We start from the raw sequence: 144,179 nt of genomic DNA on the forward strand, positions 1-144,179 counted from the left end.
CTATGAATATGTATTTTGTCAATAAGGAAATAAAGATGATTTGCAGCAACAGGGAGGAACCTAGAGATGATCATACTAAGTGAAATTAAGTTTGGACAGAGAAAGACAAATATCATAGGATATCACTTACATGTGGAATCCTAAAAAAAAATAGATACAAATGAACTTTACAAAATAGAAATGGACTTATAGAGAGGGATAAAAACAAATTCATGGTTTCCAAAAGGGAAGGGGAGGAGGGATAAATTGGGACTTTGGAATTAATAGATACACACTACTATATATAAAATAAACAGCAAGGACCTACTATCTAACCCAGGGAACTATAGTCAATATCTTCCAATAACCTAAAATGGAAAAGAATCGGAAAAGAATGTGTGTTTGTGTGTATAACTGAGTCACTTTGCTCTACACCTGAAACAGTGTAAATTGACTGCACTTCAATGTAAAGAAAGAAAAGAAATAAAGATGCAGAGGTTAATCTCCTCCCAGAGGCAGCGGGGGAGGATTTTTTGAGAGACTTTGTTGTGCTCTGTGCTTTGTTATACACTGTTTATTGAATTCTGTCCACACACTATCTTTTTGTGTGTGCTTTTTAAACAACATTTACTTCACCTTAACCATGCTTTCAGAAATACACTTGTGTTGGTGTGTTATTTATTTTGTGTGTGTGTGTTGGTGTGCTATGAACTCATGTTGGTGTATTATGAAATTTAGTTTATCTTAGCCCACACAATTTGAAGCCAGCACTTGTATGTGATTTAGGCTTAAAAATAACAACAACCAGGATTTTCTTTCTGGTTTCTTTTTCATACCTAATGAGTGTGGAAAAGATGCCCCCCCCCCCCCGCCCCACACACACACACATGCTGTTGAAGGAGAAGGCAAGAAGCATGAGAAATTTACCTGTGTTGTGTATTTCAGAAAAATAACATGTATCACACTATAACTATTGTTTTTATCAGACCCAACCTGGCCCTGTGCATGTGTGCATTCTCAGTCACGTCTGACTCTGCAACCCCATGGACTGTCAAAACAGTGAAGGACAGGGAAGCCTTGCATGTTGCAGCGCATGGGGTCTCAAAGAGTCAGACACGACTTAGCGACTGAAAAACAATAATCACACTGTACAAACTTAAAAATTGGCACCACGTGATATTTCGCATGGTCCATCACAAGCTTCACAAAAATCTCTGACTATTTGAAGTCTGGTTGGAGGAAGTCTGAAGCATAACACAGTGTTTCAACTCTCAGCGAAGAAATAGGGACCCTGAGGTACACTGTCTCAGAAAGAGAGATCCTCTTTCCCAAGAGCTAGGGATGGTACTCACCAGCCCACCTTGGGTCACCATCCTCTCCCTGAATGGCAGCCTAGAGCTGGAATTTTCTGGCAACAATAACACCCATTTAGAGCTGGGGTAGGATCAGCACCACTCAAACTACATGATTCCTGAAAGGGAGAGAAACAGCTCTCTAAAGGGAAGCTGGAATGAAAAAGGGGGGAGTCAGAGATGCACAACATACTCCCTTCTCTTGGTTTCATGCCCTCACCCACTCCTTTCCTTGCCTCTTCTTGTTCCACTCTTGTTCTTGTCTTACAAGCTTTGCACTCCTGACCCCCGTGCTAGGAAGCCCTTTTCTCCAGGTCTTTCCCCACTGAACCAGTGGGAAAGCCCTTCTCTCCTTTAGTTTTCCCATCCAATCTATGGATATATGTTTTATCAATAAGGAACTAAAGATGATTTGCTGGCAACAGAGAGGGATCTAGAGATGATCATACTAAGTGAAGTAAGTTTGGAAAGAGAAAGAAAATATATGCTATTACTTACATGTGGGATCCTAAAAGAAAAATAGATACAAATGGACTTTACAAACAGAAACAGACTCACAGATACAGAAAACAAATTCATGGTTACCAAAAGGGAAGGGGAGGAAGATAGATTGGGAATATGGTATTAATAGATACACACTACTATACATAAAATATATGAACAACAAGGACCTACTGTATATATGGAGCTATACAGTTGCAGGGCTGGTTCTTTCTCTGCTTAGATTGCTGCTTTAATATCTCTCTCCTTTTTGGACAACCTCCACCCCAATCTGAAGTGCCTCAGTCATTCTCCCATCTTGCTTCTTTGCTGGATCTAATGGAGGCTGAATAAATAAACAAAATTGTTTATTTGGCTATGCTGGGTCTTAGTTGTGGCATGTGGGATCTAGTTCCCTGACCAGGGATCAAACCCAGGCCCCCTGCATTGGTAGCGCAGAGTCTTAGGCGCTGGACCACCAGGGAAGTTTCCCTCATCTTGCTTCTTTGCTGGATCTAATGGAGGCTGAATCAGTTGGTTCTTGGTTTACTCTATGTCTTGTTCACGCCAGAATGTAAGTCCTATGCAAGCAGGAATTTCCATCTATTTTGTTCACTGATGAATCTGCAAGGTTCAGAAGGGTGCCCAACACCAAATAAGTCCTCAATAAATATTGGTTGGGTCAATGAAAGGAGTCTATAGCGTATCTAGAGAGAAACCAAGGAAAGCTTTGTGGAAGAGGTGGCCCTTAGAGTGGAATTTGTGTGTATGAGAGTAAATATATTAACATTTATGCAAATAGTATATATCTGTAAAGTTTATCATTTGAACCATTTTAAGTTCACAGTTTGCTGGCATTAGATACTTTCACAATGTTGCACAATCATCACCACTATTTCCAGAACTTTTTCCTCTTTCCAAACTGAAACTTGATACCCATTCCTCCCAGCTCCCTGGCAGCCACCATTCTATTTTTTGTATCTATGAATTTGACTCAGGTATTTTATATAAATGGAATCGTGCAATATTTGTCCTTTATGGTCTAGCTTATTTCACTTAGCATGTTTTCAAGGTTCATACATGTAACATGTGCCAGAATTTCCTTCCTTTTGAAGGCTGAGTAATATTCCATTGTGTGTATACATCACAGTCTGTTCATGCATTCATCCACTGATGGACCATGGGTTGTTTTCATCCTTTGGCAATTGTGAATAATGCTGCCAGAAACACAGATGTATAAATATCTGTTTGAGTCCCTGCTTTCAGTTCTTTTAGGTACATATTCAGAGGTGGAATTGCAGGATCAAACAGCAAATTTATCGGAGAAGGAAACGGCAACCCACTCCAGTATTCTTGCCTGGAGGATCCCATGGACAGAGGAGCCTGGTGGGCTACAGTCCATAGTGTTACAAAGAATCAGACATGACTGAAGCAACTTAGCACGAATGCACGCACGCATGGCAAATCTATGCTTAATTTTTTGAGAAACCATCAAGCACTTATCCACAGTTGCTGCATCATTTTACATTCCTTCTAGCAATGCACAAGTTTCTCCCCATTCTCGTCTACACTTATGATTTTTTGTTTTGGGTTACAACCATCCAAATAATTGTGAAGGAGAGTGGAACTTTGACAGACAGAGGAGGGATAAGCCAGGCTTTCAGGCAACAGACGCTTGGAAGGGCTCTGGTATGAGGTGGTTTCAGTCACACAAAGTCTGATGTCATAATCCCCATGAGATTCTTTTTAACCTGCAAATAGACCGATTCAGTAGAGCGTTGGACAGCCTTGCATCCTGGGTACCTTTCGCTGCTGCCAGCGTTCATGTTGGCTCAGGTGTGCTGGAATACCATCAGCTCTCCGTGAGAGAGGGTGAGCCAGGGATAAGGGGACTGACACACAGGAGGTGGGCCGGTCACCCCATCACAATGCCCAGGGACTGTGACCAAAATAGCCAACATCGTACGGGTCAGGGTTCATCTCACAGACTGCTGTGGTGAGGGACACAGCAGCAAGACTGTCCAGGTGGCAGGGACACTTGGAATTGGCAGGGCTGAAACATCATTATCCTCTTGGCAGAAGGAAGGGTAGGTGCTGTTTGCATTGAAGTTGCCCCCCTGTCTGGGAGAGGAGCTGTCTCTGCACAAAAAGGAAGGGACACGGGGGCTATTTGAGGTCTGTCAACCACCCTGATGGTCCACGGTCCCTGAATGGAATGGCGCTCAGGGCAGGATGCCATGGGAATGAAATGGAGGAGCCATCCAGAACCTAGAGAGCCAAGTACATGAGACAGAGTGGGCTCAGAGAGCTCCCCCAAGCCCAGGCAGAAAGGCCTCCCCACTAAGATATCAGGATTGGGGGGTGATTGGACCCATCCGTGGCTGTTGTCCACCGAGAATGCAGAGCCTCAAAACCTTCACCCTGGATCCCTTCGGTCTCCACTAGAAACATAGTTTGTGCTTCTGCATCAGGATGCCTCTAAGTTCCAGGCCTGACGGTTGCTTTCTCCGGGCTGTTCAGAACGCTGGCTCCTGGGGACCCCGTGCACTCTAGTCATCCCGGCTCTGGGAGCACATTCTGTTTGCATGAGTGCTAAGTCGCTTCAGTCTTGTCTGACTCTTTGCGACCCCCATGGACTGTAGCCTGTCCGGCTCCTCTGTCCATGGGATTCTCCAGGCAAGAATACTGGAGTGGGTCGAAATGGGCCAGGGTGGAAACGACATAGCAGAACTTCGCAAATGCTAAAAACTGGGGTTTATTTGCCTCCCCTGCCCAAAAGGAGATTGCTAAACATTTACTAGCACAACACTTGCCTTGCTACCAGATTCACCTCTGCCTGAGGGGTAAATCTGATGTTCTCAACAACTGTGATTCCCTCTGAGTCCTGCTGGAGCCCCCTTGCCCCAGGACCCCTGTCCACCAGCCCATTTATCCCTGCTGCCATCACCAGTGCCTGGCGATTGAGTAATGTGATTGGTTGGTGGAGCTTTAGACTATATTCCCTGCCTGTGGCAGAAGCGGGGCTAACCAGCTTGTCTGTGTCTAGGTCGTCTGCTATGTCAGGCATGGTGTTCCCTGGACAGGTGAGTATTGTGAGCTTCTGACCGCTGTGACCACCTCAAGATTGGCAGCATTGACAAATAGCCCCAGGGAGGGCCAGGCTCCTTGAAGCTCCCTCTGGTTACCATCCCTGTGTGGCGTTCTCTTTTTTTTTTTAAATAAGCAGAAGAAAGTTAAGAGTTTACAATTTTCTGGAGATTCCTTTACTTGCTTAGTGTACATGTATTGGTCACCCTAGGTGTGTTGGGCAATGCATTGGGCTTTGAGGTTGAAGAGATGCCTAAAATTAAATCCTAATCGAGTATCCTTCACTAAGTCAGTGATAGCACACCATGATAACTGCTGTAGTGAGGGATGTAAAATGTGCCGTAGAAGCAGAAGAACAAGAGTTTAATTGTTGGAAGGTAGAGAGAGATGGGAGGAAGAAATTTTGGGGGAAGGGATTTAATATGGGTTTTGGAGGATGTGTAGGAGTTTGCTAGCAGGTGAAGAATACAGCTCATGTTTTTAGCCAGAGATAAGAATATGTGCCAGCCACTTGGAAGAGTCAAAAGCAGTGAGGCTGGGGTAATGGGCATAGAGTTGGGCCAAGGGGGTTGAGATGGTAGAGTCAAGTAGAAGCCAGATCATGAAGAGCTCCAATTCCAGGCTCAAAAGTTAACCTTTGTCCTACAAACAATGAGAAGTCATTGAAAGCCTTTAAGTGGAAGAACGACAGGATGAAATCTCTTGTTTAGTGTTCTCCCTTAACCTTTAGGCCCCTGTGGATTTGGACATATACCAAAGCTCCTACATGATCGACTACAAACCCTATGGGAAACACAAATATGCCAGGGTCACATCAGAAGAGGTAAGAAGTCACTCAGTCCTGCCTTCCATTCAATGGCCCATTGAAATCCTCTTCATCCATTTTTATTGTGAGTGTGGACATTGAGGGCACTTACTGAGAACAATGTCTGAAGCCAGGAGATCTAAAGAGGTATTCTGTGTGTATGTGTGTGTACTGTTTTATTTATTTTTTTGGCCATGCCTCAGGGCATGCGGGATCTTCCCAACCAGGAATGGAACCAGTGCCCCTTGCAGTGGGAGGGCAGAGTCTTAGCCACTGGATCACCCAGGAAGTTCATGTGTATTGTTTTCAAATATATACCAAGTATGTCACCCATACGACACATAGTAAATAATAAATATTTACAGTTTAAATAATGTTGATACAGCAGCAGCTAGTAGCTCAGACAGTAAAGCATCTGCCTGCAATGCAGGAGACCTGGGTTCTATGCCTGGGTCAGGAAGATGCCTTGGAGAAGGAAATGGCAACCCACTCCAGTATTCTTGGCCTGGAGAATCCCATGGACAGAGGAGCCTGGTGGGCTACAGTCCATGGGGTCACAAAGAGTCAGACACGACTAAGCGACTAACAAACACAGTGTTGATAAACTCCAATGTACCTATTATCAGTCAGCTTAAAACACAACACTTTAGAGCGCTGCGTGCCCCTCCCTGTTCCCACCCCTCCCCCAACTTCCAAAGGTAATCATTCTTCCGAGTTTTGGGTTAAGCACTCTCTTGTGTGTGTGGTAGCTCAGACGGTAAAGCGTCTGCCTACAATGCAGGAGACCCAGGTTTGATCCCTGGGTCTCTCCTGGAGAAGGAAATGGCAACCCACTCCAGTATTCTTGCCTGGAAAATCCCATGGACTGAGGATCCTGGTAGGCTATAGTCCATAGTGGCAAAATTCCAGTCTGTGACTTGTCATTTCACTCTTTCACTGAATAAAAATTCTCATTTTAATATAGGTAGATGTATCAGTCTTTTCCTTTATGATTTGCTCTTTTTATTGTCGCTTAGTTTCTAAGTCCTGTCCAACCCTTTTGAGACCCCCATGGACTGTAGCACAACAGGCTCCTCTGTCCATGGGATTCTCCAGGCAAGAATACTGAAGTGGATTGCCATTTCCTTCTACGGGGGATCTTCTTGACCCAGGGATCAAAACTGCGACTCCTACACTACAGGCAGATTCTTTACCACTGAGCCACCTGGGAAACCCTTGCTCTTTTTAAGTCTTATTCAAGACATCTTTTTCTATCTTGAGGTAACCCCACTAAAATTAATAAGAAGATCTATACAAACAAAGGTGGAACAGTTTCTGAGATTAAATTATTTAGGAGAAGCAAAGTGCAGACTGAAATAATAATATATATCACTTGTGTACAGATGAAAGGCATCTGGATATATACATATAAGTTTACATGTACATAAAATATTTCTAATAAGACACAGAACACTCTGATGACAGTGGTTGTCCCTAGAGATGGGACCTGAGAGAGAAAGAGGGTAGGAAATAGACTTACTTTTCACTATAAACCCTTTTGTACTATTTCAGTACATCCTTCTGTTGTATATATTACCATTCAAAAACTATTTAATCTCTGGGAAATAAAGAAAAGCATACCCTGTCTCATTTATTTATTTACTTTTAAATTTAATTTTCTATTTTTTGGCCGCCTTGCAGTATGTGGGATCTCAGATCTCCAACCAGGGATTGAACCCATGCCCCCTATAGTGGAATCATGGTGTCTTAACCACTGGACTGCCAGGGAAGTCCCAAGTGTGCTCTGTCTTGGAGACTTCCTGGGAAGAAGCTCCACTGTTGCCTCTCTCAGCCCTCTTTTTGTGTATGATTTATTTCCACAGCAAGCAAAGCTGGACACCCAACTCCAGGACAAAGAGTTCTACAGACCCACCCCCAGCCCCAACCCCAAGCTAGAAGATGGATACCCTGCCTTCAAAAGACCCCACATGACCGCCAAGGACCTGGGGCAACCTGGCTTCTTCCCACCACAGGACCACGTGGCCCCAGTGGAGGATGAATGTAGGTTCACCAGCATCTGTCCATCTGTGTACCCAGCTTCCCATGCTCTGTACCTGGCCCACGGCGACCCAAACCGGATTCGACAGAGTGCCGACTTCCCCTGTCTTCTGGAGCCTGAGCGCCAGCCTGCCCCAGACGTGGGCAAAGGCTACTTTCTACTGCCCGGCTGTGCCTGCCCTTATCACTGTAAGGTCAAGGTTCCCATATTGAACCGATGGGGGCCCTTGATGCCATTTTACCAGTAGGTAGGCTGAGAACACCTTCCAAGGGCCCTGTGGAAATTCCTCCCTCTCACAAGGAAATCCCTCGGAGTATGGATCGGAGAACTAAAAATAAAACTCTGGAAAGACAATCCAGTGGCACCAAGACTGTGCTTGTTTGACTTGGCCTGCCTGATTTGACTTGACTCCCTGGCTTGCCCTGGGGCACAACATCCCCGCCATAGAAGGAAGATGGGAGGGAGGGAAGAAGGGAAACTGGTATGTATGAAGGGCTGGAACATGTGTGTTTCAGGATAAGTAAGAACCCTGCTATAAGGAGTCTTACAAAAGGGAAAATAATCATGTTTCCCATAGTCATTGAATGTTGGGTATGATTGTAAACCTTAAAATGCTGTTGGATAACCTTTTACCTCAGTGCTCTTAATTCATTCCGCACTCCCACCCTTGTAGCAATCAACAGGAACCATTTAGACTGCTTCATTTCCTGTGTTTCTTCTTGCTCAGTGGACCTTGGGGAACACAAATGTAAGAGTCAGTTAGGAAACAGTCTAAGGTGCTGTAACAAAGAGAACCAAAGTACAAAGTCTTGAATAATGTACTAGTTTGTCTCTCATCTAACAGTTTAGAGGTAAGCAGGTGAGAGAAAGGGCATTCTTTGCAGCAGTTTCTAGCTCTGAGTCCCAGGTGACTGCTGTGGAGTCCATTGTGTCCCCCATCCAAATTCATATGTTGAAATCCTAACCTTTAACGTGACTGTATTTGGAAACAGGGCCTTTCAGTTCAGTTCAGTCACTCACTTGTGTCCGACTCTTTATGACCCCATGGACTTAGGGGGTAAGTAAGGTTAAATGAGGTCAAAAGAGTGAAGCCTTAATCTGAAAAGACTGGTGGTCTTTAAAAAGAAAAAGAAAAAAGTAAACACATGCACACACAAAGAAAGAGAACTCTACACACACACACACACACACACACACACACACACACTCCAAAGAAAGGCTACGTGAAGATGGAGCAAAACGTTAGCCTGGGAGCTGTAAAGAGGTCTCACTCTGCCAGATCTTAATCTGGGATCCTCCAGCCTCCAGAACTGGAAGAAAGTTAATTTCTGACTGTTGTACTTTGTTATGGCAGCTGAACAGACTCATATAGTGGCTGATACTGTGACTGATAGCTTTCAGTTAGCAGAGAGTTAGAAGCAGGGCTTCCCTGGTGACTCAGTGAGAAAGAATGCACCTACCAATGCCGGAGACCTGGGTCTGATCCCTGGTCCAAGAAGATCCCAGGGCCATAGAGTGGCTACGCTTGTGAGCCACAACCATGGAGCCTGTGCTCTGGAGCCCGTGTGTTGCAACTGCTGAAGTCCACATGCCCTAGAGGGGTTCTGCACAATGAGAGAAGCCACCACAATGAGAAGCCCTTGCATCACATCAAAGAGTAGCCCCTGCTCACCACAACTAGAGAAAAGTCCTCATAGCAACAAAGACCCAGCAGAGCCAAAACTAAATAAATAAAATAAGTGCACACTTAAAAAAACAATGTAAGTAAGAAACAACCAGTGGGATTCGGGCAATGTCCCTTTTAGGGGCACAATGCAGAAATGACCCTCTTCACTTCCAATCTTGTCCTCTTGGCCGGAGCTCAGCCACATGGTCCCACCCAACTGCAAGAAAGGCTGGGAAACATAATCTTTGTCCCCGGTGGCCATGCACCCAGCTAAAAGCGAGAAGTTAATGTAGAAGGAAAGGTCGGACTTTGGCAGATGATTATCCATTTTTGCCATGACACATGAGAAGGCTTCCCCTTTATAGGGGAACACACTAAACACTGGTGTTTCTGTAAAGAATCTTGTTAAAATGCAGATTCCAGTTCAGTAGGTCAAGGATGGGGACAAGGGACTTCCCTGGCGATCCAGTGGTTAAGACTTCTCCTTCCAATGCAGAGGGCGTGGGTTTGATTCCTGGTCGAGGAGCTAAGATCCCACATACCTCGAAGCCTAAAAAACATAGAAAAGAACCAATATTGTAACAAATTCAATAAAAACTTTTAAAATGATCAATGGTCCACATAAAAAAAAAAAAGATCAAGAGAAAAAAAAAAAGAATGAGGACAAGATTCTGTATTTCCAAACAAGCTCCCAGATGATGCCAGTGCTGCTGGGAGATGGATCACACTTCAGTAGTGATCCTATATACAGTACTCTATCTATTCCTTTTCACACTCCATTACTTACAGATCCAATTCTTTTTCGTGACAGCCTGATAGTCCACTGAATTGGTAGATTTTGATTTATTATTTTCATATTGGTGGATAGTCATGCTTTTTCCAATTCCTTTTCTACAAATAATGCCACAATAATTATTCCTAAACATATATCCTTACAAGTGGTGCTTTGATTTCTATTAGGCAGAATTGTACAAATGGGATTTCCAGGTCAAACCATATGCGTATGTAGTGTTAATAGATCCTACCAGAACAGCCCCCTTCCCGCCAGTGGTGAGTAAGAGTGCCTCTTTTCCCATCTCCCCACCAGCTTGTGGATATTATGAATCTTTAAAATTTTTGCCAACTTGATAAGATGGAGAATGGTATCTCATCATGTTTTTGTTTGGGCTTTTTTTTTTTTTCGTTTTTGGCTTTTTTTTTTTTTTTTTTTTGGCCACACCACAAGGCATGTAGGAATTTAGTTCTTGTATTGAAACCAAGTCCCCTGCAGTAGAAGCATGGAGTATTAACTACTGGTTCGTCAGAATGTCCCAGCATGGTTTTAATTTAACTTCTAGGAATATATTGAATCTTTTGGCTACTGAATCTAGCCATTGGGTTTCTGAATTGCATCTTTCTCCCTTGAGTTATTTATCTTTTTTCTTATCAATTTATAGGAGCTTTTTGCACATTGGTTGTGATAAACTTTTATCTAGCGCATGCTCCAAATATGTTCACTATTTAGTTTCAAATATAAAAGTTTAAATATGTAATCTGCATATATTTTCTCTGGAATATGTTGCAAAATGAAGAAAGGTGTGAAGAAAAAAAGTAAACCACCTGTAATCCCACTGCTCACCGACAACTTCGGTTGACTTTTCGATGCCCAGGAAGTCAAAGTAACTGTTAAATTCTTGTGCAGTGGAACCAGACAAAACTGGAATTTCACCAGTTTGGGGGAGCCAGGCAAAACTGGGGTTCCTGAGTTCACAATTTACCAGTTGAGGAGTATTCTGGAAACTTATTTCATCTCTCTGAACAGTAACTTACTCATCTGTAAGGGGTATTAATAATGCTAATACATTTTGAGTGAAGATAACACCTGTGATACAGTCTGTGTTTAATTATATGCACATTTTATGTGTTTATATGCATATTTACAAATCTCACACTGAATACGTTATTTTACATTCTGCTTGGTCTTGTTGCATTAAGTATACATACTGTTACTCAACCTTAAACCTTCATAAATATTATTGCACGAACGCATACCATAATTAGTATTGTTCAACATCCAAGTTTCCAATGTTGTATTTTCTCTTACAAATAATGCCACAGAATAAACATTTTTCTCCAGTTAGGTAGAAAAAGAAAGACAAAGTTACTGGGTCAAAGTGTATGAATATGTTCTTGATGCATATTACCAAATCACTTATAAAACAGGTATAGTTTTTAAATTTTATTGAAGTTGATTTACCATGTTGTGTTGTACCTCTTAGTCCCATACCCCAATCTCTTGCCCCTCCCCCTTTCCTCTTCTCACAGGTAACCTCTAGTTCGTTCTCTATGTCTGTGGGGGGTGTGTGTGTGTGTGTATGTGTGTTGCTCAATCATATCCAACTCTGTGATCCCATGGACTATAGCCCACCAGGCTCATCTGTCCATGGGATTTCCCAGGCAAGACTACTGGAGTGGGTCGCCATTTCCTTGTGTGTGTGTGTCTAACTGAATATATGCATAATGGATTATTAGGCTTCCCTGGAGGCTCTGATGGTAAAGAATCCACTTGCAATGTAGGAGATCTGGATTTGATCCTTGGGTTGGGAAGATCCCCTGGAAAAGGGAACGACAACCCACTCCAGTATTTTTGCCTGGAGAATTCCATGGACAAAGAAACTACAGTCCATGGAATCACAGAGTCACACACCACTGAGCAACTTACACTAACTAACTAATAATGGAATATTATTCAGCCATAAAAATGAACAAAAATTTGCCCTTTGAAACAACACAAATGAATCTGGAGGGTAATATGCTTAGTGAAATAAGTCAGACAGAGGAAAGACAAATACTATATGCTTTCACTTATATGTGGAAACTAAAATATAAATGAATAACTATAACAAAACAATTGGACTCACAGATATTTGTCTCCTCATCAGTTGTAAAATGCTTCCTACCTAGTATGTTCCCTTCTCCCTCACTTGTTATATTCTTTAGTGAATTTCTTTTATCCATGCTGCCTTCCAACATGTCCATAAAAAAGGTATCAAAGAAGGAAATTGCACTGCTTCTCAGTACCTGTTAATAAATAACATTTCCCCCAGGGTTGTCATGTGAATCAGCTGACTGTTTGAACAGATAGTTTCTTCCACAAAATGACTTAGTTGAGGTGAAAACATGAATAATAATGTGTTCTTTCTTTCTTCTTTTTTTTTTTTAATGTCTCCCTCTCTCTTTACATGTTTCTTTTTTGAAATATTTATTTTTGACTGTGCTGTGACTTCATTGCTGGGCACAGGCTTTGTCTAGTTGCTGCCAGCAGGGGCTACTCTCTAGTTGTGGTGCTCTGGCTTCTCAATGCAGAGGCTTCTCTCCTTGTGGTGCATGGGCTTGGTTGTTCCCAGGCACGTGGGATCTTCCCAGCCCAGCGATCCAAACCAGTGTCGCTTCCATTGCAAGGTAGATTCCTAACCACTGGATCGCCACGGAAGCCCCCTTTCAGGGGTTCTTAATCTGAGGTGTTCAGGAGGTCCCAGGCTTCACCATAGCCTTACAAGGGGTGTGACTGGCTCTGCTTAAGTTAGACAATTGACCATCCAGACATGCCTGGACAGCTCCAGGACTGGACGGGGCAAGAAGACTAGCTGAGCCCTGGGTCACGCGGAGCAGGAGAGGACAGCGGAGGTGGGTCCCAGGAGGGATCCGCTCAAAAGAGGAGGATGAGACCCAAACACGCTACATATGAGGCACTAGCTCCACGTTCTTAAGGTCTGAAGGCTGATAAATTGGGCTTTCTCTGAGCAACAGCCACTAAAGTCCCAAGTTTCTGCCTCAGATATCTGACTTGGTTCTCCCTGAGGACGCCGCTGCAGAAGAGTCCTCTGTTGGCACAGGAGCGCCCCCTGCAGTTTCTCATTGTATTACCCCAGAGGAACCTATGAAAAAAGGTCGGATTATTTCTCATCTCCCTGAAAGAACCAGCCCTTTGGGGTCGTCACTGCAAAAGCGCTTCATATGTGGCATCAACCTTTCCAACCCCACCTCCCTGCCTTCCCTATACACACACAGACACACACACACACATTTCACACCTCTGTGCTTTGCACTTGCTGCTTCTGTCTGCTAGAAAGTCCTTTTGCTTTCTCCCAACTGCGTTATCACCTCCTCCAAAGAGCCTGCCTTGATATTCTCCTGCCCCCAGCAGTTTGGGTTCCTAGGTCCTTTCATTATTCCATTCTTTATAAGGATGCTCTGAGGGTTACATGAGTCAGTGTTAGAGCCTGGCAAACAGTGAAGGCTCAATAACAATAAGATATTTTTAATTTTAATTTTTATTATCTTTAGAATTATTAGGGCTTCCCTGGTGGTTCAGACAATACAGAATCTGCCTGCAATGCAGGAGACCTGAGTTCAATCCCTGGGTCGGGAAGATCTGCTAGAGAAGGGAATGGCAACCCACTCCAGTATTCATGCCTGGAGAATGCCATGGACAGAGGAGCCTGGCAGGCTACAGTCTATGGGGTGGCAAAGAGTTGGACACGACTGAGCAACTAACACTTAAAATTATTACTGTTTTATTTATCTTGGTGGCTCCTGAGACCTGGCACATAGCAGGTGCTGGATAAACACCGAAGGAATGAATGGCAGAGGACAGGCTTTCCAAGGGGAGACACAGAAGGGAGGTGCCAGGCCTGACCTCCAGGCATTTCTGTAGCTGCTCTCCACACTCTGGCCTCCAGCTGCATCAGGCTCCAGACAAGGTGGTCTGTCCAACTTCAGCCAGGGAAGCTCTCTGCACCTGGCCATGTCGAGTGAAATTACCTGGGCAGACATTCTCGAAGATGGTCCACACCTTTGCCCACTGAATTCTACTCTCTACCAATCAGAGTCATCTTTGGGAAAAGCAGGATGGTGAGAACTTCAAATAAAGTTTGTCAACTCCCCCCCACCCCCCCAATCTCCCTGGCCCCATGCCTTCCTAGTCCTGATCCTAGCCTAGACTGTTTGATCAGTGGATCCAGGAGAAGCCTGCTATGGCCAACAGACATGGCAATTTTCTCAGCAGAAGGCTTTTAGCTCCATGCCTGGTTATTCCTGCAGCAGAACATGGCTGGATACTAGTAGCCACCCCATCTGTCTTCATTGCTCTCCATGTTTAGAGCTTTCTGAGGTCCCCCGGCATATGAGTAGAGCACAGAACAGGGAGCAGGGACTGTGCAAGGGACCCATGTGCCAACCCCGGTGTCAGGCCAGGCACATGCCTCATGAAATACCCATCATAACCATTGAGGAGATAATCTACCTCTCCCTCTGCTTTATAGCCGAGGAACCTGAAGGATCATGTGACTTAGCCAAATGTCACAGGATTTAAAGCTTGGCTTCTTTCTTTCATGAAATCTCATTTCCATGAAAACCTTCAGTTTTCTTATCTGTAAAATGAGGATAATTATACCCATCTTACAAGGTACAAATGTGCACGTTAGTTGCTCAGTCATGTCTGACTCTTCTGTGACCCCATGGACTATAGCCTGCCAGGCTCCTCTGTCCATGGAATTCTCCAGGCAAGAATACTGGAATGGGTTGCCATTTCCTTCTCCAGGGGATCTCTCCAGCCTAGGTATCAAACCAGGGTCCCTGCACTGCCGGTGGATTATTTACCATCTAAACCAGTACATGATAACACAGGGAACAATACTCAGTACCTTGTAATAATCTATAGGGGAAAAGAATCTGAAACAGGAGATATATATATATATAAGTGAATATATATATATATAAGTGAATCACTCTGCTGTACACCTTAAACTAACACAACATTGTAAATCAACTATATCTCAATTTAAAAAAAAGAGGTGTATTTAAAAGAAAATAAAAAGAATGTACATGAATGGATATTTTAAAATTTTGGTAAATGTTAATAAAGTGTTTTGCTTCATTTGCTTAAGACATGACACATGCACTGAGTTCCCCGCACCCACCATGATGTCAACCTGATGGGATGTTTTTGTCATTCCTTGGCCTGGGGTGGGGCCTTGATGATGAGCCTGCAGAAACAGGACCGGGAGGCTTCTGTGAGATAATATGAACAGCCTTTACATGTGTATATTCTTCAGCGTTTACAAAACACAATCACAGATGCTATCTTCCAAGATGTTCATTTCATCTCTGTGACTTAGGAATTCTTAGCCCCATTTCACGGAAGGGTAAGTACCTAAGGCAGGGTGGGGCTGCAGACCTCAGGCTTGTACTGCCGTGTGCCCTCTTCTGGATCCACTGCGGACTGGAAACTCTGAAGTCACGCCTAGCAGGCAATACTATCTGAGCACCTTGATAAAATGCTGATTCCTCAGCCCCACCAGGTGTGGGTGGAAAGTCACTAGGTCTGGAGCAAATGTCAAGCATCTGCATTTGTATCCAGTTTACCTAGAGATTGGCTCCCTGGTGCTGCGAGAAGCAGCAGAAGAGAATGCCGAGTTCCTGGAAGTCTTGACAAGATCAGCCAGTAGTAAATCTCTGATGGAGCTAAATCACAAAGTGGGGTGCAGGAGACAGCATGGAGGGGGTGGGAGAGGATCAGAGTAGCATCTCTTTTTTTTGACTGAGACACACACTGGCTTATGGGATCTTCCTTCTCTGATCAGGGATTAAACCTGGACCCTTTGCCATGAGGGCTTCCCTTAGTGACTCAGCAGCAACCCGCTCCAGTATTATTGCCTGGGAAATCCCATGGACAGAGGAGCCTGGTGGATTACAGTCCATGGAGTCATAAAAGAGTCAGACACTACTTACAGACTAAACAACAAACAACAGCAATAACCTTGGCAGAGAAAGCCCCAAGTCCTAACCACTGGACCATCAGGGAATTTCAACACCTATTTAAATGTCTCAAGAGTGTTTTGGCCACGCAACAAGCCAGAATGTGTGCATTAATTCCCAAACATCTCCCTTGTGGCTCAGCTGGTAAAGAATCCACCTGCAACGTGGGAGACCTGGGATCCATCCCTGGGTTGGGAAGATCGCCTGGATAAGGGAAAGGCTACCCACTCCAGTATTCTGGCCTGGAGAATTCCATGGGCTGTACAGTCATGGGGTCACAAAGAGTCAGACACAACTGAGTAACTTTCACTTTCAAAACTTGTGTATGTGTATGTGTGTGTATATATATATGTATGTATATGTTTCGCTTTTAAGAAGTACTTGGAGTAGTCAAACCCATAGAGACAGAAAGAAGAATGGTGATTGCCCAGGGATGGGAGGAGGTGGGAAGGTGATGATGTAAAAGTTCTGGAGGGGGATTGATGATGGTTACACAAAAGTCTGAATATACTCAATGCTACTGAACTATACACTTAAATGTGGTTGGAATGGTACATTTTATGTTATGTGTACATTTTATCACACATAAAATATATAAATATGTGTGTGTGTTAAGTCACTTCAGTCATATCTGGCTCCTCATGTCTGGCCACCAGTCTCCTCTGTCCATGGGATTCTCCAGGCAAGAATATTAGAGTGGTTTGCCATGTCCTCCTCCAGGGGATCTTCCTGACTCAGGGATTGAACCCACATCACTTTATGTTTCCTGCACTGGCAGGTAGGTTCTTTACCACCAGTGCCACCTGGGAGGCCTATATATATGTATACACATTTAGAACACAAATGAAAAAAGCATCTGAGTCCCTTACATACCAAAAAAAAAAAAAAAAGGCCAACAATGCAGGAGAAAAATTATTTTTGAATTCAACTCTTTACTTGTTTGCAAATATTTGTTTAATGGTATATGCCAGGCACAAGTCTAAGGGCTGGGAATATAGCAAGAACAGTAAGACAAGGAGATTCCATACCAATTGGAAAAATGATAATAAACTAAAAAGGAAAGCAAGAAGGCTGAGCACTGAAGAACTGATGCTTTCGAACTGTGGTGCTGAAGTAGACTCTTGAGAGTCCCTTGGACAGCAAGGAGATCAAACTAATCAATCCTAAAGGAAATCAACCCTGAATATTTATTGGAAGGACTGATGCTGAAGCTAAAGCTCCAATCCTTTGGCCACCTGATGCAAAAAGCTGACTCATTGGAAAAGACCTTGATACTGGGAAAGACTGAGAGCAGGAGGAGAAGGGGGCTTCAGAGGATAAGATGGTTGGATGGCATCACTGACTCAATGGACATGAGTTTGAGCAAGCTCCCGGAGTTGGTGATAGACAGGGAAGCCTGGTGTGCTGCAGTTCATCGAGGTTGCAAGAAGTCAGGCATGACTTAGCGACTGACCAACAATAGGAGATGTTGGTAGAATTAACTATGGCCCAGTTATTTATGCTACTTGTAGGAGGCTACTCATAATTTCAGTCTTCTCTCCACACTATCATACTGAGGCTAGGCTACTGGAGGAATGCTGAAATAAATGGAAAACCTCACCCACATCTATCTCAAACGTTAATTTGCTTATGAATCATTTGGGGGCTCCAGTTAAAGTGTGGATTCTGAACCAGCCAGTCTGAGGTGTTGGACCTGAGATTCTGCATTTCTGCCCACACTCCTGGGCCAGCAGTTTCACTATGACTGTTGAGGCTTGTGGTTCCCAGGCTTGGTTGTATTGGGGAATCACCCGGGAGCTTAAAAAAAAAGCCTGATGTCTGGACCTCACAGACAGAGAGTGCGGGTTTTTAAGGCTGGAGTGTGGCCAGGGGTTACTGGAATTTTTAAAGGTCCCAGTATCCTAACCTGCTGCAGAAATGGAAAAGCAGAGCTTTAAAAATCGTCCAGGGAGCTTTTTTTTTTTAATGTAGGTTCCCAGGTGGCTCAGTGGTGAAGAATCTGCTTGCCAAAGCAGGAGAGGCGGGTTCTATACCTGGGATGGGAAGATCCCCTGGGGGGAGGGCATGGCAACCCAATCCAGTGTTCTTGTCTGGAGAATCCCACTGACAGAGGAGTCCATGGGGTCGCAAAGAGTCGACAAGGCTTAGGGACTAAACAACAACATGTTCTAGGATAACCATTCCTAAAGCCTTTGATTCTTTAAGCCTTGGAAAAGATTCCCAAATAAATGTGCGTTTTAGCAGGAACCCCTAGAGACTCCACTGCCCATGAACCGCGTTCACGCGGGAGCGCTCCCCCTCCCCCGCTCCAAACGATGCCCAAGGCCAGCGATTATCTGAATCAGATACAGCGGGTTTGGACTCCAGGCTCATTCAATAGCTGCATAATTGCAGATAAATCACCTTAAAACAAAACAAAACCTTATTTGCCTTTCCCACTAAGGTTAATATAGTGTGTGGCTATTTCTGAAGAATAGATTCCACAAGGGGAATTTCTGTATCAAGAGGAATTTCTTTGCAAATTTCAACAGATACCAAACTTCATTCAAATGCATTCCTCTTTGCATTCCTAACACTGTGGAGAATTCTTTTTTTTATCACACATGCACCCCCACAGGTAAGTCTTTCAAATTCTTGCCATCGACGAGTGGAAAAATGGGATCCCCGTTGTTGCTTTCTTTCGTCTTTCCCTGTTGAGCAGCGAGGTTGAGTTCTCTTCATTCATATATTTATTTTAAACTATTTACAATCCTCCTGGTGTGCCTGATTATCCCTATTGTGGGTAAATCCTTCGACTTAAGTTTTCCTTTCCTCAGCTATAGAATGTAGGCAATACTATCTCCCAAGGCGGTTGTGAAGATTAGAAGGGATCACATGAATATACAGTGCTTAGTATAGGAGTGGATGTACAGTAGGCGTTCCAGAAATGTTTGCCTTTGAAACTCGCGCAGGAGCCCACCCTACCGCGGCCAGCAGGTCTGAGTCCCAGGCAGGTTCATTCCACCCGAGGGAGCGGAGAGGGAAAGAGGGCTGGAGGTGGGAGGTAATTAACAACGCGGAGGTACCAGCTCCTCCGCGCAGCGCGCACCGTTCGCGCAGCGTCCGCGCTCCATCACATCCCCACTGAAGTGCCCTCTGTCCAGTTCGCCTTCCTGCATCTGCTCCGCAAAGAGACAAGCCACTGGGCCGACTAGGTACCACCCAGTCAAACCCCACGGCCTTCCCTCGGTGTCTTATCGCCCCCACGTGGTCGATCGGAGCTCTCTTCCTCCGCGACCAGTCTTGGCACCAATAACAATTCCTGGCGCCGCTCCCGGCTGCGCAGGAGCCAGACCTCAGACCGCGGGCCAGAGAATAGGAGTCTCATCCACATACCTTTGGTCTCCAAACCCTCTGGCCACCCTGCGGCCCGGCTCCCCGCGGAGTCAAACCGAGGAAGATTCTCAGGCTGCCCTGTTGACCTGAAGCTTAGGGTCAAAGTTCTGAAAGAAAGGGGGAATTTTCAGCACCACCCCCCACCTGCCTGGCCCCACAGGGCTGCCCCACACGGCAGCCCCACACCCCTCGGCTAACAAAGGGCGTCTCTTGATTACTTTAATAATAACCACACTTTCACCTTAACCTAACATTATCCTCGTAACATCAACTGTCAGCCTCTGGTCTTTGTCATATGTATATTCAATGTCTGTAGTTTTGCAGAAACTATATGAAATTTATAAGCTATATATTTTACTTTGGGATCTTTCCTGCTTTCACCTCTTGTTTCCTTCCTTTCTACTCCTTGAGGGTAGCTAACAGCCAGGGGTTCTTTCTCTACCTTCCCTTCCCCCCTCATCAGGTAATCGTAGATTTGCATATATGCACGTTTGTGTGACTCTTTAACTCAAATTATGTCACTTAATCCTCATAGTGACTCTGCAAAAAATTATGCCCATTTTATTCGTTTATTTTTGACTGTGCTTGGTCTTTGTTGCTGCTCGGGCTTTTCTCTAGTTGCGGGCAACAAGTTGGGATCAGTGTTCATTGCAGTGTGTGGGTTTCTCATTGCAGTGGCTTCTCTTGTTGTGGAGCATGGACTCTCCGGCACTCTGGCTTCAGTAGTTGCAGCTTGCAGGCTTGGTTGCTCTTTGGCAACTGGGATCTTCCCAAATTAGGGACTGAACCCTTGTCTCTTGGCAGGTAGAGTCTTTTCCACTGAGACACCAGGGAAACCCTACTTGTTTACTTCTGTTGTTTTATTTTTTGGCTGTGCTGCAGGGCATGGGGGATCCTAGTTCCCAGATCAGGGATGGAACCCGAGCTCCCTGCATTGGCCGGGGGGAGTCTTAATCACTGGACCACCAGGGAAGTCCCAAATTATACCCATTTTCGAGTTGAAACTGAGGTTATGATTTTGTTTTCATTTCTATTTATTGAGTGCTTACTACTTGTAGGATTCTGTGCTAAACATTATATATCTTATCCCCTTGATCTTCAAAACCTGTTACTTGCAGTTGTAGAAACAGATTAGAGACCTCAAGGAAAATTATAATAAACAAGTAAATAGTAATACGGCTGATTGTGACTACAAAGCAGTCTCTTTTGTTACCTGTCACTCTTTGAAATCGCCTTCTGGATTGAAGGAAATTCAGAGAAGTGAAATTATGGGTAGTGGGATGATAAGTGGATTATTAAAAACTTCCTGTTATGTGACTGTTGTTATTTTAACAATGATGTTGGTTCTTTATGGATAAAACTACCATGAAAATATCTGAGTTGCTGAGGGCCCAGCAGAATTAAATGAGACCATATCACGTCTGTCTGAACTATAAAGAGCAGAATACAAAGATGACATCAATTAAAATAGTGGAAATAGTGGAAAGTTTGCTGGTTTCCTTTTTCTTGTTTTATTAATTGTTATTATTTGATATTTTATAATTTTATTTTTATTTACTTGTTTAGTTTTGGCTGTGCTGTGTCTTCATTGCTGTAAAGACTTTTCTCCAGTTGTGAGCAGGGGCTGCTCTCCAGTTTCCGTGCGCGGACTTCTCATTGTGGTGGTTTGTTTCTCTTGTTGCCCAGCACGGGCTCTGGGTCTCACAGGCTTCAGTAGCTTCGGCTCCCAGGCTCTAGAGCACAGGCTCCGCCGTTGTGGTGCATGGCCTTAGTTGCTCCGTGGCATGTGGAATCCTCCCAGACCAGGGATCGGACCCATGTCCCCTGCATTGGCAGTCGAATTATTTATCACTGAGCCACCAGGGAAGCCCTTGGATATTGTTAATCCTGAAAATAGTGCATCTGTTGGAAGAGATCAAACGATGGGTGAGATGAAGATTGGAGTTAATAATCTCTTCCCTTGACCCTCCTCCCCTACTCCTCTCTCCTGAGGTAACCAGTGTGGCGTTTGGTGTAGATACTTCTAAACTTTATCCCGATGAAAATATTCCATTTAAACAGATATAGAAGCCATTCCATTTGGCTGCAGTCATACTACTCACACTCCTCTGCAACCTGGAGATTTGTCGCTTATCTGCTTCACAGACATTTAATCATTCCATCTAGGCTGCTGACTCATTTGCAACATATCAGAGTACAAATGTATCTTCATCTATTCAGCCATTAGTCTGAGTATTTCTTCAAAAGATCCTTTTGAAGAAAGAACACCCTTTCCTTCCCCTTCATTACTTCTCAGTATCAAAGCCTCTCCCTGCAACTGGGCAAATTTGTGACCTTTCTGGTGAGTGCAAATTTCCTCTGTCTCCTGAAAGCACCTGAGTTCTGACTGGTGAACTCTACCTTGTCTGGGCTCCTCTTCCTACCCATGCTCTTGCTGCTAGCAACAAAGCAGATGCCAAGGTTGAGCTGATCCCAACCTTGCTGTTATCCTTCCTGACATATTCTCTGAGTGAGCTCTTGCTGTTCAATAGCTCAATCATGTCCGACTCTTTGCGACCCCATGGACTGCATCACACCAGGCTTCCCTGTCCATCACCGTCTCCCAGAGTTTGCTCATTTCATGTTCATTGAGTTGATGATGTCATCCAACCATCTCATCTTCTGTCACCCCCTTCTCCTCCAGCCCTCAATCTTTCCCAGCATCAGGGTCTTTTCCAATAAGTCGGCTCTTTGCATCTGGTGGCCAAAGGATTGGCATTTCAGCTTCAGCATCAGTCCTTCCAATGAATATTCAGGGTTGATTTCCTTTAGGATGGACTGGTTTGATCTCCTTGCTGTCCATGAAACAGTAAGGAAGGAGTGAGTTCTGAAAGTCCTTGTCTCCCAATTCATCCCACCCCCTTCCCTTTCCCATTTGGTACCCATACATTTGTTTGCTTGTTCTCTGTGTCTCTTATTTCTGCTTTGCAAATAGGTTCATCTGTACCATTTTTCTAAATGAATTGTGAGATTGGGAAAGGCATATATATACTGTTGATACTGTATATAGCAAATAGGTAACTAATAAGAACCTACTGTATAGCTCAGAGAACTCAGTACTCTGTGGTGACCTAAACGGGAAGGAAATTTTAAAAAAGGAGGGGATATATGTATACATGTGGCTGACTCACTTTGCTGTACAGTAGAAACTACACAACACTGTAAAGCAACTCTACTCCAGTAAAAATTGATTTTAAAAAAGTTAAAGTAGAACTACAAAAAAATTGCAAAATAAAAGCTCCCTTCTTTTCAGGAGGCAGAAGACAGGGAGCCTCCCACTGCAACAGCCCCTGGAGAAATCCTTCCATACCCAGCCCTAGAGAGTGATGATAGAGGAGCAGACCCTGGGCTCCCAGGAGCCAGCCCAGGTTTAATCACTGGACAAGGGGTGTCTTCTGGCTCCCACAGACCAGGCTCAGGCCCTTTGCCCCCTCTGCTGGGTGAAGGCCTCTGTCTCTCTCTCTCTGTGACTCCTCCCTCCAGTCCATTCTCTTCCTCACTTGCCACAGGGATCTTAAGGATCACATCACATCTGAGCCTCCCTGGCTCAGAAAGTTGGAATGGTTTCCCATTGTCTCCCAACTAAAGCCCCAGGTTTTTTTTTTTTTTTGTTGTTGTTGTTGTTTTTTAACCACAGAGACCTGGGAAATCCATTATTTTCAAAAGGTAGCAATCTATCCCCAAACCACCTCCTCCTTCTTTTAGATTCTATGGAAGTTTCTGCACCAGAAATCCAAGAGCCTGGGAAAGGAGGTAGGAGGGAAGTTCAAGAGGGAAGGGGACATACGTATACCTATGGCTGATTCACGTTGATGTTTAGCAGAAACCAACACAGTACTGTAAAACAATTATCCTTCAATTAAAAATAAATAAATAATAAACCTTAAGAAAAAAAGAAATCCAAGAGTCATCTTTTTCCCCTCTACCACTTATTCACTGACTTTATTTTTGGGGGTTCCAAAATCACTGCAGATGGTAACTTCAGCCGTGAAATTAAAAGATGCTTGCTCCTTGGAAGAAAGTTATGTCCAGCCTAGACAGCATATTAAAAAGCAGAGACATTACTTTGCAGACAAAGGTCCATCTAGTCAAAGCCATGGTTTTTCCAGTAGTCATGTATGGATGTGAGAGTTGGACTATAAAGATAGCTGAGTGCCGAAGACTTGATGCTTTTGAACTGTGGTGTTGGAGAAGACTCTTGAGAGTCCCTCAGAAAGCAAGGAGATCAAACCTGTCCATCCTAAAGGAAATCAGTCCTGAATATTCATTGGAAGGACCGATGCTGAAGCTGAAACTCCAATACTTTGGCCATCTAATGGGAAGAACTGACTCATTTGAAAAGACCCTGATGCTGGAAAGATTGAAGGTGGAAGGAGAAGGGGACGACAGAGGATGAAGTGGTTGGATGGCATCACCGACTCAATGGACATGAATTTGAGTAAGCTTGGGGAGTTGGTGATGGATAGGGAAGCCTGGCGTGCTGCAATCCATGGGGTTGCAAACAGTGGGACACGACTGAGCGACTGAATTGACTGAATGAATGACTGAATTATTCACTTAATTCCAGTGTCCCTGGCCTTCCTGCCTCAAAAATAATTGTCAAGTTCTTCTATTTCTCTCCACTCCCATTACAGAGATCTCACTTTCTCATTCCTCCCCTCCCCATCAAGCTTTTGATTGGGCTGTTCCTCCTGCTTTCCCCATTTTTCTTATTGCACCAGCCCGAGCAGGGGAAGCAGCAGAAGAAGCTACTCTCTTGCTCTACAGAGGGATGCTGAGCCAAGGATGAGGGATGCTAAAGCTGTTGGAAGTAGCCAGTACATATTGCCCTGGGTTTATTATTTTAAGTCACTTGAGGAATTTAAAAGTACCTCATGGCAGAAGCATTATGGGACTTGTTATGGTTGAATATTTTTATGTCTGGCATGTTTAAGTCAGTCACTGTGGACCTGCTTGTTATGTTGTTCTCATGATGTCTGGAAGAGGGGGAATACCTTTATAGGTGGAAGAGTGTTTTCTATTCCAGCTCTCAACTACAGATTTTCCTCGACTTATCATGGAGTTACATACCCATAAACCCCTAAGTCGAAAATGCATTTAAAACAGCCAACCTTCTGAATATCATAGCCTCACCTGTTAGGGGAAGCACACTGATTGAAACCGCCCACCCTGGCCAGGCACCATAGTAACCATTTGCATGAGTTGTTTTATGGCAGGAGATCCTGATAAGGAATACGGAACTAATAGGCCACCACCAGCCGGAAGAGTTCGGGAAAGATCGAGAGGAGACACTACCTGTCCGTCCACTTCCCAGAATCCCTTTTGCTAGCATCCATCTTGGCTGAGCGATGCGTGCGCCACCAGGAAAGACTGTGAATTAGAATGATTGGCCAAAGACCACCCGGAAACTAATCCCATCACCATAAAACCCAAGACTGCGAGCCACGCGGCAGAGCAGTTCTCCTGGGTTCCCTTACCTACTGCTCTCCACCCGGGTGCCCTTTCCCAATAAAACCTCTTGCTTTGTCAGCATGTGTCTCCTCGGACAATTCATTTCCGAGTGTTAGACAAGAGCCCAGTTTCGGGCCCTGGAAGGGGTCCCCCTTCCTGCAACACACCTATTTTAAATGTGCTCGGAATATCAGCCTCAGTTCAGTTCAGTCGCTCAGTAGTGTCCGACTCTGCAATTCCTGTGGACTGCAGCACACCAGGCCTCCCTGTCCATCACCAACACCTGGAGCTTACTCAAACTCATGTTCATCGAGTCAGTGATGCCATCCAACCATCTCATCCTCTGTCGTCCCCTTCTCCTCCTGCCTTCAATCTTTCCCAGCATCAGGGTCTTTTCCAAGGAGTCAGTTCTTCACACCAGGTGCCAAAGTACTGAAGCTGCAACTTCAGCATCAGTCCTTTCAATGAATATTCAGGACTGATTTCCTTGGGATTGACTGGTTTGATCTTGCAGTCCAAGGGACTCTCAAGACTCTTCTCCAACACCACAGATCAGAAGCATCAATTCTTTGGTGCTCAGCTTTCTTTATGGTCCAACTCTCACATCCATACATGACCACTGGAAAAACCATAGCTTTGACTATACGCACGTTTGTTGGCAAAGTAATGTCTCTGCTTTTTAATACGCTGTCTAGGTTGGTCATAACTTTTCTTCCAAGGAGCAAATGTCTTTTAATTTCATGGTTTCAGTCACCATCTGCAGTGATTTTGGAGCCCAAGAAAATAAAGTCTGTCACGGTTTCCATTGTTTCCCCATCTATTTGCCATGAAGTGATGGGACCAGATGCCATGATCTTAGTTTTTTGAATGTCGATTTAAGCCAGGTTTTTTACTCTCCCCTTTCACTTTCATCAAGAGGCTCTTTAGTTCCCCTTCACTTTCTGCCATAAAGGTGATGCCGTCGGCATATCAGTCAGGCAAAATCTCCTAATACAAAGCCTATTTACTATTTTTAATTGCACTGGGTCTTTCATCGCTGTGGCAGGCTCTCCTAGTTGTGGTGAGCGGGTACTACTCTCCAGTTGTGGTGTGCACGCAGGCTTCCCATTGCAGTGGCTTCTCTTGGTGCAGAGCACAGGCCAGGTGCACGGACTTCAGCAGTTGCAGCGCACGGGCTCGGTAGTTGTGCCCCTGGAGCTCTGGAGCGCGGGCTCAGTAGTTGTGGCTCACAGGCTTAGCAGCTCTGTGGCATGTGGAATCTTCCCGGACTGGGAATTGAACCTGTTCTGCTGCTTTGGCAGGTGGGTTCCTATCCACTGAACCACCAGGGAAGTCCTCATTTTTTTAATATAGTATTGAAAGTGAAAAACAGGATAGCTGTCTGGGTGCAGAATGATTTTAAGTGTACTGGTTGTTTCTCTTCCTAAATGTGTGGCTGAATTCCCAGCATCACTAGAGAATATGTCACACAGTGTATCACTAGCCCAGGAAGAGATCAAAATTTCAAATTCAAAGTACAGTTTCTACTGAATGTATATCACTTTCGCATCACTATAATGTCCAAAGATCCTGTTTGAAAGGTCTGTGGAAATGAAGTGAAAGTTGCTCAGTTGTATCTGACTCTTTGTGACCCCATGGACTGTCCATGGAATTCTCCAGGCCAGAATATTGGAGTGGGTAGCCTTTCCCTTCAGGGGATCTCCCCAACCCAGGGATAAAACCCAGGTCTCCCACACTGCAGGTGGATTCTTTACCAGCTGAGTTACAAGGGAAGCCCCTGAAAGGTCGGTATTTACTTCCAAACTTCTTGGGCAAAAAGGTGAAAATGAACCCCCTGGTGGCAGTTACTGTAGTTGCAGGACTAGAATCTGGAGGGGGAAGTCTCCTTAAGCAACTTCAGTTCAGTCGCTCAGTCACGTGCGCGAATCGCAGCACACCAGACCTCCCTGCCCAGCACCAACTCCCAGAGTTTACCCAAACTCATGTCCATCAAGTCGGTGATGCAATCCAGCCATCTCATCGTCTGTCGTCCCCTTCTCCTCCTGCACCCAATCCCTCCCAGAATCAGGGTCTTTTCCAATGAGTCAACACTTCGCATGAGGTGGCCAAAGTACTGGAGTTTCAGCTTCAGCATCAGTCCTTCCAATGAACACCCAGGACTGATCTCCTTTAGGAAGGACTGGTTGGATCTCCTTGCAGTCCAAGGGACTCTCAAGAGTCTTCTCCAACACCACAGATCAAAAGCATCAATCCTTCGGTGCTCAGCTTTCTACACAAGCCAACTCTCACATCCATACATGACCACTGGAAAAACCATAGCCTTGACTAGACAGACCTTTGTTGGCAAAGTAATGCCTCTGCTTTTTAATATGCTATCTAGGTTGGTCATAACTTTCCTTCCAAGGAGTAAGCATCTTTTAATTTCATGGCTGCAATCACCATCTGCAGTGATTTTGGATCCCCCCAAAATAAAGTCTGACACTGTTTCCACTGTTCCTGAAGCAAAATGCCTTACAAATCTAGTTCTGGAAAGAGCAAACATCCCTGGAAGTGATCCAGAAAACATCCAGAGTTCCTGCTTTGCCCTTGACTTACTCCAGGAGTAGAACTGAGTCACTCCATGACCCGTGGTTGCACTGGAAGCTTGTTCTGTCTCCATTTCCTTGGAGAAATACAATCACTTTTGGTGTAAATGCATCCAGAGGAAAGTATCAGTGAGAAACAACCTGGAAAAAGAAAACTGGAACATCCTAAGTGTCCGCTTTTCTGTTCTTCTAGGAGGCAAAGGGCAGGCTAGGTAGCTCATTTTCAGAATTTCTCACAGTCTTCCTGACCTCTGGACCAGTACTCGCTGCCAAGGTATTGCTTTCCTGACTGGGAAACAAGCTGTGTGCATGTCCTTTCTCCCAGCACAGAGTCTATAAGCTGTGTGGCTTCCCCATGGGACCTCTCCCCTTTAGGGGTGGGGGATGTAACCCACTTCAGTGAAAAGTGGAGAAGGTAGTAGGCTAAAGCAATAGCATCAGGCAGAGCCAAATGGATGCTCAGTGTCCCAGTCCACTTTTCCTCTCATTTAAATTAAAACTTAAGATCTTGTTCCTTTAGAAAACTTCTAGGATTTGAGGGTTGTTTTTTTTTTTTTTTTAATCTGTTTTTAACATTAAGATTGTTGAACCATCTTTTCTCCTTCATTTTGCAAATAGTTATTTATTGCCATGACTGGTACATTTCTTTTCCTCCTCATTTGGCTATTTCCTGAGGGCTGCAGCTATGTCAGTTACATGTTATGTTCTCCAAATCCAATTTGACAAATATGCACCTTATGCTGGATGCTGATGGGATTACAAGAAGGGGTACCTGTACCTTCTGGGATCTCAGCTATTAAGGAGATTGATTTGTACCAGTTACTGACTCAACTGCATTCTGTGGGGCAAGTCTGGAGGGAGGGGGCTTCGAAAGATGTCAGAAAAGCAACAACTTGAAGGAGGAGGAGGCAGGGTTTGGAGTCCAGAAAAAGAGCTCTGGGAGAAAATGCAGGAGACTCCATTCTGGCGACCCCTGAGGAGTTGTCAGGTTCTGTGGCCCAGCCCCTGAGCTTCCAACACTGCTTTCCTACTGGTAGCCAGCAGAGGCACAGGTAGAATTAAAATGAAAGAAGGGGGGCTTGCTTCCCTGCTGGTCCAGTGGCTGAGACTCTGAAATCCTAGTGCAGAGGGCCAGAGTTCCATCCCTGGTCAGGGAACTAGATTTGCATGTGTTGCAACAAAGATCACAGACCCCACGTGAAAGTGAGTATTCATCTCTCAGTCATGTCCAACTCTTTATGACCCCATGGATTGTAGCCCACTAGGCTGCTCTGTCCATGGGATTTCCCAGGCAGGAATACTGAAGTGGGTAGCCATTCTCTTCTCCAGGGATCTTCCAGACCTAGGGATCAAAGCTGGGCCTCCTGCATTGCAGGTGGATTCTTTACCATCTGAGCCACCAGGGAAGCCCAGGTTCAGCTCAGTTCAGTTCAGTTCAGTTCAGTCGCTCAGTCATGTCCGACTCTTTGTGACCCCATGAATCGCAGCACGCTAGGCCTCCCTCTCCATCACCAACTCCCGGAGCTTACTCAAACCCATGTCCATTGAGTTGGTGATGCCATCCAACCATCTCATCCTCTGTCGTCCCCTTCTCCTCCTGCCCCCAATCCCTCCCAGCCCAGGTTAGATATGTGCAAATCCTTAAGACAGCTTGGTACGAGGCAGTAGACAAAAACCTTAACTAGGGATTGGAATTCCTGGGATTTGGTCCCAGTTCTGCTCTGAGTGGCTGTTATCAAGGGGCAAATCACAGCATCTTTCTGGACCTGAGTTGTACAATAAGAATGGTAATAATAACATCTGTCATAGTGTTTTTATAACTTTTATTATTATTTTACTATATATTTTTATTTATTTGACTCCACCAGGTCCCAGCCTCAGCAAGCGAGATCTTTTTTTTTTTTTTTCAGTTGCTGCATGTGGAATCTTTAGTTACACCATGTGGAATCTGCAGCTCCCTGACCAGGGATCAAACCTGGGCCTTCTGCATTGGGAGTTTGGAGTCCTAGTTACTGGACCACCAGGGAAATCCCTAAATAGCTAGCTCTCACGGTGGTCGTGAGGGTCCAAGGGTCTGCAGCTGGAACTGAGCAGACAAACTGGGAAGAAATCAACAAGATCCCTCGCTGGGGTGAAGGGGAAAACAGTAACTGAAGCAGGCTGAGAGAGGAAGAAAAAAAAAAAAAAGAGTTGAACTGGCTAGGAGCCAAGTAGAACAGGGAAGAAAGAGGAGGTGGAGCCTCATTGAGCAGTGAGAATCTGGGAAGAGCACACAAGGATCTGTGACGTGTGCCCAGCTTATAAACTGCTCAGACTCTATGGGGCAGACATAACGTGTCTGTAAGATGGAAATAATCATGCATTTGACCCTTGAAGGTTGGGCCTGGCGAGTTTGTGCCTGGCAGCTCTGCACGCCACATGCCTCCATCAGACACATCGTGATCCCAACACAACTGGCTTTGCTGTACGTAGCCTTTGCTCTACGCAGCCTCCCTTTAGGGTAGGATGGTCTTTATGTCTCTGGCACAGAGTAGAAACTGAGCTAATGTGTTTGGATTATGAGTCCAGTGAATTTTGAAAAGGACTTGATCCTGTCAGGTCTTTGGGAGAGGACGAGAAGATGCCTGTTTAGAACAGGTTCAGTTCAGTTGCTCAGTCGTGTCTGACTCTTTGCAACCCCATGAACCCGCAGCACGCCAGGCCTCCCTGTCCATCACCAACTCCCGGAGTTTACCCAAACTCATGTCCATTAGAACAGGTTAGGAATAAGTTTTCTATTTTTTAAAATTAATTTCTATTGGAGTATAGTTGCTTGAAATGTTGTGTTCGTTTCTGCGGTATAGCAAAGTGAATCAGTTATACATACAAATGTATCCCCTTTTTTGGGTTTCCTTTCCATTTAGGTCACCACAGAGCACTGAATAATAGAGTTGCTTGTGCTATGCAGTGTGTGTGTTTGTGTGTGTGTGTGTGTGTTCAGTCATGTCTAACTCTTTGCAACCCCATGGACTGTAGTCCACCAGGCTCCTCTGTCCATGGAATTTTCCAGGCAAGACTGGAGCATGTTGCCATTTCCTACTCCAGGGGATCTTCCCAACCCAGGTTTCTGAACCCTTGTCTCTTGCGACTGCTGCATTGTCAGGCAGATTCTTTACCACAGAGCTACCTGGGAAGCCCTGTGCTATACAGTAGGTCCTCATTAATTATCTATTTTATACACAGTATCAATAGTATGTATGTGTCAAGTCCAATCTCCCATTTCATCCCCTGGTCCTTGATGTCCTTATGTTTGTTCTCTACATTTGTATCTCTATTTCTGCTTTGTAAATAAGATCATCTATCAGGAATAAGTTTTCTTGAGAGTAGGGTTATGACTCTTTTGAGACCTATGATCCCATTTTAAAATCTGAAAAATTCCATTTCGGAGCTAGTTCCCTCAAATAAGAATCAACCATAAATCATTTCTAAAAGTTTTATTAAACCATTTAGACTTGAAAGAAGTCACAATAGTTAACACACTTTTAAGTGCGTTCTGTACACCACCAACCCAAATGGATTGAGTTCAGAATTTTTATAAATAAAAAATAAACCTATTTACAGTGAAAAATAAAAACATGTTAGCAAGTTAGATGATTAGACTGTTATCTACAATCAGTTCTGAGACAGTATCAACCTACAGTATTACATTTAAGACATGTAAGATTTCATTAGGTTTAAGAAGTCCGTAACTGAAGCAGTTAGCTGTGATATATGATTTGTTTCTTACTACGGCTTTTTTTCCTTCTCCAAGCCAGAATTTTTGACCAATTTACACAAAAAGCTTCATTTTCCCTTTATTGGAGGTAAAGTACAAAAAGCTCTTAAAAATTTTTCTCTCTAGAACTATCTGAGGAATAAAGCTATTTAATGCTACAAATGACCCTAGAAAACTAGCTACATAATTTGTGCTACTTGTCCTCCAAAATAATGCAGCTTCCTAATTCACCCACCAGGGACAAAAACGGAGTCAGCTTTGTTTTGAAATCAGTTTCAAAACCCCCATGATCTCTCTAGAAAGCGTCTTTCTAGAACAATATGGTTACCACCATGTAGGGACTTTCATTTTCTGTACTATAAAAATATTTCCATTTTATAATTATCTCTATACATTTTAGGGATTGCTTCTACCTCCCTAGGCAAAACGTGAGGGCGGAATGCTTGGCCAGCCAGTTTCAACAGACCAGCGAGGGAAAGGACCGCATGTGACAGCCCTCCCCTCGACTGGAGCGAAAATCAAAAGTTGGCTCAAATGAGGTGTGCGCTCCAAAATCCAGTTTAAAATCTGATTTAGAAAAGGCAACCTAAAACAAAATCAAGTGGAGAACCATATTTTCAAGTTTGCGATTTTGGAAAAGCAATATTCCTTTGAAGCAGGCTATTCCGTTGTCACCTGTTAGGGGCGTGAGCGGAACATAAGGCTAATTGCTGGGCAAAGGGCTGTGGGGGCTGCTGGAGTGTCTTGAATGTTTCGCCCCAGATGAGCTCATGGATCGAGACCTCTGTCTGAGGACCGTCTTTCCTGGAAACTCCAAGTCCTCGAAGATCGCATTTTCAATGATGCTCGCAGCTTCTGGCCGTTCAGTAGGAGATGGGGACAGCATGTCTTGCACCATGGCATACTGAAAGATAAAAATTGTTTTGTGATCAAGGGGCCACTGAACCATTGCCTAAATCAGCAGTCTGCCAAATATTACGTTTCTGTAACTATGTTAAGTTGGTATGCCAGTTTCTCTTTTTTTCTAAATTAATTTTTATTGGTGTATATTGCTCTGCAATGTTTTGTTAGTTGTGTTGAATGTTGTCAAACCTGGGTTTCTGGCATTGCAGGGAGATTCTTTACCATTTGAGCCACTTGATTCCATAGGGAATCAGTTATAGGTACACATATATCCCCCTTTTTTTGAATCTGCTTCCCATTTAGCTCATCACAGAGCACTGAGTGGCGTTCCCTTTGCTATACAGAAGGTTCTCACTGGTCATCTATTTTATACATGGTGTCAACAGGGTATGTATGTCAATCCCAGTCCCCCATCCCATCCCACCCACCTCACCTCACCCTCCCTTGTCCATATGTTTGTTCTCTACATCTGTGTGTGAGCAACTTCTCAACTGTGCCACTGAAATACAAAAGCAGCCACAGACCGTACGTAAACAGGTGGGCCTGCCTGTGTTCCCATGAAACTTTATTACCAAAACAGGTAGCAGGCTTATAGGTCATAGTTTGGCCAAGTCTTGCTCCAAATACACCTGGACTATTTCAGGTTAATTGGTTGTTTCCTAATATAAAGGGCCCCAAATCACATCTCTGAAACACAGTCTGACCTTTAAAATAAATTCATCTTACAACTGCATGTGGATGTACAATTACTTCAATAAAGATTTCAATTAAAAAATAACCATACCAAAGAGACACAGAGACACAGAGAATGGACATGTGGACACAGAGGGACAGGGAGGATGGGATGAACTGGGAGAGTAGTGTTGATGTACATACACTACCATGTGTAAAAGAGATAGCTAGTGGGAAGCTGCTTTATAGCACAGGGAGCTCAGCTCAGTGCTGTGTGATGACTTAGCTGGGTGGGATAAGGGGGTCTATAGAGGGAGATACAAGAGGGGGAGGATATATGTAAATGTGTAGCTGATTCACTTCATTGTATAGCAGAGACTAACACAACATTGTAAAGCAATTACACCCCAATAAATAAAAAGAAAAATAAATCATGCCAGGGGTCAGTACCTAGCCCCTTTCCCTGATTTTTTTCGAACCACTTTAGTATAACACAGATTCTTGTGAGTCCCCCAGGAAATGATTCACCACTTTTCAAAATACACAACAAACTAATTTTTAGTAAAATAAACTTCAAGTTAGCATATCTCTATATTGTTATAAAGTTCATTTTTAATGCAATCCTTCAATATACTTAAAATACTGAAAGATCAATTAGACTTTTTCCAATTTGATAATTAGCCACACATTTTAATTTACTTCAACTGAATTTACTAAGAAAATTCATGCATAAATTTTAAAGCAATGTGTTTGTGGACATAACATAAATAAACAAAAACTGCAAAAAGAAACTTCAAAAGTTCATTACACACGGTTTTCACCATCAAGACCATTTTACTTTTCCCTTCCCACTATTCTGAATCATTTACTGTTTCTCTGAGGGGTATAATTCCAACACACAAAATCAGTGGAAATGAGTGACTTTTTTTAAGAAGCTGGTTTTTAAGATCTGTGTCAAATTCACTAAGATAAAGAAATTAATGGCCTGATTATAATGGCAACTTGATTCCTATGAGGGTGAGCTCTTTACGTTCAGCCTTACTGAAAGTCATGTCGGACTCTTTGTGACCCCATGGACTACAGCCTGCCAGGCTCCTCTGTCCATGGAGTTTTCCAGATAAGAATATTAGAGTGGGTTGCCATGATCGAACCTGTGTCTCTTGCATCTTCTGCATTGGCAGGCAGGTTCTTTACCACTGAGCTACTTGGGAAGCCCTACTGAAAAGTGAGGTTGCTACAATCCCCGGATGGCTGTCATGCAGCATGGAGCAGACTCCTAGCTGCCAGAATAGGGACTAAACTCGCACCCCTGCAGTGGAAGGTCACATTCTTAACCAGGGAATTCCCCAGGCTTTGGTTTTAACAAGTTGTATGTTGTTGGGATCAGGTCACTTTCCTCTTTAGACCTTAGGCCTCCTCATCTGTAAAACGTGGAAACTGATGAGCTGACTGCTGACTTCATGTCCTAAGTAAGATTTTAAAGAAAATAAAAGATGAGAATTATACCAACCTCACGAGGATATTTTTGAGTAAACAGTGGTGGAAATTTGAGATCTCTTACATCAGTTAGGATCTGAAAAGAAAGAAAAGTGTTACTTATCTTTAAATCTATTTTGATATATGGATCTATTTAAACAGATATTTTTTGATACTGTAAACAAGGCTGACCATTAAGCAGATGGAAAATTTATCAATAGCTTTTCCTGACTTGATAATCTATACATCAGTGCTCCCTGGGCACAGATTTACCTGCCACCAAATCACCAAATAATTTACATATATTAGAACTGTAAATGATCCTGACATCTGAATTTTAACTGAAAATGGGCTGATCTGCATCAAAAATAATTCAATCATTCATAAACACACATTTGTGTTCTTAAGTGGGTAACTTCTTGTACTAGTCACTAATCACTTTATTTGATATAAAAGGACATAGTCTTCTTTTTAAGTGAAGAAAACTAAGTCAATTTTGCTAAATTCTGAATATACAAAACAAACTAGCTTTTTGGGAAATTTTCATACAAACAGGATAACAGTGTCTACTCTGTATGACCGCTTTGAGACTTAAATAAGGTAATTGAGGCAAACTATTTGGCACAGTGCCTTAAACCCCTTTAAAACATTTTTATTACTTATTTCTTTTTGGTGGCTCTGGGTCTTCATTGCTACACTTGGGCTTCCTCTAGCTGCAGTGAGTGTGGGGGCTACTCTCTAGCTGTGGTGTGTGGGTTTTTCATTGTGGTGGCTTCTCTTGTTGCAGAACACAGGCTCTAGGCACATGGGTTTCAGTAGCTGTGGCACATGGGCTCAGTAGCTGTGGCTCCGGGCTCTAGAGCACAGGCTCAGGAGTTGTGGCTCAGGGGCTGAGCTGACCCACAGCCCAGGGAACATTCCTGGACCAGGGACCGAACCCGTGTCCCCTGCATTGGCAGGTGGATTCTTTACCACTGTGCCACCAGGCAAGTCCCTGATACTCCTTTTGTAATGAATCAGTTTTGAGGAATGAAATACAGCAAGTATGTCTTCATATTTCTTGAGAAATAAGCTAAAATGTACTTAAACAAAAACATGAACTGGGTTGGCATTTGTCACTTCCCACTAAAGGAAAACAGAAACTTCACTAGAAGAATCTATGACGCAGGCCATAGAAGGGAGTGTTTCACCTGCTAATAGGTAGGTCATACCAAACAATGTGCAGATAAATGCTTAAGTCTTGAATCACAGAATTTTTAATCCCATCAGATATATTTTTTTTTTTAACCTGCTGCCCTTTGAAAGACATCATTAAGGAAATCAAATGGGAAGCCACTGGCTGGAATAAATTAGTCATAATACATATACTTGGCAAAGGACTTGAAAAGATGATCAAGGTCATTAGTCATCAGAGAAATGCAAACTGAAACCACAATCTGTATTATACTGTACTCCTATCAGAATACCCAAAAAATGTAAAGACTAAAAAACCTAAGTGTTGATGAGGATGCCGAGGACCTAGAACTCACCTACACTGTGGGTGAGAATATAAAATGGCACTTTCTTATATAGCTAAACCACTTACACATAATTTACCAACCCTACCTCCTCATTACCCAAGACTAATGAAAACAGATGTATGTCTACAAAGAGACCAGTTTACAAATGTTCACAGCAACTTTATTTCTTTATTTATGGCTGCGCTGGGTCCTCTTTGCTGCCCAGTGGCTTTCTCCGGCTGCAGCACACGGGCTTCTCATTGTGGTGGGTTCTCTTGTTGCAGAGCACGGGCTCCAGAGTGCAGGCTCAGTAATTGTAGTAAATAGGCTTCAGTTGCTCTGGCATGTGGGATCTTCCCAGGCCAGGGATCGAACCCCTGCTTCCGGCATTGGCAGGCGGATTTTCCACCAGAGGACCACCAGGAGAGTCCCACAGTCACGTTACTCATAGGTGTTTCCAACAGGTAAATGGACACGAACTATGTATATATACCATGGAATATTACTTAATAAAAAGGAGAAACTGCTGATACACTGAGTAATGAATGAACCTTAAAACCTTTAAGGTGAGTCAAAGACGGCAGACACAAAAATGTATATACATGTATGATTCCATTCATACGAAACTTTCTAAGACAAAACAGATTAGTGGTTGCTTGGAGTCAGGATGGGGGATGAAAGAACAGGAGACTGACTGGGAAGGAACAAAAGGCAACTTTTGGGGATGATAGAAATATTCTGTATTTTGAATGTAGTGGTCGTTACATGAAGGTTTAAAAGTATCAAAATCTCATAAAAATATACAAAGTGGGTACATTGTACTGTGTGTAAATTATAGCTCAATAAAATTAGTTTCTCGAAAAACATCTTGGTCAAATCATTGAATAGTCTCTTTTGCATTCACTAATAGAATCTCAGAGGGGTTCTGCCTAAACGAGGCAGATTTTCTGAAATTCCCTGATGGTCCAGTGGCTAGGACTCTGCACTCCCACTGCAGGGAGCCTGGGTTCAATCCCTTGTCAGGGAACTAGATCCCACGTGCCACAACAAAAGATCAGAGATCCTCTGTGCTACAACTAAGATCCAGTGCAACCAAATAAATAAATACTAAAAAAAGAAAAAAAAAGAGTAAACATGGCAGATTCTTTTTTTTTTTTTTTACTACATTTCGAAACATTTTCACTAAAGCAAGGGCAAAGAAAGGAAAAACATTTTAAATCTTTAAAATGAGTGCAATGGAAGAAAAGATCACATCTTTGGAAAGAGAGACAAAGTAGATGGAAACATAGTGTAACTATTTAAGCTCAACAGAGAAAGCTAAACCAGGGCACCCAAGAGGGATAAGGCCAACAGATGGGGAATTGCTTAGCTGTGTGGAACCTGCAGGAGGTGGGGTGAGGGATGAAGATGGCTGTAGGAGAGCTGTCGGAAGTTCTGTACAGGAAGTGATATTACATACCCCCATGCCTCCAACAGGCAAGGGCTTCCCCGATGCCTCCAACAGTAAAGAATCTGCCTGCAATGCGGGAGACCCAGATTCAATCCCTGAGTTGGGAAGATCCTCTGGAGAAGAGAAGGGCAACCCACTCCAGTATTCTTCCCTGGAGAATCCCATGGACAGAGGAGCCTGGCAGGCTACAGTCCATGGGATTGCAAAGAGTCAGACAGGACTGAGCAACTAACGCTTTCACTTTTCACAGAACACATAGGTTTGTTATTCGAAGAAACTGAACCAAGGCTTTTCAAACATAGGGCCAATACAGAGGCATGAGGATGAGTCGGGGGTGGGCATGGAAAACAGAACAAGCGAAGATCTGCAATAGTAAGACACTCTCCACCCCCCCATCCATCCCAGTTCTTTCTCAAGCAGGAGAATGAAGCTTCTTCTCTGGAGAGAATGAGGAAAGTCCAAGAGATGCTAACATGTGAGTGTTCTCCCCCATCGCCACCCCAAAGAAAGAACTGGATCATAACACTTAACAGTCATATCCACCTCAGGGTTTTTTGTTTTTTTTTTTTTTTTGGTTGCCTGGCTTGCAGGATCTTAGTTCCCTGTCCAGGGATAGAATAGGGGTCCACAGCAGCTGAAAGCTCTGAGTCCTAACCACTGGACTGCCAGGGAATTCCCTTTTTTGTTTATTTTTTAATGTCCACTTCTAGTTACCATTTTAGAGCACCATTCTTAAATATGGACAGGATTGTCAACATGTGAAACACACACACAAATCATTACAAAACTCAGAGATATTAGTAGGGAGAAAGTAAGTGTGACTATAAAGGGGTAGCAAGAAGGATGAAACACTTCTGTATCTAGACTGTAGTGTTGGTTACAGAAACCTATACATGAGATAAAATACCATGGAGCCATATATAATACAAAGTACCAATGTCAAATTTATGTTGTACTATAATTATGTAAAATGTTACACTTAGGAGAAATTGGATGGAGGGTATCTCTTTGTATTATCTTTGCAACTTTCTGTGCATCTATAATAATTTCAAATAGAAGGCTTAAAAAAAAAAACAAAGGAAAGAGACAGTATGGGGGAAGAAATACATACATACATACATATAATTGAGATTGTCAGCAATATGAAGAGAATGAATTCATGCAAAAAGAGTGCAAATACTACAAAAAAAGGAACAATCTCAGATGGTAAAAACTGAATTGTCAAAGGAATTAGGAAATTTATAAGAACAAGTTAAGGAACTTCTGCAAAAAATAGTACAAAAAGACAATGATAGAAAATAGGAGGGGGAAAAATTAGACATTTTTAGGAATAAGTCAAGAGTTCCAGGAAAAAACAAAAAAGTTGGAGAAGAATTTATCAAAAAAAATATGAGAAACTTACTAGACTGAAGGATGAATCCCTTCTAACTGAAAGAATCTACCAAGTGCTAAGTATAGTAAGTGAGCAGGGGAGTGGGGGGGGGGTGGGCGGGATTGGTGGGGACATCTTTAAGGATCTGAGTGGACTAAATTTCATAATGGCACTGATAAAAACTAAATCCCTAAAGCCCTCAGAAAGGAAGATATAATGGGTCCAAAATACCCCATATAAAAAAAAATGATGCATCAGAATGGTATCAGCTTTTCAACAGCAGTAGTGGAAGCTATAAGAGAATGGGGCAATGCCCTGAAGGTTCTGAAGCAAAGTTATTTTCAATCTAGAACTAGAACATAGTCAATTTATCAATTATGTATAAGGATGGGGGAAAAAAATACATTTTCAGATACCTGAGGACTCTAAATTAATTTTCCCTCTCATACATTCTTTCTGAGAAATTTACGGCAGAATGTGCTCCAGCAAAATAGGAGAGTAATGTAAACAAAACAAAACATGAAATCTAGGAAACAAGGGATCCAAGCCAGGGTCCAAGCTGATTAACATTTGGGTTGCTCCTACCTTCTAGTCATTATGAAAATGTTACTATGAACATTTATGTACAGGTTTCCGTGTTGACCTATGTTTTTATTTCTCTTGGAGAAACACGAGTAGAACCTAGGAGAAGAACATGGTCATTCCATGTTTACCTTTTTGAGGACGTGTCAAACTGTCTTACACAGTAGAATGTACCACTTTACATTCCTACCAGCAATGTATGAGAGCACTAATATCTCCATATCCTTGCCAACACTTATTTTCTGCTTTTGTTTTATTCTATTAGAGCTATTCTGGATGGTGTGAAGAGGTATCTCACCGTGATTTTAATTCACATTTCCCTGATGAATAGTGATGCTGTACTTATTGGCCATCTGTAATCTTCAGAGAAACATCTACTCAAGTCCTTTGCACATTTTTTAACAGGGTTGTTTGTTTTTTGTTGTTGAACTGTAGTCATTCTTTACATATGCTAGACACTACTTTTAAGACTTTCACTACTATACTCCTTAAAGGCAACAGTCATGGTTTATTTTGAGAGGGGAAAGAAAACTTAACTATGCTTAGGTTTTCAGCTTTTAAGCATATGACTGTGTGGCCATTTGTTCTCTGGAAAATTCTCTGACCACAACCATCGCCCCACCTTGTGGCAAATTTGAGTGCAAGATATGGTTAAGTTATGATGAACTTAAGCAACAGCAAGCAACAAACAATTCACCTCAACCATTTTTGAAGGCTGAGATTTAAATGGAAGCAAAGAGCCTACAAATTCTTTCTCTTCTACTTGCAGTCAACAAAGTTGCTAGTATTAAGAATAACTTATTTTTCTTTTACAACTCATTCTTTTGTAAATTGAAGAGTATTTTCTTCTGCCTTTTAGGAGAGGAGGAGAAGAACTTACCCTGACCCTTTCCATCTGAGTGCCGAACGGGTACAGTAATTCAAACAGAATGAGGCCCAAAGAAAAGATGTCCACTTTATGAGAGTAGCTGCTGCCATGAATCTGCAATCCCAAATAAAGAGGATTAGGAGAACAGTCACAGAGACAGTATGACAGATGATCATACAGCATGAGTGAATCCCAACACTGACTTAGTCCCTACTTGGTTTAAACGTAATCCTGCAGGTAAAAATGTCAGCAAAGAGTTAATCATCTCTGAAGCCCCTTTTCTTCAAGTCACCCACAGCAAAGAGTAATTAAACTACTCAGCATCACAGAAGGAAGCCCAGGTATAGCTCTGAGATATGCATCAGTAAAATAGGCCCAGCGGAAGCCAGGAGCCAGGAAAAGCTGCCCCCCTACCCCTGAGGTGAAGTTTTTCAAAGCCGGCACTATCTAAAGCAAATCTCTCACTTCTGACTATCTTAGTCCTCACCTATTTTTATGAGAAAATCTTGCAAACCACTCATCAACTGTGGTTAGCCCTCATTACAGCACTTAATTATGGACTTCTCTGCATTCTTGGTTGTATTTTTCATGTGTGTTATTTCTTACTCTTCACAACTAAATTATAAAGACCTGGAGGGAAGGGAGCTGCTTCTTTTGTATTCCTACCATCCAGAACTGAGCTAAGTACAGAGAAGGCCTTCAACAAAAATTTATTTGCTAAAAGGAACAAACGAATTACAACCCAACAGACTCTTAAAAAGTCTCATTCAAATTAAAAGTGACCTCCTAGGACTCAGAAGAAGCCTTTCATTTGGGAAAAAAAGCTAGGCACATAACTTGACACTTGGCAAAGGCCAAGGAAGGCTGGAACTTTGAGAATACTCACATCAATATTTCTTTTTATTTAAGTTAGTTAGTTTTTAAATTTTTTGACTACAGCATGAGGCATGCAGAATCTTAGTTCCCCAACCAGGGATCAAACACGGACACCCAAAAGTGAAAGGATGGAGTCCTAACCGCTGGACCACCAACCAATGCCCCATGATTTTTTTTTTTAATCTTATTTACCTAAAAATGCCTATTTTCTTATACACAAATGACTTTTTCCAGAAACATGATTTGCAGGTCATAGCTATTTTTCATCAAAACTGTACTTATTGGTTTATTGTCTTCTAGGGTTGAGTATTACAGAAAACAAACTCTTTAAGCTGTAACCTGGTTTTTCCCCTACCTAAATACTTTAATACTATTTTTCCTTTATCTTGAAATTCAAGATGTCTAAGTATAGGACTATATAAAAAAACCTAATTAAATTAAAAAATGGAAATATTAAGCATGAAAAAGAATACACTTGAATAATGCAAACAACTCAGGTAGTCTAGAAGGATACTGTACAACAGTAAAATAAAGGCCAATTCCTATGACTGGTCTCTGATAAAACCTTCCAAAGATAATCTAATCCATTGGTTCTTAAAGTGTGGTCTATGGATCCCTGGGGATCCCAACATCCTTTCAGGAAGTCTACAAAATCAAGACTGTTTTCACAATAATTCTAAGACATGATTTGTCTTTTCACTATGTTGACATTTGCTCTGCTGAATCTTAGCACGAATTAAGGCAGTGGCACCAAAGCATACTAGTAGTAATTATGTCCTTCAGTCTACATAGTGGGGGAGTAGGTGGGAGAAAAAAGCAAGCCAGAAAGAGAGAAAGAGAAAACGAGAAAGCAAGAAAGAGAAAGAAAAAGCAACAGAGAGAAACAGAAAAAAGAGACAAAGTGAAAGTAAGAGATACAAAGAGGGAAAGAGAAAGAGAAAGGAAGAGAGACAGAAAGAGAAAGAGAAAAGGAAAAAGAGAAAGCAAGAAAGCGAGAGAGAAAGCAACAGCAAGAGAAAGAAAGAGAAAGAGGGAAAGAAAGAAAGAGAAAGGAAGAGAGACAGAAAGAGAAAGAGAAAAGGAAAAAGAGAAAGCAAGAAAGCGAGAGAGAAAGCAACAACAAGAGAAAGAGAAAGAGGGAAAGAAAGAGAAAGCAAAAAAGAAAAGAGAAAAAGAGAAAGAGAAAGTGGAAGTAAGAGAGAAAGACAGTTTCACTTAAAATATCCTTGCTGAAGCAGTAAAACTGATTAATTTTATTATGTCTTGCCTCTTAGGCACACATCTTTTTAATATTCTGTGTGACAAAATGAACAGTGTTCATAAAGCAGTTCTGCTCCACACTGAAGTAAAATGCTGTCTCAAGAGAAAGCATTTATGTAATTGTTCGAGTTCCTATATGAATGTCTAATTGAGCTCTTCTCATCGAGCACCACTTTGACTTGAAAGAAAAACTGGTAGACCAACTGTGGTTATTCAGACTTGGATACTTGACAGTATTTTCTTAAAGATGAATGAAGTGAGAATGGCACTTCAAGGAAAACTGACAGTTGTTGCCAAAGCTAAAAGTTGAACTTTAAAGTGAACTTCAGAATTCTGGAAAATTTGTGTCCATCACTGGGAACCTGACAGCTTTCTTAATACTTAAAACCTCTTTCTGGTGAGCTTTGCTGGTGATATTAAAATATTGATGATTTTTAAAAATATTATATAATGAGATTGAGAGAAATAGGAGAAGGGGGCGACAGAGGATGAGATGGTTGGATGGCATCACAGACTCAATGGACATGAGTTTGAACAAACTCTGGTGGATGGTGATGGACAGGGAAGCCTGGTGGCTGCAGTCCATGGCATTGCAAAGAGTTAGACACAACTTAGCGACTGAACAACAACAATAATGAATTGTGACAATTTTTGGAAAGACACATAATGTAGAGAACCAATAGTTTCCAAATGACCAATGCACAACTTTAAAAACTCAGGCATGGAAAACAGGTCCATTCAAAGTGTGAAATGGATGCTACAGTAACAGAATACAGAATGTCCACTGCTATGGTTTTAGATTCTAGAGGGCAAATGATTCTTCAGAAACTTCAGAAACTTTTGCTTATTGAGTTTTGGTCATGCCCACAACTACCTGAAAATGGTATTAAAATGTTCCTCCCTTCCCCACTGCATATCTGTTTAAAGTCAGATTTGCTTAATATACTTGAACCAAAATAACATAGTTCAAGGGATTAGATGCAAAAGCAGATATGAAATCTAACCCTTTTAAGTCAGATAGTAAAGAGCTTTATAAAAATGGAAATAAATACCACTATTCTCACTAGAAAAATAAATATTTTTCCGAAAGTATCTTGAAGAAGTGATAGATTTAAGACGGCTATTTTTAACTGAATTACTAAAATTTTATAAATTTCTGCTTTCATCTCTAATATGGCAAATATCGATAGATATAATCTCACAAGAAAAATTATTAAGCTCTCAATCATATTTAAGTATAAACAGGCACTGGTCAAAAAGTCTGAGAACCACTCATCTAAGCATCTATAAGCTTGTGAATATCATCAGCGCTGGGGATGCTACACTGAATCTCCCAGGATGCCCTGCTCCCACCACTTCCGGTCTCCGTTCCGTTTACCGAGTTTTTCCCACAAGGCAACACAGCTCAGCCTGTCCGCCTGTTTCCTGCCGTGCCTGTGGATTAACACAGAGGGCAGTTTGCTAAACTACCTCCAACTGTCTCTGAAAACAGTTCCTACCTAGTTCACGTAAGGGGAAATGAGAGTTAGGTGTGGGAGGAGGACATTCAAAGTCTCCTCTAAATTTCTGGGACTTCCTTGGTGGTCCAGGGGTAAAGAGTCTGCCTGCCAATGTAACAGACACAGGTTCGATCCCTGGTCTGGGAGGATCCCACCTGCCGCAGAGCAACTAAGCCCGTGGGCCACAACTACTGAGCCAGTGATCTAGGGCCTGGGAGCTGCAACTACTGAGCCCATGGGCTGCAACTACTGAAGCCCGCTGCCTAGAGCCTGCGCTCCGCAATAAGAGAAGCCACCACAATGAGAAGCCTGCGCACCACAACAAATAGCAGCCCCTGCTTGCCACAAGGAGAGAAAAGCCCGCGCAGCAATGAAGACCCAGCAGAGCCAAAAATAAATAAACATTAAATTTCTGGCTGTTGTCAGGTTCTGGTTCAAAGGGCAAGCACATTTCATGCATTGTGAGTATTTTTCTTTATCCACCCCCAATCCAGGTTGCAGAAACTGTACCCTAGCTGTGTTGCCTGTGGAACACTACTGTCAGTTTTCATCATTTTCATATTTTTATTTTATTGGGTATTTTAAATGGAGCACAGATGAAGATTCACAGGGAAACATCTAGCTTGCTACCATCCTAATTAATAAATTATTTAGGGACTTCCCTGGTGGTCCAGTGGTTAAGACCCTGTGCTTCCAAAGCAGGGGGTATGGATTCGATCTACTATCAGGGAACTAAGATCCTGCATGCCAGACTTCATGGCTTAAAAAAAAAAAAAAAAGGACAGAGCATACTTAAAAAAACAATTTTAACAAAAATCTAGTTATTCCTCAGAAGGAAAAGGAACAGCTCACCTGTTCTGGGCTCATATACAGCTTGGTCCCCACTTGTCCTGTGTGCCTGGCGTAACCTGGCATTGGGGTCAGAACCATCTGATCTTCCTCATCTTGGTCCATTGCCGTCACCAATCCAAAATCTCCAACCTTGACCACATCATCCATTGTAAAGAATATGTTGGAAGGCTGAAAAAAAAAAAAAAAAAAAGCAGATAAAAGCACAGTGGGTGTGTATGGAGAAGAGACAGGGAAGAGAACTATTTAAATGACTACAGAAAATAAATACAGGACACTTGATATTCTCAAGCATCTCTCCCTTTATAATGCACTAATATGAAAATGAAAACAATCCTTCAATGCTAGACAAGTACTGTGAATAAAGAAGAGGCAAGGGAAGCAAGTATTCATTGAACATCTGTTTAAATAAACCCTTAGAGAGTCACATTCCCTAGTGTCTAGGGTGCTTAATCCTCAATCTCCTTATTCTTTTTTTAACTTTTTATTTTGTATTGGAGGTATAGCCAATTAACAATGTTATGCCAGTTTCAGGTGAACAGCAAAGGGACTCAGTCACACACACACACACACACACACACACACACACACACACACACACCCGTATCCATTCACCCCCAAACTCCTTTTCCCATCCAGGCTGCCACATAACACTAAATCTCATTATTCTGTACACTCTCTCGGCAAGCTTCTCCACATTTCTGACCTACAGGATGTTTATAATAACAACAAACACATACAGAGCATTTGCAATAGGCCAGAAGATGATCTAAGTGGTTTTATTACTGTTTATTATTATTAACTCATGCAATACTCATAACCCTTTTAGTCCTATTGGTCTCTCCTTTCACAGATATGAGAACTGAGGCCCAGAGAGAAGCTAAGTAAATCACCCAAGGTCACCCAGTTAGTAAGGAGTGGAGCAGGGTTTCAAACCCAGGCGGTCTGGCTCCGTGAGAAAAGGGCATCTGCCCCACTGCCCTGTGGCAGCAAATCACTACTACCTGGTGAATGAATGAAACAGAAGGATCTAGGGCTTGTTATGAAAGGGAAATGTAGGCTGTCATGGAGAATAATAAGAGCTCTTAACAACAATCTTTATATATATATATATATACACATATATAAAGTTTTTTCTTTTTTCTTCTGGCTGTGTGGCTTGAGGAATCTTGGTTCCCTAACCAGGGATTGAACCTGGGCCCCACATTAGTGAAAGTGCAGAGTCCTAACCACTGGACTGCCAGGAAATTCCCTTAACTACAATCTTACGTTGTCTCTTCTAATACAGGTTCCCAAATACTGCATGAACCTTGTCCCAAATTCTAAACTCTTATATGCAACTGCTCATTGGATACACCTAACCATGGGCTCCTCACATTCAAAGTCCTGCACAAGAAATATATCATCTTGGGACTTCCCCGACAGCCCAGAAGTTAAGATTTCGCCTTCCAATGCAGGGAATCAGGTTGGATTCCTGATCTCAGGGAGCTAAGATCCCACATGCCTCTTGGCCAAAAAACTAAAACATAAGTAATAGTGTAATAAATTCAGTAAAGATTTTAAATATGTTCCACAGCAAAAAAAAAATATATATATATATGTATATGTATATATAATATTATCATCTTTCCCTACAGCTTACTCTAACCTCAGCTAACATGACCACCATTCATAGGCCTTTGAAATAAAAGGGGAAAAAAGCCATTTAGCTCATAAAATTTACTTTCACTGGGCTTCAAATGTGGCTTCCCAGGTGGTGCTAGTGGTAAAGAATCTGCCTGCCAATGCAGGAGATGCTGGAGATGCAGGTTCAATCCTTGGGTCAGGAAGATCTCCTGGAGAAGGAAATAGCAACCCACTCCAGTATTCTTGCCTGGAGAATCCCATGGACAGAGGAGCCAGGTGGGCCACAGTCCACAGGGTCTAGAAGAGTTGGACAAGACTGAGTGACTTTGCACATAACCCCCATTCTTCCTCAAATAACCTTGTACAAGAGATAGGATTAGACTGTGCTGCCTTCAATTTCCTCATTCCTCCCCTCTCTGGGCTCTGGTGTCAGCTTCTATGTACCCAGCACTAACAGACTTTGGTTCCTTTTTGGTTCTCCAGCATCTATCCATCCCTCTATGCTTCCCTGGAAGCATCTGGAAGTGACTTTAGAAATTTCCTTCTTCTGGGCAGCAAGTCCATGGTTCATGTGGGATGTTATCTGGAGGTTGCACCTAGAGCTTGCATCCACCATAAGCATAATCCCAGGCCCTGGCCAGAAGACTGGTTTGGGGATGGGTATGTGTCCAGTATTTCGGTCACCTGATGTGAACAGTCAACTCATTGGAAAAGTCCCTGATGCTGGGAAAGAAGAGGACGTCAGAGGATGAGATGATTGGCCGGCATGCAATGGACATGAACTTGTGCAAACTCTGGGAGATGGTAAGGGACACGGAGGCCGGGTGTGCTGCAGTTCATGGGGTTACAAAAAGTTGAACACAACTGGCGACTGAACAACCGTGTGTCCTTGGCTTATCAATTAGAAGAAAGCCCAGGACTTCGTGATCAACAGTAGCAGAAAAAAATACTTTTCTCCCCAGCATCTCCAAAAGACTTAAAACGTGGAGCCCTGAGAACTGCTGGCAGTTATGCTGAGACTGACATGTGACAAACACGTGACCAAAATATAAAAAGCTTAGACGGCCTAGAAGGCTTAACATTAGGCTCAAAGACAGGTCAGAATGAACACAGTAAAGAACTTTTCAACCGGGAATACATATATAACTGAATCACTTTGCTGTTCACCCGAAACTAACACAACATTGTGTTACTTCAATAAAAATAAATAAGTACTGGAGAAGGAGATGGCAACCCATTCTAGTATTTTCGCTTGGGAAATTCCACAGACAGAGGAGCCTGGCTGTCCATGGGGTGGCAAAGAGTCAGATGCGACCAAGCGACTGAACAATAACAACAAACTGAGGCTGAGATGTGCAGTCAGTCAGCTCCTAGGGGGCTGGCCCAGATGGGTCTGACTCTGAAAAGCGGTTCAGAAAAGTCAAGTCAATCTTCTAAAAAGAAAAATAAATAAGTAAAGGACTTCCCTGGTGGGCCAGTGGTTAAGAATCCACCCACCAATGCAGGGGACACCGGTTCGATCCCACGTGTTGGGGAGCAACTAAGCCCATCAGTTCAGTTCAATTCAGTTGCTCAGTCATGTCCAACTCTTTGCGACCCCATGGACTGCAGCATGCCCATGCACCACAACTAAAGAAGTCAAAGCGTTCTAGAGTTTGTGCTCTGCAACATGAGAAGCCACTGCACTGAAAGATCCCGTGTGCTGCAGCAAAGACCCAATGCACTCAAATAAATAAATAAGATCAATTTTTTAAAAAATAAGTAAACGAAATAAATGAATAGAAAAATAGAACAGGCTGAAACCCTCGGGTGACAAGCCACAGATAACAGACCTTGAGGTCCCTGTGCATGAGCCCTTTGCTGTGCAGAAACTCCACCGCCTCTGCAATCTGCAGAAAGATGTGCAAACACACGCTCCTCTCTCTCGCCTCGATGGTGCAGCGGCTGTTCAGCCAGTCTTTGAGGTTTTCCTTCCTGCACAGCTGCATCTGAATGTACAGATAAACCTTGGGCGAACTGGGCTGGAGTTTCCCCACCGAGCTTTTAGTGAGGTCTAAACTTAAAGTGGTCGGTCTTGACGGAGAAACAGACACAGTAGGTTCTGAAGGAGATTTGCTACCGGAATGCCGGAGCGCAGTTAGTTTATCCGCATAATGGTTGCCCACAGGCGGCTGGTTCATTCTGGGCTCCTCTTTGCTGGACGCGTTATCACAGCCAGAATCTTCAAATACTATAGACGAGGAGGTTCGCTCCCTGGACCTTACATAAGGAGAAGCTTCCGAAGGACAAAGTTCAAAGGAGTGCCCTTCATCATTACCATCCATGGTACCATCCTCCCCATCGCAGTCTGTAAGGCAGCTGTCCTGGAGTTGGCATACCACATCTGCTGACTTGCTCACATTTCCGTGGTCCATCCCGGAAAACTCCAGCGGAGAGAACTGGCTCTCGGATGAACTGGTCTGGCCGCAGGAAATCCCAACTGAAAAAGACCTGCTGCTGTGTGGCAAAGGAGCTATGATTTCAATACGTTCCTTTGTAGAGAAAGGATCCATTCTGCGTATTTTAACAGAAGGCACATCCACGGGACTAGGAGAGCTGAGCGGCCAGTCTGTGCTAAGAGTGGGAGAAGTAAAAGGCACAGGAGTGAACATGTGCAGGTTAAATTGCATGAACTACATCCTCTATCTGCTTATTAATTTTTTTAGAGTAGCTTTTTTTTTTAATTTATTTTTTTTACTGAAGTACAACTGTTTTACAATCTTATGTTCTTCCCAAGTGGCGCTAGTGATAATGCAGGAGACGTAAGAGACAAGGGGTTGATCCCTGGGTCGGGAAGATCCCCTGGAGGAGGGCATGGCAGCCGACTCCAGTATTCTTTCCTGGAGAAATCCCATGGAGGGAGGAGCCTGGTGGGCCACGGTTCATAGGGTTGCAAAGAGTCTGACACAGCTGAAGCGACTTAGCATGCATGCTGTGCAACATGAATCAGCTCTAAGTATACATATATGCCCTCCTTCTTGAGCCTCCCTCCTGCCCTCCATTGATTTTAATTTTATTGAGGTATAGCTGACTTACAATGTTGTAACTACACCCTTTGCTTCCAAAGCTTCATCTATAATAAAGCCAGTCCCCAGAGGAGGACACAAAAATTCAATGAAAGCATGCCACAGGAGACAAAGGTCACAGTTGGGCCGTTCCTTAACTGGAAAGCTTGATTTCATACCAGAAACTGTTATCTGAGACTGTCATGCACAGAGCAGCCATGTTCTATGTAAAACAGAAAGCACAAAGGAAGACCAAGGCCAGGAACCCTCGTACCTGTGATCTGGAAGCCCCCATCCAAATCAGGGCCTGACATACAGAGCCACTTCTCCTGGTCCTTCTGTGGCTGGGCTATAGACAGTGGTCACTGCAGCTAACTAGGTATCTCATATGGATCTAGGGCTGTGTCAGATACTTCTAGGCAGAAATTTTATTCCAGCTCCTTAGTAAGTAGTCTATTTAGTAAGCAGGCTTCCTAGGTGGCTCAGTGCTAAAGAATCCGCCTGTCAATGCAGGAGACACAGGAGATGTAGGTTTGATCCCCGGGTGGGGAAGATCCCTTGGAGGAGGAAATTCCACTCCAGTATTCTTCCCTGGAAAATTCCATGGACGTAGGAACCTGGCGGGCTACAGTCCATTGGGTCACAGAGTCGGACACAACTGAGCATGCACATGCTTGCATACACGCATGAGCTCATGCTATTTAGTAAGTAGTCTATTTTTACTCCAGCCCTTTAGTAAGTAGCCTGTTTCCTTTTTCTTTTTATTTAGTAGTTTTTAAAAAGGACCTTCTCTCCTAGGGAATAAATAGCATGTTTAACATAGGAATTATCTACAGGTTGCCTAAGTTCACATATTTTTAAATGCAAGCAGTTTAAAACTACTTCAGAAAGGAGTTGTAAAATTGCTAACCATCAATCCTAAGAAACTAAATGAAAATTGAAAATAAAAAATGGAGACAAAAGTCAGACAATGTCTCTCATTGAGAAAGGCTACTGTAAATCCCTCAGTGAATTATAAATCATATAGCCCTATCTACCAATAAGCTTGGAAATTCACGTTCTGGACAAAAAAAAGGAAAAAAAAAGTTCATGTTCTAAAAACTAAACCAACTTAAGTAATTAGAGAAGATTCTAAAACATGATAACAGAATCAGTAATGTGCTATTCTTTTGTTTAAAAAAAAAAAACCTCTAAAGTTATACTAATAGAAAGGATATTTTATTCATGTAAGTCAAAGACTAACCGGAAAGAAACACTCATTTTTAAGTCTATGTCAAACCAAGTTACCTGTCATCTTTCAGCCAAATTTCATCCATTTTTTCTTGCCACTTTTCTGGTGGCGCTTCCAACCAAGCATTGAAATATCTCACAATTCCTGGGTGTTCAAGCTTGGCTAAGGCTTTCACTTCTCGCATTACCTTCTCCCGAGCCAGTTCCCTGAAACAGAGAAACAAAGAAGACACTGAAGGTTGCTCTGAAGAAGCAATTATATCCAACAGTGCAAAATAATAAGAAAAGAATTCTTGCTTGATTCTAAAAATCAGAAACAGAAAAATCAGCCTAGTAGCATAATTCTAAAAACCAACAAAGTGTTGTATTAAAAAAAAATGTAGAGTGTTTCTTTTCTCTTCTAGAAATAAGTGCTACAAGTATATCCATCCATTCAAATAAAGAGTTCTTAACTTACAGACCCTTACAGGTAACTGCTTAATGCTCATTCCTTAATAGGGGGATGAAGAGGTGGAAGTGAAGTATTCAGAAAAGAGAGCTCAGCCTGGCAGCTCTGGAGGAAACAGAAGGAGCACCCCGACAAGGTATATACAAGAATCCTAAAGGCTTGTATGTGTACCCTGACTGTTTAAAGCCTCAGGCTTCCCTGCTGGCTCATACGGTAAGGGATCTACCTGCAATGCAGGAGACCCAGGTTTGATCCCTGGGTCAGGAAGATATCCTGGAGAAGGGAATGGCAACCCACTCCAGTGTTCGCTGGAGAATTCCATGGACAGAGGAGCCTGGCAGACTACAGTCCATGGGGTCGCAAAGAGTCGGACATGATTGCATGACTAACACTTTCTTTCACTGAATATCACAGGCAGTAATGTTTAGCTAGAAAAGCATCTGGATTTCATCTGCTTTGACACCTTTTCTAATGGATCTAAGCTCACATTCAAGGGATTCCACCATCACCTGAAACAACATAATATTAATGAATATGTTATATCCTCTTCCCTCACCAAGAGAGAGTCAGCTACTCCCACTTTTCTCTCTGGGCTTTATTACTGTTAATGGTCCTGCCCTGAAAATTCCAACAGATTTCTGAATTCTTCACATTCAGTGACCAAATCCTATCAGCTCCTCCTTTTAATTCCTGATACTCATTCCTTCCTCACTTCATAGAGAATAGATGAGGGGGGGACACAATGGAAACAGTGACAGACTTTATTTCCTTGGGCTCCAAAATCACTGTGGTGGTGACTGCGCTCATGAGATTAAAAGAAGCTTGCTCCTTGGAAGAAAAGCTATGACAAACCTAGACAGCATTTAAAAAACAGAGACATCATTTTGCTGACAAAGGTCCATATAGTCAAAGCTATAACTTTACCAGTAGTCATATACGGATGTGAGAGTTGGACCATAAAAAAGACTGTGTGGAACAATTGATGCTTTTGAACTGTGGAGCTGGAGAAGACTATTGAGAGTCCTCTGGACTGCAAGGAGATCAAACTAGTCAATCTGAAAAGAAATCAACCCTGAATATTCATTCACTGGAAGGACTGATGCTGAAGCTCCAATCCTTTGGCCACCTGATTTGAAGAGTCTACTCATTGGAAAAGACCCTGATGCTGGAAAAGACTGAAGGCAGGAGGAGAAGGGGGCGACAGAGGATGAGATGGTCGGATGGCATCATCGACTCAACGGACATGAGTTTGAGCAAACTCTGGGAGATAGTGAAGGACAGGGAAGCCTGTGGTGCTGCAGTTTATGGGGTGCCACAGAGTCGGACGCGAGTGAGCAACTGAACAATTCCTTCCTCATCTGTCTCCACTTCTGTTGTACTAATGCTTTGCATCTTAGGACTGAACTTCTAAAAAAAACAAATCTACTGAACATGCTTACATGCTTGTCTCTTACTACATACCACCTCCACTTTGATCACGTCATTCTTCTGCTCAGAGGCACAAAGTTGACTGTCCATGGAATAAAATCTAAACTCCTCTGCCTGGCATTTCAGGTGCTGGAAGCCACTTTTCCCATCTTTCTTCCATACTCTCCTCCATTTTTTTTTTTTTTTTTGGCCATGCTGCAAAGCTTACAGGACCTTAGTTCTCTGACCAGGGATCAAACCCATGCCCTGAGCAGTGGAAGCATGGAATCTTAACCAATGTTCACCAGGGAAGTCCTACCCCTCCGTTTTTAACCTTGCTTCACTCCTGCCAGAATCCTTACTAACCTTTACACCTCTGCGAGTGTCTGCCTAGAGACTACGCTCAGCCCAAGTAGTGCATGTGGCTGTCCTTCCCCTACATGTGTGTCCACCAACGGACAGGCTCCCCTTGAACATGGTGCAGACATCACCACCATCATAAGGCTTGCTTTCCTTGACTGCTGTTTGGCTACATCTGTGCTTTCTTCATGAGAACCTATTTACTAAGCTAAGCCATGGGTAACAATCTTCCTCGCTTTGCAGTTATTTGAGTACATATACAAGGGCCTCAAATAGTTACAGGTCTGGAGGGCAGAAGCCTTTCTTAATTTTACATCCTATGCAGAGCCTAATACATAGGAATATTTAAACTACTCAAAAATTATACACCAAAGGAAAGAAAATTATAATCAAAGCACTCATGTTACCAACCAACCAGCGTTCTTGGCTTCCTTAATCAATAGAAATTGATCAGAAGCCAGATAAGAAATTCAGGCAAGGCTTTATGGGGGCCCCTGCTATAGCAGGGGCAGCAAGAATAACCAACAGGTTCCCTTGCTCACTCGCTGCCTGAGGAGGGGCAGGCTGGTTCCTTACATGGGGTGAGTGTAGGCATGTGTCGAGGGGTCGCGCCAGAGGGGTGGCTTAGGTGGTCTGCCCACGCCTTAGGCGGTGTTGTGTGCAGAGGGCATGCGCAGTACCCTGCTCTTGCTCCAGGATCTTCAAAAGTGGCAGTTGGGTTTTTCGGTCTCTTTGTATCTTTTGTCCACAATTTGCCCCAACTGCGCATGCATGCACTTATTTATTAGTCCTATGTAGTAATAGTTTCTTTGTATTTTGTTGCTTCAGGAGAGGTGTGTCTAGGTGCAAGCATCGCAGCAAAGGGTCCAGGTTCCAGCCTGTCTCACTCAGACCGTCTCATTCCTGTGTCTCTATCTGTTGGACAGTATGTTTAACTATTCATTAGAATGACAGTCCAGCAATTAGTGAACGTTTAATCAAGAATCCAGAGGAGAGGATGTCCCTGGCGGTCTAGTGGTTAAGAATCCACCTGCCAATGCAGGGACACAGGTTTGGTCCCTGGTCCAGGAAGATCCCACATGCCCGGCTGGAGCAACTGAGGCTATGCGTCACAGCTACTGAGCCCACGTGCCCTGGGGCCCGTGCTCCGCGGTAACAGAAGTCCCCCGCCCGCCACATCTAGAGAAAGCCCCCGTGCGGCAACAAAGACCCAGCACAGCCAAAAATAAATACATTCATTATTTAAAGAAAAGAACCCACAGGAGGCTTCAACAGTAGATGGCAAGAAAGGTATTACTGAAGGCCAATCATTTTAAGTAGCACACGTTCTGAGCCCAAACTTCTATTTTCAGGAATCTATCCTAAGGAAATAGATGTGATCAAAATTTTCCGTAAAATTTGAACACTGCAAAGTTATTTTTAATTTCAACAAATTGGAAACCTAAGTATTTAATGACAGCAAACAGTTAAATAAGATATGGCACAAGGATTCATTGGACTATTATCCAGTCATAACACATCTTCAAAATATTTTAGCATCTCAATAACAAACCCTTAATGGCAAGGAAAATACTGAGCACACAGCAAAGGAAGCAGTAAATAAACTGTATTATATTGATAACTGTGCTACCAATGAGGTAAATTTATGATCAGTAAAAAAAATCAAAAGAAAATACTCTGAAATGTTAAAAGTGGTTATTACTGGGTAGAGCAGACATGGATTGGTCTTTGTTTTAATGCTATTTCTTACTTTCCACAATAAATATAGATTATTTTTCAATGGTGATATGTAATAGAAGTTTGTAGTTATCAAAATTCACTGTGGGAATGCCCTGAATTGTTAAGAATCAAAAACAGGGCATATTTTTTAAGAGGATACAAAGCGGTCAAAGTAGATGACATTTTTTAGAGTTGATTACCTGGTGGCACAGGACATTAGATTCAGAAACTATGTTTTCTATAGTCTCTATGGAGTACAGTAACAAGGACATATGGCCTATGAGATTAGATAATATAGTTCCAACTCCAAGTTTACTAAAAGTACCATCCATTACCTGTTGGGGAGACGGATTCTCTTGATAGCATAATTGCAGTCATCAACCTTGTTTCTAGCTTCAAAGACAACTCCAAACCCCCCACGGCCCATGCACTGAATTGGTTCAAAGTCTGTTAGATAACTAAAAAAAAAAAAAGGTAAATTTATAAAAGTTTGTAATAGTTTTAAATTTTGCTTTGTAAAAACTAAATCTCCTAGAAATTACCTTAATAGACTGCAAATAAACTCTTATTTAGCTTTCTTTGCTTTTCTATTTGTATAAATCAAGCAAACACATTTTAATTTTTTTCCCTGGGAAATTTATAAAAAGTTAAAAAGCTTCTGCTTCATGGGGAAATTACTTGTTAATCACTTATTCTTAGAGCAATTTTTTTCTTAATTTATTTATTTTAATTGGAGGCTAATTACTTTACAATATTTAGTGGTTTTTGCCATACATTACCATGAATCAGCCATGGGTATACATGTGTTCCCCATCCTGAAGCCCCTCCCACCTCCCTCCCCATTCCATCCCTCAGGGTCGTCCCGGTGCACCAGCCCCGAGCACCCTGTCTCATGCATCGGACCTGGACTGGCGATCTGTTCCACATATGATAATATACATGTTTCAATGCTATTCTCTCAAATCATCCCACCCTCACCTTCTCCCACAGAGTCCAAAAGACTGTTCTTTACATCTGTGTCTCTTTTGCTGTCTTGCATATACGGTCATCATTACCATCTTTCTAAATTCCATGTATATGCATTAGTACACTGTGCTGGTGTTTTTCTTTCTGACTTACTTCACTCCATATAATAGGCATTCTTTTTAATGGCTGAGTAATATCCCATTGTGCATATGTACCACAGCTTTCTTATCCATTCATCTGCCGATGGACATCTAGGTTGCTTCCATGTCTTGGCTATTATAAACAGTGCTGCGATGAACCCTGGGGTACACATGTCTCTTTCAATTCTGGTTTCCTCAGTGTGTATGCCCAGCAGTAGGATTGCTGGATCATATGGCAGTTCTATTTCCAGTTTTTTAAGGAATTTCCACACTGTTCTCCACTGTTCTCCATAGTGGCTGTACTAGTTTGCATTCCCACCAAAAGTGTAAGAGGGTTCCCTTTTCTCTGCACCCTCTCCAGCATTTATTGTTTGTAGACTTTTTGATAGCAGCCATTATGACCGGCTTGAGATGGTACCTCACTGTGGTTTTGATTTGCATTTCTCTGATAATGAGTGATGTTGAGAATCTTTTCATGTGTTTGTTAGCCATCTGTATGTCTTCTTTGGAGAAATGTCTGTTTAGTTCTTTGGCCCATTTTTTGATTGGGTCGTTTATTTTTCTGGCATTGAGCTGCAGGAGGTACTTGTATATTTTTGAGATTAATTCTCTGTCAATTGCTTCGTTTGCTATTGTTTTTTCCCATTCTGAAGGCTGTCTTTTCACAGCAATTTTAAAACTCTTCTGTCCTATCCAATACTTTCCATCATCCATCAAATAATTAATCCTTAATTCTTTAACCTTTTATCTTCTTTGGCATTCTGTATTCAAGCAGAAAATGTACTTTACTCTTATGTCAGTGCCTGTATATTTTATGGAAAAGATTTAATCAGTACTATTATATCTAAGTAACTTTTTTTTTTTTTGGCTGCACCATGCAGCATGTGGGATCTTAGTTCCGTGACCAGGGATCAAACCCATGCCCCCTGCAGTGGAAGCATGCAGTCTTAACCACTGGACCACCAAGGAAGTCCCTTAAGTACATTTTTATCCAGAAATTTCTCTAGGAACCAAAGCTATCTGAAATTTGCTGAGATGCCTCAGGAGACAGTGTTCAGTTCAGTTCAGTCCAAAGGTATTTGGACAGAGCCAACTCACCATCTGGCACTTGCAGGTAGACCCCCACTTTGTAGCCTATCTCCCCATTAATGTCTGGCCTTGCTGCTCTGCTCTGTATATTCCAGTCGGCTTGCACCAGGTTTTCTCAAACTTGAGGGCTTTTGCTTCCACTATTTGCTCCAATGGGAACTTCTTTGGACTTAATAAAACTCTATTCTTCATTCATTCTGCTCGTCTCACCACCTCTGTAAGGCCTTCCTAGACCCCGATCTTAATGATCTTATAGCACTTTGCACACAGTACGTGGAATATTTAAATTAAGTCTTACTATTTTGCAGTTATTTATATTCAGCTTGTATATTCCATTCAGCTTGCACCAGGTTTTCTCAAACTTGAGGGCTTTTGTTTCCACTGTTGGGGGACTTGACTACCTAGTGGCTCAAAAAGTAAAGAAACTGCCTGCAATGCAGGAGACCTAATTTGATCCCTGGGTCAGGAAGATCCCCTCAAGAAGGGAATGGCAACCCATTCCAGTGTTCTTGCCTGGGAAATCCCATGGACAGAGGAGCCTGGCAGGCTACAGTCTATGGGATTGCAAAGAGTTGGACATGACTGAGCGACTAACAGACTTGACTGCAGGAAAGCATTGTTTTTTCTCTTTGTATTTCCAAAGTCTGGTTTTACTTGGCAAATAGAAGGTCTAACAAATATCTGTTGAATAATGCATGAATTAATAAACAAACGAATGCATGCATGTGTGCTGTGGAAGATATTCTAGATTACCTTTGGTGTCCCTCATAAGGTTAAGTTTATTATTTTATGACTCGCACACTCATATTAATTTAGCAGTTGGCTCAGCTGGTTAGAGTGTGGTGTAAGGAGGAGAGACAATATATCCCAACCCTCCATGGGCCAATTACTGTCCAGAGAATGAAGAATAATAATCTGTATGCCTAAAAATAGCTACTCAAGGTACTTCAGTACAAATCCATCTCCCCAACTGCAAAAGCCCATGAAGTTCACGTACTCCTCCTAGAGGGCCAACTGAATTATCTTCCTACATTAAAGAAAACACTAATATGAAAACAGATATTTCTTTTGAAAAAGAGATATATCCATTATATATATATATATAATCTAAGTGTATTTTATATATATACATATATATATATATATATAAAATCTTATCCTATACATGATCACAGACTTTGTAAACATAAATATCACCTTGACTCAGGTCCCAGCGTAGGACTTAAATTCATGACTAAATCCAGAGTTCAGGCTCTTAATGATGCCTAGAACATAGCAGGCACTCAATAAACGCCAGGTATTACACAGAGCTCTGATATTTTAAAAACAACCAGCATTCTCTTCATATTGAATAAAATGAAAGGAAAATTAAGTCTGATACAATTTTAGAGTACATTATCTCAATTCTCTTCAGAACAGCCTTACAAATATATGCTTATTCATCATACCCCACTCACCCTCCATCTCCACCTGTCACTTACTCATGATTTATGGTTCAATTAAAATGTGACCTCATTTATGACACCTTCCTGAATCATCACAATCAGGATTAGTCACTTAGCTCATGGTTTTTTTCCTCCATATGTTTATGTTTTATCTAGTATCACCTTCTTCCACAGACTTTAAGCTCCTCCAGGTGATAAGCCCAGTCTTTTTATTGATATTTCTCCCAAAGCCTAAGCTACTGTCCTGCACACAATTCTTCAGCATAGAAGTTGAATGCACAATGAATGGCTTGGGTGATGGACTGCCCGTGGAGCTGGTGGGCCCCCCCTCCTCTCCCTCCCCGCCTGCTGGTGGTGTTGGCCACTGACATGTAGGTCAGCGTCTCTATTAGCAAGGGTATTAAAGCCTTTATTCACCACTTGCTGGTCACCCAGGACGTTTTGCTAGAACATACTGATTACAGTCAATTCTCAATTTTTGAGAATACAGTATGAATGCAGCTTAGATAAATCCACAGATAATCAAAATAACACACATTTTAGTTGTAATTATCAGTCTTTTCTGTCATAAAGCTGTTGTTATCCTGGATATTAAGCAATAAGTTTCATACAGAACTTCCCCTTGTCCTGACATTACAGAAGTGCTAGGCACGATATCAAAACCAAGGGGAAATGTAGCAATAACCCATGGAATAAGAAAACTGAACCACAGCATCATTTCTAGTCCCACAAAGCATTAAAATCCGTACACCTGACAGACCTGCTAACAGATTCTCTACTCATATTTTACTTTCAAATTATTTGACTTGGCTGCTTTTTAAGTAACCAATCTCTTCCGCTTTTAACAATGATCTATTCTATTGGTATATTCCTCCCATTTTTTTGCTTTTTATTTTAGACAGAATAAGGATGAGATAAATAACTGAGGATTAAGTCACACAGGAGATTTATATCATACTCTAATAATATATTAACATTATCATTTATATCATATTTTAGTAATGTAATAATTATCAATTAAAAATGTCAAGCCCAGTACATGGTAAACCCTCAATAACTAAGTTATCTGAATAACAACTCAATTTTGTGGCCATAATTCTTTTTTTAATTCCAATTTTACTGAGATGTAATTGACATACATGGTGGCTGTACTTTTAAACTTTTGTAACACTATACTTCTATCCATCTTATACGCCACTTTGAATGAGTTTAAGTAACTTGAAGGATAAGTCTGTTTCAGGGCTTCCCACGTGGTGCTAGTAGTAAAGAACTCGCCTGCCAATGAAGGAGACATAAGATAATAGGTTTTGATCCCTGGGTCTGGAAAATCCCCTGGAGGAGGGCATGGCAACCCACTCCAGTATTCTTGACTGGAGAATCCCATGGACATAGGAGCCTGATGGGCCACAGTCCACAGGGTCAAAAAGAGTTGGATGTGACTGAAGCGACTTAGTACACATACATTAAAAAAAAAAAAAAAAAGTTAAACAAGACCTTCGTTTAGAGGTTGTTTCTTCTTTTTTAATTGAAATATAGTTGGCATATAATATGTAAGTTTCAGGTGCACCATATAACAATTTGACATTTGTATACAATATAAAATGATCACCATGGTAAGTCTAGTAACCATCTGTTTTCCACAGACAGTTACTGCAGCATCATTAACCATATTCCTTGCACTGTCTATTATATCCCTGTGACTTATCATATAACTGGAGGTTTAGAGCACATGTTAAATGAACAACTACTCTAGTCTTCATCTATTTCGCCCACCAGTCCCACTCCTCTCCATTCTGGCAATCCATTTGCTCTCTGTATCTGAGACTATTCCTTTCTGGATTTGAACAGTCACCACCAGAAGCTACAACGCACACACATGCACTTTAGCATAAGACTCTTACCGTGACACGTATCCGGAATTTTTTATGTCATTCCAGCTACTGTCGTTAGCTTCTCCACTGACAGCATCATATTTATTTTCAGTTTGACACTGAGTTTCAGATTCCTTCCTTTGCTGAAGAGGTGGGGGAAAAAAATCACTCTCAGTACAAAAGCTGAATTGAAGTTAGCTAACAATATTAGGCTGCAAAATAACATGGAAGAACAAACAATACTGAGAAACTGTATTAGAAGAATGAAAAACAACAGCATTTTCTTTGTCAAAGGGAAGGGAAACGATCAGGGTGGAGCCAGGATTGAAGAGTGATGGAGGGGTGACATACACGTGGAAACAAAAGTACAGGCAACAGTGATTTTAGGGTGAAATTTAAGGAAACGTACCCCTTGGCCAGCACATGGGCGCGCGCATGCGCGCACACACACACACACATACACACACAAAGCTTTCTATAGTCCCAACACTTTGAAATAAATGAGATTCTAAAAAATGTCTTACTCTGTGAGGATGAGGATGGAAGAGTCTGCGTACAATGAAAGTTGTTGCTACGATACAAAACACGATGGTTCCAACTATTTCTTTCCACCAGTGTAAGAGAAGAACGGGGTCCTTTTTGCGGATGTTCTTGTAATTCGGGTTGTCAAGAAATCTGACTGTGATCTGCGTGCTCCGTTTGTTTCTCTCCCGCTTATAGTATGGCAGATAATAACCATTATCTTCAAAAAAATAAACATTAGATTTTTTAAAAAAAATAAACCAATATAGTTCCACCACCAATTGCTAAAAATTATCTCATTTGTTATGACATAACACTTTGAATTCCTTTTCCTAAAGTTTCATCTCTTTAGAACAGTTCCACAGCCTCATTTACCGTGCTTTTTCTTCCTTCTACACAGATATATTTTTCTTTATTCCATAATGTCATACATTTTCTTTCTATTGAATAATAATAAGACTAAAAAAAAAAAAACTCTTATTATCTGATTCAATCCCTTAAGTGGAAGAAAAAATTAGTACTCAAACTTCCTTCGAGGATTTTAAACTTTCCTTTCAGTTCAGTTCAGTTCAGTCGTGCAGTCGTGTCTGACTCTTTGCAACTCCATGAATCGCAGCACGCCAGGCCTCCCTTTAGCCCCTCCAAAATACCAAATTTTAGCATGACTAATTCTTCACAAGGAAAGGAAAACATTTCCACTGTGCCCTCTGGTTCATTTCAGGCTGTCAAAATGAGTCTGTCCTAGAAAGCAGCTTTTCTTTTTAACTTCTGTTTTACACCATGTGGGCAGATTACACAGTTCTCTTTTACCTTCTATGTTAATCAATAGCAGACTTTAGCACCTTGTTTGGTTTTTTTTTTTACTAAATCAATTTAAATTCTACAATAACTTTCCAGTTCTACCATCAAGGGTAAGTAACTGATGAGGAGTCTATGTTTTTGCCTAATACAGATTCGAGGATTTTTTTTTTTAATGTTCAACTGTTCAAAAGACTTTCATATCTGAATATACCCTAACTTTCCTGGTGGCTCAGATGGTAAAGTGTCCGCCTACAATGCAGGAGACCTGGGTTCAATCCCTGGGTTGGGAAGATCTCCTGGAGAGAGAAATGGCAACCCACTCCAGTATTCTTGCCTGAAAAATCCCATGGACAGAGGAGCCTGGTAGGCTACAGTCCATGGGGTCACAAAGAGTTGGATACAACTGAGCGACTTCACTTTCACTTTCCTAAATAAATAGGAATGTGCTGCATGCCAAATTTCACCTATTTTTGACTTCCATGCTAATTTTCCTTGTCTTAAAACAAAATTAAAATAATCCCATTGTATAGCATTTTCACATAGCTCTATGGGAAACATCTATTTTCACTATACAGACAGATATTACATAGACTATATTATATGAGCTGATCATTAAATAAGAGGTAATAACAAGAACTAAGGCTTACTGAACATTGACTATTTGCCAGACTTGGTGCTAATTAAGACTAAGCATTATTGGATTTCCCTGGTGGCACAGTGGATACGAATCCATCTGCCAGAGCAGGAGACACGGGTTCAATCCCTGGTCTGGGAAGATTCCACATGCTGAGGGGTATCTAATCCCACATGCCACAACCGTGTTTCAGAGCCTGTGAGTCACAACCACTTAGCCACAATTACTGAAGCCTGGATGCTTTAGGTCCCACAAGCCACAACTAATGAGCCCGTGCACCAGAACTACTGAAGCCCTCACGCACTAGAGCCTGTGCCCTGCAACAAGAGAAGCCACCACAACGAGAAGCCCTTGCGTTCTCACGGTGGGCAGCCCCTGCTCTGCACAGCTAGAGAAGGCCCTCATGCAGCAACGAAGACCCAGTGCAGCCAAAAATAAAAACATAAATATAGGAGCGTGTACATGTCAAAACAAAAATGACTGCATTATCTCATTTAGACCTTAGAACAATTCGATAAATAGATGCATAGGATTATTATATCTTTGTTTTACAGACGAAGGAATAGAGACATAGGTAAGTTAGGTGTGTCCAATCTAGCATGTGACAAAACCCCTGCAAACAGTCTTTGGAACCTTGGCCACCACATACAACATTTGCTTCCCAAGATATTTTATTTTTTACCCTCGAACTGACTGCCCTGCTTCTGAATTCTATTAATTAATTTCAAATGAATAAACTAAAATAAACAGAAAAATCAGACACCATTTTCAGTTCAAATGTAATCACACTTACCATAAGGATACTGCAAGATTGAAAGTGCACCATTACTGTACTCTTCGTGAGAAAACTTATCATTACTAAGACATTTGTCAAATTCATCAGACCCCACCAAGACAGGAGTTCTAGAAGGAGAATCTAAAAGAAAACGGTGAAATCTTAACTGTTATGATTTTAATGAAAATGTGTATGCCTCATTCATTCAAAACACAGATATTCAACCACAGTTCAGTTTAAATATGTTAGTCAAACAATGGCCCAAGGTTTTTTCCCTTGAAAAACAGTCTTATAGAGAAGATGAGTCATTTATACAAGTCATTAAAATATGATGTGGTATATGTGATAAAAAAAAAAACATATACAAGGTATAGAAAGACAGCTGAAGAAAACAGATGGCTTAGTATTTGAATTTAATTCGAGTGTCTCAAAGAAGTGTGATGTGATAGCCAGATAATGTTTCACAAATATTCTTAATATAAACTAAATGATACCAAGGCATGGTCAGAGAATGGTTAGAAGTTTTTCTAACCTGTCTAGAGAAACATTTTATTATTAACACTGATTTCTACAGAAGCAGCTGTTGCTTCGATGAAATCATGTTGTAAAATGATAATTAAAATTCATTAACTTCTGAAATGCCTTCCCCATTTATTAGAAAGGATGAGCATGTGTGCTCAGTCATGTCCTACTCTTTGTGACCCCACGGACTGTAGCCCACCAGGCTCCTCTATCCATGGGATTCTCCAGGCAAGAACACTGGAGTGGGTAGCCACTTCCTCCTCCAGGGGATTTTCCCGACTCAGGGAGCAAACCTGTTTCTGCATTGGCAGGCGGGTTCTTGACCTGCTGAGCCATTAGGAGGCCATTAGAAAGTACAGAGCATACAACAGTTGTGATCCTTGTGATACTCAAAACTAGGGCAAAGACAGTCATGATCAGGCCTCTGAACATCTTAATAACATTTATAAAAGTTCACAGTTCACTTACGAATTAGAGGTTTCCATTTGATGATTGGCAAAGGAATAATAGCATTTTCACTGTTGACAGATTCCAAGGCCTTGGGACTCGTAGGAAACTTTTCTGAAATTCTGACTGATGACTGCAGATACAGCTGGCCCCTGTACATTCCTAAATCAACCAGAACCCTGTCAATCGCATTTAGAATCAAGTGCCCATGATATTTTTTTTCAAAAAGGTTCATTTTGGTTTAATAAAATTAGACGAATTTCAGTTATTTATTATTCATGTGCTACACAGCTCTTTTCAAAGACTCATGCATGAAGCACTCAAATTTGACCCAAAGGTTATTCAACAAAAACAGGGGAGGAAAGTTATGTACAAGTTACAATGTTTCTCACTGAATAATCTTTGGTAAAAACTGGGAAACTCCTCTGGCAGGAAAATTGAAAGAAATAATTGTTCTCTTCGGAAACTAATAGCTTAGATGAAGTAACCTTTTCTTTAAGGAAACCTAAAACACCTGCCATTCACAAGATACTAACAATTCAATTAAATACTGTCATATCATGTGTGTGACATGTTACTCTTTCAAATTCTTGCATTTCACTGAGATTGAGGGGTGGGTAGCACATTGATAGCACTAAAAGAATTTTATGAGTATTTGGCCACAAAATTAGTTCAAATAATTAGATTTTAGGGTTTTCAAAATGTATTATATTAAAGGCTTTCAATTGCCCAGTAGCACACAAGCATTTTGTTTTAATTTTTCAGATAAGCTGTATAGACACATAGAAAAAACTAAACATAATCTTTAAGAGGAAGCAAGCTGATAGAGATACCAATACAAATGTAAAAAGTTTTAGACTTTGAAGATACATAAGTAACATGAAACCATGCTACGTAATGGCAACATTTTTAAGCCTTTTAAATAAAGGTCTCCAAGAAAAAGAATACACTATGGTAATCAGAAGTTTCAGAACTGAAAAAATGATAAAACACTGCAGAACAGAAATCAAAGTATAAATCCTAAGGCCAGAGAATGTACTAAGGAATTAAAACTACTATAGGTACACCTGAAGTAGGGAGAGACCATGTAGGAATAAAACCTGAATTCAACATGTACTATCTCGAGATAAGAGACATCCACTCACCCAAGTAAACACTGTTTTCTGTGGCTCCCCGGGCAGCTTCTACAATATCTTCTTCATCTTCTAAAACTCCATCATTGGAGGCGTAACTTGTATCATCAAAAAGACTGATGGGAATGACTTTGCCATCCTTAACCAACCAGGCAGATGCAATGGGAGTACAAAACTAAACAAACAAACAAAAATGGAAAAGAAAATTTAAATATCTTCAAGCAGTATTTATATGTATCCCAACTCCTGAAATACCATTTAAAACCACAGATTTATTTTAAAAATTTTCACTTTTCCAGCTTTTTTGTTGTTGTTCAGCTTTACTGAGGTATAATTGACAAATAAAAATGTATGTACCTATGATATTGTTGTTTAGTTGCTAAGTCATGTCTAACTCTTATGACCCCATGGACTACAGTCTGCCAGGCTTCTCTCTCCACGGAATTTCCCAGGCAAGAATACTGGTGGGGGTTGCCATTTCCTTCTCTAGGAGATCTTCCCGACCCAGGGATTGAATCGGCGTCTTCTGCATGGCAGGCGGGTCTATAACACTGAGCTACCTGGGAAGCCATTTATGGTATAGAATGTGCTATTTTGGTACATGTACACACTGTGAAATAATTAGCACAATCAGGCTGATATATCCATCACTTCATAGTTATTTTGTATGTGTGTTTTAAGAACATTTAAGATCAACTCTCTTCACTTCTGTTTAATATCGTAAGGATCCTCCATGCTGTTTTCCATAACATCTAGGTCAAAGAAACGCTGCTGTACACTGTTCACCTCACCCAAACTTGCTGTCTTCTGTCTTTCATAATAGCCATTCTAACAGAGGGCTTCCCTTGTGGCTCAGCTGGTAAAGAATCCACCTGCAATGCAGGAGACCTGGATTTGATCCCTGGGTTGGGAAGATCCCCTGGAGAAGGGAAAGGCTACCCACTCCAGTATTCTGGCCTGGAGAATTCCAAGGACTGTATAGTCCACGAGGTCACAAAGAGTCAGACACGACTGACCAACTTTCACATTTTAAAAGATATAAAATCACAAATTTCTTAGAGCACAGAGAACAAGTTGAAAAACTGCAAAATGGCAGTCACCTCCCTCTACCCAACATGTCTGGTCAGACTGAGAAGGAAAGAAACACATTCATAAATTCTCAGTGGTTCTAGGTACCTGGTATTCCCACTCCAGGTGTCCTTCCTTCTTATTAAACGCCATAACTTTCCAATCCGCAACGGAGACCTTTATCACTGTATCCATCATGACAGCTTCCTGCTCTTCCACGTCTGAAATGATTTTAGACTGTTCTTTGTTTCCACTGGGCTTTAAAGTGCTTTCAATAAATCCGGCTCTAGTTTCCATGTCTGGAATATACCGAAGTTCAAAGTGGCCAACACTGAAATTCCACCTTAAATTTACAAAGGCGTGTTTTAGAAATTTACATTTAAAAAAAGGGACCAAACAATAAAGAACTCTTGTAGAGTGAAGAAACAAACACTAAAACCTGGGTGATGAGAAAAGGAACAATTAAACACAATCTTCAGGAAAAGCGCACACTACTGATTTCAGCCACAAGAGGGCGTAACTTGGGTCGTGACGCTTTAGAAAGGGATTCTGAGAGCTGTGATGTGACAACAGCTATGGGATAGATTTTTCTCTCAAAGATTAACAAATGTTCACATTTCTAAATCAAGGCGATTTTCTCAAAACACATTAAAGTCACATCAAAATGACGCAGCTTGCAGTCAGTCCTACTGCTTAATTAAAATGTGGAAACATTTCACTCAAGCGTAGAGAAATTAACCCTTATTGGGATATCCCAATAAGCCAATGTAAAAGGCAAGAAGAATACATCAATTTTAGATTTTTATGAAAATAGAGCCTTGAAAGGCAATGTGACCCAGTATACCAAGTCTGAAGGTCATAACACCTCAGCTCCAGCCTTAGTTCTCTACTGACTGAGATCTGGTTAGCCTTAACCTTGTCTGAGTTTTAGTGTCCATATCTGTAAAGTGGTAGCAGTAATGTTTCCTCTAGAATTAACATATAGAAAAATCACATATCTATTGACACTATAATGGTCTTGACACTTAGATATAAAATGGCCCTAGAATTCTGACATCTGTTAAAAAGTAGATACTCAAGGAATATGGATCTCAGACGTCAGACTCTTCCCATTCTGATAATTCAAATTCTGTTAAGTTGAACATCTGCTCCTATGGTGGCTGAACACGCAACAAGCATTCAACATTTAGGGAAACAAAATCTCATCAGGATAAAGGCGCTCTGGTTGCCAGCAAAGCCCTCGACTTACAGTCCAGGGAATGAAGAGAGAATACATTCTTCACTGAACTTGAAAAAAGTTTTCAGGAAACAGTTATTGTGCATCAAATTAGACAAAATCTCAAAGTCTGGTTCACTTTCAAAAAGATAAAGATGGGCTCTCAAATTCTTTTTATTGCATGGCAATTTAGAATTTAAACATTAGGTTTAAAAAAAGTCAAGCATGTAATTTATGACCACTAGTATATCTAATCCAATCATGTAATTTTATTTTAGCTTTTTAAATATTTATTTATTTGGCTGTGTTGGGTCTTAGTTGCGGCAAGCAGGACCCTTTGCTGTGGCGTGCAGGCTTCTCTATAGTTTTGGCATGTGGGCTTATTTGCCCCATAGCGTTGGATCTTAGTTCCCTGGTCAGGGATTGGTCCCAGATCCCCCCGCAATGGAAAGCAGATTCTCAACCACTGGACCACCAGGGAAGTCCCTAATCACGTTACTTTAAATGTAAAGATTTACATTATTTGAAAAAGGAAACAAAAAAGTATTTGACCAAATAAACTATACTTTAACACTTTAAGAAAATAGATTAAAATATTATCTTAAAATTGATGTGATAGTCAGACAAACTACAAAACTATCTACCAGAGAGAACTTCAGAGTCCAACAGGCCCAAGTAAAACAAACCACATCAGCTTTGTCTTTCTGTGTTCAAAGAACTTTGACCAGTGAGGTTACTGTGAGAAGTATCATTAACCTAAAACTAAGCTAATATACGGGCTTCCCTGGTGACTCTGGTAAAGAATCTTCCTGTAATGCAGGAGACTCAGAGATCTGGTTTCAATCCCTGAGTGGGGAAGAACCCCTGGAGGAGGAAATGGCAACTCACTCCAGTATTCTTACCTAGGAAACCCCATGGACAGAAACACCTGGGGGGCTATACTCCATGGGGCCAAGAGTCAAACACAATTGAGTGACTAAGCAATAACAACAACAAAGCTAATATACAGTCATTGTATGGGACTCCTCCTGGTTACCATATCCAAAAGCACATGGTGAGAAGTTCAGCTCAAGATTTGTTAATATTAATTGTCATGAAGCTGTTTTAAATTTAGGGGCTACAAGGACTTCCTTGATGGTCCAGGGGTAAAGAATCTGCCTTCCAATGCAGGGGACGTGGGTTCAACCCTTGGTGGGGGTACTAAGATCCCACATGCCACGCATCACAACTGGAGAAGCCTGTGTGCTGCAACCAAGACCCAGCACAGCTTAAATAAACAGATAAATCGAGGGGCTACATTTCTCCTTAAAAAGTAGTATGCTTCTGGGGAAACAAAACCGTTCAGAAAATTTCAACAAAGAAAAAGCCGATGAACTCTGCTCTTCCCGTACTTCTAAACATCAACAGCAACATCATCTAAATACACACTTCTCATTGCCGCTGCGAGGTCCAACGGCTCTCACGGTTTTCTGGGTGCGCTGCAGGAGCAAGATGTCTTCTTCTTGTTCCATTTCATCATTATCCCACTGGCGACAACCCAGAGCTGAACAGATGTACCTCACCTGAAAAGACAGGTGTAAAATTAGTAAAGAGAACATGTTCCAGGAGATCAGAGACAGGAAAAGACTCTCGATAATTTATAAAAAGTGAAAGGAAATTGAGGAAATGTGTAAAAAGTACCCAAGGATTAAGAAGCAACAGCTATACTATTTAGCACAAGGACCTCTGCTCGATACTCTGTAATGGCCTATATGGGCTTCCCTGCTGGCTGAGCGGTAAAGAATTCGCCTGCCAAAGCAGGAGACATGGGTTCAATGGAGAAGGAAATGGCAACCCATTCTAGTATTCTTGCCTGGAAAATCCCATGAACAGAGGTGCCTGGAAAGCTATAGTCCAAGGGATCGCAAAGAGTTGGACACCACTTAGTGACTGAACAATGATGACAGTGGCCTATATGGGAAAAGAATCTTAAAAAAAAAAGAGTGGATATGTGTATAACTGATTCACTTTGCTGTTTACCTGAAACTAACCTAACACTGTAAATCAACTATACGCCAATTAATTTTTTTAAAATAAATAAATTTTTAAAAACTGGAAAAAAAAAGCAGCAATAGCCAGATTACCACCAGTTCCTAAAATGAAACATTCAGAACCATAGAAGTGCCAGTTACTATTTACTTCAGGGAGCGAGTTTCAGGATTTAGACAATTTCAGTCTTACTGTGAGCATTTCCATGAAGAAATGGAGAGCTAGTTGTGATCTCTTAGTAATAATACCATGAATAAAATCCAAGGTGAGCTAAAAAAAAAAAAAGAAAAATCGCCTCGGAGTTTCCATACAACAGAAGCATTTAGTTCTAAAAAATTCAAACCTTATCTAACAGCTGTTAACATTTTCAAGTACCTCCTTCAAATCCTCATTCAAAGGAAAGGGGAAATTCTTTGGATGGTGTGACCAAAATCCTCACAGAAAGTGTACCTGCGAGGATACCAGAATTTTGGAGCAGCACATCAAATCACGAAACTAGGTGCCCGGGTTCAGTCCCACTGTTTTACCGATGAGAGCACTGGAGGAGAGAGAGGACCACAAGGCCCCCTCAGTACAGTATAGATGCAGGTGGCTGGAGAAGGCAAAAAAGTTTGCGAGAACAAGAAGGGCCGATGGGCCGAACACTCAGACAAGGGATCATCAAGTTTGGAAAACTCAAGGATCAAAGACCTTTTTTCTATTCTTCCTTGTTTTCAAGTCTATATACAAATATTCAAGTATTGACGTGTTAAGGGGTTAGAAAGAAATTTTTACCTTCCTAAAAAAGTGTGTTTTTACTTATTCCCAACAATGGATTTATAAGATCCAATCTTAAGAGTCAGATTATTTCCTAAGAGCTAATAACGGAGAAAGCATAGGTCATTAACAGCATGACTTTTTCATCAGGCAGATTTAAATCAAATTTGACCTTGGCAGTTTCTGAACCTTTGAAAGCCTCAATTTTCTCATCTTAAAATGAGCACACACACACACACAAAAAAAATGAGCACAGACTTGCCTCTTAGATTCTCTCATGACAGGCTCAAACTAGAGAAATAAATAGTAGTAGCAATTATTCTTATCATCAGGATTATTATTAATCCTTGGAGCATTCCTCATCTATCCAAATAAAAATTTTTTAATGCAACCATTAGAAATATTGTGATGATTTCAAAATGATGCATGAAAAATGCAACTGACACACAGCAGATCACAGTTATTCATTCTCTTCCTTCTGCTATTCCTGCTCTGCTGTTTGACTCTGCTGTTTATTCTGTTATTTTGGATAAATTCTGTTTCTCTTAATAGTATTTCCCCCTTTCTACTTCACAGTCCTTTTATCAAAAGAAATGACAGTCTTGGGGGAAAATTATAACAGATCTCAACCAGTAATAGTATAGTTTAAGAAATTATTTCTTCTATTCTTATTTAGTCTGACTTCTCCCCAAACAAATTGAACATTTTTACTCACCTTTCCACTATATGCACTGAGTCCATATGTAGTTAGAGACTTTCCTCCAACCAAGACAACATCATCTCCAAATTTATAAGATGATTCAAGAAGTGATTCAACTGTAAACGGAACTGTTTCCATGCTCTCACGATCCCGGTCCCACTGGAAGAGGTCTCCATCCAGGGAAGGAATGATCATCTTGTTCCCAAATACCTAAAATAAAAGCTAACTTTAAAAAGGATTTTATGAATGAATAAAGACGTGCTACATATATACAGTGGAATATTACTCAGTCATAAAAAAGAGCAGAACAATGCCATTTGCAGAAACATGGATGGACCTAGAGATTATCACGCTAAATGAAGTAAACCAGACAAAGACAAATATCATATCATATCACTTATATGTGGAATCTAAAACACAACACAAATGAACCTAACTACAGAAAAGAAACAGACTCACAACAGACGCTAAGAATATACCTGCGGTTGCCAAGGGATGGAGGGGTGGGGGAGGGATGGACTGGAAGGTTAAAATTAGCAGATGTGAACTATTATACATAGAATGAATAAACCAACCACAAGGTCCCACTTTATAGCATAGGGAATTATATTCAATATCCTGTGATAAATCATAATACGAAAAGAATATGAAAAAGAATATATATATGTATATATAACTGAATCACTTTGCTGTACATAGAAATTAACACAACACTGTAAACCAACTATATGTCAATAAAACAAATCTTAAAAAAAATAAATAAAAGGATCAGTAGGAACTAAGAGCCGTGGTCTCATGCCTCATGTACTTTGGCCTCTGGAGCAGGAAACGAAGTTGCACATCTTATCAACCAAAAGCAATTTAGAAGAACCACCCATCTCTCCTGGGGCCCACAGGTACACCCCAATATGATTTTCCTCAAACTCTGCTCACCAGGAGCCAAGAGTGTTCCATAATAAGAGCTATCAAATGAGAGTTCTGTGACTCAGTGGGTTCAAGCAGAGGTTACTGGAGGAGTTCTTACGGTGATTACCATGCCAACAGATAATGTGATTTTCTAGTAAAGGGACAGCTTATGCAGCACTTTCCAGGCCTGTTTTATCCAAGCCAGTTACCACCAACGATTCAGGTCCAAGGAACACAGGTTGACTCAAGCAGCATCCCACTCTTTCTTTCATGCAATTTCTCAGATCTGCTAAGAGCAAGAAACCTGGTAACCAAGCTTAATGATTTCATGCTCTTAGAGGTCGTTCCTTCTTTTAACAATGTTTATGGAGGGCCTATTACCTGTCACAGGAAATAGTGCCGTGGTCTCACGCCTCATGTACTCTGGCCTCCAGAGCAGCATACGAAGGTGCACAGCTTACCAACCAAAAGCAATTTAAAAGAACCTGTATCTCCTGGGGCCCATAGGTACACTCCAGTATGGTTTTCATAGGAAACAGAGTAGGAAAGACTAGAGATCTCTTCAAGTAAATTGGAGATACCAAGGGACTATTTCATGCAAGAAAGAAGAAAAGGAAGTGAAGTCGCTCAATTGTGTCTGACTCTTTGCGACCCCGTGGACTGTAGCCTACCAAGTTCCTCCATCCATGGGATTCTCCAGGCAAGAACACTGGAGTGGGTTGCTATTCCCTTCTCCAGGGGATCTTCCTGACCCAGGGATTGAAAGCAGGGATCAAACCTAGGTCCTACACATTGAAGGCAGACGCTTTAACCTCTGAGCCACCAGGGAAGCCCCATTTCATGCAAAGATGGGCTCAATAAAGGACAGAAATGGTATGAACCTAACAGAAGCAGAAGATATTAAGAAGAGGTGACAAGAACACACAGAAGAACTGTACAAAAAAGATCTTCATGACCCAGATGATCACGATGGTCTGATCACTCACCTAGAGCCAGACATCCTGGAGTGTGAAGTCAAGTGGGCCTTAGGAAGTATCGCTACGAACAAAGCTAGTGAAGGTGATGGAATTCCAGTTGAGCTATTTCAAATCCTGAAAGATGATGCTGTGAAAGTGCTGCACTCAATATGTCAGCAAATTTGGAAAACTCAGCAGTGGCCACAGGACTGGAAAAGGTCAGTTTTCATTCCAGCCCCAAAGAAAGGAAATGCCAAAGAATACTCAAACTACTGTACAATTGTACTCATCTCACACACTAGTAATGTTCAAAATTCTCCAAGCCAGGCTTCAGCAATATGTGAACTGTAAACTTCCAGATGTTCAAGATTCAAGATGGTTTTAGAAAAGGCAGAGGAACCAGAGATCAAATTGCCAACATCTGCTGGATCATTGAAAAAGCAAAAGAGTTCCAGAAAAACATCTATTTCTGCTTTATTGACTATGCCAAAGCCTTTGACTATGTGGATCACAATAAACTGTGGAAAATTCTGAGAGAGATGGGGATACCAGACCACCTGACCTACCTCTTGAGAAACCTGTATGCAGGTCAGGAAGCAACAATTAGAACTGGAAATGGAACAACAAACTGGTTCCAAATAGGAAAAGGAGTACATCAAGGCTGTATATTGTCACCCTGCTTATTTAACTTACATGCAGAGTATATCACAAGGAACGCTGGGCTGGCTGAAGCACAAGCTGGAATCAAGACTGCCGGGAGAAATATCAATAACCTTAGATATGCAGATAACACCACCCTTATGGCAGAAAGTGAAGAAGAACTAAAGAGCCTCTTGATGAGCGTGAAAGAGGAGAGTGAAAAAGTTGGCTTAAAGCTCAACATTCAGAAGACCAAGATCAGGGCATCCGGTCCCATCACTTCATGCCAAATAGATGGGGAAACAGTGGAAACAGTGGCTGACTTTATTTTTTTGGGCTCCAAAATCACTGCAGGTGGTGACTGCAGCCATGAAATTAAAAGACGCTTACTCCTTGGGAGGAAAGTTATGACCAACCTAGACAGCATATTAAAAAGCAGAGACATTACTTTGTCATCAAAGGTCAGTCTAGTCAAAGCTATGGTTTTTCCAGAGGTCATATATGGATGTGAGAGTTGGACTGTGAAGAAAGCTGAGCGCAGAAGAATTGATGCTTTTGAACTGTGGTGTTGGAGAAGACTCTTGGAGTCCCTTGGACTGCAAGGAGAGCCAACCCGTCCATTCTAAAGAAAATCAATCCTGGGTGCTCATTGGAAGGACTGATGTTGAAACTGAAGCAGCTTCATAAATTGCTCACCTGATGCGAAGAGCCAACTCACTGGAAAAGACCCTGATGTTGGGAAAGATTGAAGGCAGGAGGAGAAGGGGACGACAGAGGATGAGATGGTTAAATGGCATCACCGACTCAATGGACATGAGTTTGGGTAAACTCCAGGAGTTGGTGATGGACAGGAAGGCCTGGCATGCTGCAGTTCATGGGGTCGCAAAGAGTCAGACACGACTGAACGACTGACCTGAACTGAACTGATTACATGTTAGGGACTATTCAGTTGCTTAGGATACACAAGTAAGTAAAACAAACAAACAAAAACAAACACCTACCAACTTGGATCTCAAACTGGATTAGGGAGCTAAATAACATAATAAATAATTACAGACTATGTTAGGGCATAAATGCCATAAGAAAAAAAAAAAATAGAACAAGATAAAGGAGGAAGGGAAAGTGTATGCATGGGAGGGGAAGGGACTGTCATTAAGGGTTAAGTTCAGGGCAGGCTCCCACAGAGAAAGTAACATTTGAGCAAACTTGAAACACAAGTGTTAACTCTGCTGATACAGGGGAACAGCCCTTGCAAAGGTCTTAAGCGGGAAGTACTAAGCGGGAAGTACACGGTGACAACGGAGGGGAACAGGCTGGAGCGGAAAGGATGGAGAGCAAGCAGAAAGCCCGAGACTGTGCTGGTGGTTGGCAGCGGAGGTGATGCCGGTGGTTGGATAAAGTAAAGCCAGCAGGATTTCATGGTGGATTCCCCATACACACGAGCAAAAAAAAGAGCCCAGGATGACTCTAAAGGTTTTGACCAAGAACACCTTGTTTCTGAAGAGTTAAATTAGTACATGCCTTTGTGACACTGGCCTTTCAGCATTAACAGACACAACTCAGGAACCCCCTGGCGGTTCAGTGGTTAGGACTTGGTGCTGTCACTGCTGGGGCCCGAGTTCAATTCCTGGTCAAGGAACTAAGATCCTACTAGCCATGTGGTGCAAAAAAAAAAAAAAAAGGACACAGCTTGACTTATTTCAGCTAATGACAACAACTATTTTCCTGACTGTGAAGGCTCAAAACTTTGGAAAGGGGGCTGTGAAAGAAGTACTCCAAACAAATGTCGATATAAACTTAAAAAAAAAAAATTCTCTATGGACTTCTTTGTTCCTTAAGCAGCAGAATCTTTTCTTTAAAGAGATACTTACAGGGATCTTTTAAAGAGATCCTTTTCTGTCACAAAGAGTTTTAAGTTGTTGTTTAGTTAACATATTCTTTCCCCCACCCCCTACCCCCAGGTCTGTCCCATACTCCTGGAGTTCTAGAAAACAGGCTGAAAAACTGGACTCTAATCCACTTCTTTCCTTCATTTCAAATCCTTATATCTCTGCGTGAACTATTTTAATAATCTCTTCACAGGTCTTAGCTGGAAATTTCCTCAACCTAACCTCTGCATATCTTCTAGATTAATCTTTAAGTCAGAGTTAAGCTTGTTATGACACTATTCAAAAATCCTCAATAGCGCTCCATTATCTTCTTACTAAAGACCCCAAATCCTAAGTCCAACATTCAAAGTCCTCTAAACACAACCTTGTACAATCTTCTCCTCGTCTTTCACCTTTCCCCACGTGGGTGGAAATCAGGCATCATTACTTAAGCAGGATATTTAATGTTATGTCATTGTCAATGTCATTCATTCTCCCTGGAGCACCCTCCAGTACCAACTCTGCCCACTGAAATCCCATTTGGCCTTCAGGCTAGCATCACTTATGCTTTTCCTTTGAAATCCAGGAAAATTTTAGCAGTGGAAGTTCACTGACAGAAGTCTTACTACTATACTTTTTGCTGTAACTATACTGAGACAATATTACAGTCTCAAAAAGTGTTCACTGTACTGTTAAATATTAAATATGTTAATGTGTACACATTTATGCTTATACAGTAGCTGTAAAATTAATGCACTCAAACCTAATGGCCAGATTTTATCAAATTCCATTCCCTCAGCAAAAGAACAAAGGCCTCTGAGAGACATGGCTGACTCCTGGGCTGGGACAAGGCAGGTAGAAGGTGAACCTTTAATATCTTATTGGTCTGAAAAGTAAGAATATGCCCCCCCAAAAAAGATGAAAACGTGTCACTGACCACATCTGGAACTGAGGTACCAGAATGATTAACTACTGAATTATAAAGCATTGGAAAAAAATAAGGAATTTATGAGTCCATATTGTTAACAAATAGATAAACAACATATGGGAGAGAAGGGAATGTGTTTACTGCAATAAAATGCGAAGAGTCTACTGATATATTTGAAGGGAAGACTGCAGTTGGAAAAATTAGCATCTTGCAGTCATCGCAGTTAAGATTGTGTCAGGCAAAAATCAGCTATGCTGTTGAAATCTAGGTGAAAATTTTGATGAGAAGCTGGATATCTGTATAGTCCTAAAGTATCTTCCTCTGCTTCCCTAGTGGCTCAGCGGTAGGAAATCCGACTGCCAATGCAGGAGACTCAAGTTCAATTCCTGGGTCGGGAAGATCCCCTGGAGGAAAAAATGGCAACCCAGTCCAATATTCTTGCCTAGAGAATTTCATGAACAGGTGAGCCTGGCAGACTCTAGTCCATAGGGTCGCAAAAGAGTTGGAAATGACTTAGCAACTAAACAACAACAAAGTATCTTCCCAACTGCTTATTAGTTACAATAGACTAAAAACAAAAACAGAAAAGTCATATAGTGGAGAATTTAGACAATCCCTTGACTAGATGATCAAATGAGTTTGACAGACAGGAAACCCTAAGAGAAGGTTACCCCTACAGCATTTTGAACCAAGAATGCACAGCCTGGATCTAATTATCAGGAAACATCAGACAAGCACAAAAGAAGGAAAATTCTATTTTATTTTTAAGCAAAAAGCCAGAGAGACAATATTTTTCAAAAATGTCAGTGTCATAAAAGATAGAGTCTGTGGGGAAAAAAATCCAGATTAAAAGAAGCTAATGTGACAAGTAACTGTACTACCTGACCCTAGACTAGATGCTACACTGGGAATGAAAGACACCATAAAAGACATTATTAAGTCAACTGATAAAACTGGAATATAGACGATAGATTAGAAGTTGATGACTGTACTGTGATTACGTAAGAGAGTGTCTCTATTAAGAAATGCACACTGAAACATTTAGGAGTAAAGAGCTATAATGGATATTTCATTTATCTTTAGATATTTCAAGAAAAAAAGAGCATGGATGGGGGTTTGGGAGAGGAGAGATTACACATACAACTCAAATGATAGAGCAAATACGTTTTGAGGAGATTCATCTGGGAATACAAGGGTTGGTTCTTTGTTTTTTGGTACTACTTTTCATACCAAAAAGTGTGCAACTTCTTGTACTGTGAAATTACTTCCAAATAAAAGGTTAAAGAGAAAAGATACTCAGCTTTGCAGCTGTAATTAAACTCAGAAGGCTATACCATGAGATTGAAGGTTCATCATAATTCTCGATATCTAAAGATCTCCAACTATTTCTCTTTATTTTAAAGAAATCTAAATTTGGGGGGACTTCCCTGGCGGCCCAGTGGTTAGGACTCTGCCCCTTCACTGCCAGAGGCCTGGGTTCGATCCCTGGTCGGAAACTAAGATCCCACAAGCCATGTAGCATGGTCAAAAGTACATAAATACATAAATAAAAATAAACATTTGATTTTTAATGAGCTCTCAAATGACACTGGCATGTATACGTATGTATACCACCGCATATTATCTTAGAGTTTTAACATTACTATTTCATTCTTTGCTTTCTTCTATTTCTTGGTAGCAACAGATAAACAATTCTATTTTCAAAAATCAAAGTTTTTCATCTTTTGAAGAATGTTCAACTTGAAGTTGTCATTAAAAACAGATTTAGTCATAGTTTACATACCCTATGGTGAAGTTACCATGGTATTTAGCCAAAGTAATCACCCATTTTAAGTTATACATTAGTCAGAAAATCAAGTTTACTGTTCTCTACCTTCCACATTATATTCTCCATTCTATTCACTAGAACAATAAATTCAAACTATGATATAAAAATGATAATAAGGGACATCCCTGGTGGGTCAATGTCTTAAGACTCCTCGCTCCCAATGCAGGGGGTTTGAGTTCAATTCCTGGTCTGGGAACTAGATCTCACATGTTGCAACTAAAGAGCAAAGATCCTACTACATGCCATAACTAAGACTTGATGCAGTGAAATAAATATTTTTTTTTAACAAATGATAATAAAAATAATGATAATAAAAACTTCAATAAAATGATAAAATTAAAAAACAGGTATTGTCTGGTAATGTCAACAGCAGCACTGGTTGAGGACAAATAGGCAGAGCAGGTGCGTTATCACTACAAGAAAGAGGAAGAGTGGTTAGTGGGTCTGCAGTAAACAAATAACATTTATTTTTACTTGTTTCCTCTTCCATTAAACAACTTCTCTTCCTCTAAACAAGCAGCAGGTCCTTAGGGAACACAAAGGCTTCGAAGTGCAACCATCCCCAATCACTCCCCCCGCCACACACGAAAAAAGAACAAATAAAAACCTCCATCAGACGAACAGGAGCTAAAGTTCACCTTTGCTTCCAAATGTAAAAGAAAGTAAACTTATCTGCAACTAAAAATATGGTTTAAACAACCAAGAAGATGTCATGTGATTGACCATATGGAGACAAACTGCCTTATTTTATCTGCTGGGTTTTTTTTTTTTTTTGGCCTTATTTTAAAAGAGGACAAAACCCAAAACAAAAATGCATTATGATTCAAGCCTTGATCATGTCATATTTCTGCATGATGATTTTAAAGTTCACTTTCAAATAGCTGCTCTTCACTAATTGGCTGCTTATGAGTCATACTCACGGCTGCTAACCTCTGCACCAATCTTTGTGAAGTCTTTGAGGCTGCAGCTGTGAAGCAGATGGCGCTTTTTCCTTGAGAGCCACAAGAAGCGGTCGAGGCCTGCAGTTCAGGTAGAGAGATGACCTCACCTCTCAGAAAAGCATTACCTCACCCTCCCAGCATAGGAATGAGTCACCCGGAGAGTCAGCTGCAAATCTCTTGGTATAAAAAATATGTAGGTTATGGTGATGCATTTTCACATTCCACCAGTTTGTCTCTGGAAGGAGCCATTTGTTCTGATTCGCTGCTCTGCATCTCAAACTAATTACGTGCCTCGCTTCCCACTTCAGTCATTTTCAAAAACCCACACGCTTATTATCTGCGGGTGGTGGTGGGGTTTCCCTCTATTTGTTTTTTCCTGTGAATAATTTTAAAATAAAAGGTTTGTCAAATCGGCAGGCAAACTCGGGATCAAAGATTCAACCCCAGTCTTTAACCACCAAGTCACAAAGCAGCTTAGTAAAAGTAATTCAGTTAACATTTCTGATCAAAACCTGAATGGCATAATGAATACCTGCGGTACCCGGAATCAAGGACTGCTATTTGAAATCAGAATGTGAGGATAAGAACTCTGTTTTCAAGTGGCAGGAGGAACTTCAACTGAGAAAATAAAGGAACTGACTAAAAACAAAAATTCTTCCTATTTGAAAAAAACATATTTTCATTTGGTTCTTCCTTCTTTTTCTATGTGATCACCTCTCCACTCACCCAGCCCAAACCTCCCGCCATCAACACATACACTTTGGGTGGGTATATTCAACTTTAACTTAAAATGGAAGTTTTAAAACATCAAATGTAAAGAGATGACTATAATAAAACCCCATGTGTCTATGACCCAGTTTCAACAATCATCAACATTTGGCTACTCTCCACTCATCTGCTACATATATTTGTTAGGACAGTATTTTAAAGTCAGTCACAGGCATCATTGTCATTTCACCTACACATACTTCAGTATTTGCTGCTGAGAAATAACTACTATGCCAAATGTTACATCTAACAGAATTAAGAGGAATTTCTTAAAAATCATCTAGCATTCAAATTTCCCTGACTGTTGCAAAGACATACTATATAATTGGGGCTTCCTTGGTGGTGCTAGTGATAAAGAACCCACCTGCCAAGGCAGGAGGTGTGAGAGACGTGGGTTCAATCCCTAGGTCAGAAAGATCCCCTGGAGGAGGACACAGCAACACGCTCCAGTATTTCTGCCTGAGAAATCCCATGGACAGAGGAGCCTGGTGGGCTATAGTCCATGGAGTCTCAGAGTCGGACATGACTGAAGTGACTTAGCACTCAGAACTATATAATTCATTTGCTCCAACAGGAATATAAAGTCCACATATCACATTTGATTTTTTTTGCCCCCTATCAGGGCCCCTTTTACTCCCTTTTTCTTGCTTTGATTTACTTGAGAAACCAGATTATTCATCCTACAGAATATCCCTCGGTGTGGATTTTGCAAGTGACTTAACTTGTTACTTTATTCCCAGTATTTCTTTCCTTTCTTTCTCCCCCCACCCCCTTTTCTTTTCTTTTTAAAATTTATTTGGCTATGTGAGGTTTTAGTTGCAGCATGTGGGATCTAGTTCCCAGACCAGGGGTCAAACCCACGCCCCCTTCATCGGGAGCATGGAGTCTTAGCCACTGGTCCACCATGGAAGTCCCTATTCCCTGTATTTAAAAGATGTAATACACCTTTTCTTTAAAAGGTGTAATAACAACTGGAGCTTTGATCTGATGCAGCTTTGATGTTTTGGGACAAGACTACCTCACAGGCTGTGCTGTATACTTCCTATTATAGAGGTCAGACATTCTCATTCATATCTGTATCGCCTATGACTGCTTTCTCACTACAACTAGAAAGACTGCATAGCCCACAAAGCTCAAGATATTTACTATCTAGCCCTTTACAGAAAAAGTTTGCCAACCCCTGAGTTATGTCATATGTGTTACTATTAGTCAGTGGATTCAGTGGAGTCAGTCTGGTCCCTTCATTTTAAAGAGCCCCATCAACTTTTCACCATTTTAGTATCAACTGAGGATCTACTACTTCAATAAAATGATAAAAGAATGACTTTCAATTCTATCATTCTTTCTTCATTTCTTAGATAGAATTTTTCTTAAAAAAAAAAAAAAGAAAGAAAGAAAAGAACTTCCCTTGTTAGACTTTATTTATTTATTTATTTATTTTAAAAAAATATTTATTCATTTATTTGGCTGCACCAGGTCTTAGTTGCAGCATGTGGGATCTAGTTCCCTGACCAGGGATCGAACCTGGGCCCCCTGCATTGGGAGCTCAGAGTCTTAACCACTGGGCCAGCAGGGAAGTCCCCCTTGTTAGACTTTAGATGCTGGATTTGCCTCTAGTTCCCTGATCAGGGATAGAATCTGGGCCTCCTAAATTGAGAGCTTGGGGTCTTAACTACTGGCCCACAGGAAAGTCCCCTCCACAGCTATTTAAAAAGGTATGTCTACAATTAATGCTGGAGAGGGTGTGGAGAAAAGGGAACTCTCTTACACTGTTGGTGGGAATGCAAACTGGTATAGCCACTGTGAAGAACAGTATGGAGATTCCTTAAAAAACTGGGAATAGAAATGCCATAATACCCAGCAATCCCACTGCTAGGCATACACCCTGAGGAAACCAGAAATGAAAGAGATACATGTACCCCAATGTTCACTGCAGCACTATTTACAATACCTAGGACATGGAAGCAACCTAGATGTCCATCAGCAGACGAATGGATAAGAAGTTGTGGTACATAGACACAATGGAATATTACTCAGCTATAAAAAGGAACACATCTGAGTCAGTTCTAACGAGATGGATGAACCTGGAGCCTATTATATAGAGTGAAGTAAGTCAGAAAGAAAAACACAAATATATGAAATTTAGAAAGATGGTAACAATAATCTTATATGCAGGGCAGCAAAAGAGACATAGATGTAAAGAAGAGACTTTTGGACTCTGTGGGAGAAGGCGAGGGTGGAATGATTTAAGAGAATAGCACTGAAACTTGTATATTACCATAGGTAAAATAGATGACCAGTGCAAGTTTGATGCATGAAGCAGGGCACCCAAAATTGTTGCTCTGGGACAACCCAGAGGGATGGGGGGAGGGTGGTGGGAGGGGGGTTCAGGATGGGGGGGAGGGTGGTGGGAGGGGGGGTTCAGGATGGGGGGGGAGGGTGGTGGGAGGGGGGTTCAGGATGGGAGGGAGGGTAGTGGGAGGGGGGTTCAGGATGGGAGGGAGGGTAGTGGGAGGGGGGTTCAGGATAGGGGGGAGGGTGGTGGGAGGGGGGTTCAGGATGGGGGGACACACGTGCACCTGTGGCTGATTCATGTCGACGTATGACAAAAACCATCATAATATTGTAAAGTAATTATCCTCCAATTAAAATTAATTAATTTTTAAAAAGATATGTCTCTTGGTCCCCAAACTACGGATGAATGTTTCTACCATTTTGGGGATCCTGCTTTCCCCATTCCTTCCTCTGTTCCCCCAATTCTTCCACAGTCAAAACAGAAAGGGTTTTGGTGGTGGTGTTTTTTTAACATTTTCTTCTGCTTGAAGACTTTCAATGAGACTGACGAATCAAAGGATTCTCTTAGTGAGGCATGTGCATTCTAAGCATATTTGTAAATACTTCTAAAGAATTCACACCAACCAAGAGGTCAGGAAATCTAGAAGAGAGCAGGAAAATCCTAAAATCCTACTAAAGCCAATCTATCCTTGAAACCCTCTTCTCTCTGATTCATCACTCTCTACTTGAATTTTAATATGTTAGGGGTTCTACTCAGCCATAAAAGGGAACAAAACTGGGTCATTTGTAGAGACATGGATAGACCCAGAAACTGTCAGAGAGTGAAGTAAGTCAGAAAGAGAGAAACAAATATTGTATATTAACACATATATGTGGAATCTAGAAAAAGTTGATACAGATGATCTTATTTACAAAGCAAAAATAGAGACACAGATGTAGAGAACAAATACGGATGCACACTAAGGAGGAAAAGTGGGGGTGGGATGAATGGGAGACTAGGACTGATATATATGCACTATTGATACTATGCATAAAACAGATGACTAATGAGAACCCATCACAGAGCACAGGGAACTCTACTCGGTGCTCTGCGATGACCCAGATGGAATGAAACCCAAAAAGGTGAGGATGTATGTACAGTGGGCGGAAACCAACCCAGCATGGTAAAGCAACAAAACTCCAATAACACTTTTAAAAATTAAAAAAAAAAAGGGTTAGGGATTTGGAAAGGTTGGTTGGAGGTCATTTTCTCATCATTCTCCTCTACCAGGTGATGGTTTCTCTCAGTTCCCAGGACACTAATACTTCTAACTTTTCCCTTCAGTGCAGACTTTTCCTCTGTGAGCACCAGACCCATATATACAAATGCCTTCTTAACCTCTCTGCTTGGAGAGCTCTCAAAGTCACTCTGAACTCATCACGTCTAAACAAATTCACGTTCTCCCTCTCTACACCTGTTCTTAAGTTACTACTAATTCCTCCTTTGGTCTTTTAATTTCACAAAGACTTCCCTCCTTAAACATCTCTTCGATCCATCACTTTACTTCCCTCCACTTCCTCTGTCTCACTCCAATCCAAGCTATCCCCATCTGTACCAGACTAGTCTCTTAACTAGTCTCCCCACTTTTGCTCTTCTTCCTCTTCCAGTCCATTTTCCATGGTGGTTGTTGTTCAGTGGCTCAGTCGTGTCTGACTCTCTACGACTCCATGGACTAAAGCAAGCGAGTCTTCCCTGTCCATCACCAACTCCCCAAGCTTACTCAAATTCATGTCCATCGAGTCAGTGATGCCATCCAACCACTTCATCCTCTGTTGTCCCCTTCTCTTTCCGCTTTCATCTTTCCAGCATCAGGGTCTTTCCAAATGAGTCAGTTCTTCCCATTAGATGGCCAAAGTATTGGAGTTTCAGCTTCAGCATCGGTCCTTCCAATGAATATTCAGGACTGATTTCCTTTAGGATGGACAGGTTTGATCTCCTTGCTTTCTGAGGGACTCTCAAGAGTCTTTTCCAACACCACAGTTCAAAAGCATCAATTCTTCAACATTCAGCCTTCTTTATGGTTCAACTCTCACATCCATACAAGACTACTGGAAAAACCATAGCTTTGACTATTTGGACCTTTGTCGGCAAAGTAATGGTTAGTACAACTATGTAACATAGTATACTATGGTTAGTACAGACAATATACATAGTCAGCAGAGTACAGGAGAGATTGGCTTTACTAGGATTTTAAGAATTTATCTACTTTCTTCCAGATTTCCACAACTTCTAGCTGGTGTGAATACATCACAAATATTTCATTTTTATTTATTTATTTGGCTGCACCAAGTCTTAGTTGCAGCACTCAGGATCTTCAACTTTCATGGCAGCATGCAGGACCTTTCAGTTGCTGCATGTGACCTTTTAGTTGTGGCATGTAGAAAATCCCACGGACAGAGGAGCCTGGCGGGCTACAGTCCACGAGGTGGCAAAGACTTGGACACAACTTAGCGACTGAGCACACTCACGGGATCCAGTTCCATGACCAGGGATTGAACCCGGGGCCCCTGTACTGGGAGCAGGGAGTCCCAGCCACTAGACCACCAGGAAAGTCCCTTTACAAATATTTTCTAAATATAAATACTTCCACAGTTAGAGATAACTGGCTTATAATACAAATGCCTCACTGTGCCAACCTTCTGATTCACCAGTCTCATTGAAAGTCTCAGCAAAACACAATGTGAAAAAACCCTTTCCATTTTGACTATGGAGGAGTCTCTCCCAGTTAAAACCTTTCAGTGGCTTCCCATGGCTGAGGATGAAATCCGAAACACTTCCCATACATTATGAGACCCCATATAGCCTGACCCCAGCCTCCCTCTATGGACTCATCTCTACCTCACCCTCAACCCTCATCCTAGTTGCCATCCTCACCTTCTTTAGTGCTCTGAGCACACAATGATCATTCCTGCTGCAAGGCCTTGATGCTGGCCATTTCCTCTCCCAGAGCAGTCCTTCTCAGCATCTCTGTCCATCTCTTACAGCTCTTTATCCTCACAGGATCTCAGCTGTAAACACTGTTTCTTCTGAGCAGCCCTCTCTGACCTCCCACTTTGGGAGGTCAGGTACCCTTGCTAAGCCTCTCTTAGTTCTACCCTTTCTTGTGGCAGTTACTGTAATTAGACTATGATATTTACACTATAATAGTTTCATATCTGGCTCCCCTGCTAGCTCCACATAGTGCCACATAAGTTCCATAACGGCTAGGATCTTACCGAACCTGTGCATTGCTGAAACCCCAGCTGCACAGTCCTGCGGGACCCTCTGCCGCCTTGAAGACCAGTTGAGTTTTGGGTGTGTTAAAGTTCAAGTACCACTGACTCTCTCACTAGGGTTAAGAAGCAGGGACCTCTCTGGTGCTCCAGTGGTTAAGAATCCACCTTCCAATGCAGGGAACGTGGGTTCCACTCCTGGTTGGGGAACTAAGATCCCACATGCTGCAGGGCAACAAAGCACATGAGCTGCAACTAGAGAGAAGCCCGCCCATGGCAATGAAAGATCCCATGTGCTGCAACTGAGACCCAATGCCGCAAAATAAATAAATAAATATTAAAAAGAAAAAAAAAGCAGCAGCAGTCAGGTGCTCACAGCGCACTGAGCACCATGGTAAGTTTGCTCTCTATTATGATGGGCTTCCCTGGTGGCTCAGATGGAAAAGAATCTGCCTGTAATGCAGGAGACCCAGGTTCTATCCCTGGGTTGGGAAGACCCCTTGGAGAAGAGAATGGCAACCCACTCCAGTATTCTTGCCTGGAGAATTCCATAGACAGAGGAGCCTGGCAGGCTACAGTCCATGGCGGGTCTCAAAGAGTCAGACACAACTGAGCGACTAACACGTGATGTCTTTGTCCCTAAATTTCAACGAGAACGTTGAAATTAACGTGACAGGGAGAGAAGAGGAAGCTTATTTGCTTAACGGTTGGTGTTCCAGGGAATCATACCTCAAGGATTAAGGAGAGGGCCTCACGGTTAACAACTAGTTAGTTGATCGAACATGAAGAATTATGAAATCTTTCAGTAGATTTGGTTATTGGTCAAAGGCATCCTGTGTGACATGCTTAAAAGGAAATGTAGATTTAAAAGAAGAAAGAAAGAAAGAAAATGCAGAAGAAAAAACAAATCCTGAAGTGATTTGGAATTTACAATCATCAAAGATTCTGAATTATTGCCCAAGAGCAGTGAGATACCAAGTAGATAATCATTCTTTCATTCTTTCTTTCCTTAACCTATACTCAACCTACAAAACAAAATACCTCAAGGAAAACTACTAGCTTAACTGCTTAAGTATACTTTTGGCATTCATGGTGAAAAATAAGAGTTTAGTAACTACCTCTGCCTTCACTTAGGTTAATAAACATCCACAAAGTAGATAAAACAATATGCACAAGGAGTCAGTTTCCTACAAAACAGAGTCAATCAATTTCTCACTTGACAACATGCATGCTGGAACAAATTGATTTAGTTCACAGCACTGCTTTCAGCCACGCTAAGGGATGAATAAGACAAAATTATATCAAAGCACTGTTTCACTTCTATAATTAAAAGAAAAGCAATTAGCCTAAGCAATTATTTAAATACTGGCTTGCTCCACGACTGACAGAGACTTTTCCAAATAAACTACCATCTGAGATGGTGCTCATCTAAGACTCATGTTGTGCTAGTTTATGTACAAATGAAAAACTGCCAAATAATCAGACATCTTTCAGTATAAATTAGAGAATCTTTAAAAGAGATTACAGAGCCTTTTTTAATAAAGCAATGCTCAAAACAGCCTACTGATGGACCTTTTATGAACAAATCAAGTAACCATTAAAAATGTACTCTTTTTCAAAGGCTTCCTCCACCAACCCTCAGCCTCATGAAGGCCCGTCTTAACAAATGCAGTCTGATGTAGGGCAGGGAGGAGGCTGGAAGGCTCTCAGATTATAGTTGTTTCTGCACCTGTCTGAAACAGAAAGGCAGTGTGTCCCTTGGGGAGAAACATGCCTAAAATAAAATAAAACAAAACCCCAAACTCTAAGTATAGACTTATAATAGAATTGTTTGTTCCTTTTAAGAGGGAAAAAAAGGGGAGGACATTTTAACAGAAAAATGAAACAAAAAACAAATATGGTATCTCTAAATAAAGAAAAGGTAAAGATATTGTCTAAGGACAGACTAGCTATAAATACACAGTTATAATATGCATTCTAAATACAGATAAGGAAGGTCTTTGTATTTATAAGTGTGTTTCAAAACAGAGAAGTAAGCAGCTAGTTCAAGAATCTGATGTCTACTTAGATTTGGTGAACTATGATCCTAATGCCATCCAGAGACCCCAAAGAAAAACCATGCTACAGTTTACAATAGCCAGGACATGGAAGCAACCTAGATGCCCATCAGCAGACGAATGGATAAGAAAGCTGTGGTACATATACAAGATGAAATATTATTCAGCCATTAAAAAGAATGCATTTGAATCAGTTCTAATGAGGTGGATGAAACTGGAGCCTATTATACACAGTGAAGTAAGTAAGAAAGAAAAACACCAATACAGTATACTAATGCATATACATGGAATTTAGAAAGATGGTAATGACAACCCTATATGCGAGACAGCAAAAGAGACACAGATGTATAGAACAATCTTTTGGACTCTGTGGGAGAAGGCGAGGGTGGGATGATTTGAAAGAACAGCATTGAAGCATGTATATTTATCATATGTGAAACAGATCTCCAGTCCAGGTTCAATGCATGAGACAGGGTGCTCAGGGCTGGTGCCCTGGGATGACCCTGAAGGACAGGATGGAGAGGAAGGTGGGAGGAGGGTTCAGGATGCGGAACACATGTACACCCATGGCTGATTCATGTCAATCTATGGCAAAAACCACTACAATATTGTAATTAGCCTCAAATTTAAATAAATAAATTAATTTAAATTTAAAAAAAGAAAAAAGAAAAACCATGCGAAGGAGATCCAACCAGTCCATCCTAAAGGAGATCAGTCCTGAGTGTTCACTGGAAGGACTGATGTTGAAGCTGAAACTCCAATACTTGGCCACCTGATGTGAAAAACTGACTCATTTGAAAATGACCCTGATGCTGGGAAGGACTGAAGGCAGGAGGAGAAGGGGACGACAGAGGATGAGATGGTTGGATGGCATCACCGACTCAATGGACATGAGTTTGAGTAAACTCTGGGAGTTGGTGATGGGCAGGGAGGCCTGGCGTGCTGCCATCCATGGGGTCACAAAGAGATACGACTGAGTGACTGAACTGAACTGATGTCACAAAACAAAATTTTAAAACCATCAGGGAAGAACCATGGCCAAATCTCCTGAGTGCTTTGACTCTGCATATAAATCACTAGAGAAAAGCAAATTGGATTTCAGGTGGTCCTTCTGAAAACCAAAAACAAAATTCTTAACTACTGTCAAAAGTATTAGATTTAAATAGATAGCCAGTGGGAATTTGCTGTCTGACTCAGGGAACTCAAACTGTGGCTCTGTGACAGCCTAGAGGGGTGGGATGGGATAGGAGGTGGAAGGGGGGTTCAGGAGGGAGGGGCATATGTATACTTATGGCTGATGCATGTCGATACAGGGCAGAAATCAGTACAATACTATAAGGCAATTATCCACCAATTAAAAATAAATAATTTTTTAAAGAAAGTATTAGATTTAGAACCTAGGAGCACATCTGCTAAAGCTAACAGAGTAAATTTTAGGTTCATCATTCATTCTGACACACAGACACACACACAGTTTTAGCTTGGTTTATATCACTATTCTTTTGAGGAAGTTTATAAACACCTAGTCAAGAGGAAAGAGTGGCAAATTAGATCTCTGTCCCAAGGCACCTCAACCTTCCTGCAGCTCACAATTCATTCTAAAAATAACGTGAAACCCTTGTTTTTAATGGAACCATCAATCTCTCTTATCCTCTGGGAACTTATTTTTTTCCTTAACATAATTGAAATATGACTAAAACAACATAATAAGTTATTTTATATGCCTTTTGAGTCAGAAAAGGTTAAGGGCATCATCAGAGCAGGTTGAGAGGCAACGAGACATGTACCTAACGGTCATGAATTTTTGCTATTTTTAAAAGAATCCTTAAAGGCACTAAAAAGGGAAGTGAAAAAATTCCTCTAGATAATTTATAAGGGTATTTCATGTATTTGATGGTACCTGAGCCCTGAGGTTAGGACAATCTTAAGAAATTTTGTCCTATCCATCATTTTACAGAGAAGGAAATTAAAGCTCTCCTGAAATAAAGAACATGAGTTTGCACAAGCTCTGGGAGATGGTGGAGGACAGGGAAGCCTGGCATGCTGCAGTCCATGGGGTCACAAAGAGTCAGACACGACTGACCGACTGAACAACAGCCACAACAACCGAAATAGTTTAGCCAAGTCACACAGCCAGTTAACAGCAGCGTATCCACTAGAACTAGCCCCTGAATCCTGGTGCATACACCACACCACACAAACTCCCTGTGATGCTCTTACTCTATTATTCAAGCAAAAGTACATGTGACTCACAACCAATTCCTCTAGCACTAGTAACTTTAAAAGTTTCCTTACCACTGAGTCACCTGGGAAGCATCAGATCAATCAGTCACTTAATAATCACTGCACAGAGGACTTTCCTCATGGTCCAGTTGTTCAGAATCCGCCTGCCAATGCAGGGGACACAGGTTTGGTCCTTGGTCCAGGAGGTTTCTATATGCCATCAGGCAGTTGAGCCCATTCACCACAACTACTAAGCCTGCGCTATAGGGCCCACATGCCGCAACTACTGAATCCCGTGTGCCTAGAGCCTGGACTCTGCAATAAGAGAAGTCACTGCAGTGAGAAGCCCATGCACCACAACCAGAGAAAGTCCACAGAGCAATGAAGACCCAGTGCAGTCAAAAATAAATAAACAAATAGCAAAAAATAAATAAATAAAACATAATCACTGCATAGAGAATACATCTTCTCTGGTCTTCTGGGTTTAATCTGTTTTACCTTCATACCATACCTTTCCTGATGAAAGCATGGAGGAACTGACACTCCAGCAGAGGAGTCAACAAATGGAGACTTACTGTCAGCTGAGTGGCTCCTGTTACATCTCCCCACCAGTTCCTTCTGCCTGCTGGGTTCACCCAGTCCTTCTCCCTACACTACCTGCCCTAGCAAATGCTGGGTTTCAGACAGAGAAAATTAATTTTTCTCCCTAAAAGCTAAGGACTGTCATAAAAAAGTCTATCAGATGCATTCAGAAAAGTATTGTCATGCTAAGCATCCAATCTGGGGCATTTCAAAGAGCAGTTTTTGTTCCCCTTTTAGTGGTGTTTTGTCCAGTTTCTGAACATAACTTCTAGATGATGAGCGACACATACCTTGCTGAATAACAAGTGACCCAAGCTCACAATACAGTTCTCTCTCCTTGTTAATGTTTATAACCTTACCAATACTCTCCTAATATTTCTATTATATATTAGATCAGCTGGTCTCAAAGCATTGTCTGTGGATTCTGTCTCAAGTGCAGACGGTCAAGCGGTTTTCATAAGAAGGTGGTACTGTTTGCCTTTCCCTGGGGTGATACTTGCATTTATGGTGTAGAAGCAACAGTAACTAAAATTGGTGCTTTAGCCTAAATCTAGCACCAAATTTGTAGTCCTGGAATCTTCACTTGTCACACACTTGTGACAAAATAGAAGAAAAAAAGTTTCATTCAAGAATGTTCTGATGATACCCCAATGTTCATTGCAGCACTATTTACAATAGCTAGGACATGGAAGCAACCTAGGTGTTCACTGACAGACGAATGGATAAAGAAGTTGTGCTACATATATACAGTGGAATATTACTCGGCCATAAAAAGGAAAGCATTTGAGTCAGTTCTAATGAGGTGGGTGAAACTGGAGCCTATATACAGAGTGAAGTAAGTCAGAAAGAGAAAAACAAATACCATATATTAACACATGTATATAGAATATAGAAAGACGATACTGATGAACCTATTTGCAGGGCATCAGTGGAGATGCAGACATAGAGAACAGACTTATGAACGAAGTGGAGGAAGGAGAGGGTGGGACGAGTTGAGAGAGCAGTATTGAAACATACACATTACCATATGTAAAAGAGATAGTCAGTGGGAATTTGCAGTATGATGCAGAGAGCTCAAATCCGACGCTCTGTGACAACTTAAGAGGGGTGGGATGGGAAGGGAGGTGGGAAAGATGTTCAAGAGGGAGGGGACATATGTATGCCTATGGCTGATTCATGTTGATGTATGGCAGAAACCATTGCAATATTGTAAAGCAACTATCCTCCAATTAAAAATAAATTTCATTAAAAAAGAGTGTTGATCAAACAATAAAAATTAATTTCATCAAGTTGTGACCCAAATACATACCTTTCTACTATCCTGCCCAACCAACCAGGAGGTACACATGAAGGACTTCAGCCACACGGAAGCATGTTTTGAGAAAAAGCACTTGTGAGACTGAGTTTTGAGCTGAACCAGCAGCACTGCTCACAAAGCTCCATTTTCACTTGAAAAACTGAGAGAAAAGCTATGATTATGAGACTTGGGTATCTGGCAGACGTTTTCTCAAAAATAAGCAAAGTGAACCTCTTACTTTGAGGAAAACAATTGACTATGTTAATGATCAAATCTAAGTTGCCAAGTGAAAATGAGAATCTTGTAAAAGCTGTATCTTCCCATGTGAGCTTCCCAGTATTTAAAGGATTTTCTCATGAGATTGGTGGGGATAATAAAAAGTTTGACTTTACAAAACATTCTGCAAGGGAATATGTCAACATTTGCAAGATCTCTGTAACTCAATGAATCAATATGTTCCCAATGATGTTAGAAGATCATGCATGAGTAAAAAGCAAGCCAATGGATGTTACTGGAACAGAGTACAACTGCTCATTGATATGATTTCAGATTCCACAGGGCAACTAACCTTCCAGAAACTTTCACCTGTTCTTGTGTAGAACCAAAAAAGAATGATCACAATTATCTGAAAAGGCTACTAAAAAAATCTTTTCCCAACTACCTGTGGATTTTCTTCATCATATAGCTCAACCAAAACAACAATGCAAGATGTTGAAGGCAGAAGCATACAGGAAAATCAAGTTGTCTTCTATTAAACTAGAAACATGACATTTAAAACAAGAGAGTCCCATAACCAGTGCGAGTCTGATATTTGAAGCAGGGCACACAGAACCAGTACTCTGTGACAACCTGGAGGGATGGGGTGGGGAGGGAGGTGGGGGGGTTCAGGATGGAGGGGACACATGTACACCTACGGTTAATTCCTACTGATGTATGGCAAAACCCATGACAATACTGTAAACTAATTATCCTCCAGTTAAAATATATAAATTTCAAAACAAAAAACAAGAGAGCCCTAATAAGCCACAGAAAATGGTAGGGACAGTGAGAAAACTCTAGTTTAAAAATAGCTAATATAACTGCTATAGTAAGAAAAGCTTCAAGGTTGACCAGCTGCTTATAATTTAAACACACTCAATGGCACCCAGGTTATCACAACTATTTGTCATAACATGCAATTTCTCTTTTTGTAAGTATGCATATTTTAGTTTGTAAAAGTACACATGCTTTACACCACTACAACACACCAGAATGTTACCTCAGGTGTAAACAGCTTACAGTCTTCTGATTTTGTTCATCATCTTTCATGTCTAGTTTGAAAATAAAGCAAAATGTGCATGCCCAAGCATTATCCCAGGAGGACACAAATAAACGGCTCTTCAGTCTGGGTAGTAATTCATTTGACTATTGTACCTGATTCAAAATTTGTAACATACTTTATAATCAAAGTGCTTTTATATTAATAATTCACAACAGAGAAGTTCACGATTCTCAACAGATGTTTTCAGCATACTGCTGGATAAGCAGCAGGCACTCTGAAAGTCTACTCAAGGCTCAGCACACAGCAAGCGTGGAGGCTGGGCGGTGCCATCTCCCTAAGTATCTGCCTGGGTGCTCCAGAACACAATTCAACCTGGGTTTTCTAGAGAGCAGTGGGGTCACTGATAGCAGTTATTCCATCATCACTAATCAGGTCATTCTCAAGCCCCTCATGCTAGGTTTTTCCCAAACTTGTTACCAGCTTAAAAGCTTTCTGAAAGGGAAAGATTGATAATGAAAGGGGAAAAAAAGGGGGACTTCCCTGGTGCTCCAGAGGGGCCTTCCTGGTGGCTCAGACAGTAAACAATCTGCCTGCAATGCATGAGACCCGGGTTCGATCCCTGGGTGGGGAAGATCCCTTGGAGAAGAGAATGGTTACCCACTCCAGTATTCTTGCCTGGAGAATTCCACAGACAGAGGAGCCTGGCAGGGCTACAGTCTACGAAGTCACAAAGAGTCAGACATGACTGACAGACTAACACTCCCTGGTGGTCCAGTGGTTAAGACTGCATGCTTCCACTGCAAGGGGCTTGGGTTTGATTCCTGGTCAGGGAAGTAAGATCCCACATCCCACAAGGTGAGGCAAAAAAAAAGAGTGGGGGTGGGGGCAGGAGGAGGAAGAGTATCCTAGTGATTGTCCTCTAAGAACAAGGTAAAAGGCTGAGAATGTTCTAGAAAACAGATGACTGCTTCTATGTCAGCAGTCATAACTCAAAAGAGGGACCTGTTTTAAATGATTTAAACAAGAGGGTAGAGTGCCAGAAAAGGAGAGAGACTTCATCTGAGTCTAGACTAAAGGTCAGAAAAATAAACTTCTGTCATTTAATTCTCCTTAACCTGCTCCGCTCATCAAGGTAGGCAATGTCGTGACTTTACGCAAGCAGATGCTAAAGCTCTTGAGGAGCTAAGTTACCTGTGCAAGTTTGGGAGTCATGTGCCAGAAAAGTTTTGAAAGCCGCTAACTGCAAATAATCCAATTTGTCTAAAATTACACTCAAAGAAAATGTCAGATGAATTATATTCAAAATTAGGATGGACAACTGAGGGAACACATAGGGAATAATTTATGAGGTTTTGCAACATGTATTTCCAACTGTTAAAACACAGTTGTTTACATTTGTTTTATTATTCCTAGGGACCTCGTGATGGTGATGATGATGATGTTAGGAAGAAGAAATTATGATGTTACAGCTAATGAGCTTTATTGGTATAGCAGATAGTATCCTCAATTACTCATTTATACGATTAACTCATTTCAGGCCCCAAACAATCCTAAGAAGTAGGTGACATCATCCACCTCATTTTACAGAAGGGGGAAGTGAGGGAAAGAAGAGCTAAGCAAATGCCTCCAGGGGACACAGCTTGCTAGAGACAGACACCCCCCACACCTAGGTGACCAGCTCCTGAGCCCCAGTCCTATAAGCAAATATCTACTAGTAACAGCAGCAAGTGCTCATTTTAACTAAGTTTTCCTGTCAACACATAACAGAAAATTCTCACCTCTGGTTTGCTAAGGCTGGATGACACCAAGGAACCAGACCCCACGTCCAAATCCCACTGCTTCTTCCCACGGTTCTCAGGATCCAAGGCAGCGATTCGGCCATCTAAAGTGCTGATGATCACTAATGATCTGTAAAATTCACAATGAAAAGGACAGAGTTAAAAAGATTCCAAAGGCACACACTCAAAAGAAACCAGCCTCTCCCGGACTTCCCTGGTGGTCCAGTGGATAAGAATCCGCCTGCCAGTGCAGGGGACATGGGTTTGATCTCCGGTCCAGGAAGATCCCACACGCCACAGTGCAAGTAAGTCCATGTGCCACAACTACTGAGCCCAAGCTCTAGGGTCTGTGCTCCACAAGAGAAGCCACCACAAGGAGAAGTCCATGCACCACAACTAGAGAAAAGCCAAAGGGCAGCAACAAACACCCAGTGCAGCCAATAAAGAATGAAGAAAGAAACCAGCTTCTCCCCAGGCCTCTATCTGTAAGGGCAGGGAGCAGGGGTACATCCCCGTGACACTTGTAGTCTTTTCACCTTGTCTTGAGCCCTCCAAGACAACTGCACTATGCCCTTTTTCTGTTTGTGCCACTTATGAAAAGCCCCAGAGTCCAAGGTCACTCCTCGTCCCCACACTCTAATCCCCACTTGGAACTCAACATACCCTCTTCTGTCCCTTAGTCTTGTATTTCCCCAACTCCTGAAGCCTTTACCCTGAAACAGCCTCCCCTGAATGTCCACTCACCTTTTTGCTCTAATAGAAACCTGAAGACACTTCTTCAGAAGCTATGAGAATTCTTTTTCTCCATCACCCTTACCAGGTCCAGTGATGGGGTAAGTGTAGTCCTCATACCGTGCTACCATTTCTAGACTATTTTCTTTCCTTCCTCTCTAAAAACCCTCAGGATCAAATCACTCCATCCATTACCCCTCCTAATAATTATCTTTTGATCTCTGGGTCACTTGGCTCCATTCCTTGGAAATTTTGGGCTCCTAGTTCACTGTCAATATTAACACATTCTGTGGGTTTTCAAGATCTGTCTACCTTGCCCCAGTCATTCCCATGATCAGAGCCTAAGACACTGTCATTATCTATCACAGCTTCCCTGTCCCACTGAAATGTTAAGCATCCAACCCTAAGCCACCAACTCCTCTTTTCAGCTCACCTCCTCTACTTCTTTGACCCCACCAGAATCTATTAGCTATTGATCCTACCACTGTTACCCTGAACTTCACCACCATTATGTCTTTACTTTGTCCTTATCCAGTTTTTTGTTTTTGTTTTTTCCTTAAAGGCAAGATAGTTTTTATTTACTTTATTTCCTTAAAGCCAAGATAGTTTTTATTTACTAAGTAAATAAAACTTAGTTCTCACATGAGGGATCTTTGCTGCCGAGTGTGGGATCTAGCTCCCTGACCAGGGATGGAACCCAGGACCCCTGCATTGGGAATGCTGAGTCTTAACCACCAGACTGCCAGCGAAGTTCCTCTTATCCAGTTTAAATTCCACATCTTTCATTTTAAGCACTTCCCTGTTCATGCCTTCAACTCCCTTTTTCCTCTCCTACACATCACACTGGACTAGCAGAACTCCAACCCGAGTTAAACTCAATTGTCTGCCTTTGCTCCCTCTTGCATCTGTGTGGTTGAAGACAGACAGACATAACCATGCTGACAGGTATCACTTTTATTCATTTACCATCAACGTCAAAAGGACTATAAATGATGTTCCACAATCATAATATGGCTCCCTAGTCTATCCTCTCCCACTGCCCTAGGTTAACTATTTCATTCTGCCTTTGTCCTCAAACTTCCTCCACTACTTCTTCCAAGCTCGTGCAACTCAGGGGCTAGGCCTCCTAGACAGGTGTTTACCAAGGAAAACAAATAATCAAGAGACCCCACCATCCCATCTCTCTATGTATCAGCACTTGGACCCATGAAATCCCCCTCACCTCCTAGTACTGCAAGTGAATTGTCCACATTCCCATCCACTCCCAACACTTCCACTCAGGCAACAGGTACTTTCCCCATGCATATATGAGGACTTATTCCTCAAAATCTCTCCTCCTGCTTTCACATCAATTATTTCCCAACTAACACAGCACTCCCCACCCCCAGCCATCAAACCTGCTACTATTTCTCCCAACTTAAAAACCAAACCAGATTAAACATGAAGATTAACTCTCCATGCTCCAGCTTCCAATCCATTGCTTGCCCCACTTTGGAACAAAGCTCCTTGAAAGAGTTGTTGTGTAGTCTTAGTCTCCAAATCCTCTCCCCCATTCCTGTACTGAACTATTTCTAACCAAGTTTTTCCCTACACCCCTCCATTGAAAAGGCTCTCATAGGACTCATCCATGCCTTTCACATTGACAAATTCCATTCACTTGACCATCCAGTAGCACATGACCAGCCACCTCTCCTGCTCTCTATCAGCTACATTTTTTTTCCCTCTAGTTTATTGGCACTTTTTAAAAAACTTGTAGCTGATTTACAGTGTTGCGTTAGCTTCTGGTATACAGCAAAATGATTCAGTTACATATATCTATGTTCTTTTTCATATTCTTCTTCATTTTGCTTTATTATAGGATATTGAATGTAATTCCCTGTGTTACATTAAGAAGAACTAAAGAGCCTCTTGATGAAGGTGAAAGAGGAGAGTGAAAAAGCTGGCTTCAAACTCAACATTCGGAAAACTAAGATCATGGCATCCAGTCCCATCACTTCATGGCAAATAGATGGGGAAACAATGGAAACAGTGACAGACTATTTTTTGGGGCTCCAAAATCACTGCAGATGGTAACTGCAGTCATGAATTAAAAGACACTCGCTCCTTGGAAGAAAAGCTATGACAAACCTAGACAGCATATTAAAAAGCAGATATTACTTTGCGAACAAAGGTCCATATAATCTGAGCTATGGTTTTTCCAGTAGTCATGTATGGATGTGAGAGTTGGACTATAAAGAAAGTTGAGCGCTGAAGAATTGATGCTTTTGAACTGTGGTGTTGGAGAAGACTCTCAAGAGTCCCTGGGACTGCAAGCAGACCGAACCAGTCAATCCTAAAGGAAAACAGTTCTGAATATTCATCAGAAGGACTGATGCTGAAGCTCCAATACTTTGGCCACCTGAATGTGAAGAGCCAACTCACTGGAAAAGGCCCTAATGCTGGGAAAGTCTGAAGGCAGGAGGAGAAGGGGAAAACAGAGGATGAGATGGTTGGATGGCACTACCAACTCAATGGACATGAGTTTGAGCAAGCTCCAGGAGATGGTGAAGTACAGGGAAGCCTGGCCTGCTGCAGTTCATGGGGTTGCAAGGAGTCGGACATGACTGAGCAACTGAATAACCCTGTGTTATACACTAGGATTCCATCCATGGACAGAGGAGCCTGGCGAGCCCCAGTCCATGGGGTCGGAAAGAGTAGGACACCACTTAGTGAATAACACATATATTAGGACCTGGTTGTTCATCCTCCATCAACCACCCTCACACAGCTTCCAGGACACCATTCTAATTATTTTTTCTCCATTCTATGCTTCCTTTCTCAGTCTCATTTCCTGATTGCTCCTCATCTCTCCTATCTCCAAAAATATTCTCTACCTACATGTACTTTTCTTTAGTGCTCTCCTAGATTAAAATATCATCTATTCCTGGTGGCTTAGAAAGTAAAGAATCCACCTGCAATGCAGGAGACGTGGGTTTGACCCCTGGGTTGAGAAGATCCCCTGGAGAAGGAAATGGCAACCCACTCCAGTATTCTTGCCTGGAGAATCCCACGGACAGAGGAGCCTGGTGGGCTGCCATCTATGGGGTCACACAGAGTCAGACATAACTAAAGCGACTTAGCAGTAGCAGCCAGCAGCAACAATAACGACATACATTCACAACTTCCAAATTTATATTTCTGGTTCCAGGCCCCTTCCCTGAACTCTGGGGATACATATCTAACTGCCTGCCAGATTCAGACTGTGTAACAGGCTTCTCAGAGTTCACATACCTAAAATCAATATCAGCAGACTGAGTCCTCCAATTCCTCAAACACATCTTGTGCAATTTTCCCTCAAGGTCTTTGTACCTGCTCTTCCTTCACATCCTGGAACATATACCCCAGATACATGACAAGCTCTCAACAAATATCTGCGGAATGAAAAGATGTGTAGAACAGTCTTTCTGGGAATTTGTTAGGTATATTTGTCTACTCCTCGAAGATGACACAAATTCCAAACATAGACAGTTATACTCCTGGCTTGGATTATAAAATGCTACTTTTATCTATTCTACTTCATATATGATATATACAAATTCAAAGTAAAGCTACAAGTTGACCAAGACAAACCAGTTCAAGTAATCTCCTTTGAAACCTTTCAAAGAAAATAAGACAAGCCAGTTCAAGTAAACTCCTTTGAAACCTTTCAGAGGACTTACTCATTTAGCAAATGAATAAATTTATCAAGTGAATAAAAGTGTTAATTTAATTTAGTTCCCTATCTATACACTAATTTTCACTTTGAATTGTTCAAGTAGTAACTCTTAGCCTAATTTATGAAAATAAACATTTTTGCCATACTACAAACTAGAATAAAAAACCAAAAGAAAAGGAACAATTGGACTTCCTTCCCCACACATTATCTTGCATTCTATAGAGATCTACCGGGAGATGGAGAAGGATACAGTGAGCCAAAAAATTATATCATAATGAAAGGTAAAAAAAATTCATACCTGACAAACCACCATGGAAAAGAATATGAAAAATAATATACATATATATATATATATAAAATAGAGTATATTACGTACTTTCAATTGAGTCACTTTGCTGTATGGTTTCAATCTCTGGTCTGAGAAGAACCCAGATGCCACAGAGCAACTAAGCCCATGTGTTATAACTACTGAGTCCACGCTCTAAAGCCTGCAAGCCATAGCTACTGAGCCTGTGTGCCACAAGTACTGAGGCCCGCGTGTCTAGAGCCCGTACTCCACAAGAAGAGAAGCCACCACAGTGAGAGTCCAAAGCACCGCAAATGGAGAGCAACCCCCTGCTCACCACAACCAGAGAAAGGCCCAAGCAGCAGCGAAGACAGAACAGCCAAGAATAAACATTTCTTTTTTAAAGATGCATATGTCTTATGTAAAGATTCTGCTTTTTAAAATAAACAAGATATTTTCAGATGATGAACTGGATCTAGAGGGTATATGTGAATTTAAGCAATAAGTGAAAGAAAGAAAAACATGCAGGCAGGGACAATTAAGTACATCACGCTCTTAAACTGGCCATTGATATTTAGTATAATCTGGTTCTTAGATTTGAATGGTATATCCTTAATTCTTTTTAACTCCTCTTAATGGGAATAACAGAAATTCCCATAACAAACCCTGTCAATTCTTCTTGCACGCTCAGGCATGGCCAACTCTTTGCGACCCCATGAACATAGGCTGCCAGGCTCCTCTGTCCATGGGATTTCCCAGGCAAGAATACTGGAATGGGTTGCCATTTCCTTCTCCAGGGGATCTTCCTGACCCAGGGATCAAACCTGTGCCTCCGGCATCTCCTGCACTGGCAGGTGGATTCTTTACCACTTGAGCCACTTGGGAAGCACATGTCAGATGACAAAAAAAAAAAAAAAAATTCATTATCCCCACTGCTACAATTTATGGGCTCTGTCTCAAGCACATCACTGGAAGAGGGCTTTCCCTTCTGCAGCTGCTGGAAATGAGTAACAGCTGGAGGGCAAAGAGATAGTTAATAGTTGAGACAGTTACATCTTATCACATTCTTGGAGAGAGGTGCTCTGACATACTATTGGTTGAGAGCCACATGAAGGAGACAGACACTGCTGGAAAAACAGTCCCTCCAGCTGAATTCAGAACAACCAGAGGTCAAAATAAGATACAGCACTTAGAACAAACATCAAGGCCTTCCCTTTCCTCAAAAAAAACAAAAAAACAAAAAAACGGAGAATCTAAGGCCGTTTATCTCCCCATGATCTACTCTATTTGGCAGTTTCTATGAACGAGATGAAAAACTCTTTAACTTATTTAAAAATCAAAAAAACTACACAGGCAGCATTTCCAGCGGAAAGAGCTTTGAAGTCAACCCTGTGTACCCATCCCCATGGCCCTGCTGTTGTTCTGCTCATGGCTCCATTCAAATTGCTTTTTCATGGATAAAACAGGACGATTTCACCAGCTCAGCATAACTCAAATTGACCTGATTACCAAAATAATCTGGAGAGCTTGTTAAAAACCAGTAAAGGTTCACTGGTTCCCTCTGCAGAGGGGATTCAGAGATGGTGGCTTAACAAGTACCCAAGGTGAGTCTCAAGATAAGACCAGTCTGGCAAAGAGTGATTTACCTCAAAGGGTGATTGCCTGGGAGTAAAAAATAATAAAAATAATAATAATCCATTACCTGGATGAAGATGGCCTACTGATCAACACTAACAGCAAACTCTAGAAATTTCTCTCACTTACAGGCTACTTTGGTTTACAAAGTCATTTGTTTGGATGGTTCAACAGCAAGCACTGTTCTCTCACTCATAGCGTGATTCTTCAAAGCCCCTTTCAAGAAAGGTTCGCAATGACCTCGACTTGATGGCCAGGTCTCCTCCCCTCATCAGGTTTGTCCCTCTAATGGTAGCTGGGACACAGTGTGAGGGCTCAGTCACTCAGTCGTGTCCATCTCTTTACAACCCTATGGACTGCAGCCCACCAGGCTCCACTGTCCATGGGACTTCCCAGGCAAGAATACTAGAGTGGGTTGCCATGCCCTCCTCCAGGGGATCTTTCCAACCCAGGAATTGAACCTGTGTCTTCTATGTCTCCTGCATCGCAGGCAGATTCTTTACCACTGAGCCACCAGGGAAGCCCTAAGTTGGAATACTGGCTGTCTCCCATTCTAGACCAGTCCTTGCCCCCATCCTCACCTGCCATCCTGACAGCTTTCAATCTCCAAAAAGCAGGCCGAGGAGTTCTAGTTTTATCCAAAGTCGCCACTTACTGTATGTGTAATCTGACAGATCCCTAAACTAATGTAGTATTTACAGTTCATCCCTCTCCCAACCCCACTTCAGCATTTTCAGCAAGGCATCACCACAACGCGTTCAGAAAGCTTCCCTTCTCTCCCCAGGCTTTCTGCATCCACCCTATCACTGAACATCCATATCAGAAATGAAACCTGCCTCCTCCCTCACCCCCTGCATTTAAACAACAGTCGTGTACTCTTGATCTGTTTTTCAAGCTTCCTTTAAATCTTTTCATTCTTCTTCAGTCTCACTGCCCTTGTTCTATGACAGATTCGCATGTCGCATTAGAACATCTTAAAGACATCCAGCCTATACAAATACAAACCAAAAAAAAAAAAAAAAAAAGGACTAAAAAAAATTAACAGAAAACAAAACCCAAAACAAACAAACAAAAGACTTCCTGCCTCTGGCTTCTTCCTTCCTCTATTCTTCTGACAGTTTTGTTTCTATAACTGAAATCTGATCAACTTCCAAAGCTCCCTGTGCCCACTGACTAAAGGCCACACTACTTGGTATCACACATAATCTGGCATAACCTAGGTTTCTAACTCTTTGAACAAAGTTCCTTTGTTAACTTGGCTCTTGTCTCACGTCTTTTTTTCTTTATTTTTTTTTGTCTCGTGTCTTAAATGATTTTATACATCCCCCAAATATCACTTCTAATGAATTTTCCTATCTTCAGAGAAACTATTTAAGTACTAATCAAAATATTCAAGACTTCTGGAAAGAAAGAGCTAATATTACTAATTAAGTCTGGTATTTAGTTCCAGTGCAAAACTGAGAAAACTTGCCTTTTTAATTAGCCTTCTCCTCAGTGAATGGCCAATTTCCCTTATATTATTTGGAAAACATGGAACCCATCTCCTGGCTCCCCGACAAGCAAGTACATAAGGGTCCCCTGCTTTGGCAACCACAGCTTTGAGCCGGTGCTCACATCATCCCAGCAGCCGAGACCTTCCCTGACACTTCATGTTCAAGGGCTCGCTCACTTGACGTCTCCATTCTCTTCGCTCTCAAACTCCTCTTATGTCATTATCATCCATTTCAGCACAGTTAATTCTTTAACACATGTAGCTCCCTCTCAGGCCTGGACTCAAGGACAGTCCATGTATCCATCCCCAGCACCCAATAGTGTGGAGCTCCTAGTAAGAGGCAGTAAATGTTTGTTGGATGAATAAATTTTGCTGGGGCAGATACTACTACTCACATAAAACAAAAAAGGAGCTGAGAAAGATGTGAAAAGATGCAACTTGGCTAAGGTCATGCACCTAAAAGAGGTTTTGGACAGAACTGTGAAGCATAAATTTTGTTTTTTTTTTTAATTCTAATTCAACTATTCTGTTAACTATGTGTCTGCATAAGTGGCGACTCCTATATTACTATAATGTGCAGCTTTTATTTCCCCCAGAAATCTCATCAAAATGTCACACATCTGTTACTGCTCTGATTATGCCCTTAACTGAGCAGAAATGCTCTTAGGCCACAATGAATACCAATTTTAAAAAATTTTGTTTGCTCCAACGTCCATCACCTAGAATCCCTGCCTATTTATAATTAAGTTTATCAGAGTCTGATAAGTAAATGCTGAATTCTTTCATACAGTAACTTGGCCTGAATAAATTTCCCATTTGAAACAGAAGTAGGTGACAGTAGAAAGTTCTAGCGATTGAATGGTTTCTATGTTAACAACTGCTTATTTTAAAATTGCACATTTCCTTTCATAGAAAAAAAAAAACAGTCACAAAATTAAAAATGTGATTGGGTTAAATCTGCTTTTTTTTAATGTAACCAAGAATCCTCTACCTAAAACATATGCTCTCACTCAAGGAAGCATATATTCTTGCTGAAAAACAAATATATTAAAAAAAGAAAAAAAGAAAAACAAATATATTAATTGGGCTTTACTTCGTAGTCCTCACCTACTAAGTAAATCTTCAGATTAAACTTCCTTTATTTAAACCTGTCACAAGACTAGTCATGCCCCCAATATAAACAAATATAGTGCCAAAAATGACTGACTATATAACTCTGACATATCAGCTAAGCCTTACAGAAATACTCTTAAGTTTTCAATGTCATAAACCAAGTGAGGGAAGCAGATATCCGTTTCTAATTAGAATTAAACATTTTTGAAGCACTTTGCTTTCTTCTATGAAATCTTTTAAATAAAATGGTTATTGACAAATAGAACAGGGTGGAAAACATTAAAACAGTGTTTTTTAAACTTTTTATTTTGTATTGGGGTATAGCCAATTAACTGGAGGAGGAAATGAAAACCCACTCCAGTATTCTTGCCTGGAGAATCCCATGGACAGAGGAGTCTGGCAGGCTACAGTCCAAAGGGTCACGAAGAGTCCAACACAGCTAAGTAATTTAGCACATAGCCAATTAACAATATTGTGTTAGTTTTAGGTGAACAGTGAAGGCACTCAGCCATACATATACATGTATCCGTTCTCCTACAAACTCCCCATCCAGGCTGCCACATAACACTTAGCAGAGTTCCAGGTACTATACAGTAGGTCCTTGTTGCTTACCCATTTTAAATATAGCAGTGTATACATGCCCATCCCAAATTTCCTAACTACCCCTTCTCCCCACGTCAATCATAATAAATTTGTTCTCTTAAGTCTGTCTCTTTCTGAAAAACTTAAAAAAAAATTTCCCCCCTCACACTTATTTCTAAAATCTACCAGCTTTCCTTTCTGCATTTTAAAACATTTTGTAATAAAAATAAACAATCAGCTCCTATCTTACCAAAAAAAAAAAAAAACAAAAAAAACCGATGGAGTTTCCAGACAGTATTTATGGAATGAAGGACCACGTGGAAGCCACAGCTTACAGCTGGTGATAAAGACAGGTCACCCTCTGCGCCCAGGAGTGTGAACACAGAACAGTTTCTTCAACCCTGTCAATATCAAAGCCAGAGTCCAGGTGTCAATTACACTAAAAAGACAATTATAGGACAGGAAGGATAATCCATTACTCACCAGGTATATTTACTTTGGCTTATAGCCTGCCTTGAAAGTTATGCACAAATTCTTCTTTCAGTGTGATTCTTAGTCAACTTTAAAAGTCTGGGGTCTTACGGTTGCCGAGGGGAAGGGATAGTTAGGGAGTTTGGGATGGACATGTACATAGTCCTATATTTAAAATGGTAAGCAACAAGGACCTACTGCATTGTACATGAAATTCTGTTCAGTGTTATGTGGCACCTGGATGGGAGGGGAGTTTGGGGGAGAATGGATACATGGATATCTATGACTAGGTCCCTTTGCTGTCCATCTGAAACTGTCACACATTATTAATCGACTAGACCCCAATACAAAATAAAAAGTTTTAAATAAGTGAAAAAAAAAAAAGTCTGGGGTCAGAAAAGTGAACAGATAACTGACTTTCCTTTTAACACTGTATCCTGTAATTCTATTATTCAATGGTCATTTTAGTTGGGGGAAAAAAAGGCTTGATTATGAATTTGAAAATCTGAGGAAGACTAGATTTCTAAACCATTGATTCAGATCAGATCAGCTTGTAAAGGATAGAGAGGAGAAAAAAATAAAGAGAAATTAAATCATCTTACATTTGGGAAGTGTTTTCCTGTTACAACTCATTAAATCCAAAAATTCCAGTTTACAGATGTACCAATTAAAGAAGTATGAGAGATGAAATGAATGTCAAATGTAGTGATACTTTTGTTAGAGGGGAATCAGAGGCAAAAGGAACTTTGCCTCTAAAATTGGTGTGATAGCTAAAACTAGTGCTTTACAAATTCCAAGGTTGTCAGATATCAATTGGAGGATGCTCAACCCATCACAAGAATGCCAAATGACATCCTGCAGTTTGCTTTTTGTGCTGAAGTCAGAAAACTGGTAACTCATCATATAACGCCAACATGCATGCATAAAACTGAACAGTGAGGTGAGAGTCTGACCTTCTTCCCAACACTCTGCAATGACCGTCTCATTTAAATTTCAACTAAATGTAATATTCACCAGAAGAACCGCTGACAACAAGACTGCTACAAGAAAAACAAGTTCATTTTAGCTACTTTTTAAAGGGAAAAAAAATTATTTATTCACTCATTTACATGCCTGAGATGCAGAGTAAGCATTTAGATTGAAAATTCCATCACAAGAAAATGAAAAGTCCATCAAGAGAAAAAAAAAAAAAGAATGAGCAAGTTGCATTCTGCTTCTTGGGAGATAAAAGACAACCTGTAAAAACAAAGATCTCAATTTCCCACCTCCTACTTTTAAAAAGTTTTGCAAAGACTATGGTTCTTCACAGTTATCTGCAATAAACGCTTGGTTAATCCAAATTTGTTCCCCTAATCTTCCTTGTTTAAATAAACAGGATATTGGTTTATTATTACAGAACTGATATTCTCTCTCTCTTTTTTCTCACTTTTTTCTGTAGCGCACTTAAAAAAAAGTCTTTTACAAACTACATGCTTATCTCTTGCTGATTCTACCAATTTACTCAAGGTTTCTCAAACTTTCCGTACTATCTTAAGCTACTAGGCAGACCCCTAAACCCCAGCCCATCTTATCCTAACCAATACTGTTTGCCAAAGATCTCTCACTCTCTGGCAGGCGAAATTCCTCTCTTCACTCTTTTTCTTTCTGAGAAAGAAGTAGTTCTGCTTGCCAACTACTTTCGCCTCCTCTCCTATTCCTTCCTTTTCCAACCTGTCTATATAAGCTCCCACTCTCCGAATGTATAAAGAAAATCAGCGATCCCAATAGGTTTAACAGTGAGGGACTGAGGAAGTGGGGCCAAAAGGATGAATCTTTTCTTTGGGGGGCAGGGGGAGCAGGGAGCCGTGAAGCGTGGCTTAAAGGATCTCAGTTCCCCAACCAGGGACTGAACCTATGCCCCCAGCAATGGAAGCTCAGAGTCCTAACCACTGAACCACTAGGGAATTCCCAGAAAGGATGAATCTTTAACCCCTTCTTTAGGTATGCTTGCTCTCTTGCTAAGTCACTTCAGTCATCCAGTTCTTTGCAACCCTATGGACTGTAACCTGCGAGGCTCCTCTGTCCATGGGATTTTCCAGGCAAGAATACTAGACTGGGTTGTCACTCCTGACCCAGGGATTGAACCCTCTCTTACATCCACCTGCATTGGCAGGCAGGATCTTTACCACTACCTTCATCTTCTCAGTCCTTACCCTATGCCTCCTGTACAACCTGGCCAGCTGTACCTGTCTCCTTTGCCGGCTTATCTCTCCAAAACATAAAGGGCATTTCCTGAAGTTTTTATCACAAGCTCCTCTTTGCAGTTTCAACAATTTACCCTGACATCTCTCCACCTGCAGGCATTCAACTTCCTACTTAATCTCTCCCTCTAGACATCCTGCCAGCACTGCCAAGTCACCATGTCCAACACCAACCAGTTACCTTTTCCTCTCTGCTCCCCTTAATCTTTCCACTTTCCACCTGTGCTCTACTTCTTAGACATCCCATCTGCATCTTCAGCCGGTGGTGCCAAGAGAGGAGGAATCAATTTGTTTGCCAAGAACCAAGGTTCCACCTGAAATTTCTCATCTCCACCTCCTCTGTTCTCTATCCACTGGACAGTGCACCTCTCATGGGCACTGCCATAACATGCTCCTTCTGGTTTCCACACCTCAAATTTTTTTAATGTACACGGTAATGCCAGAGAAACGGTCCCTAAATACAAGCTTAGATCAAGTCTGGCATTTGAGATACTCTACACAACACTTCTCAAACTGTAGTGTGTGGGGGACTTTCCTGATGGTTTAGTGGCTAAGACTCCTCACTTTCATTGCAGGGGGCACGGGTTTGATCCCTGGTTGGGGAACTAAGGGAGCTTCCCAAGTATCGCTAGAGGTAAAGAATCCACCTACCAATGCAGGTAGATGTAACAACACAGGTTCGATCCCTGGGATGGAAAGATCCCCTGGAGGAGGAAATGGCAACTCCCTCCAGTATTCTGGCCTGGAGTAACCCATGGACAGAGGAGCCTGGCAGGCTACGGTACATAGGGTCACAGAGTCAGACACGACTGAAGTGACTCAGCATGCACCCATTCAGGGAACTAAGATCCTACATGCCAAGGGGTGCAGCCGAAAACAAACTACAGTGCATGTGAACTGCATGCTGATCTTGTTAAAATGCAGATACTCATTCAGTGGGTCTGAGCAGTGCCTGATTCTGGATTTCTAACATTTCTAACATTTCCAGGTGATGATGATGTTACTAGCATACAGCTGTATATATACAATATGGCTGCAACCTATTTTTCTAGCCTTATCTTCTACCCCTCCCTGCCCAGCACACATGTATGTATGTTTGTAACTCTTTTGTGCCTATAGGTCACTCACATGCACACATACACACAAATGCATACAAACAAAATAATGGGTGTGTGTGTATGCACTCAGTCGTGTCCGGCTCTTTGGGGCCCTGGGGACTGCAGCCTATCAGGCTTCTCTGTCCGTGGAATTTCCCAGGCAAAAATACTGGAGTGGGCTCCATGCCCTCCTCCAGGGGATCTTCCAGACCCAGGGATCAAACCCAAATCTCTAGCATCTCCTGCATTGGCAGGCTGATTCTTTACCACTAGTGCCACCTGGGAAGCCCTCCCTAAACACACAGCTTCCGTGCCCCTCACTGTGTCCTCAAGTCCAGGCTCTGCTCACCACATTTCTACCCACTTTTGAGGAAGCAACTCATTCTGCCAGAGTATTTTCTTGTCTTCTTTCCAACCTCACCCCAGTACCACTCACTGCCCACAAGAAACATGGGACACTGAGAGCACTTAATTTGCATGGCTTCTGCCCTATAATGTCATTACAGGTCATCTTATTTAATCCTCACTGCTGGACTGCACCTCTTGCTGGAGGACAGGGGCTAACTGCCTAACCTCTGTAACCCCAGGGTATCGTGGGGGGGCCTTTTAAGCACCACAAACACCTGCTCTAGTGGATCTGTATTTTAAGAAACATGAAACATACCACTCTACTTTATGTACTTCACTTTGGGCAAGTGCTTCAGAAGTTTAAGATAAATAAAAACATTCTTTCTGGATAGCTAATTCATTAGCAAAACCTCTGAAAATTCTGTCAAATGTTTGGCATTTTGAAATCATCTACATATAAACATTCAAAGGGTGTTTCTAAAATCTTAGTACTTCCCAGGTGATGCTAGTGGTAAAGAACCCACCTGCCAAGGTGGGTTCAATCACTGGGTCAGGAAGATCCCCTGGAGGAGGGCATGGCAACCCACTCCAGTATTCTTGCCTGGAGAATGCCATGAACAGAGGAGCCTGTCGAGCTACCGTTCATAGGGTCACAAAGAGCTGGGCATGACTGAAGTGACTTAGCGCCCTCACCCAGGCATACAGATCAAAGCTCTGATATTTAACTGAAAAATTAAACCTAATTTGTCATAATCTAGTCATTATTACATTTAAACTTAAAATACTTTCTAATCCAGTAACCCCCTCTGGTTTAATTTACCTAATGCTCCTGTTATCATTCCATCCATTAAATGGGATCTCACTTTCTCCTCCGGTGTGCTAAGGTTAGCCATCTGCGAAATAATCTACCATTAAAATGCCTCACACGTGTGCCCAGCCATGAAAAGTGCTTTAAAACATGTATCTTGAAGAAACGTTTTTAAGGAGATGAAACAATTCAACCAAAACAGCCCTATATTAAATGTTTATATAGTAAACCCTCTAAATATCAAAGAACTGCCGAAATTCAAACAAACAAAACCATAGCTTCTAAACTTCAGTGTGTTCAAGAATTGTCTGCAGTGCGTATTAAATGTGCAGATCCCAGTTTCTTACCCTGAGGCAGTCTAATCCAGTCAATCTGGAATGGGACTTAGAAAACTGTACGGTCCACCAGCATCTCCGGGCGGTTCTGATGCAGGTGTTCCACAGATCTCAATTAGAGAAATACTGACCTCAACCTTGGTGCGTGGGCACTACAGGGATTTTTTTTTTTTTTTTTTAATGTTGAAATCTCTTTGTGAAGTTCTTTCCCCAAACAGCTGTCACACTAGCAGAAAATTGGTAATTCATTAAAAACAAAAAAAAAGATGGGGGGGTGCTGTAAGTTGCTTGGGGTACGAGTAAAGCTCGAAAGCAATCAAAGAAAGAAAGTAACGTTTCTTTCCCACGTCGCAGTCCGTTCTCCTAGCATCCTCCAGGTACCTTCGAGGATGCTGCTCGTACTAGGGAACTACAACTGGGCGCCAGGGAGCAGAGTGAGGCCCTTCTCTGGTCCAGGGGATGGAGAGGCGGCACCGATCTCTTCCCCAGGTCACCAGCGGTCCTCGGCCAGCTAGAGGTCGCGGCGGAGGGGGGACCGCGGCCCCCGGATCCTCCGCGGCGCACGCGCATAAACAAGTCGCCTCCAGGGGGTCAGTGATCCCGGTGCTCTACCCGCGCCCCTTACCTGCCGCATGGCCGAATATCGGGCTCCTCTTCCGGCTCCGGCTCCGGCTCCGGCGACTCCTGCTCGCCTGCAGCCGCCGGCAGCGCCTCGGAGTCCTCCACCGTCACTTCGGCCGCAATCACGGCGCCCGCCGCCGGCACCCGCGTAGCCGAGGTGGGAGCCGCCGCGGCCCCCAGGCCGAACACCGCCTCCGCTGTCGGTGCGAGGAGGTCAGAGGTGCGCCGCGCGGCCACTGTCCCTGCCACGAGCCCCAGCAGCAGTGGCAATAGCAGCGCCCGTGCCAGCGACCCCGGGCCGGTGGCGCGCTCCATCAGCGGCCCGCCCCGCGAGCCGGCATGGAGGTGTAGCCGCCGGCGCCCGCCTCTCCCGCAGTTCAGAATCCCCGACCAAGGCGAGGACGCGCTAGGGACTCCGCCGCCGCCTAGACGGTCAGGAAGTCCAGCAGCTTTCTCTCGGCCACGTCTTAGCCCGGCCTCCGCCAGCGCCACCTGAGTGACAGCTTCCCTCGGACATCGCCCATTGAGCGAGCTTTCCGCGCATCTGCTCGCTGATTGGCTGCAGACTCTGCCACTCTGGGCACCGACGCTAGTCTTGTTGGAGTAGGTGGGCTCTCCCGGGTTGTCAACAGCAAAGCTGCCAATCAAATTGTACTGCCTTTAGCCCGAGGCCCGCCCTCTTCCGGACGAGCTTACCAATGAGAAACGCCCCTCCAAGCAGTTTTTTTACCTGATTGGTTGATTTGGCAGTACCCAGAACACCATTCCCCAGAGACGATTGGCCATTGTGCTGATTGGCCTCGCCCCTCAAAGCGAGGCGCTAGAGAATACTTAAAGATCATTGGTGGAAGCGGCTGTCCTTCAAAAGTCTGAGATAATTTCTTCTTGATTGGTTGGAAGCAGCACTTACTACGTGGCGGATTCTGACTGCGGAGAGGACAGTCCCAAGTGAAGGGAAGAGTGAAAGGCGAGTCCCTGGTGGTGGGGAGGTGGCCGATCTTCAAGGAGTTATCTCTGTAAAGCCTGGTCCGTTTGGAAAGCCAGAAGAAGAGCAGGAAAAATAAGTGACCGCACAAAACATGTAGCTCCTGAAAGTGGAAGGGGTGACGTGAGTTGGGGAGACGATCCAGCCATCGGGCTGGGAATTACGGCTTGTTTAGAGATGCTGATTTCTTCGGTGACCTACAGCAATCTAGTCTATCCGACACGCCCCTTCCTTGTTCGAAAGGAGAAGGAGCACAAGGCCCTTGCACTTACGTCATTTGTCTACAGTCACATAAGGAGTTATTTACAGAACCATGACTTTTCATCCAAGCCTTCTGATCCTGGTCTGCCATGCTTTGTAGCTCACTAACAGGGCAAGAAAGAGAGAAAACCACAAAAGGCCAAACTGGAGATTTGAATGCTTGGCCAAGGCAGTAGAACTTTCCATGCAGCGGTTCCGGACACCCTGAAGATTCCTGAGCAGATGAGTGAAGTGACAAGAGATGTGGTTTAGAAACAACCCAACTGCTGTGAACTCCTCAGCAGTGTTCTCAAAAGAGCGTTAAAGATGAGACCAGTTGTGTGGCTATATGTGAGAGGCCATGTCCCCATCAAAATTTTGAAGATGTTATTTTTTCTAAGCTACTGGCATGCAGACATGCTCTTAATTTCTTCAGTCCAAAAGCAAAACAAGAAAAACCCTCCACTTCCCCTTCCACAGTCAACCGTATTTCATAGTTGTTTCATAGTTGCTCAGTTCAGATTCCTCTTGTCCCCTTGTCAAACACACTACTTTTGTTCCCACAACTCCACCAAACTGCTCATGCTGTGGCCACCATTGCTAAATTCAAAAGACTATTCTTCATCTTCATTTTATCATCTTATATAATGAACCCAGACAGAGGATGAGGTGGTTGGATGGCATCACTATTCAATGGAAATGAATTTGGGCAAACTCTGGATGATGGTGAAGGACAGGGAGGCCTGGCGTGCTGCAGTCCATGGGGTTGCAAAGAGTTAGAGAGGACTTGGCAACTGAACAACAACAATAACTAACCCAGTATATCAGTCTCTCCTGTATAAAACACTTTTCACTGGTTTTCCAGCTTCCATGTGGGCCAAATTGTAGCCCTCATTACCACCTCATTTTAACTTAATCTCCTGCTCAAAAGGCTGCACTCCAAATAAGGTTACATTCGGGGGTACTAGGGTCAGGACTTAACCGCATGCATTTCAAAGGAGACACAATTCAGCTCATAACACCCAGATACTCAGGAGACTAGTTCTGGCACTTCTTTCAGGGTTCTGTTACCTTCCCAGTAAAGCCTCTCCTGACCATCCTTTTTAAAATTGAACTCCCCACCCCACCTCAATTCCTAAACTCCTCCCCTGCTTTATTTTTCTCTTTAATACAATCTTTTCGGTCCAGTCACTCAGTGCTGTCCGATTCTTTGGGACCCCATGGACTGCAGTACATCAGGCTTCCCTGTCCATTATCTCCCAAGCTTCTTCAAACTCATGTCCATTGAGTCAATGATGCTATAATTTGCATATTTATTTATTGTCTGTCTTCCTCCACGCCTACATAAATTCCATTACCATTTACACATTGATATGTTCAAAGAGCCTAAAACAATGCAAAGTATTTAGTGAGCGTTTAATAAATATTTGTTGAATAAATGAAAATTGAGGACAGAGCAAAATGGATAAATGAAGGAGATTGTAGTTGCTATAGATAGAAGGGAGTGATTAAGAAAGCAAGAACCCAGAGTATCTGGAAAAAACAGAGACTGCTGTGCCTTCCATGTTGAAAATAGAGATTAGAAAGTACCCCGAAAAGATAAATTATTTTGAAATGAAGAGAAAATAGATGAGAGAGCTCAAACTAGTTGATCATTTTCTACTCAACTAAATAGGAGATCAGATCTCCTAAGTGAGAGAATATAAGAGATAATATGAGGAAAGTGTCAGAAAATTAATGTGAGATGAGAAATGATTGTTGACTATTTGTAATGCCCATTTGAAATTGCCCTGGGCTATGTGCCCAGTCATGTCCAATTCTTGGTGACCCCATGGACAGTAGCCCGCCAGGCTCCTCTGTCCATGGCATTTTCCAGGCAAGAATACTGGAGAAGGGTTGCCATCTTCTCCATGGAATCTTCCAAACCTAGGGATCGACCTGCATCTGTTGCATCTCCTGCATTGGCAGGCAGATCCTTTACCACCGAGCCACCTGGGAAGCCTGCATTTGAAATTAGCTTGTGTATATGTTTTAGTGGATTTAGTCTTCATAGATCTGTGACGTTTTCAAAAGATGATCATGGCATGAACAATAACAATCTGAGCTAATGAATCAGAAATCTGCTTGCCATTTGTAAATTATGTGGAAGGTTTTTATTATTGTTGTTATTTATTTACCATGCAGGGAGGACCATGAGTCTACCTGCATGTAATGGGAATAAAGATGTGAACAAAACAGGCATGGTCCCTGCCCTTCTGAAGCTTAACAATTATCTAGTTAGGGAGGCAGACACTACTTTAGTAAAATATTTATATTATTAAAACCAAGAAAAATAAAAATAAAAAAAAAATAAAACCAAGATAAGTGCTATGATGGAAAGGGCACAGGCAGGAGAACACAGTGGTTGAAAATGTTAGGAGAGTCAAGCTTTATATTCAAGGAAAAAAACATGCAAGAATTTCCATTTTGGAAAAAGAAGATGAGTCCTGAGTCATGGTCAGCTGAATGGGATAAAAAATTGCTGGAAGGGAAAAGAGTATGTGCCAGTTTTAACAGCATGCAGAGTCACAGTGACTACACAGTAGCTCTGGAATCTGAATCAGTGAGACCGACTGGGGCCTTGGACTCTTTAATGCAGTGCTGCAATGCTTGACCTGGACACATCTCTCCTTGAGCGGCAAAATACAAAGAAACTGTATGAGACTAAAAATAACTACATGCATGTGCATGCATGTGCAGTTGGGGCAAATTCTGGCCCCCAAAATACAGAGACCAAAAATCCAATTCTGTCACTTTTGAAGAGCCTGGAGCAAAAGCGAGGTTGATCCCTGGGTTGGGAAGATCCCCTGGAAGAAGAAATGGCAACCCACTCTAGTATTCTTGCCTGGGAAATCCCATGGACAGAGGAGCTTGGTGGGCTACAGTCCATGGGGTCGCACAAGAGTTGGACATGACTTAGCAACTAAACAATAGCAAAACTAAAATAAGTACCAATAGTACAAGATGTGTGTATATGTGTGTGCTCAGTCCTGTCGGACTCTTTGCGACCAGTCAAGAATACTGGAATGGGTTGCCATTTCCTCCTCTAGGGGATCTTCCTGACCCAAGAATCAAACCATCATCTCCTGTGACTCCTATATTGGCGGATTCTTTTACCACTGAGCCACTGGGGAAGCTCACAGCTTGAAAGGTGGGAGTAGGTAAATACAGTGAAAGCAGCCTAACACTAGACTTCCCAGGTGATTCAGTGGTTGAAAATTTAAGTGCCAGTGCCGGGGAAATGGATTCGCAATCCCTGGTCTGGGAAGATTCCACATGTCGCGCAGTGACTAAGCCTGTGCACCATAACTACTGAAGCCTGAGCACCCTAGAGCCCATGCATAAGATAAGCCACTGCAACAAGAAATTCACACACAGCAAATAGAGTAGCCCCTGCTCGCTGCAACTCGAGAAAGCCTGAGTACAGCAATGAAGACCCAGCACAGCCAAAAATAAATAAATAAATAAATTTTTTAATAAGCAGTCAAACATCTTTGCATTATCTGGGAAAATAAAGTACTAATTTAGTTATACTGTATTAGGTCAGGATGCATGTTACAGTCAGGGTAATCACTTAAAGAATGATATTCATACAAAGGCGATATAACTAATGGAGGAAATGTAATAATAAAAATCTGTGGTTTATTCAAAGTGAGCAAGAAAAGAGGAAAAAGAGGACAAGAAACAGGTGGGACAGGTAGAGATTAAAAACAGTAAGTGGTAGCTATAAATGCCAGTATATCAGTATTGACATTAAGCATGTATGGCATAAGAACTGTTATAATACAAAGCTTATCTGCCTGGATAAAAGATAAGAGACATACCTTAACTGTAAGGTGAACATGCAAAAGTTATATATGCAAACAATAGCAAAAAGAGATCTGATGTAATCATAATTAGATCTGGAACAGTTGATTTTTAAAATGACTTGAACATTTTTAAAATAGATTTTACTTTTTTATTGTATGATAATTTTATTTTTTATTGGAATATCATCGCTTTACAATGTTGTGCTAGTTTCTGTTGTACATCATCATGAAGCAACCGTAAGTATACCTATATCCCCTCCCTCCTGAGCCTCCCTCCCACTCTCCCATTCCACCCGCTAGGTCATCACAGAGCACTGAGCTGAAGTCCCCGTGCTATGCAACAGCTTCCCACTGGTTATCTGTTTTACACACGGTAGTATATATGTGTCAGTGCTACTCTCTCAGTTCTGCCCCGCCTCCTCCCCCCACTGTGTTGAAAAATCCATTCTCTACATCTGTACCTCTATTCCTGTCCTTCAAGTAGGTTCATCAGTACCATTTTTCTAGCTTCCATGTATATGCGTTAATATACAATATTTATTTCTCTTTCTGGCTTACTTCACTCTGAATAACAGGTTCTAGATTCATCCACCTCACTAGAACTGACTCAAATTCATTCTTTTTTTTATGACTGAGTAATATTCCATTATATATATGTACCACATCTTTATCCATTTATCTGTCAGTGGACATCTAGATTGCTTCCATGTCCTGGCTATTGTAAATAGCATAACTATTGTAAATAGTAGTACCCTGAGCATCAGGGAACATGGGGGTATTTGTGTCTTTTTGAATTATGGTTTTCTCAGGGTATATGCCCAGGAGTAGGGTTGATGGGTCATGTGGTGTTCTATGTTTAGTTTTTTAAGGACCCTCCTTACTGTTCTCCACAGTGGCTGTACCAATTTGCACTCCTACCAACAGAGTAGGAGGGTTCCCTTTTCTCCACACTGTCTCCATCATTTATTGTTTGTAGATTTTTTGATGATGGCTGTTCTAGCTGGTGTGAAGTGATACCTCACTGTGGTTTCAATTTACACTTCTCTAATAATTAGTGATGTTGAGCATCTTTTCATGTGCCTCTTGGTCATCTGTATGTCTTTGGAGAAATGTCTGTTTAGGTCAGACAAAAAGATTAATCTCCAAAATGTGATAACAGCTTACGGAGCTCAATAGCAAAAATAACACAAACAATCCAATCAAAAAATGGGTGGCAGACCTAAATAGACTGTACTTTTTGAGAGTAGTTTAGGACTTCCCTGGTGGTCTAGTGGTTAAGACTTCGCTTTCCAATGCAAGGGGTGCAGGTTTGATCCCTGTCAGGGAGCTAAGATCCCACATGCCTCCTGGCAGAAAAAAAAAAAACAGAAAACAGGAACAATATTGTAACAAACTTAGTAAAGACTTTAAAAATGGTGCACATCAAAAAAGCAATCTTAAAAAACAGAAGAGTAGTTTTTAAGTTTATAGCAAAATTGAGCAGGAAGTACAGAGTTCCCATATACCTCCTCTCCCCACATACCGACAGCCACCCCCAGTAGCAGAGTCCACCCCCACCAGGGTGGTACATTCACTACAATCAAAGAACCTGAGTTGATGCATCATTATCATCCCAAATCCAGTGCATTTATCCCATGTACCCAGCAAGCAGACTGAAAGGTTTTGGTTACCCTGACTTTGAGGTCCTGAGTTTAGATTCCTTGCTCAGTATTACCCGTAGTATCAGTGAAGGATTTCTAGAGGGCAGGAGATTTCAAATGGACATTGCTGATCCAATACTGGATCCTTCGGCCAATACTTGGTTCTCTCGGCCAAGAAGTTGGTATTCAGACAAGAGATTCACACTGAAGGGCCCATCCTGCTGCAGACAGCTTTGATGACTACCTGTCCAGAAGAGGTGATGATAGGTTTGGAGAAAAGTGTTGAGATCATTATGATTCATGCCAATATGCATGTCAGGACAAACAGGATAGTAGGATGGTCCAGTGCACATGGGGATGTGGTTTGACATAGGGGCCAGGATTGCTATGATGACTGAGGCAGTAGAGACTATGACAGTGGCTATGGTGACAGGACAGGCAGTGGCAGGAAGAGTATTTGGTTGTGGGCACCAGAGGGATTAGGAATACGAAGGAAGAGGAGACCACTATGAAGACAGATATGGCAGACGATTACAGAGGCATGATGGTACAGGTCCTCCCACCCACAGACTCATCGTGAATGTAAAGCCTCAGGGTACTCGCAAGGAAGACATTTCCTCTACTAGCACCTCCTGGTGAGCAGCCTCTGTGAGTGAGGGGCAAAACTTGTTGACACAGCTGCTAGGGACGTTCTAGAGCCAAAACTAGAACTTCAAACTTGGGAGAGACACATAAGCTGACAAAGTGAAGAAATTCAGGAAAAGGAAGGGCTGAGGACAGGAAGTGAATCATCACAGACTGCACCTAGCAGAAATGTATGGAGAAAAGATAGGAAGAAGTCTCTAGAAAAGAAAAACTTACTAAGGAGGAAAATTGTCACTCTCCAACTTCTTTTTTTTTTTTTTTTTTCAGTTTTTACAAATATTTTGTTTATTTTAATGAAGCTGGTACAGACACTGTCCATTTAAAACCCATATCCCAGGCCAAAAAGTACAAATAAAGTCAAAAAGAGCAGTGTTCTGTTGTATACACTTCTGCATGAATAACTTTAACTGCTAATGAAAATTAGATCTTTTCTGGGATCTTCTGACAAGATTTTTCTTTCATCTTAAAATGCTTTCTCTTCAGTGAAGCCATCTTTGGAGTTAGTCATTATTCTCTGTCATTTTGACTCCAACTGGATATTCCTCTTCTTTTGGTCCAGACCCTCAGATTTTAAAAGTAGCTTCAAGTTAAGGAAAGGTCATTTTTCCACAGTTCTGTTTTCCAAAAAACTTCCATCTCCCACTGAAAGTCATAGTCCAGGAGTGAAGCAATCACATGCTAGAACTTCAGGGCCAATTGGAAAGTCATTAGGAACACTTGTATTAGTTGATCTTATTTATCACAAGCCTGCAAATGCACAGTCCTGGAAAAGGCGGGCTCTCTATGCACACATGTAATTTTTAAAAAGGAGAGAGTGATATGAAGGGGGCTGAGGTTTGCTCACCAAATCAGCACAATGAAAAGAAACAATAATGAATAATGGGCACTAGAATTCAAATTACCAGATGTTTTAAAGAGATGGGGTGCCAGTTTTCAATTCTGTTTTGAACACCACATTACAAAAGAACTCTTTTTAAAAATAAAAAAGGATTAAGGGGAAAGAAAAAAAAATAAAAAGAATATCTAAACCGTTGAATGACCCCCTGTTTGTTCCTGATAAACTTCAATCACATCTTCTTCCTCCATTCCCAGTTCTTTTGGAGTGTGATTATCAGCAATTCTCTGACCTTCAAAGAGAAACCTGAGTGAATTCATAGGAACTCCCTGTCTTTGACAGTATGATTCTTTGAGTTTCTTGAGATGTGTCGTCATTTTCACTTTGAAGTGAATCTCACTGCTATCCTGTCCAATGACTTTGAGTTTAATATATTCTCCTTCCTTCTTATCCCCCAAGTCCTCGGTTGAAGGTTTTGCTTCCTGGTCAGACATGGTGACGGTGGCTTCCCCCGGGGTCTCCGCACACCAGCGGCCTCGGGTAGGTAGAACCTCGCTCCGGGCCACTCTCCAACTTCTAAGCCTACCAAACTTGAGCAGTCTCTAAAGGTAATGCCAACTGCTCCACCAATGGAGAAGGCTCATGGGGAAGCAATCTAACCCTCCTGCTAATCTCAGAGCTCAGACAGAGCAGCAATAGTAGTTCTGGCTCTGCCATCTGAGCAAAGACCAGCAGGAAAGGTGAAAAGAAGATAGTTGAGCAAATGTCCCAAAAGGTCAAAGTGGCAAGTCCAGTCCTGATCCAGACCGTGGAGGGAAAAAAGACTGCCAGAGAGTCAGGTGTGAAGGATGGTAAAAAGGATCAAGACTCCTGATCTGATTTACATTGGAGCCAAAGAAACCTGAAGAAAATCCAGCCTCCAGGTTCAGTTCTGCAATCGGTCATGCTGCTCTTTCCTTTGACAGTGAAGGTGAAAACAAAGCTGACGATCTAACCCTGTGCTTTCTCCTTGTCTCTCTCCATCCTGGAACATTTGAGAACAAATCAAACCTCCATCCAGACAAGATGAAATAAAACTCAGCATCTCCATTGCCTGGGCAGGGTGCGGGAGAAGAGAGGATCAACCCACCAGGATGATTGAATTGTTCTGAGACTGAGCAATTTTCCAGGACTTGGAAACTTGTGCCTTAAAACTGGGAAGGTTTTGGGCAAAACTGGGATACATTGGTCCCCTTTCATGGTGGCAAAAGACCAGGGATCCTGTGTGTCACAAATAAGCCCTAGGCTTCCTTTTTTTTTTTTTTTGGTGGCTCAAATGGTGAAGAATCTGCCTGCAATGCAGGAGACCCAGGTTCAATCCCTGGTCAGGAAGATCCCCTGGAGAAGAGAATGGCAACCCACTCCAGTATTTTGGCTTGGAGAATCCCATGGGCAGAGGAGCCTGGTAAGCTACAATCCATGGGATTACAAAGAGTCCGACACAACTGAGTGACTAACACTTACACTTTCAGGGAACTAGATCCTGCAAGATGCTATTAAAATATTCTGCATGCCTCAGCTGAGACCCAGTGCATCCAAATAAATAAATTAAATCAATTAATTAAGTAAAAAGAGGGTGACATATATTTCTGTATACATATGTGCATGTGTGTTACTATATGCATATATTTCTATGTAAATGAATGTGTATTTCTATACCTGTCTATATCTATAATCCCTCTGGAAGAAGAAAACAGGCCACAAGATTGTTTCTGGAAAAACAGGGTGGCCAAGGCACAAGAATGGGAGAATAGGAGGAAGACTTCCATTTTTCTAGCAGCCTTGTTGAGATGCAATTCACATAACATACAATTCACTTATTTAAAGTGTAACATTCAGTGATTGAATATATTGCCCAGTTGTGCAACCAGGAAGAATTTTATTTATGCTTATTTTTTTCTTGTACCACATGATTTGTGGGATCTTAGTACCCTGCCCCTACCAGAGATCAAAAGTGCTGAGTCCTAACCACTGGACATCCAGGGAATTCCCAAGAAGGAGAATTTTAAATGTGTACCCTTTTGTATCTTTCCAAGTAGGCATCAGATGTTATATCATCTACTACAACTTAAATAAAGAAATAGATTAAGGGACTTAATGCACTTGTGGTGCAGTGGATAAGAATCCACCTGCCAATGCAGGGGACATGGGTTCAATCCCTGGTCTGGAAAGATTCCACATGCTGCCAAGCAACTAAGCCCACGCACCGCAACTGCTGACTCTGCATACTAGGCCTGTGAGTTGCAACTACTGAGCCTGTATGCTGCAGCTGCTGAAGCCTGGGGCCTAGAACCCTTGCTCCACAACAAGAAGTCACCACAATAAGAAGCCCATTCACTGCAACTAGAGAAAGCCAGCACAGCAGCTAAGGCCCAGCCTAGCCAAAAATAATTATTAATAAATTTTTTTAAAAGAAGAAATAGATTACTTAATAAAAATTGGCAACAACAAGAGTTTCTATTCCCCTATGATCTATCATACAATGGGGCTGGAGCTTATACACAGACTCAGTGTTTGCTACTTGTTTTATGCATTCTTTATCAAATATTTTAAATGCCTAGGCTGCTAGGCACTGAGATTCAGACAGAAAGTATTCTCATCATCAGGAGAAAAACAGTATTCATTTTAGATGTTCCTAGCAAAACTGGCAGCTCTTTGGAGGAATACATGATCTATATTCCCATTTTCATTCTGCACCTCCACCAGGTAGCTGGGGACACACATTCGGTGCTTGCAGCATAGATGCATTAAAAAATAAAATAAAGTCTGGGAGACGTCCTCAGTTTCCTGAAAGTCTGTCTCCCAGATTAATCATCAGGTTGGCTTAAATAAAATTTTCCATTTCTTTCTCAAGAAAATAAAAATAATATAAGATTCAAGGCACACTTCAGGTGGAAAGACCCCTCAAGGTCTTCACTGGGTGGGTAACTTTTGTTGCCAGTAATCAGAGGGTGGAGGAGGACTCCTCAAAAGACCTTGGCCTGTATACAGATCTTCCCCCTCTTGTCTCCTCAGGGAACTTATATCTTTGCAGGGACAGATTTCAGCATTTTCAGGCACCTGTCACCAAGCATGGCATCCCAGGACAGGACCCTGTAAAATAAAGTGTGGTTACATGTTTAATATCGTAACCCCCTTCAACATTGCTCAAATCAGAACTTTGCTTTTTTTGGCTGAGTTGGGTCTTAGTTACAGCATGTGGGATCTCTGCTGGATCATATGGAATCTTTTGTAGTGAACCATGGCCCCTCTGGGCTTCCCTGGTGGCTCAGATGGTAAAGAATCTGCCTGTAATGCAGGAGACCTGGGTTCGATCCCTGGGTCAGGAAGATCCCCTATAGAAGGGAATGGATATCCACTCCAGTATTCTTGCTTGGAGAATCCCATGGAGAGAAGAGCCTGGTGGGCTACAGTCCATGGATTTGCAGAGTCGGAAAACTCTGAGTGAGCAACTAACACTTTCAAATGGACTCTCTAGTTGTGGCTTGAGGGTTCTGGAGCACAGAGGCTCAGTAGTTGTAGAGTGCAGGCTCAGTTGCTCTGGGGAAAGTGGGCTCTTAGTTCCCCACCAGTGATTCAATCCAAGTCCCCTGCATTGCAAGGCAGATTCTTAACCACTGGACCACAAGGGAAGTCCCAGATGTTTTCAAAAATGTGTTTATGCTTATCTTTCGTGTCCTTTCTTGACTCACTCTAATTTTCTACACTGAACCTATGTTACCTGCATATTTTTTAAGTTAAAAATTAAACATAGTCCTCATGATGCCTCCTACAAGAAGCCTTTCTTGACTACTCCTTCATTTCCTCATGGTAGGTTTAGTTCCCTTTTCTTAGTTTCCATGGTACCCATGCTCACCCCTAGCACAGCACTTACCATAAGGTGTTTTAATCACCTGCTAATCACTTGCCTCTCCCTTAGACTGTGTTTTCCTTATGGCAGGCGCTGTGCCTTTTATAACTGCATCCCTTGGGCCTTGACTGGGATCTGGTACACAGAAGGAGCGTTTCTCTTTCCACCTCCCCTAACTGTCCTGCCTTTAACACCCACCCGAACCAAAGAAGACCGTCCTTTCAATCAACTGATTGAGTAAACTTTATTGCCAACAGTAAGAAGTTGAAGGGGGCACTTCTCAAAAGTCCGTTGCCCTGGGATGCAGGGTTTCCATCTCCTGTCTTCCTAGGGAACTTGCCCCTTACACATAGACAAGTTTTACTAAGCCCTGAGTACTCAACACTATGAAATTAATATGAGAAAATGAGGATTCCAGAAGGACTTTGTTGGCACGGCCATCTTGGGAATGCTGTAAGTCAAGGACCTTGGGCATACTATTTGGGCAAGAGCTGTATTGCTCAAGAATGAAAGGAAGAGGAGAGGACGGTAGAGAGCCAGGAACTAGAACTAGAACTTCAGACAAGATGTAAATTGGGAGGTGGAAAGGCAGTTAATTCAGGAATTTCTGTTTTGGAAGACAGTTGATAGAGGAGGAAAAGAGCACCATACTAACACCAAACTTACACGCATTCAATTAAATATGGGCTTCCTTTGTGGCTCAGCTGGTAAAGAATCTGCCTGCAATGTGGGAGACCTGGATTTGATCCCTGGTTTGGGAAGATCCCCTGGAGAAGGGAAATGCCACCCGCTCCAGTATTCTGGCCTAGAGAATTTCATGGACTGTATAGTTTCTACACATTATACATTTTATAGTTTTTATACATTAAATATGCTTGGCAGAAAGGAAGACAGGAAGAGGGAACGAAGCAAAAGTAAGAGGGGGTGGAGAAAGAAGATACAAGAGAAATAGCCACTTAAATTATATAAGTTTTGGGACTTCCCTGGTGATCCAGTGGCTAAGACTCTGCATTCCCAATGCAGGGAGGCTGAGTTCAATCCCTGGTCAGGGAAATGGATCCTGCATGCTGTAACTAAAACCTGGCATAGTCAAATAAATAAATTAAAATGTTTTAAAGAAAGAAAAACACAAAAAAGAAATAATCAGTAGGCTTAAAAAATAAATGACATAGGGGTGTGTGTGTGTGTGTGTTAGTTGCTCAGCCATGTCCGACTCTTTGTGACCTCATAGACTGTAGCTCACCAGCCTCCTGTGTCCATGGAATTCTCCAGGAAAGAATACTGGAGTGGGTTGCCATTCCCTTCTTCAGGGGATCCTCCTGATCCAAAGATCGAACCTGGCTCTCCTGCATTGCAGGCAGATTCTTTACCATCTGAGCCACCAAAGAAGGCCATATAGGTTTTTATATTTTGTTGATATACAGGGGATCCTACCCAACATTTCACTCAATGCTATTCCAGAAGAGTTTGAGAAGGGAGAATTGACATATACTTTACGTTTAGTGTACTGGAACTCAGCTTTGACTGCACTTGAATTAACAGGTGAGCTTTTATTGTTGTTCAGTCACTCAGTCACGTCCGAATCTTTGTGACGCATATACTGTAGCACTGGGCTTCCCTGGTAGCTCAGCTGGTAAAAAATCCACCTGCAATGCAGGGGACCCTGGTTTAATTCCTGGGTCGGAAAGATCCCCTATTCTTGGGCTTCCCTGGTGGCTCAGACCATAAAGACCTAGGAGACCTGGGTTCAGTCCCTCTGTTGGGAAGATAATCTGGAGGAGGGAATAGCATCCCACTCCAGTATTCCTGCCTGGAGAATCCCCATGGACAGAAGAGCCTGGTGGGCTACGGCCCATGGGGTTGCAAAGAGTCAGACATGACTGAGCGACTAAGAACAGCACCGCACACAGACTGCAGCACACCAGGCTTCCCTGCCCTTCACCATCTCCCCGAGCTTGCTCAAACTCATGTCCATTGAGATGATGATGCCATCCAACCCTCTCATCCTCTCTCAGCCCATTCTCCTCCTGTCCTCAGCCTTTCCCAGCATCAAGGTCTTTTCTAATGACTCAGCTCTTCCCATCAGGTGGCCAAAGTATTGGAGCTTCAGCTTCAGCATCAGTCCTTCCAATGAGTATTCAGGACTGATCTCCTTTAGGATTATCTAGTTTGATCTCCTTGCAGTCCAAGGGACTCTCAAGAGTCTTCTCCAACACCACAGTTCAAAAGCATCAATTCTTTGGTGCTCAGCCTTCTTTATGGTCCAACTCTCACATCCGTACATGACTACTGGAAACACCATAGTTTTGACTATAGAAACCTTTGTTAGCAAAGTTATATCTCTGCTTTTTAATACACTGTCTAGGTTTGTCATAGCTTTTCTTAAAAAGAGCAAGGGTCTTTTAATTTCATAGCTGCAGTCACCATCTGCAGTGATTTTGGAGCCCAAGAAAATAAAGTCTGTCATTATTTCCATTATTTCCAAGGGAGAAAATATATATATACATATATATGCCTGGATCCCACCCTCAGAGAATCTGATGTAATTAATTAGTTAGAGATACAGCCTGGGCATCAGGCTGGTTAAAAGCTCTCAAGAGATTTCTTGGTAAAGTACACATAACATAAAATTTACTGTCCTAACCATTTTAAATGATGTAATCCAATGCTACTAAATACATTCATAATGTTGTACAACCATCACCACCATTCACCTCCAGAACTCTTGTCTTGTAAAACTGAAACTCTAGACTCATTCATTACACAATAGCCTTGGCAATCACCACTCTACATTCTGTCTCCAAGATTTTGACTCTTCTAAATACCTCATATAAGTGGACTTATACAGTATTTATCTTTTTGTGTCTGGCTTATTTCACCTAGCATAAAATCCTCAGAGTGCCACCATGTTGTAGCGTATGTCAGAATTTCCCTCCTTTTTAAGCCAAGTAGTATTCCATTGTATGTGTGTAACATATTTTGCTTATCTATTCATCCATTTATGAACACTTTGGTTGCTTCCAAATTTTAACTATTGTAAATAATGCTGCTATGAAGATGGGTGTACAAATATCTCTTCAAGACCCTGCTTTCAGTTCTTCTGTGTATGGACCCAGAAGTGGGATTTCTGGATTATACGGTATTAGTAATTTGGGGGGAGGGAATGATCCTACAGGAAATCAGAGTTCTATCAGTTGAGGAGGGGATGAAGGCTGGGCAGGCAAAAGCAAGTGTCTAGTACTGAGGAGAGGAAGAACTCTGGAGTGGGGCCTTAGCATGGCCAAGTGTGGAGCTGGAGTTCCAGGAGGACTGAGTGGGCCTTAGAGGATCAGTCTCTGGAGTTACGACTTGGGCTCATGATTTTCTCTTCACTGGTGAAGCCTGAGAAACAAGAGCTGCACTGGAGAAATAGAGGCCCCATAATACATATAATGGAATATTACTCACCATAAACAGGAATTAAATACTGCCATTGGCAGCAATGTAGATGGACTTAGAGACTGTTATACTAGTGAAGTAAATCAGAAAGAGAAAGACAAATAGCCTGTGATATCATGTATGTGTGGAATCTAAAATACGACACAAAGGAATTTATTTACAAAACAGAAACAGACTCAGACATGAAAAACAAACTTATGGTTACTGAAGGGGAAGCAGGAAGGAATAAATTGGTAGTTTGGGGTTAGCAGATACAAACACCTACACATAAAATAGATAAACAGGGAACTACTGTATAACAAAGGCAACTATATTCAATATCCTGTAATATACCATAATGGAAAAGAATCTGAAAAATAATATAAATATATGAAATATATGAAAATGAAAGTGTCAATCACTCGATTGTATCCGAGTCTTTGCGACCTCATGGACTGTAGCCTGCCAGGCTTCTCTATCCACGGGATTTCTCCAGGCAAGAATACTGGAGTATATCACCCCCCACTGATAATCAGGGGGCAAAAGTTTTTATAGACAGAGAGAGGGGCTACATTGCAGAAAAGAGCACAGTCAGCTCTGACAGTCATCTTGAAGTTGGTCATCAGAGTTCTGATCAGCATCCTCCTGATTATTTTAGGTACAGTTAATCTTCAGTTCCAGGGTGGATTTGTTCCTATTTCCGTCAGACCAGTTCTCGAAATTGTGGCGGCTTATGTCATGGCTACAGTCTGGTCATTAACTCCTCCCACCTGGTGGGGGTTTAAGTATCTGTAAGACAGCTCACAGGATATGGCTCCAAATATTATCTATCGCCCTTGAGAAGGAACTGAAGGTCCTTGACTTTGCTTACTGTCTAATCTATTATTGTTTTGCTCTCTTTGACTACTTTTCTTTGCTTCTGCATTTTCTCACTTCTCTAATTAAACTTATTCTTGGCTAAATTTTCCACAAACAAAAAGAAGGTTGAGGACATGGGATCAAGGAACATAGGGTCTTGTTCTGTTTCAAAACTAACACAATATTCTGAATCAACTGTACTTCAATTAAAATAAATAAGTAAACTACCTGGATATTTAAAAGCAGATTTCAAAGTAATAAAGGAGAAGACACAACATGAAAGATTCCTGGGCAGGAGGACATGCAGGGACTCACCAAAGCTCAAGGCAAGAGCTCTGCCACCCACCCATGACAGAGAAGGTCCCATCCATTGGTCCAGGTGGATAGGGTTGTGTTTTCAGTGCTCCCAGGTCACTAGCCACCAACTCATACAAATCCCACTGTTTGAGAGGTTCACGGGTCTTGTTGAGGGTGGTTGTACTGTGATGTTGAATTGTGAAAAAAGTAGATTAGCAACAGTCCTGATCACAAAAGCAGAGCATCTTAGAGAAACTCAGAAGACTGGATGTAGGTGAAGGCTAAAGAAGTTATTCAACACTGGAGTGATTCATTTAGGAAGCTGTGACATTTTCTTCCTTAGATATCTTTAAATAGACAATGAAATAAATTTCCAGCTAAATATCAACTTCTAGATGTCTTTTCTAGGTGCTGCCAGTCCTAAGGTTTTTTATTCTCTTAAGAGCTGAAAAATAAAAATAGAAACCAGGATGTGTCTTTCAATTATAGTTTTGATGCCTCTTTGACATGTTGTATTAATTCCTGGCTTTCATATTCTGAAGCTTGGACGCTGAGATTTGAAGGATGAGTGGCTGTTATCTTTATTCATCAGTTTTTAGAAAGATCTGAACCCTTTGGGCGCAGCAGTTAGGAGAAGCCCAGCAAATAGCGATATTAAATTCCAATCTTGTTTTACCTACTTCATTGTGGCAAAGCTCCTGACTTTTAAAAAAATATTTATTTATTTATTTTTATTTGGCTGATTCTAATATTTAGCTGCAGTTTGTGAGGTCTTTAGTTGTGGCATGTGGGATATAGTGCCCCAATCAAGGATCGAAACTGGACCCCCTGCATTGGGAGCATGGAGTCTTAACCACTGGACCACCAGGGAAGTCTTGCTCCTGACTCTTTTTTCCCCCCCTATAATTTTATTTATTTATTTTTGGCCATGCTGGGTCTTCTTTGCTCCCCTCGGGCTTTCTCTAGTTGCGGCAATCGGGGGCTACTCTTTAGTTTTAGTGCTCAGGCTTCTCGTTGTGGTAGCTTCTCTCTTTGTGAAGAGCACAGGCTCTAGAGGGCACGTGGGCTCAGTAGTCGCAGCTCCCTGGCTCCACAGCACAGGCTCAGAACTTGTGGCGCTTGGGCTTAGATGCTACTCAATATGTGGGATGTTCTTGGACCAGGGGTCGAACTCATATTTCCTGCACTAGCAGGTGGATTCTTTACCACTGAGCCACCAGGGAAGCCTCCTGACTTCTGTAAGCTCCATTTCTTTCTCCTTTTTCCTCCCTACCTCTTCTTTTCCTATCACTTGCACATTTATCTTGATAAAACTGAAGCACTAATGGTATCAGAGACATTAGTTTAATTTTTAATTATCTTTGAATGGGCCCAGTAGGAAACAAATACTTATCCTTCCCTCCTCTATTCTATGGTTCTAATGGAATAATTCCCATTAATTTTATAGAATAATAATAAACTTAGGGACTTCCCTGGCAGTCCAGTGGTTAAGACTCTGTGAAGACAAGGGATGCAGTTTCAATCCTTGGTCAGGGAACTAAGAACTCATGTGCTGCATGGCGTGACTGGAAAAAAAAAAACTTATAAACTAATAATTCCTATTAATTTTCTTACAAATAAATGCAACTGGTTGGAGAGAGGATTGGTGTAAAGAGTTTGAATCAATGCTGACCGAGAACTAAGAAAATAATTCAGAGTTCACCCTATTAATTGTGAGTCAGTAAGTGTCATTTTCCCGGAAAAACACCGGGAGTCAGAAAAGGAAGTCAGAGGGATCATCCAAAGAGACCCTTCCCTTTTCGTTTTTGGCAGCGAGAGATTCAGGGATCCTAGGTCCCCAACCAGGGATCAAACCCAAGCCCATAGAAGCATGGAGCCCTAACCACTGGTCTGCCAGGGAATTCCCAACTGTCCTTTCCAACCCATAGGTCTTTTGGCTCTCATGTTCATGCATTTGGACTTCTAATTCCTGCAGGTTGACCCTTCTTAGGTAGCATGAAGACAGGGTCATCTGTCCTTTATCCTAAAGCACCGTGAGTCTGAGCTGCCACCAGTTCAGATACAGCCCCTCTCGTTAATTGCTGTCTCTTCAGCATCCGTGCACCACTGGGCACCTAGTAGGCGCTCAGTAAGTATTGGGGAAATGACGTGAAATAACCAATGAATAAATGAATGACTAAAACCACTGGTGCTTGCCTGCACTTGTTGCAGAATTGAGATGGTGGAAGTACCCACCCTTCTCTTAATGCTGAGTTTAGAGACCCCCCACACAGGAAATTTAGGCCAGTAACACCCTTACAGACTTCCCCCAACAACCATACTCTGAGGGAAGTGATCAACCCCAGCTGAGCTGAGGTGGGGAGTTGTTAGCCTGTGAATTTTGCTCTTCTGATCCATCTGTAGAAACTCAGGCTTCCTCTCTAGCAGCTGTGCTTTGAGGTAATGAGATGTTTCCACATTCTTGCTTTCCAGACAGCCTGTGGTGAACTGAAATCCTCCTTGCACTTTGAAAGTAGCTTCCTTGCAGCTCCTGAATTTCAGAAGCAGGGCAAGCATGCCTATAATACATTCACTCTTCCTATTGGCTTAGTAATTGTGTTTCCAGCCATGCCACCATCACCTGATCCCAGAGGCCAGCCCCCATTTCACCCAGAGAGGCCACCAGTGACTCAGATGTGGATCTGGTTTTTCTGAAACCCCAAGGCAGATGGAGCTGTGGCCAGGCTGCTAGTGGGTGGGGCCCAGACGATCTGTGCTTCCTTTAACAGTTTATTCTGAGAGAACTGGCAGAAGCCAAAACGTGGAGATCAGAGAGAGCTGTGGGATAGAAGAGTGTCCTCCACTTTATCCTTTTAAACATCTCTCTGATGACCATCTCCCTCTTTGCTAAATCAGTGAAAAAACTATCCTTTATGAGAAAACCTCTTTTTTTTTTTTTGGCTGCTCGGCATGAGAGATCTTGGGATTCCAAGGTGGCACTAGTGGTAAAGAATCCACCTGCCAAGGCAGGAGACGCAAGAGACATGGGTTCCATCCCTGGGTTGGAAAGATCCCCTGGAGGAGGAATACTGGCAACTCCAGTATTCTTGTCTGGGAAATCCCGTGGACAAAGGAGCCTGGCAGGCTACAGTCCTTGGGGTCACAGAGAGTCCAACACAACTTAGCATGCAACAACATGTGGAGTCTTAGTTCCTGGAAACCCACACCCTTGCCCTTTGCAGTGGAAGTGTGGAGTCTTAACCACTGGACTGCCAGGGAAGTCCCACTTTCATAAGAAAACCTTGATCTTGGTTCTGAAAAGAAAGCAGGAAGGGTGGCTTCTAAACACAGCTCTGGCCTTGGAATCGGTGAAGTTAAAAGGCCAAGCATGTCATGAACTTGACTGTGTACCAGGTAGCCAGCCATAAGCAGTTCAGCAGGGAAGAGCAGAGATAACCCCCAAGTAAAGGTTCTTTGAGGATGGGAGAGAGAACCTTTTCTTGAAAGGGAACATTTCAAGCCTAGCAACCGTCTTACGTGGAAGGGTGTCTTCTAAGAGCCTCCTCAACGCTGGTCCAGACTTTACTGCATGGTATCGTTCTGTAGACATTGGGTGTATCTCTCAGCTTGTGGCAATACCAGAGACTTCGTTTTTTCTTTTTGCTTTTCTATGATGGTTAGAGGAGGAAACGCTAAACCAAAGCATATAAATAACCCAAACCACGAATACAGAAGTCCTTTAGATGTAAACTCCAGCTCTCATGACTGGTTCCTAGTTCATACTAAATTTCTCAGAGCTGTATGAGCCTCACAGGACTAAATCTTACTTACTTCTTTTCTAAATGCAAAAGGCAGGACTTCCCTGGCAGTTCAGCAGTTAAGATTCAGCATTTCCACTACGGGGGGCATGGGTTCAGTCCCTGGTAGGGGAACTAAGATCTGGCATGTGGCACTGTATGGCCAAAAATTAATAATAATAACAATAAAAATTAAATGCAAAAGGCCCTTTGTGCATACGTGCTAGGATAGAACCTTTGTACATAGATCTTTCTTGTCCTGAGAAGCCAAACAAATCCTTCTTTCATAATGAAAGATGGGCATGGACCTGATGGGTTCCAGGGATGGTAAATTTGATTGCATCACTGAACAGAAATCGTGAGAACCATATCTATCATCAGGACAGACACAGAAAGCAAAAATGGAAATGAATTAAGATAAAGTCATCTGAAATGTACAAAATCATTATCTGAAAATACCAGCAAGAGATTTAGTCTTTAGAGTTTCCAGAAGAACTTAGCTAGGTTTCCAAAAATTAGATTGCTTTCATATTAAACAACTAACTTCCTCCACAGCAAATTTGCTTGATTTGAACATTCCTTTGAAAGTCTAAGAAGCTGACATAATAGCTAGGATAGCTATGATCCTTATGGTCAAAGAGGGAGTGGTGGTATGAGGGAGCAGGCAAACCATTTCTTGCTCAAGAAAAAATTCTATTAGTCTAGCCCCAGACCAGAGACTTCAGATTTAACTAGTACTAACTCAAGTAGTTTAATAAAACCAAAAAAGAAGGAAAGAAAGAAATTGTGAGAGATACACTTACAGAGCAGGGGGCAGGTTGTGAAGGGCTTCTCTTGTCAGACTGAGAGCTTTGTTCTGCACACAAAAGGAATAGAGAACTGGGGAGTAATAAGAAAGAAGATTATGTTTATTTCACATGTCCCGTGAAACACAAACTTCAAGAAATGCTTCTTGAAAAAATGGTCACATGGACAAATAAGTTTTGGAAAGTCAGTCCACTCTAGTCCTGGAATCTCCTGGAGATTCATTTGTTTTAAAAGTCCCTGAAATGTCACAAGAAACTGATTTTATTTTGCGTAATCCAGGGAAAGATGAAAACACAAAGGAGAATATATTGTTGACAAATCTATTCAATTTTTCTTGTCCACTTCACAGCAATGAATTGATAGGTCGATTTTTTTTTTTTGTAATTTGTGGGGCTTCCCTGGTGGCTCAGATGGTAATGGAATATTGTCCAATTAATGTAGTATCACGCAAATATAACTCACATGTTCAAACTCTAGCAGCGAGTGACCTCAAAATAAAGTCCCACGGTTGTAATATGAAAAAACCCAGTGCTCAGGGACTTCCCTGGTGGTCCAGTGCTTAAGAATCTGTCCTGTAATGCAAGGGACACAGGTTCGATCCCTGGTTGGAGGACTAAGATCCCACATGCCTCACAGCAACTAAGCTGGTGTGCCAAAACAAGAGAGTTCCCGAGTCACAGTGAAAGATCCCAAGTGCTCCAACTAAGACCCTTGGCAGCTAAATAAATAAACTCAATGCTCAGAGCCTCTAACAGAAAGTCTTGGGTTTCTAGAGATTCTCCTCTGAAGATATTCCTGGGGTGCTCACAGGTCTAGTCCCAACGCCCTTTCTATAATAACTGCTCAGTCGTGTCTGACTCTTTGTAATCCCATGGACTATAGTCCGCCAGGCTCTTCTGTCCATGGGATTCTCCAGGCGAAGAATACTGGAGTCGGTTGTCATTTCCTTCTCCAGGGGATCATCTCAACCCAGGGATAGAAACCAGATCTCCTGAATTACAGGCAGATTCTTCACCATCAGAGAGCCACCAGGGAAGCTTTAATGCCCTTTAGGCTTGGCCAGTTTGATTCCAGTGAAGCTCCTTTTCCTATTAGGAGGACAAATGAGCTAGAGAGACCCTGCTCAGATCCATGCCCAGCTCACCTGGCCCTGCTTGCAGACTGTTGTCACTCTTCCCTGCCCCTCACTGCCTGCACATGGAGAGGAGAGCTTCTAGATGACTCTTCGTCGTTTGTTTCCTCTCTGGCCAGTGGGGAAACTCATTTCAGAGTGACTGCTCCTAAGGGAGCTGCAGGATGCCTGGGTCATAGTTTTCCCCTTTAGCTGTACCTTTCCCCTTGATCCCCTGGAGAAGGAAATGGCAACCCACTCCAGTATCCTTGCCTGGAAAATCTCATGAACAGAGGAGCCTGGTGGGCTGCAGTCCATGGGGTCGCAAAGAGTCAGGCACGACTGAGCCACTAACACTTCCCCTTCTCAGAGTGTTAAACACACCTGCATGCTGGATATGTATAAGGGGAAGAATCGGACCTAGGAGAAGGCTCCCTCCTGTACTAGGCAGGGTTGTCCAGGGAAACAGAGCCAATAGGATGTGTGTGGGGGCAGGAATAGAGATGCAGATGTAGAGAATGGGGGAAAGCGAGGGTGGGACAAAATGAGAGAGAGTAGCACTGACATATACACACTAGCATGTGCAAAGAGACAGCTAGTGGGAAGCCGCTGGATGACATGGGCGCTCAGCCTGGTGCTCTGCGACGAACCAGAGGAGTGGGATGGGGATGGTGTGGAAGGGAGGCTCGAAAGGGAGGGGGCTTTCTTATTGTTGTTCAGTCGACCCGTCGTATCCAACTCTTTGTGACCCCATGGACTGCCGCATGCCAGGCTTCCCTGTCCTTCACAGTCTCCCAGAGTTTGCTCAAGTTTATGTCCATTGAGTTGGTGATGCTATCTAATCATCTCATTCTTGGCCGCCCTCTTCTCCTTTTGCCTTCAGTCTTTCCCAGCATAAATATATCCCAGCGGATATATGTATACCTAAGCTGTTTCACATTGTACAGCAGAAACCAATACAACGTTGTAAAGAAATTACCCTCCAATTAAAAACAAACTTAAAAAAAAAAAACCCTTTAAAAAATGTAAAAAAAAAAAAAAAGATGTGTGTGTGTGTGTTGTGTACGCATGGAGAGAGAGAGGAGGGTTTTTAAGTAATTGGTTCATGTGATTTGAGGGACTAAGTTTGACATTTTCAGGGCAGACCAGCAGGCTGGAGATGGAGATTCAGGGATGATTTGATGTTGTGATCTCAAGTCCAAAAGCCCTTTGGAGGCAGAATTCCCTCTTCCTCTGGAGACCTCGAGCTTCCCTGGTGGTTAGTGGTAAAGAATCCACCTGCTAATATAGGAGACTAGGGTTTGACCCCTGGGTCTAGAAGATCCCCTGGAGAAGGAAATGAAAATCCACTCCAGTATTCTTGCCTCGAGAATCCCATGGACAGAGGAGCCTGGTGGGCTGCTGTCCTTGGGCTTGCAAAGAGTCAGACATGACTTAGAGACTAAACAACAACTGGAGACTTCAGTCTTTTTCTCTTCAGGCTTTCAACTGATTGAACATGGCCCACCCACATTGTGGAGGGTTATCTACTTTACTCAAAGTCTACCAATTTAAATATTAATTTCTTCTAAAATGTGCCTTCACTGTGATATCTAGACTAAGTGAAAGTGAAAATCACTAAGTCATGTCTGAATCTTTGCAATCTCATGGACTATAGAGTCCATGGAATTCTCCAGGCCAGAATACTGGAGTGGGTAGCCTTTCTCTTCTCCAGGGGATATTCCCAACCCAGGGATTGAACCCAGGTATCCCACATTGCAGGTAGATTCTTTTTTTTTTTTTCAGCTCATAATATTTATTTTTTTCCATTTATTTTTATGAGTTGGAGGCTAATTATTTTATAATATTGTAGTGGTTTTTGTCATACATTGACATGAATCAGCCATGGATTTACATGTATTCCCCATCCAGATCCCCCCTCCCACCTCCCTCTCTACCCAATCCCTCTGGGTCTTCCCAGTGCACCAGGCTCGAGCACTTGTCTCAGGCATCCAACCTGGGCTGGTGATCTGTTTCACCCTAGATGATATACATGTTTCGATGCTGTTCTCTCGAAACATCCCACCCTCGCCTTCTCCCACAGAGTCTGCAGGTAGATTCTTTACCAGCTGAGCCACAAGGGAAGCCCTAGAATATAGGAGTGGGCAGCCTATCCCTTCTCCAGCTGATCTTCCCTACCCAGGAATCAAACCAGGGTCTCCTGCATTGCAGGCAGATTCTTTACCAACTGAGCTATCAGGGAAGCCTGATATCTAGACTGGTGTTCAACAAAAACTGGGTACAGTGCTGTAGCCAAGTTGACACATGAAATTAACCATCACACCCAGGTGTGATGTGCAGTTGGGTTCACTCTGCCAGGCTCCTGGGTCATTTGCAGTGACTTACCTCTTGGGCTACTTGTCCTTCTCTGCCATCTGACATCCTGGGGCCAGACCTCAACTAAGCTCTTAACTCAGGTACAGCCAAAGTAATATAAAGTAGACAGAACCATTCTCTGAAACCCATCAAACCAGCTCCAACTGATTTGCACGACCATTTGCAGTTTTGTCATTAAAGTTCCTTTTGCAAAGAATTTCTTCTTTCTTCAAACACTGAAATCTTTAAGTTTATTTCTTTAAAAACTTAATAGAATGACATATGGAAATACAAAGTAAATGACTGGCTACCAGACAATAAAGGAAGACAACAATACTATCCGATAATTTGATGCTCAAAGAAACTGAGTTCAGAGCATGACAGGAGTTTGGGGGATGTCAATGTATAATGGGAATAAATGGGTGATACCAAGCCAGGGAAACTGTGTGATGCTCTATGGGTCCATATGTGGCAGAGAATATTTTCAGCCGTAGTGATTTGGTTAGATCTACCTAGGCTCTTAATCTCAGATTCATTAAAACTATTTTGGGGGGTGAGATTTATGACTTCATCCATTAAATGTTTTCTAAATTTTACTTCTCTCCTCTCTTCCCATTCTAAAGTCATCCCCTTTTCTTTTTTCAATCTTTCCCCTTCAGAGATGCCAGTGTTAGAACTCTTTTGGAAGCCGGGCCTCTGTCACTAAAGAATGCCTGGTGATTTTGATACTGCTAACTTATTTCACACAAACTAGCTCAGGCATCATAGTCCATCGTGGAATGTTAACTTCTAATTCTGCCTACTAACAGCATGTGACCCTATGAACTGTAGCCCACCAGGCTCCTCTGTCCATGGGATTCTCCAGGCTAGAATACTGGAGAGGGTAGCCATGCCCTTCTCCGGGGAATCTTGACCCAAGGATCAAACCCAGGTCTCCAGCATTGCAGGCAGATTCTTTATCATTTGAACTACCTGGAAAGCCCCTGTATTGATGTATTGATGTGCATACCTGTAATTCACAATGCTATTTTTTTGTTCTTCTAGCTTTATTGAAAGGTAATTGACAGACACTACCGTGTAAGTTTAAGGTGTCCATCATAATGATTTGACTCACAGATGTCACGAAAACAATCACCACAATAAGTTTAGTGGCCATCCACATCTCATACAGAGACAAAATTAAAGAAACAGAAAAAATTTTTTTCCATGTAATGAGAACTCTTAGGATTTCTCTCTTAACAATTTCCATGTATAACATATAGCAGTGTTAATTATATTCATTGTGCTATACATTATATCTGTAGCATCTGTAACTTAAGTTACATTCATAATATCTTTTTTATTTTTTGTTACTCTAGCATATTTTTGAAAATGTATTTATTTTAATGGAAATTTACAGTGTTGTGTTGGTTTCTACCAAACATCAGCGTGAATCAGCCATAGGTTTACGCATGTCCCCTCTCACCTGAACCTCCTCCCACCTCCCTTCCTATCCCACTCCTCTAGGTGGGAGCCTAGGTTGTCACTGAGCCCCCAGTTTGAGTTCCCTGAGTCTTACAACAAATTCCCATTAGCTATCTATTTTACATATGGTAATGTATGTTTCCATGTTATTCTCTCCATACATCCCACCCTCATTCGTAACTTTTTAAAAAATCCCACTATGTTAAAAAAAAAAATGTTATAATATGGATCCACATTGGAACTAAACCAAGCCTTTGACTTTAGAACACAACAGACCACACCTTCATCAGGCCTCATGACACAGAACCCAAGTATCATCATATTGAAAATGTGTTCTAAGTCTTAATTGCTTGTGCAGGGCATAGTCTTATGAATCTGAGCAGTCTGAAAGCATTAGTACCCATTAGGAAATGGTACTTCATCAGTATCCAATTTTCTTCTGTGGCCATTTAATGGACATGTGTAGTGTATTAGGTATTGAGCTGAATATCTAAGCAACAGACTCTTAGAAAAGTATGTGGTCCAATTTGCAATTCCTTGTCTTGGATGTTATTTCTCATGGTAATCTGGGAATTTTCATATTCATTTCCTTTCTGATTTTGATAGTCTCTCCAACTACCACTAGCGAGTACTTGGTATAATAACCTAACTGATTGCTTGAGACCCTTAGCAGACTAAAGGAGAGGGTACTAGCATCTAGCCTTATTGAGACCAGTGCAAATGCTTAGCACTATGGCCAATGCACAGATCAAACGGGTTTTTTTTGTCTAGGTGAGTAGTTGTCTAATTTTGCTGCCTATTAGATTTTTGAAATCCTATTGCTTGACTGTATCTCAGATCCACAAAATTAGAATATCTGGAGGGAAGCAGGCATTGGTGGTTTTTTAAATTTTATTTTATTGAAGTATATAGTTGATTTATAATTCTGTACAGCAAAGTGATTCAGTTATATATAATATTCTATACATATATATGCATTCTTTTTAATATTCTTTTCCATTGTGGTTTATCACAGGATGTCCGCTATAGCGCCCAGGGCTATACAGTAGGTTGTTGTGGTTCAGTTGCTAAGTTGTGTTTGACTCTGCAACTGCACAGACTGTAGCCTGCCAGGCTCCTGTGTCCGTGGGATTTTCCAGGTAAGAATACTCGAGTGGGTTGCCATTTCCTCTTCCAGGGGATCTTCCTGACCCGGGGATTGAACCTGCATTGGCAGGTGAGTTCTTTACTGCTGAGCCACCTGGGATTTTTGTAAGGACTTGGAATTCTCCTACATATGAAAGTCCCCAACCTTTTGTTTTTCATTTTTCAAAGTCAAAGACCTTTGAACTGGAATCTAGTCCCTAAGAACTCCTGGCAGTATCAAATATTTCTCTGGGGGATTTTGATGGAATATCTTTCTAGAAGGGTGTAGAGACTCATAACCAATATTGAAGAAGGAAAAGTTAAGAGATGAAGAAGGGGAAACTCCCTTATTTTCCTTGGATCCTATTCAAATGGGGGTCTCCTGAGTTTGGGATCAAGTTGTATTTTGGATTCAAGTGACATTCTCCTCCTTAGCGTGTTGACCCCAACTTCAGAGACCAAGGAATTATTACCAGACTTCTGAAAACCCACCCAATCACCAAGTCTTTGACTGACGGCTGACTAAAGAAAGTATCACACACAGATATATGACAATCCAATATCTATAGAAATGGCATCTTTAATAAAATACAAAGATATTTAAATTCACTGAAGAATTTATGCTAGATTTTTTATTATGAGCTTTATTTGGTTTACAAATAGTAGAAAAAGCAATAGAAAAAAACCCAGCAGAGATCTGCAAGCTTTCTTTTTTATATGTTACTCATACTTATTATTGCCCACTTCTTCTTGAGGTAGAAATTGTTTATAGCTGATTCAGCTGTAATAGAAGGTCTAATAGGAAGAATTTGTTCACAGATGGGCAAGCAGAGGAAAATGATCAATGGGTCTAAACAAGGGTGCAATCTCAGGGTCCAGCTGCCTGCACTTCATATGGAGGTTCTTGGTCTTGTTTGGAAGCTCTGGGTTTTGTTTTTATGGAAGGCTCCATTCTGGGGCTTCCCTGGTGGTCCAGTGATTAAAGCTCTGAGCATCCACTGCAGGGAGCACAGGTTTGATCCTAAATGCCAAGTGGCTGAAAAAAAAGGGTTCCATCCTGACTCTGATTCAAGGCCAGAGATATTTGAGAGAAATCTTGGAAGCAGTCTCTGGTAATAGCATAAAGGTAAAAACACAGACAAAATCCTGGACCAGAATAGTCATTCACTCATTCAAAAATCTTGACTATCAATTATAAGTAATAGTTGCTCAGTTGTGCCCAACTCTTTGTAACCCCATGGACTGTAGCCCACCAGGCTCCTCTGTCCATGGGATTCTCCAGGCAAGGATACTGGAGTGGGTTGCCAATTCCTTCTCCAGGGGATCGTCCCTACTCAGGGATCGAACCCGTGTCTCCTGCATTGGCAGGTGGATTCTTTACCACTGAGCCACGAGAGTAGCCCTACGTGTAAGTGTATTAGTGATTAAACACAAGGGTAAACGTATCGGAATGGAACATTAACAATCAGGACCAGATTGAAAGTGACAGTGACCTATTAAACAAGAGAAAGATTCAGTCACTTATCTTCCATTTCACATACAAACTTGACTTCAGGTTAGCCAAAGAATAGATAAAGGGAGACTTATCTTTATCAACATCTCATTCTGTTCCCTCAGAGCCTAAGGATGACATAGGAAATGACTGCAAGCCACTGAGGTTGGAGGAGGGGATGACCGCTGGTGACCGTGCCTCATGACTCACCCGAACCAGACGTTGGTTCTCCCGAGGGTGGCTGGATGGTCCCTCACACACCCTCCCCAGGTGCAGCCATTCGCAGGCACTGAGTCACTATCATGAGATGCCTGTCTCTGCTCCCGCCCTGGCCCCGTGCCAAATCAAACACACTGGCCGCAGAGCCCTGAGTCTTGTTTACCTTGAAAATTGGCACAGCCCCTGAAGTCCATCCATTATTGATGTACAGGCTGTACATGGGCAGCATGGGCAGCAGGCTGGGTCCCACTTTCCTACTCGTCTACCCCCCCACCCCACCCCCGTCCCTCTTTGTTGCCAGCACCGAACAGCATCTGACAGTGCCAGGTGATCCATCTTTGTGCAATCCTCCTAACATTCTTTTTTAAAAGGAAGGATATTCTTTTTCTTCTTCTTTTTTAAAGGGAAAGTATTAGCCGCTTAGTCATGTCTTCACAACCCCGTGGACTGTAGCCCACCAGGCTCCTCTGTCCATGGAATTCTCCAGGCAAGAATACTGGAGTAGGTTGCCATTCTTCTGGGAATCTTCCCGACCCAGCGATTGAACCCAGGTCTTCTGCATTGCAGGCAGATTCTTTACCTCTGAGCCATTTTATATTTATCTATTTATTTGGCTGTGTCGGGTCTTAGTTGAGGCATGCTGGATCCTCCATCTTCAGTGTGGCCTGTAGAATCTGGTTCCCTGATCAGGGATTGAACCCAAGCCCCCTGCACTGGGAGCTTGGAGTCCTAGCTAGTGGACCATGAGGGAAGTCCCTGTCCTAACTTATTTTAAGCATGTAACTGGTGTCTGCTTTTACCATGCCTAACAAGATGCTGTTGGTAGCAGAGTGCAGAGTTGTGTAATCCACACACTCAGCCTCCGAGGGGTGTTTGTGTGTGTGTGTGTGTTGCAGAGGGTGGTGTTGCTGAAGACTCTGTGTGGTTGAGTGTTTTTACTAACACCAGCTGACCAATTCATTGCCTCAGCTTCGCCCAAGTTTCATGCCTAAATCATCGTCTATTTTCCTATGCCCAGTCCAAAGGCTGGGCTTCCCAGGCAGCTTAGTGGCAAAGAATCCACCTGCTAATGCAGCCAATGCAAGAGACACGGGATCGATCCCTGGGTCGGGAAGATCCCTTGGAGAAGGGCATGGCAACCCACTCCAGTATTCTTGCCTAGAGAATCCAATGGACAGAGGAGCCTGTCAGGCTACAGTCCATGGGGTCACAAAGAATTGGACACTACTAAAGCAACTTAGCACTCACGCATAAGGGGTTTCATGGAATGTGGGATTTTTAGATCTAATACTGGGAAAGTCCCAGCAAAATTGGGACAGATTGGTTACCCTAGGACTCCAGATGTCTTGAGAAGGTATCATAGTTGATTTGAAATCCATCTGAATCATTTTTGTCCACTTAGTCATATTCTTTCTAGCTTTGCCCAGGTCAAAGCATTTTGAATGTTAAGTAGAACAGATACATTTTGCAATTCCTTATATGATTTATACAGGAGGATTTGATAGGAAAACACTTTGTAATAAACACACACACACACACACACACACAGAGTCTAAAAGCTACCATGCCATGCATGGCTCTGGTCCCCAGCCCTTTGCAGAGTATTTGTCATAGGAGCTTAATAAATATTTGATACACTGTTGAACCAAGTTTAACTGAGTACAGGATTGGATCACATTAAGAAATCTCAGGGTTAGAAAAATTTGGAGAAACTGGCGATATCTCTTCCAGATATCCTGCAGAGCAGGAATCCCCAAGACTTCATAATCTAAATATAGCTGGTTACCATCACCTCTGGTGACCAAATCGATTCTTCAATAGACAGAGCGGTCTGCCACCTAGTGGTAAGTGTTAGCATTGCTCCCTGGTAAACCACAATTCCTGTGTTGGGTGAATTTACAGAACATAGAATTACAGTGGGTAAGGACTGGGTGAGTACCAATGCTATGACTAACCACTAAAGTAAAGAAACATGATAAAGAATATATTTTAATGATTTTTGAATTCTTTTATATAAGAAATCCCATTAGAGGATAAGGGAAAAGACAAAGAAAACTAAAATCTGTGGAATGCTTTTGGGAACTAAACATTCTATGTAGATTTCTTTACCTCTCAACAACCTTGTAATGTGGGCAGTATTGTGTCTGTTTTACAGATGACAAAATGGATCTTCAGAGAGGTTAAGACATTTCTCTGAGATTAAAGAAGAAGGTTATGGGTCTGGCACGATTATTCCTGGCTCCACAGCATGATCTCAGGCTGTTACCCTACATTTCCCCAAACATTTAAAAGATCACTTAAAAATTAACTTCGCTGTATTATAGCTTACATACACATAATTGTATGTGTTTGACATTTTACTTTTTTATTGGAGTATAATTGCTTTACGATGCACAACAGCATGAATCAGCCGTAAGTGTACACACATCCCCTCCCTCTTGTTCCTCCCTCCCACCCCCACCACCCCACCCCTCCAGGTCATCACAGAGCACGGAGCTGGGCTTCCTGTGCTTTATAGCAGCTTCCCACTAGCCATCTATTTCACACTTGGTAGTGTATATATGTCAAACCCAAACTCCCAATTCATCCCACCCTCTCCTTCCAGCCTATGTCCACTTGTCGGTTCTCTATGTCTGTGTTTTATGTTGAAGTAATTATATACTCATAAGAAGCTGCAAACATTTTACACCTTCTGTAACTACAGTAACACTATCAAAGCCAGGAAATTAATATGGCTGCAATATATGTGTGAGTACTTTTTATTCGGTCATGTATAAATTCATGCAACCCAGTTGCTATCAAAGGACAGTATTATTCCTTCCCCACAAATGCCCTGTAAAGTCACCCCATTCTGTGTATGTTTTAGCCTTCTGTAGGGATACTGTGGGCTAGAAATTCCTGAGCTATACTGCATTTGATAAGCCCCATCTTATCATTTCCCCTTTTGGAGCCAGAGTTGCAACTGGACTGGCCCTTATGGTTCTTATTATGATTACATGACACATATCATCAAAAACCATCTGGGAACTTTGAAAAAAAGCCAAAATATATTACACTGGCGGGTACACAGCATGTCTTGGGCCACACAGCAAGATCACAGGAGAGAGAGAAAGACAATACGGAGCTAGGGTTCAGTCTTTATTGGGGTTAAAGATGGGGTGCCTGGGGTTTCTCAGGTTTACTTTTTGGGGAATTAAAACGTGGGAAGAAAAAAGCAGGGTTGCTCAATCAAATGGTCAGTTATTGAGATTGGTCAGGGCTTTCCAAAAGGGGAACTTCTTGTGTGGGGCAGCCTGGCTCTTTATCTGGTTGTGTTACAAGTAGCATGTGTGTTTAAGATGAGCACCTTTGAAGTAGAGGCCTCAGCCCTCAAAAGCTTTAAGTCAGACACTTGTATTTTACAATAAAAAGAGCTAATAGTCAGTTACTTGCAATATACACACCCCAACTCTCCCTTCCACCATTCCTAAACCTTGGCCCTTAATCAACTCTCCTTGTCTAGTATGTCATTTGACAACGTTAGTTAACTGGAATCTATAGTATGTGATCTTTTCAGCTTGGCTTCTTTTCCCACTCAGTGTAATGCTCTGAGGTCCATGTATACTGTTGTGTGTATCAGTAGTTCATTCTTCTCAATTGATGAGTCAAGTTCCATGGAAAGTATGTGCTACATTTTTTTAACCTTTCACCCATTGAAGGACCTTTTGTTAATAGCTGTTTCCAGTTTTTAGTATTACAAATAAAGTTTTGATGAACAATCACATATAGCTTTTGGTGTGGATGTGGGTTTCCATTTCTCTGGACTAAACATCAAGGAGTGCAATTGCTGGGTCATATTCTAGGTGCATTTTTTTAAAAACTAAATTAAGTTTGCCAAGCTCTTTCCAGAGGATATACCATTTTACATTTTCACCAGCAATATAAGAGAAATTCCTTTTCTTCACATCCTTTCCATCATTTGGTATTGTCACCTATTAATTTTATTTTGTTTATTTTATTTTTGGCTGTGCTGAGTCTCTGGTGCTGCACGGACTTTTCTCTAGCAAGTGGGGGCTTCCCGTTGCAGTGGCTTCTCTCGTTGTGGATCATAAGCTCTAGGCTGTGCGAGATTCAGTAGTTGCAGCAAGTGGGCTAAGTAGTTGTGGTGCATGGGCTTAGTTGCTCCGCGGCATGTGAGATCTTCCTGGACCAGGGATGGAACCTGCATCTCCTGCATAGGTAGGCAGATTCTTCACCACTGGGTCATGGCTTTCCAGGTGGTGCTGGTGGTGAAGAACCTGCCTGCCAATGCAGGAGATGGAAGAGACCTAGATTTGATCCCTAGGTTGGGAAGATCCCCTGGAGGAGGCCATGGCAACCCACTCCAGTATTCTTGCCTGGAGAATCCCATGGACAGAGGAGCCTGGTAGGCTATAGTCCATGGGGTTGCAACGAATTGGAGAGACTAAATCAACTTACACTCATGCGCACACCAGGGAAACCCACCCATTTTTATTTTAGCTGTTTTAATAGGCATGAAGTGATATCTCAGTATGGTCTTGTTACCTATGTCCAGCCATAAGACACGATCAAGATAAAAAGTGAGAGCGGTGGGGGCTTTCCTGGTAGCCTGCTGATGCAGGAGATGCAGGTTCAATCCCTGGTTCGGGAGGATCCCACATACTGTGGAGCAACTAAGCCTGTGCTCTAGAGCCTGGGAGCTGCAACTACTGAAGCCTATGCACCTTAGAACACGTGCTCTGCAACAAGAGAAACCACTTCAATGAGAAGCTTGTGCACTGCAACTAGAGAGTAGCCTCTGCTCTTGGCAACTAGAGAGAAGCCATGTACAGCAACAAAGACCCATCACAGCCCAAAAAAGAAAAAAACCAGGGGAAGGGAGAATTTATTACTTGTATCAAGTAAGGAGAACACCAGAGATCTTGCCCAAAGTAGCACTGATGCTGAAAGCTTAGACTTTGTGCACTGGTGCCAAATCAAATCTAAGACAAGAGTTTTGAGTGAAGTAGAAGAGAATAGCTTTATTGCTTTGCCAGGCAAAGTGGAAACTTTGTGCCCCAACCCAGGAGAGTTTAGTGAGGAATTTTATAACAATGTTTCAAGGGCAGGGGATGCAGATAGGATTAGTGTGTGCCGAGGGCCTACACTCCTGTAGTCTGGCCTCAGGTGGTCTCCTGATCTTCTCTGAAGAATGCTTCAAGTAATTCTGTCCTTCATTTATTGAGGGGTTTGGTTCTACAAAGAACTCAAAGATATTGTTATGTATATTCCTTAAGGGGGAACCAGGACCCTGCCTCAAGGCCGCACTATTGTTTCTCCTCCCTGGTCTCTGCATCCTCTCCCTTCCCTAATTAGCAATGGCTTGAACCTGGCCTTTGGAACTCAGGGAAGTTCAAGGAGCCTGAACAGAAAGTCTCCTGCACCCAGGAGTCCCACGGAGCCCTGCTCAGTGTCAATGTCAACTCAAAACAGCAATATTAT

The 144,179-nt window shown here is 42.0% G+C and overlaps 3 protein-coding genes and 1 non-coding gene across 5 annotated transcripts; 2 read left to right on the forward strand and 2 right to left on the reverse strand.

The window, feature by feature from the left end:
• The first annotated feature begins 3,818 nt into the window (after positions 1-3,818).
• TEX37 (testis expressed 37) lies at positions 3,819-8,093 on the forward strand. Of its 2 annotated transcripts, none has more exons than XM_043917828.1 (4): positions 3,819-4,091; positions 4,858-4,894; positions 5,629-5,721; positions 7,566-8,093. In XM_043917828.1, exons 2-4 carry the CDS (start codon positions 4,868-4,870, stop codon positions 7,986-7,988), a joined length of 543 nt encoding a protein of 180 aa, XP_043773763.1. In that variant the 5' UTR covers positions 3,819-4,091; positions 4,858-4,867; the 3' UTR covers positions 7,989-8,093. The 2 variants fall into 2 exon arrangements, with proteins under 2 accessions (XP_043773763.1, XP_043773762.1); XM_043917827.1 differs by having other exon boundaries at positions 3,822-3,898; positions 7,566-7,988.
• A 23,020-nt stretch (positions 8,094-31,113) lies between these two features.
• EIF2AK3 (eukaryotic translation initiation factor 2 alpha kinase 3) lies at positions 31,114-110,215 on the reverse strand. Its single transcript, XM_043917846.1, has 17 exons — positions 109,700-110,215; positions 94,242-94,371; positions 70,678-70,872; positions 68,607-68,740; positions 66,071-66,305; positions 64,907-65,069; positions 63,783-63,923; positions 62,811-62,933; positions 60,585-60,802; positions 60,091-60,203; positions 54,885-55,007; positions 50,673-50,822; positions 48,174-48,954; positions 44,719-44,886; positions 40,244-40,345; positions 34,495-34,557; positions 31,114-32,313 (listed from the first exon to the last, which is right to left on the reverse strand). The coding sequence occupies exons 1-17, from the start codon at positions 110,008-110,010 to the stop codon at positions 32,113-32,115; spliced, it is 3,351 nt and encodes a 1,116-aa protein (XP_043773781.1). The 5' UTR covers positions 110,011-110,215; the 3' UTR covers positions 31,114-32,112.
• TRNAG-CCC lies at positions 36,914-36,986 on the forward strand. The gene has a single exon. It is a non-coding gene; the product is annotated as a tRNA-Gly (tRNA).
• A 7,102-nt stretch (positions 110,216-117,317) lies between the features above and the next one.
• LOC122703531 (small ubiquitin-related modifier 1) lies at positions 117,318-118,444 on the reverse strand. The gene has a single exon (XM_043917847.1). The coding sequence runs from the start codon at positions 118,380-118,382 to the stop codon at positions 118,077-118,079; it is 306 nt and encodes a 101-aa protein (XP_043773782.1). The 5' UTR covers positions 118,383-118,444; the 3' UTR covers positions 117,318-118,076.
• Positions 118,445-144,179: the final 25,735 nt, after the last annotated feature.

Source organism: Cervus elaphus, chromosome 11, assembly GCF_910594005.1.
Source record: "Cervus elaphus chromosome 11, mCerEla1.1, whole genome shotgun sequence".
NCBI lineage: Eukaryota > Metazoa > Chordata > Mammalia > Artiodactyla > Cervidae > Cervus > Cervus elaphus.

Coding starts and splice junctions, on each gene's coding strand:
- TEX37 (XM_043917828.1), top strand. CDS start 4,868: ATGTCAGGCATGGTGTTCCCTGGACAG. Junction 4,895..5,628: donor GCATGGTGTTCCCTGGACAG/GTGAGTATTGTG, acceptor CTTAACCTTTAG/GCCCCTGTGGATTTGGACAT. Junction 5,722..7,565: donor CCAGGGTCACATCAGAAGAG/GTAAGAAGTCAC, acceptor TTATTTCCACAG/CAAGCAAAGCTGGACACCCA.
- EIF2AK3 (XM_043917846.1), bottom strand. CDS start 110,010: ATGGAGCGCGCCACCGGCCCGGGGTCGCTGGCACGGGCGCTGCTATTG. Junction 94,372..109,699: donor GATATTCGGCCATGCGGCAG/GTAAGGGGCGCG, acceptor TGAATTTTACAG/ATCATTAGTGATCATCAGCA. Junction 60,204..60,584: donor TCCATCCTCATCCTCACAGA/GTAAGACATTTT, acceptor CCACCTCTTCAG/CAAAGGAAGGAATCTGAAAC.
- LOC122703531 (XM_043917847.1), bottom strand. CDS start 118,382: ATGTCTGACCAGGAAGCAAAACCTTCAACCGAGGACTTGGGGGATAAG.